At 38.4% G+C, this 106,806-nt stretch overlaps 16 protein-coding genes across 45 annotated transcripts; 6 read left to right on the plus strand and 10 right to left on the minus strand.

Moving 5' to 3' along the window:
• Positions 1-14,631: 14,631 nt before the first annotated feature.
• LOC124404933 (putative RNA-binding protein Luc7-like 1) lies at positions 14,632-19,206 on the minus strand. Of its 7 annotated transcripts, none has more exons than XM_046879454.1 (7): positions 19,049-19,078; positions 18,767-18,861; positions 17,643-17,753; positions 16,746-16,794; positions 16,266-16,364; positions 15,468-16,126; positions 14,632-15,217 (listed from the first exon to the last, which is right to left on the minus strand). In XM_046879454.1, exons 3-7 carry the CDS (start codon positions 17,711-17,713, stop codon positions 15,139-15,141), a joined length of 957 nt encoding a protein of 318 aa, XP_046735410.1. In that variant the 5' UTR covers positions 17,714-17,753; positions 18,767-18,861; positions 19,049-19,078; the 3' UTR covers positions 14,632-15,138. The 7 variants fall into 7 exon arrangements, with proteins under 7 accessions (XP_046735410.1, XP_046735407.1, XP_046735409.1 ...); XM_046879451.1 differs by having other exon boundaries at positions 16,943-17,753; positions 19,049-19,077; XM_046879453.1 differs by lacking the exon at positions 19,049-19,078 and having other exon boundaries at positions 17,643-18,629.
• Positions 19,207-19,492: 286 nt separating this feature from the next.
• On the plus strand, positions 19,493-25,627 carry LOC124404930 (USP6 N-terminal-like protein). 2 transcript variants are annotated; one of them, XM_046879439.1, is made up of 9 exons: positions 19,493-19,665; positions 20,035-20,276; positions 20,356-20,679; positions 20,757-20,944; positions 21,039-21,199; positions 21,293-21,613; positions 21,749-21,890; positions 24,791-24,894; positions 24,962-25,168. In XM_046879439.1, the coding sequence occupies exons 2-9, from the start codon at positions 20,122-20,124 to the stop codon at positions 25,031-25,033; spliced, it is 1,467 nt and encodes a 488-aa protein (XP_046735395.1). In that variant the 5' UTR covers positions 19,493-19,665; positions 20,035-20,121; the 3' UTR covers positions 25,034-25,168. The 2 variants fall into 2 exon arrangements, with proteins under 2 accessions (XP_046735395.1, XP_046735394.1); XM_046879438.1 differs by having other exon boundaries at positions 24,791-25,627.
• A 740-nt stretch (positions 25,628-26,367) lies between these two features.
• Positions 26,368-30,226, minus strand: LOC124404935 (mitochondrial carrier homolog 2-like). The gene is made up of 7 exons (XM_046879458.1): positions 30,007-30,226; positions 29,824-29,908; positions 29,495-29,666; positions 29,270-29,401; positions 28,925-29,111; positions 28,764-28,831; positions 26,368-28,642 (listed from the first exon to the last, which is right to left on the minus strand). The coding sequence occupies exons 1-7, from the start codon at positions 30,106-30,108 to the stop codon at positions 28,462-28,464; spliced, it is 927 nt and encodes a 308-aa protein (XP_046735414.1). The 5' UTR covers positions 30,109-30,226; the 3' UTR covers positions 26,368-28,461.
• Positions 30,227-30,900: 674 nt separating this feature from the next.
• Positions 30,901-37,587, plus strand: LOC124404927 (serine/threonine-protein phosphatase 6 regulatory subunit 3). 6 transcript variants are annotated; one of them, XM_046879428.1, is made up of 19 exons: positions 30,901-31,030; positions 31,173-31,348; positions 31,598-31,677; positions 31,805-31,956; positions 32,063-32,184; positions 32,601-32,771; positions 32,917-33,095; positions 33,264-33,377; positions 33,484-33,619; positions 33,716-33,868; positions 33,970-34,083; positions 34,169-34,233; positions 34,319-34,517; positions 34,600-34,686; positions 34,749-34,846; positions 35,012-35,093; positions 35,172-35,373; positions 35,446-35,845; positions 35,954-37,587. In XM_046879428.1, the coding sequence occupies exons 2-19, from the start codon at positions 31,289-31,291 to the stop codon at positions 36,111-36,113; spliced, it is 2,574 nt and encodes an 857-aa protein (XP_046735384.1). In that variant the 5' UTR covers positions 30,901-31,030; positions 31,173-31,288; the 3' UTR covers positions 36,114-37,587. The 6 variants fall into 6 exon arrangements, with proteins under 6 accessions (XP_046735384.1, XP_046735387.1, XP_046735390.1 ...); XM_046879431.1 differs by having other exon boundaries at positions 32,634-32,771; XM_046879430.1 differs by having other exon boundaries at positions 30,911-31,030; positions 31,176-31,348.
• A 1,483-nt stretch (positions 37,588-39,070) lies between these two features.
• Positions 39,071-48,895, minus strand: LOC124404923 (myb-like protein X). Of its 7 annotated transcripts, none has more exons than XM_046879422.1 (9): positions 48,766-48,895; positions 46,103-46,199; positions 43,534-46,032; positions 43,321-43,409; positions 42,212-42,346; positions 41,245-41,421; positions 41,022-41,144; positions 40,759-40,863; positions 39,071-40,565 (listed from the first exon to the last, which is right to left on the minus strand). In XM_046879422.1, the coding sequence occupies exons 2-9, from the start codon at positions 46,173-46,175 to the stop codon at positions 40,251-40,253; spliced, it is 3,516 nt and encodes a 1,171-aa protein (XP_046735378.1). In that variant the 5' UTR covers positions 46,176-46,199; positions 48,766-48,895; the 3' UTR covers positions 39,071-40,250. The 7 variants fall into 7 exon arrangements, with proteins under 7 accessions (XP_046735378.1, XP_046735374.1, XP_046735379.1 ...); XM_046879418.1 differs by having other exon boundaries at positions 48,585-48,895; XM_046879423.1 differs by lacking the exon at positions 48,766-48,895 and adding an exon at positions 47,173-47,400.
• A 551-nt stretch (positions 48,896-49,446) lies between these two features.
• LOC124404936 (uncharacterized protein KIAA1143 homolog) lies at positions 49,447-51,128 on the minus strand. Its single transcript, XM_046879459.1, has 4 exons — positions 50,681-51,128; positions 50,342-50,474; positions 49,940-50,173; positions 49,447-49,664 (listed from the first exon to the last, which is right to left on the minus strand). Exons 1-3 carry the CDS (start codon positions 50,789-50,791, stop codon positions 50,001-50,003), a joined length of 417 nt encoding a protein of 138 aa, XP_046735415.1. The 5' UTR covers positions 50,792-51,128; the 3' UTR covers positions 49,447-49,664; positions 49,940-50,000.
• A 942-nt stretch (positions 51,129-52,070) lies between these two features.
• Positions 52,071-55,714, minus strand: LOC124404928. Its single transcript, XM_046879435.1, has 5 exons — positions 55,470-55,714; positions 54,688-54,798; positions 54,359-54,589; positions 54,019-54,282; positions 52,071-53,919 (listed from the first exon to the last, which is right to left on the minus strand). Exons 1-5 carry the CDS (start codon positions 55,554-55,556, stop codon positions 52,636-52,638), a joined length of 1,977 nt encoding a protein of 658 aa, XP_046735391.1. The 5' UTR covers positions 55,557-55,714; the 3' UTR covers positions 52,071-52,635.
• A 1,475-nt stretch (positions 55,715-57,189) lies between these two features.
• Positions 57,190-58,110, plus strand: LOC124404937. Its single transcript, XM_046879460.1, has 3 exons — positions 57,190-57,441; positions 57,555-57,632; positions 57,716-58,110. Exons 1-3 carry the CDS (start codon positions 57,221-57,223, stop codon positions 57,831-57,833), a joined length of 417 nt encoding a protein of 138 aa, XP_046735416.1. The 5' UTR covers positions 57,190-57,220; the 3' UTR covers positions 57,834-58,110.
• Positions 58,111-58,171: 61 nt separating this feature from the next.
• Positions 58,172-60,474, minus strand: LOC124404939 (odorant receptor Or2-like). The gene is made up of 5 exons (XM_046879462.1): positions 59,694-60,474; positions 59,503-59,602; positions 58,801-58,905; positions 58,468-58,662; positions 58,172-58,345 (listed from the first exon to the last, which is right to left on the minus strand). Exons 1-5 carry the CDS (start codon positions 60,449-60,451, stop codon positions 58,283-58,285), a joined length of 1,221 nt encoding a protein of 406 aa, XP_046735418.1. The 5' UTR covers positions 60,452-60,474; the 3' UTR covers positions 58,172-58,282.
• A 1,401-nt stretch (positions 60,475-61,875) lies between these two features.
• Positions 61,876-66,333, minus strand: LOC124404932. 3 transcript variants are annotated; one of them, XR_006929037.1, is made up of 8 exons: positions 65,404-65,573; positions 65,193-65,310; positions 64,348-64,512; positions 63,858-63,991; positions 63,573-63,770; positions 62,731-63,042; positions 62,268-62,425; positions 61,876-62,162 (listed from the first exon to the last, which is right to left on the minus strand). XR_006929037.1 is itself a non-coding variant. In XM_046879449.1 (8 exons), exons 1-8 carry the CDS (start codon positions 65,963-65,965, stop codon positions 62,140-62,142), a joined length of 1,152 nt encoding a protein of 383 aa, XP_046735405.1. In that variant the 5' UTR covers positions 65,966-66,333; the 3' UTR covers positions 61,876-62,139. The 3 variants fall into 3 exon arrangements, 2 of the variants coding, with proteins under 2 accessions (XP_046735405.1, XP_046735404.1); XM_046879449.1 differs by lacking the exon at positions 65,404-65,573 and adding an exon at positions 65,906-66,333 and having other exon boundaries at positions 62,747-63,042; XM_046879448.1 differs by having other exon boundaries at positions 62,747-63,042.
• Positions 66,334-67,184: 851 nt separating this feature from the next.
• On the minus strand, positions 67,185-69,076 carry LOC124404938 (small ubiquitin-related modifier 3). The gene is made up of 3 exons (XM_046879461.1): positions 68,774-69,076; positions 68,524-68,652; positions 67,185-68,128 (listed from the first exon to the last, which is right to left on the minus strand). Exons 1-3 carry the CDS (start codon positions 68,789-68,791, stop codon positions 67,994-67,996), a joined length of 282 nt encoding a protein of 93 aa, XP_046735417.1. The 5' UTR covers positions 68,792-69,076; the 3' UTR covers positions 67,185-67,993.
• Positions 69,077-69,409: 333 nt separating this feature from the next.
• LOC124404929 (major facilitator superfamily domain-containing protein 6) lies at positions 69,410-73,304 on the plus strand. Of its 2 annotated transcripts, XM_046879436.1 has the most exons (9): positions 69,416-69,979; positions 70,081-70,436; positions 70,544-70,690; positions 70,813-71,089; positions 71,242-71,435; positions 71,524-71,840; positions 71,913-72,088; positions 72,194-72,361; positions 72,826-73,304. In XM_046879436.1, the coding sequence occupies exons 1-9, from the start codon at positions 69,916-69,918 to the stop codon at positions 72,894-72,896; spliced, it is 1,770 nt and encodes a 589-aa protein (XP_046735392.1). In that variant the 5' UTR covers positions 69,416-69,915; the 3' UTR covers positions 72,897-73,304. The 2 variants fall into 2 exon arrangements, with proteins under 2 accessions (XP_046735393.1, XP_046735392.1); XM_046879437.1 differs by lacking the exon at positions 72,194-72,361 and having other exon boundaries at positions 69,410-69,979.
• Positions 73,305-73,863: 559 nt separating this feature from the next.
• Positions 73,864-79,805, minus strand: LOC124404925 (hamartin). Of its 2 annotated transcripts, none has more exons than XM_046879427.1 (15): positions 79,689-79,805; positions 78,968-79,222; positions 78,436-78,707; positions 78,136-78,357; positions 77,791-77,984; positions 77,448-77,569; positions 77,069-77,289; positions 76,596-76,970; positions 76,304-76,492; positions 75,878-76,175; positions 75,548-75,813; positions 75,303-75,428; positions 74,878-75,114; positions 74,698-74,794; positions 73,864-74,609 (listed from the first exon to the last, which is right to left on the minus strand). In XM_046879427.1, exons 2-15 carry the CDS (start codon positions 79,074-79,076, stop codon positions 74,104-74,106), a joined length of 3,234 nt encoding a protein of 1,077 aa, XP_046735383.1. In that variant the 5' UTR covers positions 79,077-79,222; positions 79,689-79,805; the 3' UTR covers positions 73,864-74,103. The 2 variants fall into 2 exon arrangements, with proteins under 2 accessions (XP_046735383.1, XP_046735382.1); XM_046879426.1 differs by having other exon boundaries at positions 75,548-75,807; positions 76,304-76,513.
• A 274-nt stretch (positions 79,806-80,079) lies between these two features.
• On the plus strand, positions 80,080-87,750 carry LOC124404924 (centlein). Its single transcript, XM_046879425.1, has 21 exons — positions 80,080-80,290; positions 80,412-80,659; positions 80,936-81,319; positions 81,557-81,678; positions 81,827-81,954; positions 82,037-82,197; positions 82,278-82,466; positions 82,535-82,596; positions 82,824-83,000; positions 83,383-83,705; positions 83,806-83,847; positions 84,000-84,175; positions 84,344-84,568; positions 85,446-85,499; positions 85,673-85,904; positions 85,985-86,133; positions 86,214-86,315; positions 86,394-86,603; positions 86,719-86,901; positions 86,968-87,117; positions 87,244-87,750. Exons 2-21 carry the CDS (start codon positions 80,654-80,656, stop codon positions 87,463-87,465), a joined length of 3,297 nt encoding a protein of 1,098 aa, XP_046735381.1. The 5' UTR covers positions 80,080-80,290; positions 80,412-80,653; the 3' UTR covers positions 87,466-87,750.
• Positions 87,751-88,395: 645 nt separating this feature from the next.
• On the minus strand, positions 88,396-93,523 carry LOC124404922. Of its 2 annotated transcripts, none has more exons than XM_046879415.1 (6): positions 92,787-93,523; positions 92,226-92,579; positions 90,404-92,157; positions 89,457-90,293; positions 89,152-89,363; positions 88,396-88,967 (listed from the first exon to the last, which is right to left on the minus strand). In XM_046879415.1, exons 1-6 carry the CDS (start codon positions 93,256-93,258, stop codon positions 88,799-88,801), a joined length of 3,798 nt encoding a protein of 1,265 aa, XP_046735371.1. In that variant the 5' UTR covers positions 93,259-93,523; the 3' UTR covers positions 88,396-88,798. The 2 variants fall into 2 exon arrangements, with proteins under 2 accessions (XP_046735371.1, XP_046735372.1); XM_046879416.1 differs by having other exon boundaries at positions 92,823-93,520.
• Positions 93,524-95,140: 1,617 nt separating this feature from the next.
• Positions 95,141-103,818, plus strand: LOC124404931. Of its 7 annotated transcripts, none has more exons than XM_046879443.1 (10): positions 96,533-96,644; positions 97,607-97,859; positions 97,986-98,070; positions 98,349-98,451; positions 99,327-99,591; positions 100,553-100,787; positions 101,376-101,494; positions 101,690-101,833; positions 102,557-102,685; positions 103,374-103,817. In XM_046879443.1, exons 3-10 carry the CDS (start codon positions 97,986-97,988, stop codon positions 103,599-103,601), a joined length of 1,308 nt encoding a protein of 435 aa, XP_046735399.1. In that variant the 5' UTR covers positions 96,533-96,644; positions 97,607-97,859; the 3' UTR covers positions 103,602-103,817. The 7 variants fall into 7 exon arrangements, with proteins under 7 accessions (XP_046735396.1, XP_046735402.1, XP_046735398.1 ...); XM_046879445.1 differs by having other exon boundaries at positions 97,607-97,855; XM_046879440.1 differs by lacking the exons at positions 96,533-96,644; positions 97,607-97,859 and adding an exon at positions 95,141-95,454.
• Positions 103,819-106,806: the final 2,988 nt, after the last annotated feature.

Below are 106,806 nucleotides of genomic sequence, written 5' to 3' on the forward strand. Positions count from 1 at the left end.
TTGCAGCACTTTTCAAAGTCGTCGAAATTTTCGCCAAAAATGCAAAGGGGTTAGCCTTGGATTTTTTTTGGCCGAAAAATCTTTTGTCTGGGAATCGATCCGTATGACGCTTTTTAGACTAATTCGACGCCCAGGAACTCAGAAAACACATGAAAAATGGCCTAGGACCAGCAGCAGAGAAATGACGATGAAAATCTGCAGTTTTTTGGCTGTAACTTTGCAGGTGTTGCTCGCAGCGTATCGGGACTGCGATTAATCGATTCCTCTCGGAAAATCACGTCGGAATAGTACCCTGAAGAATTAATTGCAGCACTTTTCAAAGTCGTCGAAATTTTTGCCAAAAATGCAAAGGGGTTAGCCTTGGATTTTTTTTGGCCGAAAAATCTTTTGTCTGGGAATCGATCCGTATGACGCTTTTTAGACTAATTCGACGCCCAGGAACACAGAAAACACATGAAAAATTGCCTAGGACCAGCAGCAGAGAAATGACGATGAAAATCGGCGGTTTTTCGGCTGTAACTTTGCAGGTGTTGCTCGCAGCGTATCGGGACTGCGATTAATCGATTCCTCTCGCAAAATCACGTCGGAATAGTACCCTAAAGAATTAATTGCAGCACTTTTCAAAGTCGTCGAAATTTTCGCCAAAAATGCAAAGGGGTTAGCCTTGGATTTTTTTTGGCCGAAAAATCTTTTGTCTGGGAATCGATCCGTATGACGCTTTTTAGACTAATTCGACGCCCAGGAACACAGAAAACACATGAAAAATTGCCTAGGACCAGCAGCAGAGAAATGACGATGAAAATCTGCAGTTTTTCGGCTGTAACTTTGCAGGTGTTGCTCGCAGCGTATCGGGACTGCGATAAATCAATTCCTCTCGCAAAATCACGTCGGAATAGTACCCTAAAGAATTAATTCCAGCACTTTTCAAAGTCGTCGAAATTTTCGCCAAAAATGCAAAGGGGTTAGCCTTGGATTTTTTTTGGCAGAAAAATCTTTTGTCTGGGAATCGATCCGTATGACGCTTTTTAGACTAATTCGACGCCCAGGAACACAGAAAACACATGAAAAATTGCCTAGGACCAGCAGCAGAGAAATGACGATGAAAATCTGCAGTTTTTCGGCTGTAACTTTGCAGGTGTTGCTCGCAGCGTATCGGGACTGCGATTAATCGATTCCTCTCGCAAAATCACGTCGGAATGGTACCCTAAAGAATTAATTCCAGCACTTTTCAAAGTCGTCGAAATTTTCGCCAAAAATGCAAAGGGGTTAGCCTTGGATTTTTTTTGGCAGAAAAATCTTTTGTCTGGGAATCGATCCGTATGACGCTTTTTAGACTAATTCGACGCCCAGGAACACAGAAAACACATGAAAAATTGCCTAGGACCAGCAGCAGAGAAATGACGATGAAAATCTGCAGTTTTTCGGCTGTAACTTTGCAGGTGTTGCTCGCAGCGTATCGGGACTGCGATTAATCGATTCCTCTCGCAAAATCACGTCGGAATGGTACCCTAAAGAATTAATTGCAGCACTTTTCAAAGTCGTCGAAATTTTTGCCAAAAATGCAAAGGGGTTAGCCTTGGATTTTTTTTGGCCGAAAAATCTTTTGTCTGGGAATCGATCCGTATGACGCTTTTTAGACTAATTCGACGCCCAGGAACTCAGAAAACACATGAAAAATAGCCTAGGACCAGCAGCAGAGAAATGACGATGAAAGTCTGCAGTTTTTCGGCTGTAACTTTGCAGGTGTTGCTCGCAGCGTATCGGGACTGCGATTAATCGATTCCTCTCGCAAAATCACGTCGGAATAGTACCCTAAAGAATTAATTGCAGCACTTTTCAAAGTCGTCGAAATTTTCGCCAAAAATGCAAAGGGGTTAGCCTTGGATTTTTTTTGGCCGAAAAATCTTTTGTCTGGGAATCGATCCGTATGACGCTTTTTAGACTAATTCGACGCCCAGGAACACAGAAAACACATGAAAAATTGCCTAGGACCAGCAGCAGAGAAATGACGATGAAAATCTGCAGTTTTTTGGCTGTAACTTTGCAGGTGTTGCTCGCAGCGTATCGGGACTGCGATTAATCGATTCCTCTCGCAAAATCACGTCGGAAAAGTACCCTAAAGAATTAATTGCAGCACTTTTCAAAGTCGTCGAAATTTTCGCCAAAAATGCAAAGGGGTTAGCCTTGGATTTTTTTTGGCCGAAAAATCTTATGTCTGGGAATCGATCCGTATGACGCTTTTTAGACTAATTCGACGCCCAGGAACTCAGAAAACACATGAAAAATAGCCTAGGACCAGCAGCAGAGAAATGACGATGAAAATCTGCAGTTTTTTGGCTGTAACTTTGCAGGTGTTGCTCGCAGTGTATCGGGACTGCGATTAATCGATTCCTCTCGGAAAATCACGTCGGAATAGTACCCTGAAGAATTAATTGCAGCACTTTTCAAAGTCGTCGAAATTTTTGCCAAAAATGCAAAGGGGTTAGCCTTGGATTTTTTTTGGCCGAAAAATCTTTTGTCTGGGAATCGATCCGTATGACGCTTTTTAGACTAATTCGACGCCCAGGAACTCAGAAGACACATGAAAACAGCCTAGGACCAGCAGCAGAGAAATGACGATGAAAATCTGCAGTTTTTTGGCTGTAACTTTGCAGGTGTTGCTCGCAGCGTATCGGGACTGCGATTAATCGCTTCCTCTCGCAAAATCACGTCGGAATAGTACCCTAAAGAATTAATTGCAGCACTTTTCAAAGTCGTCGAAATTTTCGCCAAAAATGCAAAGGGGTTAGCCTTGGATTTTTTTTGGCCGAAAAATCTTTTGTCTGGGAATCGATCCGTATGACGCTTTTTAGACTAATTCGACGCCCAGGAACTCAGAAAACACATGAAAAATGGCCTAGGACCAGCAGCAGAGAAATGACGATGAAAATCTGCAGTTTTTTGGCTGTAACTTTGCAGGTGTTGCTCGCAGCGTATCGGGACTGCGATAAATCAATTCCTCTCGCAAAATCACGTCGGAATAGTACCCTAAAGAATTAATTCCAGCACTTTTCAAAGTCGTCGAAATTTTCGCCAAAAATGCAAAGGAGTTAGCCTTGGATTTTTTTTGGCAGAAAAATCTTTTGTCTGGGAATCGATCCGTATGACGCTTTTTAGACTAATTCGACGCCCAGGAACTCAGAAAACACATGAAAAATAGCCTAGGACCAGCAGCAGAGAAATGACGATGAAAATCTGCAGTTTTTCGGCTGTAACTTTGCAGGTGTTGCTCGCAGCGTATCGGGACTGCGATTAATCGCTTCCTCTCGCAAAATCACGTCGGAATAGTACCCTAAAGAATTAATTGCAGCACTTTTCAAAGTCGTCGAAATTTTCGCCAAAAATGCAAAGGGGTTAGCCTTGGATTTTTTTTGGCCGAAAAATCTTTTGTCTGGGAATCGATCCGTATGACGCTTTTTAGACTAATTCGACGCCCAGGAACACAGAAAACACATGAAAAATTGCCTAGGACCAGCAGCAGAGAAATGACGATGAAAATCTGCAGTTTTTTGGCTGTAACTTTGCAGGTGTTGCTCGCAGCGTATCGGGACTGCGATTAATCGATTCCTCTCGCAAAATCACGTCGGAATAGTACCCTAAAGAATTAATTGCAGCACTTTTCAAAGTCGTCGAAATTTTTGCCAAAAATGCAAAGGGGTTAGCCTTGGATTTTTTTTGGCCGAAAAATCTTTTGTCTGGGAATCGATCCGTATGACGCTTTTTAGACTAATTCGACGCCCAGGAACACAGAAAACACATGAAAAATTGCCTAGGACCAGCAGCAGAGAAATGACGATGAAAATCTGCAGTTTTTTGGCTGTAACTTTGCAGGTGTTGCTCGCAGCGTATCGGGACTGCGATTAATCGATTCCTCTCGCAAAATCACGTCGGAATAGTACCCTGAAGAATTAATTGCAGCACTTTTCAAAGTCGTCGAAATTTTTGCCAAAAATGCAAAGGGGTTAGCCTTGGATTTTTTTTGGCCGAAAAATCTTTTGTCTGGGAATCGATCCGTATGACGCTTCTTAGACTAATTCGACGCCCAGGAACTCAGAAAACACATGAAAAATAGCCTTGGACCAGCAGCAGAGAAATGACCATGAAAATCTGCAGTTTTTTGGCTGTAACTTTGCAGGTGTTGCTCGCAGCGTATCGGGACTGCGATTAATCGATTCCTCTCGGAAAATCACGTCGGAATAGTACCCTGAAGAATTAATTGCAGCACTTTTCAAAGTCGTCGAAATTTTTGCCAAAAATGCAAAGGGGTTAGCCTTGGATTTTTTTTGGCCGAAAAATCTTTTGTCTGGGAATCGATCCGTATGACGCTTTTTAGACTAATTCGACGCCCAGAAACACAGAAAACACATGAAAAATTGCCTAGGACCAGCAGCAGAGAAATGACGATGAAAATCTGCAGTTTTTTGGCTGTAACTTTGCAGGTGTTGCTCGCAGCGTATCGGGACTGCGATTAATCGATTCCTCTCGCAAATTTACGTCGGAAAAGTACCCTAAAGAATTAATTGCAGCACTTTTCAAAGTCGTCGAAATTTTCGCCAAAAATGCAAAGGGGTTAGCCTTGGATTTTTTTTGGCCGAAAAATCTTTTGTCTGGGAATCGATCCGTATGACGCTTTTTAGACTAATTCGACGCCCAGGAACACAGAAAACACATGAAAAATTGCCTAGGACCAGCAGCAGAGAAATGACGATGAAAATCTGCAGTTTTTTGGCTGTAACTTTGCAGGTGTTGCTCGCAGCGTATCGGGACTGCGATTAATCGATTCCTCTCGCAAAATCACGTCGGAATAGTACCCTAAAGAATTAATTGCAGCACTTTTCAAAGTCGTCGAAATTTTTGCCAAAAATGCAAAGGGGTTAGCCTTGGATTTTTTTTGGCCGAAAAATCTTTTGTCTGGGAATCGATCCGTATGACGCTTTTTAGACTAATTCGACGCCCAGGAACACAGAAAACACATGAAAAATTGCCTAGGACCAGCAGCAGAGAAATGACGATGAAAATCTGCAGTTTTTTGGCTGTAACTTTGCAGGTGTTGCTCGCAGCGTATCGGGACTGCGATTAATCGATTCCTCTCGCAAAATCACGTCGGAATAGTACCCTGAAGAATTAATTGCAGCACTTTTCAAAGTCGTCGAAATTTTTGCCAAAAATGCAAAGGGGTTAGCCTTGGATTTTTTTTGGCCGAAAAATCTTTTGTCTGGGAATCGATCCGTATGACGCTTCTTAGACTAATTCGACGCCCAGGAACTCAGAAAACACATGAAAAATAGCCTTGGACCAGCAGCAGAGAAATGACCATGAAAATCTGCAGTTTTTTGGCTGTAACTTTGCAGGTGTTGCTCGCAGCGTATCGGGACTGCGATTAATCGATTCCTCTCGGAAAATCACGTCGGAATAGTACCCTGAAGAATTAATTGCAGCACTTTTCAAAGTCGTCGAAATTTTTGCCAAAAATGCAAAGGGGTTAGCCTTGGATTTTTTTTGGCCGAAAAATCTTTTGTCTGGGAATCGATCCGTATGACGCTTTTTAGACTAATTCGACGCCCAGAAACACAGAAAACACATGAAAAATTGCCTAGGACCAGCAGCAGAGAAATGACGATGAAAATCTGCAGTTTTTTGGCTGTAACTTTGCAGGTGTTGCTCGCAGCGTATCGGGACTGCGATTAATCGATTCCTCTCGCAAATTTACGTCGGAAAAGTACCCTAAAGAATTAATTGCAGCACTTTTCAAAGTCGTCGAAATTTTCGCCAAAAATGCAAAGGGGTTAGCCTTGGATTTTTTTTGGCCGAAAAATCTTTTTTCTGGGAATCGATCCGTATGACGCTTTTTAGACTAATTCGACGCCCAGGAACTCAGAAAACACATGAAAAATAGCCTAGGACCAGCGGCAGAGAAATGACGATGAAAATCTGCAGTTTTTTGGCTGTAACTTTGCAGGTGTTGCTCGCAGCGTATCGGGACTGCGATTAATCGATTCCTCTCGGAAAATCACGTCGGAATAGTACCCTGAAGAATTAATTGCAGCACTTTTCAAAGTCGTCGAAATTTTTGCCAAAAATGCAAAGGGGTTAGCCTTGGATTTTTTTTGGCCGAAAAATCTTTTGTCTGGGAATCGATCCGTATGACGCTTTTTAGACTAATTCGACGCCCAGGAACACAGAAAACACATGAAAAATTGCCTAGGACCAGCAGCAGAGAAATGACGATGAAAATCGGCAGTTTTTCGGCTGTAACTTTGCAGGTGTTGCTCGCAGCGTATCGGGACTGCGATAAATCAATTCCTCTCGCAAAATCACGTCGGAATAGTACCCTAAAGAATTAATTCCAGCACTTTTCAAAGTCGTCGAAATTTTTGCCAAAAATGCAAAGGGGTTAGCCTTGGATTTTTTTTGGCAGAAAAATCTTTTGTCTGGGAATCGATCCGTATGACGCTTTTTAGACTAATTCGACGCCCAGGAACTCAGAAAACACATGAAAAATAGCCTAGGACCAGCAGCAGAGAAATGACGATGAAAATCTGCAGTTTTTCGGCTGTAACTTTGCAGGTGTTGCTCGCAGCGTATCGGGACTGCGATTAATCGCTTCCTCTCGCAAAATCACGTCGGAATAGTACCCTAAAGAATTAATTGCAGCACTTTTCAAAGTCGTCGAAATTTTCGCCAAAAATGCAAAGGGGCCTTGGATTTTTTTTGGCTGAAAAATCTTTTGTCTGGGAATCGATCCGTATGACGCTTTTTAGACTAATTCGACGCCCAGGAACACAGAAAACACATGAAAAATTGCCTAGGACCAGCAGCAGAGAAATGACGATGAAAATCGGCAGTTTTTCGGCTGTAACTTTGCAGGTGTTGCTCGCAGCGTATCGGGACTGCGATTAATCGATTCCTCTCGCAAAATCACGTCGGAATAGTACCCTAAAGAATTAATTGCAGCACTTTTCAAAGTCGTCGAAATTTTCGCCAAAAATGCAAAGGGGTTAGCCTTGGATTTTTTTTGGCCGAAAAATCTTTTGTCTGGGAATCGATCCGTATGACGCTTTTTAGACTAATTCGACGCCCAGGAACACAGAAAACACATGAAAAATTGCCTAGGACCAGCAGCAGAGAAATGACGATGAAAATCTGCAGTTTTTTGGCTGTAACTTTGCAGGTGTTGCTCGCAGCGTATCGGGACTGCGATTAATCGATTCCTCTCGCAAAATCACGTCGGAAAAGTACCCTAAAGAATTAATTGCAGCACTTTTCAAAGTCGTCGAAATTTTTGCCAAAAATGCAAAGGGGTTAGCCTTGGATTTTTTTTGGCCGAAAAATCTTTCGTCTGGGAATCGATCCGTATGACGCTTTTTAGACTAATTCGACGTCCAGGAACTCAGAAAACACATGAAAAATAGCCTAGGACCAGCAGCAGAGAAATGACGATGAAAATCTGCAGTTTTTTGGCTGTAACTTTGCAGGTGTTGCTCGCAGCGTATCGGGACTGCGATTAATCGATTCCTCTCGCAAAATCACGTCGGAATAGTACCCTAAAGAATTAATTGCAGCACTTTTCAAAGTCGTCGAAATTTTTGCCAAAAATGCAAAGGGGTTAGCCTTGGATTTTTTTTGGCCGAAAAATCTTTTGTCTGGGAATCGATCCGTATGACGCTTTTTAGACTAATTCGACGCCCAGGAACTCAGAAAACACATGAAAAATAGCCTAGGACCAGCAGCAGAGAAATGACGATGAAAATCTGCAGTTTTTTGGCTGTAACTTTGCAGGTGTTGCTCGCAGCGTATCGGGACTGCGATTAATCGATTCCTCTCGCAAAATCACGTCGGAATAGTACCCTAAAGAATTAATTGCAGCACTTTTCAAAGTCGTCGAAATTTTTGCCAAAAATGCAAAGGGGTTAGCCTTGGATTTTTTTTGGCCGAAAAATCTTTTGTCTGGGAATCGATCCGTATGACGCTTCTTAGACTAATTCGACGCCCAGGAACTCAGAAAACACATGAAAAATAGCCTTGGACCAGCAGCAGAGAAATGACCATGAAAATCTGCAGTTTTTTGGCTGTAACTTTGCAGGTGTTGCTCGCAGCGTATCGGGACTGCGATTAATCGATTCCTCTCGGAAAATCACGTCGGAATAGTACCCTGAAGAATTAATTGCAGCACTTTTCAAAGTCGTCGAAATTTTTGCCAAAAATGCAAAGGGGTTAGCCTTGGATTTTTTTTGGCCGAAAAATCTTTTGTCTGGGAATCGATCCGTATGACGCTTTTGAGACTAATTCGACGCCCAGAAACACAGAAAACACATGAAAAATTGCCTAGGACCAGCAGCAGAGAAATGACGATGAAAATCTGCAGTTTTTTGGCTGTAACTTTGCAGGTGTTGCTCGCAGCGTATCGGGACTGCGATTAATCGATTCCTCTCGCAAATTTACGTCGGAAAAGTACCCTAAAGAATTAATTGCAGCACTTTTCAAAGTCGTCGAAATTTTCGCCAAAAATGCAAAGGGGTTAGCCTTGGATTTTTTTTGGCCGAAAAATCTTTTTTCTGGGAATCGATCCGTATGACGCTTTTTAGACTAATTCGACGCCCAGGAACTCAGAAAACACATGAAAAATAGCCTAGGACCAGCGGCAGAGAAATGACGATGAAAATCTGCAGTTTTTTGGCTGTAACTTTGCAGGTGTTGCTCGCAGCGTATCGGGACTGCGATTAATCGATTCCTCTCGGAAAATCACGTCGGAATAGTACCCTGAAGAATTAATTGCAGCACTTTTCAAAGTCGTCGAAATTTTTGCCAAAAATGCAAAGGGGTTAGCCTTGGATTTTTTTTGGCCGAAAAATCTTTTGTCTGGGAATCGATCCGTATGACGCTTTTTAGACTAATTCGACGCCCAGGAACACAGAAAACACATGAAAAATTGCCTAGGACCAGCAGCAGAGAAATGACGATGAAAATCGGCAGTTTTTCGGCTGTAACTTTGCAGGTGTTGCTCGCAGCGTATCGGGACTGCGATAAATCAATTCCTCTCGCAAAATCACGTCGGAATAGTACCCTAAAGAATTAATTCCAGCACTTTTCAAAGTCGTCGAAATTTTTGCCAAAAATGCAAAGGGGTTAGCCTTGGATTTTTTTTGGCAGAAAAATCTTTTGTCTGGGAATCGATCCGTATGACGCTTTTTAGACTAATTCGACGCCCAGGAACTCAGAAAACACATGAAAAATAGCCTAGGACCAGCAGCAGAGAAATGACGATGAAAATCTGCAGTTTTTCGGCTGTAACTTTGCAGGTGTTGCTCGCAGCGTATCGGGACTGCGATTAATCGCTTCCTCTCGCAAAATCACGTCGGAATAGTACCCTAAAGAATTAATTGCAGCACTTTTCAAAGTCGTCGAAATTTTCGCCAAAAATGCAAAGGGGCCTTGGATTTTTTTTGGCTGAAAAATCTTTTGTCTGGGAATCGATCCGTATGACGCTTTTTAGACTAATTCGACGCCCAGGAACACAGAAAACACATGAAAAATTGCCTAGGACCAGCAGCAGAGAAATGACGATGAAAATCGGCAGTTTTTCGGCTGTAACTTTGCAGGTGTTGCTCGCAGCGTATCGGGACTGCGATAAATCAATTCCTCTCGCAAAATCACGTCGGAATAGTACCCTAAAGAATTAATTCCAGCACTTTTCAAAGTCGTCGAAATTTTTGCCAAAAATGCAAAGGGGTTAGCCTTGGATTTTTTTTGGCAGAAAAATCTTTTGTCTGGGAATCGATCCGTATGACGCTTTTTAGACTAATTCGACGCCCAGGAACTCAGAAAACACATGAAAAATAGCCTAGGACCAGCAGCAGAGAAATGACGATGAAAATCTGCAGTTTTTCGGCTGTAACTTTGCAGGTGTTGCTCGCAGCGTATCGGGACTGCGATTAATCGCTTCCTCTCGCAAAATCACGTCGGAATAGTACCCTAAAGAATTAATTGCAGCACTTTTCAAAGTCGTCGAAATTTTCGCCAAAAATGCAAAGGGGCCTTGGATTTTTTTTGGCTGAAAAATCTTTTGTCTGGGAATCGATCCGTATGACGCTTTTTAGACTAATTCGACGCCCAGGAACACAGAAAACACATGAAAAATTGCCTAGGACCAGCAGCAGAGAAATGACGATGAAAATCGGCAGTTTTTCGGCTGTAACTTTGCAGGTGTTGCTCGCAGCGTATCGGGACTGCGATTAATCGATTCCTCTCGCAAAATCACGTCGGAATAGTACCCTAAAGAATTAATTGCAGCACTTTTCAAAGTCGTCGAAATTTTCGCCAAAAATGCAAAGGGGTTAGCCTTGGATTTTTTTTGGCCGAAAAATCTTTTGTCTGGGAATCGATCCGTATGACGCTTTTTAGACTAATTCGACGCCCAGGAACACAGAAAACACATGAAAAATTGCCTAGGACCAGCAGCAGAGAAATGACGATGAAAATCTGCAGTTTTTTGGCTGTAACTTTGCAGGTGTTGCTCGCAGCGTATCGGGACTGCGATTAATCGATTCCTCTCGCAAAATCACGTCGGAAAAGTACCCTAAAGAATTAATTGCAGCACTTTTCAAAGTCGTCGAAATTTTCGCCAAAAATGCAAAGGGGTTAGCCTTGGATTTTTTTTGGCCGAAAAATCTTTCGTCTGGGAATCGATCCGTATGACGCTTTTTAGACTAATTCGACGTCCAGGAACTCAGAAAACACATGAAAAATAGCCTAGGACCAGCAGCAGAGAAATGACGATGAAAATCTGCAGTTTTTTGGCTGTAACTTTGCAGGTGTTGCTCGCAGCGTATCGGGACTGCGATTAATCGATTCCTCTCGCAAAATCACGTCGGAATAGTACCCTAAAGAATTAATTGCAGCACTTTTCAAAGTCGTCGAAATTTTTGCCAAAAATGCAAAGGGGTTAGCCTTGGATTTTTTTTGGCCGAAAAATCTTTTGTCTGGGAATCGATCCGTATGACGCTTTTTAGACTAATTCGACGCCCAGGAACTCAGAAAACACATGAAAAATAGCCTAGGACCAGCAGCAGAGAAATGACGATGAAAATCTGCAGTTTTTTGGCTGTAACTTTGCAGGTGTTGCTCGCAGCGTATCGGGACTGCGATTAATCGATTCCTCTCGCAAAATCACGTCGGAATAGTACCCTAAAGAATTAATTGCAGCACTTTTCAAAGTCGTCGAAATTTTTGCCAAAAATGCAAAGGGGTTAGCCTTGGATTTTTTTTGGCCGAAAAATCTTTTGTCTGGGAATCGATCCGTATGACGCTTCTTAGACTAATTCGACGCCCAGGAACTCAGAAAACACATGAAAAATAGCCTTGGACCAGCAGCAGAGAAATGACCATGAAAATCTGCAGTTTTTTGGCTGTAACTTTGCAGGTGTTGCTCGCAGCGTATCGGGACTGCGATTAATCGATTCCTCTCGGAAAATCACGTCGGAATAGTACCCTGAAGAATTAATTGCAGCACTTTTCAAAGTCGTCGAAATTTTTGCCAAAAATGCAAAGGGGTTAGCCTTGGATTTTTTTTGGCCGAAAAATCTTTTGTCTGGGAATCGATCCGTATGACGCTTTTTAGACTAATTCGACGCCCAGAAACACAGAAAACACATGAAAAATTGCCTAGGACCAGCAGCAGAGAAATGACGATGAAAATCTGCAGTTTTTTGGCTGTAACTTTGCAGGTGTTGCTCGCAGCGTATCGGGACTGCGATTAATCGATTCCTCTCGCAAATTTACGTCGGAAAAGTACCCTAAAGAATTAATTGCAGCACTTTTCAAAGTCGTCGAAATTTTCGCCAAAAATGCAAAGGGGTTAGCCTTGGATTTTTTTTGGCCGAAAAATCTTTTTTCTGGGAATCGATCCGTATGACGCTTTTTAGACTAATTCGACGCCCAGGAACTCAGAAAACACATGAAAAATAGCCTAGGACCAGCAGCAGAGAAATGACGATGAAAATCTGCAGTTTTTTGGCTGTAACTTTGCAGGTGTTGCTCGCAGCGTATCGGGACTGCGATTAATCGATTCCTCTCGGAAAATCACGTCGGAATAGTACCCTGAAGAATTAATTGCAGCACTTTTCAAAGTCGTCGAAATTTTTGCCAAAAATGCAAAGGGGTTAGCCTTGGATTTTTTTTGGCCGAAAAATCTTTTGTCTGGGAATCGATCCGTATGACGCTTTTTAGACTAATTCGACGCCCAGGAACACAGAAAACACATGAAAAATTGCCTAGGACCAGCAGCAGAGAAATGACGATGAAAATCGGCAGTTTTTCGGCTGTAACTTTGCAGGTGTTGCTCGCAGCGTATCGGGACTGCGATAAATCAATTCCTCTCGCAAAATCACGTCGGAATAGTACCCTAAAGAATTAATTCCAGCACTTTTCAAAGTCGTCGAAATTTTTGCCAAAAATGCAAAGGGGTTAGCCTTGGATTTTTTTTGGCAGAAAAATCTTTTGTCTGGGAATCGATCCGTATGACGCTTTTTAGACTAATTCGACGCCCAGGAACTCAGAAAACACATGAAAAATAGCCTAGGACCAGCAGCAGAGAAATGACGATGAAAATCTGCAGTTTTTCGGCTGTAACTTTGCAGGTGTTGCTCGCAGCGTATCGGGACTGCGATTAATCGCTTCCTCTCGCAAAATCACGTCGGAATAGTACCCTAAAGAATTAATTGCAGCACTTTTCAAAGTCGTCGAAATTTTCGCCAAAAATGCAAAGGGGTTAGCCTTGGATTTTTTTTGGCTGAAAAATCTTTTGTCTGGGAATCGATCCGTATGACGCTTTTTAGACTAATTCGACGCCCAGGAACACAGAAAACACATGAAAAATTGCCTAGGACCAGCAGCAGAGAAATGACGATGAAAATCGGCAGTTTTTCGGCTGTAACTTTGCAGGTGTTGCTCGCAGCGTATCGGGACTGCGATTAATCGATTCCTCTCGCAAAATCACGTCGGAATAGTACCCTAAAGAATTAATTGCAGCACTTTTCAAAGTCGTCGAAATTTTCGCCAAAAATGCAAAGGGGTTAGCCTTGGATTTTTTTTGGCCGAAAAATCTTTTGTCTGGGAATCGATCCGTATGACGCTTTTTAGACTAATTCGACGCCCAGGAACACAGAAAACACATGAAAAATTGCCTAGGACCAGCAGCAGAGAAATGACGATGAAAATCTGCAGTTTTTTGGCTGTAACTTTGCAGGTGTTGCTCGCAGCGTATCGGGACTGCGATTAATCGATTCCTCTCGCAAAATCACGTCGGAAAAGTACCCTAAAGAATTAATTGCAGCACTTTTCAAAGTCGTCGAAATTTTCGCCAAAAATGCAAAGGGGTTAGCCTTGGATTTTTTTTGGCCGAAAAATCTTTTGTCTGGGAATCGATCCGTATGACGCTTTTTAGACTAATTCGACGCCCAGGAACTCAGAAAACACATGAAAAATAGCCTAGGACCAGCAGCAGAGAAATGACGATGAAAATCTGCAGTTTTTCGGCCTTAACTTTGCAGGTGTTGCTCGCAGCGTATCGGGACTGCGATTAATCGCTTCCTCTCGCAAAATCACGTCGGAATAGTACCCTAAAGAATTAATTGCAGCACTTTTCAAAGTCGTCGAAATTTTCGCCAAAAATGCAAAGGGGTTAGCCTTGGATTTTTTTTGGCCGAAAAATCTTTTGTCTGGGAATCGATCCGTATGACGCTTTTTAGACCAATTCGACGCCCAGGAACTCAGAAAACACATGAAAAATCGCGTATGATCAGCAGCAGAAAAATTACGGATGAAAGTTCCCATTTTTTAGCTGTCACTCGTTACAGGTTGCTCGCAGCGTATTCGGACTGCGCGCAATCGATTCCTCTCGCAAAATTACGTCGATATAGGACATCAAAGAATTGTTACCAGGATTTTTCAAAATCGTCGAAATTTTCACCAAAAATCCAAAGGGGTTAGCCTCACTTTTTTATGATTATCAGAGCTCGGAAACTTTCGTCTCAGAATTGTTTCGCAGGACCATTCCCTGAACACGAAAAAAACATCAAAAAGGGTGTCGGACCAACAGCAGAGGAATTGCAAAGAAAACTTCCTATATATCGGCTGTAACTCTTGATCCAAAGCTCGCAGCGTATTTCATATAGCTGAACAAGACCCTCAAAATTTTGAAAAACGTCCGAGACATACACTATTTTTATGTTTCGACTTTAACTTTTGATGTATTACTTGTTACAATTAGTGCATTAGTTATTGTATCTCAAAAAGAGGCGGAAAGTGCGTCTTACTTATTGGATCATAGCGTTTTCCAAAATCGGCTAAATTTAAACCGAAAATCTGCAGAGGGTTGTTATTATAATTCATAAACCTCATTTCGTCAGTTTCTGTAGTTAGTGCCGATTCTTGCAAAAACTGTTGGAAATTGTAAAACTTTCCAAGAATTGCTGCTCAATATGAAATAACTTTAGAAATGTTTAAATCATTGAAAATCAACTCCGCTTCTCGTCCATATTGAATGGTTCTGCACTTCGCAAATATTTGCAGAAGTGATAATAAGGACGCAGATTATTGATGAAATCCATTTATTTAGGGTTTCTAAAAGGTAAACAACACTGCATAGCAAATTATAATAAATATGCAATGAATTTGCATGTGCGAACTGAGATAGAACCTATGTATATTTACACGTGACGAATTTGATTAAAAATTCATTCTAAGAACTACAGAATACTAAGGCCAGATATTTTATGTTCAGTTATTAAAAATTATAACAATACCTTACACATTAAAGCATACTATTATAAATTCCCGTATAATCTACTACACAAGATGACCATGTCACATAACGTTAAAAATGTCAAATTAGTTCTGAGAATGTTTTTACGATAATTTTTAATCATGAATTTATTGATTATTGTTTACTTTGCCCCCTTATCATCTATAAATGTTATTTATTTATTCCCGTATTATAGAACTTTTCAAAAACCACTGCATTAAACATTTGAATTTACGAGATGTAGTAAGTCCGTTTGCTCATGAAGTTGTGTGAGTAAGTTTCTGACTCCATGTGATGTTTTATCTCTTACGATCGTTAGATCCACTGCGATGTGAACGTGACCGTCTCCCACGGCTGTCACTCCTTGAACGTCGAGATCTGAAACAAATGTTTTTCCCATACAGTGAATTAGTCACACTTCAAAATAGAAGTTCATCCAACATTGAAAAGAAATCATATCATCAGTTAATAACGCTTCACGAGTATTATCACAATGTTTTCGAAAAAGGAGTCATCCTGCGAGGCTCAACTTTATCCAAGAAAACTTTCAACTCGGCCTTTGCATTTCATCACAAATTATGAGACAGATTATTAACAGATAGTAGAACAATAAGACAACCCTCCTCACCTTTTGCCACGGCTACGGCTCCTGGACCTTGACCGCCGTCTATCTCGACGGACGCGTTCACGGTCACGATCGCGGTCACGATCGCGATCTCGGTCTCGTTCTCTGTATCCAGTACTCAGTCCACCACGACCTCGATCCCTGTCCCGATCCTCACGTTCTCTGTCGCGCTGTCTGTCTCTGTCCATCATAGTCTCTCTCTTTTCCTTACGCCTGTCCTCAACAGTTTTTTCAAGCTCGGCAAGTTTTTCCCTTATCTTGATGAACCCCAGATGGAGCTTTCCACCAAAGTGATCGGCCAGTCGTCTATCGTTGTCATGTATGCCAAGGTATGCACTGCAGACTTCACAGACTCTTAATTTTTGCTGCTGGTAGCTCGAAGCTGGCATGCTATTTCGGTATTCTTGTTCTGCCTCGTTTTTCTTCTTCCTCAACTCGTCAATTTCACCCATAAGCTTCATAGATTCTTCTACAAACCCTTCCTCACCAAGCTGCTCGGCCTTGGCAAGTTTTTTTCCAATTTCTTCCGCAAGAACGTGAACATTGTTCGCTTTTGCCGCAACTTCTGCACTCAATTCTTCCTGAGTCTCAGCGAGACGTTGCTTAGCTTGTTCAGTTCGACGGTCGCAATCAGCAATGAAATTTTGAAGGTGTTCCATTGCCTACGAAATAAAAATGCAGAATGTTTGTAACATTACTGGCAATAGTAAAAGCTATGGAAATAATGCTCCAACTTCAAATTCTCATAAAAATTTTTATTTCTTTTAATCTCGTGTAATAGATTTCTCGTTTTTAACTTACGTCGATGTCATAAAAATGATCTCTTTTCTTCTGCGCAGCTTCGTAGTCGGCCCGCAGAGCCAGGTCGTGAATCTGGGGGCATTCGCCCAAGTCCATGCGCTGCGATTCACAAATTGTAATAAATTAATGACCTTCTTAAGTGAGACTCCCCTCTGACAATTCCTAAGTATTACCACCATCCCAAGAACTGTTACATACTTCTCATTTCATGTGAATAAGATCGTTGGTAACAATGTTATGTTTGTCTATAAAAAATTACAGGAAGTCTACCATCTTTATCATTTTTTCGTGAGTTCACTTTTTTTTAAAGTTAATTTAAGTGCGAGCCTGTCTCTCAATTTATCAAGATCCGGTCAAACACAGTCTTCCGTAACGGTCAAACTGCTAGATACGCTATCAAAAAATATACATTTAGGAACTGATGCTTTCACATATATTTATATAATTTCTATAGTTAGATATTTTGTTGATTTCACTTACAGAGCGGCAACACCTCTCCGCCTGACGCGACAATGCGATGGCAACGACGCTACAATCAGCACACACCTTAATTTACATATTCTGTTCTATGACACAACTTAATAACTTATTATGTTAACTATTAAACGAAATATTATGAAAATAGTGATTTGAATAATTTGCATTTTATTTATTTAGAAATCGAGTTGAATACGTACATCCGGTGATGAGGGGAATTTTGTAACAGCTGTGTCGTGCGATCCTGCCTATAATTGAGTCCTTCCTTTGATCTTTCACACATATTACAAATTGCCAAAATTAAGTGTGAAATTGAGACAATGAAATGCCGGATTGACATACCATTGCAAAGTGAAGCAAAACACTTCAGGAAACCAATTTCATATTCTAATCAAATTCTTGTTAGTCAACATAGAATCTAAAGTAAAAAATCGTAATAGCAAAGAGCATCGTTTCACGATACTAAATTACACAATCTAAAACTGATGAAAATATTATTGAAAAAAGTAAATATTGTGCTCATCCTAATTTGGGCAATTAGTAAGTTCAGACAGCCTTACTTACAGATCTGTCCTTCGTTCCCTGTCCCCAATCCAAAAAAAGGGAAACTACTTTATTCACGCATACTCACAGAAAACTTTTGGCCTATCATCCATTATTGACGAATATATTCTTGACAAAATGATAATTATATCAAGAATCCTTTCATAAATACTACTCACCAAAGCGAACTAAGTGAACAGGCTTCTGGCGGTTTGGGCAAATATGTTTCTAAGCCCCGGCATACAGCCTCACAACTGGGCCGAGGCTTTGAATAGGTAGTTTTTAATTAAGTTATTATTTATTACGTAAAATATCTCAATGGTAATACGTACGTCTTCTTTTGTTTTCAGTACTTACATTAACGCGCGTGTGTGATAGTGAGACAAACAACAATATGATTGGACAATATTCGCAACAATATTGTACATTGGATTGGTTTTGCATTTTTCAGACTCTCTGGAAATAGAACTGCAGTCGCATCGGTATTAGTGAATTCAGTAACCTTCTTGTAATTGGGTTGTTTGTTTTACATGATTTTTTTCTTACATATACATGTATTACCCTACAACTAGTAATAACACAAATGCCCCATACCAATTTGTGTTACAACTTTTTTTACGCATATTAGATACAAAAACATATTCTAACAGACTTATCTGTATTGAATAAAGTAGCATTAGAAAATTTTTTATATCAAATTATTCAGCTGAACAAAGTCTAGAAGCGATACAATTGAAAACTTGTCTATCGTCCGCCGAAGAAACAAAATTTGCTGCTTAGTACCATAGCGGTGTTCACTTTGATACTTCTAGGCTTCGTAACAATCAATTTATGAATAAAGATGATAAAAAACATACAGCACAGGTTTCAGGATTGAATTGTTGTAAATTGTCGGTAATTAGCAGTTTTGCCTTGAGATGACATGGTACATTACTGTATTGTTATTTTACTGACATTTATAATCATGTTTCACGAAGCAAAGGAGAATCACTATTACTTGTAGTTGAATGCAAAAATAAGATACTCAATAATATGGATGAGTTGTATATAACAGATAGACTTAAACTTGATTGTCATCGTTATGAGAGTGTAAATGGTTGATTACATTCTAATGAGCCTGTATTTGATGGGAAACGATAAGATATAGTGTAAATTAGCATCATGAAAAATTTTTACACAGTAATGAAACTTGTTTCACAAGCGTGCTGAAGACTACATGTCGTTTAATACATTCAGAAATGTAATATGAGCTCACATTGCATCGAAATATTATTCGATAAGATTATTATGGAGGAAATACAACAACCGCTGATCTCTTCCTTCGATAGCGTACACATTTTGAATCTGTATTTACGAAGTACAGTGTCACGTCACGTAATAATATTAATTAAAGTAATTAAAGTAAGAAGTATAAAAGAGTAAACAAAAAGATTTTAAAAAAAGAGGAGGAAAAGGAATTTTTGTTTCTGCAGTATACTCACTGTCGAAGAAAGTATCTCGTGCGGGCAGCAGGCCAGGAGGAAGCTCTTGCAGACCTTCGGATCCGAATATTTAACTTGAAATTTGTTATTCTCACCTGAAAAGATTAAATAATTGCGGGTCTTTAGAATCTGGGCCAATTGATTGACAATACACGAGTCACTTGATGTGATGTCGCGGTCGATATCACTAGGTCACCATCTTGTTCCAGCGTTGGCAAAGAACGCTTATTTATACGATTGTTCAACCGAAGCCCCCCTACATTTTTACACAAAATAACTCACCGTTTCGTCCTGTACCCATCAGTTGATCGAGCATAGCTCGCATTTGATCGTGAGCCGTCATTTTCGCCGATTATTTTCCTCTTTACGGTACCCTCCGTTCAACCGTAGGCCAGCCTCTATCCTCTGTACACTGCCTCTATCACAAACCCTCTACACATCCATACGGCATACGTGCATACGTGTAGGTATAAGCAAGCACAGTGTATAGGCGGGCTGATGCACTGGATCGTTACCAACCTTGAGATAAGAATATTCGGATGCCGCTTCCGAAAAGTCCCTAGATTCCAACAACGAGGCCACGGATTAAAAAACCAATAGACACTGCAGAGTTAACTAAATGTTGCGCAGTGAAGTGGGTCAGTGATGAAAGTAGTAATTTTTTTGCGAACGCATCATTCCGTTTAAAATGCCTGGTACCTAATTTTGTTGGTTTAGGAACAATATTGGGGGCGGCGAGGAAATTGCTGTTCAGCAGGAAATAGTGTCGATGATGGTTTTATAAAATAAGTGTCTCCGGAAAGAAAAATATTTGGAAAATATTATGAATATCAGAATCAGGGAGTCGTAGCTGTTTATAATTATGTTGATAGTATTCAGCTAATTTTACTTCTTGTATGGTAAGTCGCACACTTGTATCGACAAAATAAAACTCCTATATTTACACAGATTGTATATAACCCTTTTGCTTACTGTCAATATGTCAAAATGCCAAAAAATCATTTTTATAACCGTCCAACTATTCCGTCCGATTATTGCGAACACCTTCATTGAAAACAACCTCGACCCTAAGTCGCGTATTGAATCCAATTACGCACCCTATTTTTTTTTTTCCTCATTCAGTATTACATGAATATCATTTTGACAGTGCTTAAATTTGATGCCAAGTTTGCCTTGCTCAATTATTTCCCTATTAATTGAAATAATCTGATCATATATTAATATCGCAAACTTAAATTTGCATCTGTATGATTATACCTTATTTCTAGATCAATATTTAATGTACGAAGAGACACGGCACATAATTACAAAGGGCGGCATGTTTGTGAGAGTTTTTAACGCAACTCTAACGTGGGATGAATGAGGAAGAATTATTGAAGCGGTCAGCTGCAGAGCGGGATAGAATTTTCAGCTGCTATGACCGGGGTAGAGAGAACGGAGCTCAAATTGACCCTTGGGAAGATCCAGGCTTTGAAGTTTATCACACAACGGACAGATATGGATTCATGCAGTAAACATTAGTCTTATCTTCAACTTTCTTTTACTACCTGTGAACAAAAAACTTATTAATCTGTGTATTATTATCACAGCGACAAGCGGTTACCACAGAAAGTGGATCCGAACGAAGTTAAATTACGGCACGTTGAAATGGAGAGGATAAAAAAATGGATAAAAATGTTACGCCAATGGGAAAGTCCCGCAACCGTTGACAAATTACGCCGTAGGATATACAAGGGCATTCCAAATAGTCTCAGAGGTCAAGTATGGATTAAACTTCTTGGTGTTCAAAATCTGAAGCAGGAGCATGCCGGAAAATATGACGAGATGCTCCGGCTCGCTCGCCAGTGGTCCACAGAAATAAGACAAATTGATGCTGATGTCGCTAGACAGTACAGAGACCATATCAATTACAGGTAAAAAAAAGTCAGTAAAATCAATTCTTAAATAATGGGATAGCATAATTATTTACTTTTTCGATATACCTTTCTAGGGAAAGATATAGCATTAAACAGAGATCCATGTTCTACGTCTTAGCTGCTTACAGCATGTATAACATGGAGGTCGGCTACTGCCAGGGTATGTCTGTGTTGGCAGGCCTTCTGCTGTTGTATATGGATGAGGAAGATGCTTTTTGGGGACTGTCCGTACTTCTTGCAGACAAAAAGTACAGCATGCATGGTAAGAGATACCAGTTCATTCCATTCGTGCTATACTGTTGCAAGATTACAAACCGACTTCTTTCACAATGATTATCTTGAATTACTCATTTCAGGATTTTACGTCGATGGGTTTCCGAAGTTAAATCGTTTTATTGAACACCACGACAAGATTATGTCCAAATTTTTACCGAAGCTTAAACGCAAGCTTGATAAATGCGGCTGCGATTCTATACTGTATGCTCTGAAATGGTTCTTTGTTATTTTTCAAGAAAGGGTGAGATTTTACTTAGACAATAATGAGGAGGACCGTGTTCTAATTTGAAACTCTGGGTTTGAAAAGAAACTGATGTTGTATTTTTTCACTCAGACACCAGTCAGTCTTGGTCTTCGGATATGGGATGTATTTTTACTGGATGGTGACCGTATTTTGCCACCAATGGCCTACTCAGTAATGAAACTACATAAGCGTTACCTGATGCCCATGGAGAGTCTTGATGAATTTTGTGGCTACCTTCAGATGAAATTGGAAAAAAACTTTGGTTTTGATGACGACACAGTGATAAACTCTATGGAACGCAACATGGAGGAACTAAAACGTGCTAAACTAGATTACCCTGGTCCACCTCTGCCACACGAACTACCCAGGCATCCATTTGGCATATTCAAAGAACCCTCCTTCTCCAGCAAGGTGAGATTTGAGCCGAACATATGCCATTCTTCTATACTGTACATAAATTATTCATATAACAAATCTGTTGATATGTTTGTCATTGATAAGTAAAAATTTGATTCTGAAATTCTCAAATGATGATTGTGCTTACAGGTAGGGAGAAGGAGTGAAGAGTTTAGCGAAGCTCAACATGTGATGCGGGAGTCTGTGGCACAGCGTAGGGACGTTGCAAGTTCAGAGGGAACCAGAGAAAATTCAACCCCGGTTGACCCTGCTGGTTGCGGTGGCCTTGGGGGTGAGTTTACAGACAGTGAAAGTGTGATATACAGTAGTACCAATCCCAGTATAATTTACTCAACGCGTGGTAGTACCAGCGGAGAAGACGAGACTGACGATGATCTAGATTCAGATGAGGAAATGGTCATTTATAATACAAGATTATAGAAACTATACATTCATGAAGTAGAAAAGTCTCTTGCATAGAATAAACGCGTACTATCAAAAAAATTGCTCGAAATACTGGATCTAAATTATATTAGATACAAATTACAGGATACGGTTTATCCTATTTTTTACTTATCTTGCCAATTTGGTCACTCAACATATTACTTAATTTTTTGTTTACTAACAAACTATAATAACAATTCCTTTATACCATATCTGTAACATTCATGCATATTGAATCTGTAGTAACAAAGGTGGATTAAGAGATGATTGTATTCAGTAAGTCATGAATCACATTACTATGTTACGGGGCTGAAATCTCTTAACGCGTACACGTGCTTTCTCTTGCCATCAAATATAATATTAAAATTTTCTTTCCACAAACTTTTTCTTAGCCAATTCTTTTGCTATTCTAATCATTAATATGACGTGGATATAGGCAGACTATATGATTTGCTTACTGTCTAGTCGATATATGTTTAATATTGTTATATTAGAATTACTAGTTCGTAACTTCAGTTATAATCATAAGTTTTAGGTAAATATAAATATCCAAACCATCTTATCACTGTTTCCGTTGTTCTTATGATCACGTAAAATCGTCACTTGACCTAATTTTGGAAGCAATTTTAGTAACGTCTCCAAAAAAAATTGCGTCATTTTATTCGACTAATCGCCCTATAGTTGTCAGATTACTAATTATCGTACTAATATGATCGAATCATCGAGTCTTGAATATTTTTCTTTTGTGAAACTATATTTTCTCAGGCTTGTAGGTCAAGGTTTAAAATGTCATGCTCATCAATAATCCATCCTCTCACAGTATTATCATACTTACAGATAAGTCTATATATATATATATATATATGAACACAATATGTAGATTGTAACTTTGATAAATTTCATACATTTGATACATATATTTCCACTATAGTCACAAAAAGACGTTACAAGTATAACTGTCCAATTTAGAAGATATTTCAAAACCTGAATAAGTTTTCAAGTAACATCAAACTGTAGCTTAGCTTTCCTCAACACATTTTCATGCAGAAAAAACAGCTTTATAATATCGTAACTTTAAAGTGTGTTCCTTCGTCAGTATGTACTTAATCACCTTTTGCAATCTTAAACACCTGTATGATTAGACACTTATACTTTCCTGCACTTAAGACTTGTAGGCTGTTATTATTATGTCGAATTGTTTTCTTTATAAACTGTACATGTGATGGGACGGGGTCTGATTGGTGATGTGATAAAAGTTAGCATTTTTGCCATTACGTTCCTCAAAACTATCATGTAACGTGTAAATATTCGAAAAAGCAATGACAAATCAGACTGTAGTATTGAATAAACTTAACTTGAAAATACTCTATTACATAATAATATGCATAAGTAATATAATTTTTTTCTTCCGTGTTTTTATTTGGTTTTTTTCTCAATGGTACAAAATAATCTTGGTTCATATTTTATGTGGTTCCTGCTATGCCTCCAATTAGCATCCCAAATGGGAAGGCTGTATACATAGATTTTTTTCCAGTGTTCAAAGTCATACCAATCCTACATAGCCATGAAAAACAAATCAAAGATTAAATATCAGTATGAAAATTTAAGGCATGATGGAAATCCGTTTATTCAGTGTTAGGTATATCTTTGAAAGCAAGACCTTTCATTATCTTATAAACATGAATACTATGCAAAATTGCATGTGCATTATCTTCTAAGGTTTCTTTTGCAAATAAACAATTGAAAGACGTGAATGATTTTGGTAAAATACTCATCATTTATGGCTACGATAGAACTCGATTTTATATTTACCTAATATCCAAATTAGCCTACAGTTTACTTTTATTCCACTATTATGTAATTTATACTCAGTTCGTAATAAATATCTAATTGTTAACAATAATAATAAACAAAGAAATATCCACTTTAATAGAATTTCTGTTTTAATGTCCTTGCATGTCCTATTAAGTTGCACAACCTTCCTACATTATCATTTCCACCTCAGTGTTATTTTCTTGTTGTGCTCTGTAATTGCAGAAGTACTTTTGTTTAGTTGGTATTAAAACATCGAAATATCACTCACCGAGTGTCTCATCATCACTTGGTACTTGAAATTATATTTTCTTCTTTCATTTAAGCTCTGACTTTCGTATATATTTTATTTCTTCAACACTAAGTGTGTGGTAAACATTCTGCAACAATGGTATATATTGTTCATTAGCAAAAAACTACTTCTCAACATATAAATGTATAAATGTTTTCCTTCTCCTCTCAGTCTTTTTTTATCACTAAAGCACAATACCAAATCAACACTGATATTAATTTTCTTATATCGATCCTTATCACTTTGGACTAAACTGTTTGATTCATTTGATAACAGATGTAAAATTGAACAGTAAAAGAAGAAGATTCAAGGGACGGTGCATGACTTTACCCAATTCGAATATCCCTCCACTATTATTGGATAATTATTTGTCGCACGAGAACCTTCTCCATCGGTTAATTTCCACTCCTGGCACAACAGATTTACACGTTCATCATAGAAATCTGATGTCTACATAGTTCTGATATCTGCTCGATCTGATCTGATCTCTTGAAATTCCTCCTTCAATTGATGGACTTGAATAATAAAGTTATGGGATTTCATCAATTAACTTTGTATGATATGATAGAAAAAGCAAAGATAAATGCACAAAAAATTTTTGGCCATTTTTAATTTGAATATGGGTGAATTGTCCCTTTCTACAGGAAGCAAGTTTTCATTTGACCCAAGCATGGATGACGGAGGCTCACCTAATGGATCGCGCCGTTCGTTAGCTGATACTTCCGTTACATCGACGGCGGATCTATCGGTATTCAGTTCGGCAACTCGCTCCCAAGCCCTAGATAATAGCCTCGATACTCAGAGCAACGTTTCAGATGGTAGCTCGGGGAGCGGAGGCTTACCTACACCGAGAGCAACTCCTCATCAGCCAAGTCCTGACGTTGTAAGAATCTATGTACCGTATACACCTCCATCCCCAGCTTCGTACAAAGATGATCTTCCTCGTACGCTGCCTCGATCGTTAGAAACTAATAAAATTCGTATACGTGTTGATCCTGATCAAACGCCTATAGTCGAAAATCTGAAACCATTTACTTTGGAAAGTCCAGAGCTTGAGCTGGACTTGAAGTAAACTAATTGTCCAACTTTGTTCTTAATATTAACTGTTCTATAATATATGGTATATAACATTGAACATAGTGTCGTTGGAATATTAAAATTATTGAAAATTGAAGCAAAAAAGTAAGAAAAGAAAATTAGAAGTACGAAAAAGATATTGGATATATTGTAACATAGACGATCGCGAGATACTGTTGAATAAATATTATTATAGTATTATTATTTTATAGCTACATGAGAAAGAATCGTGGCAACAATATACTGAAACGTTCCAAAGTTTAGTCAGAACAAAATTGACTAATTAGCGTGAATAATTACCTTCAATTATATTATATCTGCATATTGACATTTAACAATCTGTTCTAATCGCCAAGATGATTCTGTGTGGATGGAGATTATAGTGTACTATATTGAGACAGTCAGAGTCAGATCAAAATGCGAACGCAAGTTAATTGGTACGATTAAATCGCAATAAGAATCAAATGTATTAAAGAATGGAGAAGAAAATTTAAATTAAATATGAATGATGTTAAATATTACTAACTATATCATATGTATCTAAAGTACAGTTTGGAATCTCTACTTCAGAAAAAGATACCCCACAGAGATGGTTTTCCAACAATTTAAAGTTCATTCTTGCCACTGAGTAATGAAACTGAATCCAGATCTGAAATTAGATAAGATGTAATAGATCCTGAAGAATTAATATTTTATTTTTATACTTGTCTGGTTTATTATCATTTAGTTTCGCATTTTTCTTCGAAATTCCGGTAGTTATCGTCTGGTACAGAGGCATACTTTCAAATCAGTCTGTTTCCAGACGAATCTGTGCAAACAGATACATAGGTTTATTTACTTGTAATTATTTTTTATCCGTTAGGAACTAATATAAAAAAAAAAAAGTATAAAAATAATTCAAATAAGATTTTCCAAACCAGCAAGCATTAATATCGTAATACTGATATAAATTCAAAGATTAACCATATTCTACTGTTTAAGAAGTGAAAATAAAAAAATGTTCAAATATACTTACTTTCCAGCAAAAGTAGATATTACTCAGAAATACTTTAACTTTCCGTTTTGAAGCGCATTTTTCGCGCTTCTTCGATTGAATAAACTTATGATATTTCGTTAGCAAAAGATACGTGTAAATAATAGGCACATATATATGTTTCGTTTCCTTTTTTTTTTTTTGTACAGGTGCTGATTTCGTCACCGTGTAAGATCCATTAACAGCTAATTATTACTTGATATTCAATTTGAATATGTGTTAGATATTATGAAATATAAATTCACCTTTCTCTGATAGCAATAGCAATAAATAGATCAATGTATAAGACTCTATCTCTATGTCGACACGGTTAATAAACTAAGAACTTAGTCTCGTGTTTTAATGCAAAAAATTGCATATGTACTAGCTCATATTTAATATAGACACAATATTCGAGTGTAGTTAATAATTCTTGTACATGTATCCCGAAGGATATTCATCGTTTCTTTTCTACCCCGATACCGTCACATATTCTTTTCCTTGGCGGTGCAATTGAGCTCTTTTCCTAGTTGTCATGAAAAATGATAAACTTTAAACGTAAATCTATTATGTTGCGGATATTAACACTGTACAGAAAAAAAACACAAAATCCAAAAATATCCGACACCTAGGATTCAAAGATGTCAACAAATTATCATATCAAACGCTCTGAATAGACAATAACAAAGATAGCACTCTAATAGAATCTTTAAAGATAGATTGACGTACTGAAAAAAACAGTTTTTACGTTTATCAATTATTTTGCCAAGTAATGCTTTTCGCCGCTAATAGAATATTGCGTTCCACAAATAATATGGTAGTTACTTGAAATATTTTTGGCCTAAAACTTCATCTCTTGATGTTAATTTGACAAAATCAATTATACGTATGGATAATTCATGCATTTACGTACATATGTAATGCATGCACATGAACACACAAGTTTTGCATTTTACAACAATAATCCACTATATATTCGATATTGGCATCAATACTGCATTATTACAACTGCAAGATATTCACAGATCTGATTTTAAATTTACATAAACATCGTAAAATTTTTCGTTTTATTCTGCCTCATTAAAAATTGTCATTCATTGATTAATGTACGTACTTTTTTAGTATATTCAAATCTTAGAATCATTGCTCAATGTTCATCACTATATATTTTTACAGATAAACATAGAAGAATTCGTGGCTCGGCTAGTAGAGAAATTGCATTAATCATCTTTCTGACTACTCAATGATTTAGTTTTTATACAACTTGTAGTATTTTTTACGCATTTTCTGATCCTCGAATTGATTATTTTCATACAGAAATTTCAGCCACGTGAATCTTATCAAAACACTGTATATTGTACTTTGAAACGCTTAGGCAATAAAAATTAACCAATTTTTATAAATGTTTAGTATGTAGCATATAGATATAACCAGATACCTATGATAAATTGCTTTTGAGTATGGCGATAAATTATTACTTACAATTAATTAATGACTCGTTAAACTAGGAAAAAGAATATGTTATACATTATGTATAAAGAAGAATTTAATGTTTTCGAATGCTTTAGACAGTATATATCTAATTAATTATTGACCTATCGCTAATTTTGTTCCACATTTGGGAAAAGAAAAAAATTTAACAAGAAAAGAAGTAATATAAATTTGAAGGAAAAGAATATGCAAATTTTGCATTGCATATACACACAAATTTTTTGTTCAAGCAAATGTATAACTCAAATTTTTGTTTTGTTTAAGTGAAGAAATGGTTAAATAAAGTAGTAGGATAAGCTTTTTTAATAAAAACAATTGTTCATTTTAAGTCCCTTCCATTTCCCCCTTCTCCTTGTCTAAACAAGTTGTTCAATCAGTAAGAGCTACAAACAATAAGAAATCTGGATAAAGACTGTCCTTTTTGTCTATTAAAAACTTTCGTTTGAGTTTCTACAGATTTTTAATGCACTCTCTTTACTTGAAATGCTCCTTCTTTATACAGGTTTGACCTAACACTGTAAAACTGCAAAAAGCAACTGTATAAAATGGTTATTGTTGATTCAAAGAGATACCTAATATATTTGTCTAATAAATATATGAACATTACAGCATAACATACACAAAACTCCTCGCTATACAATAATTTCAAGTCAATGTCAGGCAGTTCCGAATAATTTTTCTTAAAATATGTTACTGACATTTCAGTTTTAAGTATATCTATCACTGTGCACTTTGTCAGTAAAAATTATCCTTATTTATATACACTGCTTTACCATTTATAATAACGTTGGGTCCAGTATAATAGCGCCATAGAACGCTGTTACCACGTTTTAGCTGGTTATTTGCAGCTAGGTGAGCCCAACAACGTATCCAGCTCTCATAGATCGGCATCTGCGGTGGGTAACCAGCCGCCAATCTGATTATAACAAAAATAGTTATGAAACTGGGTGAATCCTTATTTACTGTTGCGAACGACCAAGATTACATTCAATTAGCAGTAATACTATAGGTATGCGATGTAAGTCATCCCTACTTACCCAGAATCATTTACGGCCATACAGTGGGAAACAACCAAGAATGGGTATGTTATGGCACTTGCAACAAACTGCAGAGCAACAAAAAAATATCAGTTTTGTTTAAAGTTCACGTCTGTTATGACGTTAAGTTATTTTTATCAAGAAGAAAGTGGTCCATATACCGTCATGCTTGCTGCAGTATAGCTTCGCATTTCCCTATCCTGAATAATATACTTGTTAATGGCGTAGGTAGCCGTGCTGGCCAATATTAGCGATGCAATATTTCCAATTAGACGCGGCACCAAACCAGCAAAGTAGCCAGATATTCCGTTCTGTCTGTAGATTTGAATTATAGACCCCACCAGTCCACTGTAAGATAATTCAATGAGCACCAAATGTGCAAAACATCATTCCTTGTTCTGGAAACTTGACAGAATATTTTGAATTGCTGATGAGCTATCGTTGGTGGTAAAAGGTTTTCCGTGATTACATTTTTTAGTATTATTACCGATGCTCTTGGAACTTACTTATACTTAGTTTCACCTCCAACAAATTGTGCGATCATTCGGAGCGTAATAACGTCGAATGGATGACTAGCAACAATGGCAGCTATTCTACTGGCTAAGTCTCGGAGAAGTTCATTGATGCACCTAACTCGCCTATGAAAAAAAATTAGCTTGTCAGCAAAATATAGATACATAGAAGTATCAAGGATCTGATTTAATATGACATATTCTGAAAGATAGCGTTACCTCTCACTGTCCGATAAATCATCTTCATCTATTTGCTTATCAGGTTCGTTAGCGAATGTAATACTCTCAGCAGTCTTCTGAAATGCAAAGGCACTAATGGCATTTGCACAGAGCTTGGGAACGAGTCCGCGATAACAACCAGCATACCCATCAACAGTCTTGATATACTTAACTGCAAGGGTACAATAATTAAATTAGGGACGAACAATAGGTGGCTGATATCAGTGATTGTAAAAATTCTGTCAGTGGCTTAGGTTGATGCAATTTGGAGTGGTAGAAATAATAAAATAAACAAAAGGTGTGTTAGCATAATTTGTAGCAATACATACCATACTGGAAAATGTTGGGTAGTGCAAGCGCCGGTTTGCCAAAAATAGTGATTGTTGCTCGAGGGGGAATAGGTTCGTAGCCAATCTGCAATAAGGGTTAATTTGTTTGCAGGGTGATTTGTGGAATATGAAAAACAACGTTAACCTGTAAACAAAATCAATTCAACCCCCTTCTCGGCGTACCTGAATCAAAACTTTGGCACATTCTAAAGGGTGCGATGCGGTGTTTACTAATATTCGTAATGCTATATTCGACCATATCGTCTCCTCCTTGAAATTAGACATGTTATTCGTATTATCTACTCCACTTCTCCAATTCCTTATCTTCCGTCCGGCTTTGAACCGTGTCCAATCTTATCAGAAAATTAAATTTTATCTGGATATTCGGGAGAGGGCGCGACGACGGTTTGAAGCCGACAAGAGTCTTGCCATATCTCTGAAGATGAATCGCTAGAAAGAGATAGATTCATCGAGGTAAAAACAAGTGCAAGAGAGATAATAAATTCAATTTGGCACCTGAAATAGTGAATTTGATAGCGTTTTAAACTGATTGCGCTGAGTACGTTTTCTCTAGCTTTTCGCCTTTGCTATTGGTTAAGAATAGGAAAATCGCATTCGTGAATTGCTCTGCCTCCGTCCTAGGGAGTGTTCAGCGTTGCCACCTAATATTGGAACGTACTCTATGGTTGCGTTCCGAAATTAGCTCCCAGTGCTATCGGCAATTTCTTATCTCTTTTGCGCTGCCGAGTTTGTGACTAGCTCTGTCTCTGTCCTAGGGAGTTTTCAGCGCTGCCAGCTAGTTTCGGAATGCACCCATAGAGAACGTTGCACAGTTTCAAAAAAATCCCGCCATTTTTTTAGTATAACCTTTCCGAAATTTGACTTATTGCGCGATTAATCAAATACTTTCGCAGTTACGATGACGGTAAAAGGAAAATAATGGTTCGTCACCACTGAGTAAGTTCGATATTGTATGTAAAGTGGAAGAGAAGCCCGAGTTAGCATCTAACTAATAGTTAGTCATCGCTATACCGGGAGGCATGTCGCGAGACTTGGTTGATATTTTTTCTACGGTAATTTTCGATAATCGCGATTATCGCGATCGCCAGTTAGGCGCAACTGGAATGGAATAGTGCACGACGTCTGGTGGTGGTCTTTCTGCTCTTCTGTTAAAAAGTGACGTTTTCGAGCTGTCTGTTCTGCCAAAGTAAATATGAAATGATATATATTCAGAGTCTGTAACGGTGCAACGAACGTCTATTATCCAGTACCACATTTCGGTGTAAATGTTATCCTGATATTACTGCCATTTACAACGACGTGTTACGAACTCATTTCTATCGTTTCAGCAGCGTGTTATTAATGCAAATGATCCAATTTCAATCGCATTACTTCCTTCCGCGATAATCCACGAATATCAGACGATCTTATCAAAGTTGATGTAGCAGAAACGAAATCATCAACAATGTTCTGGACGAATAATTATGTATCATCACCTCACATCGATGCCTTGCTCAACAAAGAGGTAATATCCACCTTTGCATTCTCCAGTTATATTTCCTAGTGAGCATAGCCGATACTACCAGAAAAAAATCCTGTCTCATTCCTGATAAATTTATCATGATCTCTTTAACGAGAGCCTCCTATTATTTCAGGAAAATTTCCCCGAAGATCGAGGAAGTTGACGCGCTTCTGTAATCAATCGAAAAGATAAATAAGTTTATCATGTAATAATTCGAACAATTTTACAAATATCTTCTTGTTCTCATTTCAGAATGTTACACTTCACGAGTTAATGGATGAAGAAGATATCTTGCAAGAATGTAAAAGTCAAAATAAAAAGCTCGTTGAATAGTAAGTGTCCAACTTAATTGTAGTTTCTTAATTCTATATGCATGTGCATCTGAGTTTCAGTATATCTACGTTCTTCGGTATTTGATAATCTAGCGCCAAAATATATGGTTTGACTGGAATTTTTCAGTTTGACAAAACCTGAAGTAATGGAGGAGTTAGTAAACCTAACAACGAAGGAACCTTCTCCAGAAGTAGAAGAGCGTTGGCGGTATAAGTATCCAAACGTTGCTTGTGAGCTGCTTACTTGCGACGTGCCTATGCTCAATGAAAAGCTAGCAGGTATTGAATTAGGATTTGACATTGTGTTTCAAATCTACAATTTATATTTTATTATTGATAATATTGTCAAAAATATCCGTGGCTTACATGTGTTTTATTGTTCCAGGAGATGAATCGTTACTTACCAAGCTCTATTCATTTATAGACACAGAGCCGCCGCTCAATCCCTTGTTGGCATCTTTTTTCAGCAAGACAATAGGTGTTCTTGTAGCACGAAAGAGTGATCAAGTAAATATTGTGTATTTATATACATATTCTCCCGTGCCAAATGGGTAACAATGCTTGCTAGTCTTTTAGTCCAACTGCTTACAGACTTAGCCTTCTATCAGAAGATAGCACATGCCAATTTCAAGATGCACAAAAAAATCCGTCCAAAATACTCAATCTTTTTAATCATGATCAGTCATTCCTTGTATCCAGTCTTAAACAGGAGAAATATCATCTCCTTTAATCTCATTGCTTGCAGATGACTTGAATCAGCTCTGTTTTTTGGAATTTGATTTTAAAATGAAATGCTAAATTGCTGCTATGCTTGACTATGATATTCATATACTACGTAAAAATAATACGAGAATTTTCTCTCTTCCTCTCCTTTCCTCATTTTTCATCTTTATCCTTCTTCCACTTCCTATCTATTCCACCAGCATTGGTACTCCTATCAGTTCACATGCTTACAGGTTCTGGAGTTTCTTAAAAGCCGACAGCATTGTGTGGACCTACTTTTACAGCATTTAGAAACTTCGGCTATAATGGATTTGGTGCTAAAACTTGTGACACAAGTTGAGGGCAGTGAAATGAGACAAAATATACTTAACGTAAGAGTTTCTTCGTCGCATTCACTTTCAAATCTACAAATATATCCACCGTTATTACAGTTCCTAGATACAAAACCTAGAATCTGAATTAACATGATTCAACTTTTTTATTACAACTGCTCAAGCTTGAATATTTCGTTAACAGTGGCTTGATGGGCAGCACTTGGTTGAAAGATTAGTGAAATTGTTATCACCCACATCAGAGGTTGGCAGACATGCCAATGCCGCACAATTACTGTGCGACATGATCAAGGCTGGTAGGGAAAACTGCATAGCAACGACCGAGCGCAGTGATCCAGATCCCATACTGAATAGATTGGAATCGTAAGTATCCTGAAGTGCAATTACAAATTCTGTACAAAATGATTTCAGAAACAATGGGAAAAATCAATCAGCTTCAGTTAGCTAACAAAAATAGTAAATAATTTTGTGAGAGAAAGTATCCCTCAACAATTTACCTCTAATAATTTTTTATATCCATTCTCAACACAGAACTGAAACCGTTAGTCTATTACTGGAAACGATATTGTCTGGAGAAAAATCCGAGAGCAGTATCGTAGGTGGCATTGAGGTGCTATTGGTGCTATTGGGACAAAGATCAAACAAGTATGTATGATGTTTATTATATATCTAGTTGTGTAGACCGTGTTACAGTAAAATACGCTAACCAGAAATGTACTCAGATCTGATCCTAGGCTGGTTTTTATTCCAGCGCTTTGAATATAATGGACAACCATGGCAACAGCACTGGCGAAGACTCCAACGACAATGAGCAGCGCATTAAAATCACAATTGCGACATTGCCGTACCTTGGAAAGCTACACAACTTACTTACAGAGCCTCCATATGTACGTATAGTATGAATAATATATTACAACAAATGATAAAATTAATAATCTTTAACGCAATTGGAATGCAGTTAATATATTGATATTTTTGCTCAGAAACCCGCGGTCAAAACTACAGCAGGTCTTTTGGAATTGCCACTAGGTAATACTCGACTTCACGTCGCAAAATTACTGGTTGCGCTTTTGTCTACGGAGAATGCTCAAGTTCGTGAGACATTAGCTGATTTAGGAACGTTTCAAGTTCTTTTGGTGAGTGCATATTGCGGTGTGATACCTTCCTCGAACTTTAGAATACCTATCAATCAATACTCAAATTTCTACTAATCTCATCTGTTTTATTCATTTCATAGGATTTATTCTTCAAGTATGCATACAATAATTTTTTGCACACGCAAGTTGAACAGTGTATAGCACTGGCAATTAACACTGACGTCCAAGAAATGAACAACATTATTTACGATCATGTAAGCAGCTATGTATAACATGGACATCCTTTGTATTGTCTCAGAGGCAACTTATACGTAACTTGAAACTTTTTTATTCCCGTAGATATTTATAAAGTGTAAAATAATTGAACGGATATTGGAAGCCTGGCAAGAAAATGATACAAAACAGTAAGTTTCAATGGTTATTCGGTGGTCTACTCAAATTACATCCTAAACTAGATAAATAATGTATTATTTTTCTATACTTCTCAAGGGGTGAAGAAAAGGGTATACGACAAGGGTACATGGGCCATTTAATCAATATAGCAAACAATATTGTAACACAATGTGAAAAGAACAACATTCTACAAAGTTTTTTGAAAACCAATCTATCCCCCGATTGCCTTACAAAATGGGAAGCACTAGCAACGAATCAGCTTGCCGATATCAACAAAACTCATCAAATATATCTGGTATGTATAATGCTCTAAATTTACTTTCTATGTGTACATATGTAGGTACCCATCTTATGCTTCACGATTTCATTATTTAAAGGGTGGACAGAAACAGCCATACATGACTAGTTCAGAAGAAAATAGTGATGAGTATAGCTCTTACGATCACACTGTTCATGTGCAACAGGTTGGTACTTTAAAGATTCATGAAAATAATATATTTCTTTATGAAATACTTATATGTTTCAGATGTACGCTAACTATCAAGCGCAACAAATGACTTCTGAATTTATGGAGAGCTGTACATTCAATGATGATAAGCTGAACGACGGCGAAGAAACCCTTCAGTACGTACAGAGACTTACTTATATTAGTAGACAAATTACATGATGAGACTACTCACCGAAATACATTTTTTTTTTGTCAAGATCAACGTTGAATTCTTCAAGATTCATTGTTCCTAATCTCTGCCTGTCGTTGAAGCATAATAAATTTTCCTCCCATTATTGTAGCAACTCCGTTGATGAAGTCCATTCCTTTGGGTTCAACCTAAATGAAGAAGACCTGGACAAAGGAGAAGAAATGTTCAACAAAGTGATTGAAAATTGAAATAAAATGAAAGTAATTTTGAAAGATGACATAAAATTGACAATGTTGTCTTACGGCTTTTAGGTATGTGAACAAAAGCAAAAGGCTGGACTCGACGAGAGCTGCGGCGTAGGAGAGTGGGGAGACGAAGGTGATCTCACCTTCCAGACTGTGATCGACAAGCGCAATTGGCCGTCCAAACAGCTACGACAAAATTCAAACTCATTTTCAGATGACGATGAAGATGAACCGCAGGATCTACATATGGAAGTTGACTCAACGGATCGTGAGTAGTACCTGAAAATATAAAATAAATTAGTGCATGAATAATTGTATTAAAAATAATTATTGATTTCAGCGTGGGATTCAGCACAGCATCGATGCAGGGATCTAACGATACCGCCAAGCAATCCATGGGATGTAGTAAATCAAGAAGAAAGCGAACAAACAGGATGGGCCAATTTTGATAACTTTGAAAGTACTTTAAGTATAGATGAAAATGCTGGAACGATTAATAAGCCAACCGATGTAACGGAGCAAGTACAGAATATCACAGCTGCTCCTGTGGAAAAAGATATTTCATTAGAGCATACTATAGATGCGAAAGTTGTGGGAGCAGGAGACACACCCAAAACTGATGCTGTTGAGATCGCTATTCCATCGCCGACAGAGGCTATTATCAATAACAAAGTTCAAAGTGTTGATTCTATAAACACATCTGACGATAACGCAAATCCCAGCGAATTACTCGCAGACAGGTACTTACATAGATGTTTGATGTATTGTTTTTTACAGAGTATCTCAGATGCGGTACTTGTCAATTGTACCTCAAAGCGGAAAAGAAATAATAACGATTCATATTTCAGGACAACTTTACCTGTCGTGGATAGCAAAATACTAGGCAAAGATGTGAAGAATATAGATGAACGCGAGGAAGGGGCGAAGACAGATAATGTAAAACAACCAATTGAAAATTCATGCACACCGTCAGAGAAAGTAACCAATATATCAGAGGATCTAAAATAAAAAATATATGGTAGATTTGTAACAGCAATAGCGATGATGATTCATATCAGAATGACCTTACAATTTTCCGAAAATATGCCATTACTCTGATTAATTGATTGATTGATTGATTGATTGGATCTATTAAATTTTATTTACGTTGTTGAATTTTTGCAGCTGGGTGGTAAAGATTATTACGATGTTTTCTTTAGTACCATAAAATATTAATTGAATAAAATGAAACAGAATTTTATAATGCTCAACTTATTATAGCTGGTAAATAATAAAACTGTTCTCATATTATTATTATTATTATATATATATAAATGAATTACCTTCGTTGTTTCCCAGCTGCTAGTGTTCATACATATGTATTAGTGAAAAGAAAAAAAAAACGAAAAAAAGAAAGAATAATTGAAATTACCTACTCACTGTATTTTATGCTATTGTTCACAGCCTCGTATATAAATTTTACATTATACATATAAGAGATGACTAAATATATACATTTTTTAAACGAATGTAACTAGAAAACGTATCTATTATATCCACCCGTTATCGCCTGATAATTTTATACACGATAATATTATGGAAAAGTATGATGTACGCAATTGGTTGTGCCTCTCTTCAATCTCTTTATTTTATTCTGAGCTAAGGTCTTCTCTGATCGCTAAATTTAGCAGCTGATTCTACTTATTAAAAATTAATTTTAAACTTTAGTATTGTATTATACAGGATTATGTAACATAATGTCGCCGTAGGGTAACAACATAGCATATACCACAGCTGTGAGAGTTATATCTAAGAAGAAAAGTGTAAGCATCACTATGGTCCGATATTTCATTACATAGAATATATATAGTGCTTTTGCTTTTCGGTTTACGGAATCAAAGGCAATTTTTTAAATGCAGTGCCTAGAAATCGGTTGAACGTATAATATGTATTACCTTCAGAATTGTGATTTGAAGAAATTCTGTATATTTTTATGTTGGTGAAGTGATTAGTGTCTACAATGATCAACGATTTAAGAATTCCAATTTACACAAGTATAAAACCCTTTCTTCATTCCATTTGAGATTCTGACAAAGAGAAAATAAATGTAATTATGGCAAATAAACAGTCGTTATTATAAATATCTCTTATATTATAGCTACTGTTGATCAAGAATATTCTCCAGTTTCCATCCAAAATTCATAATTACTTAAAATCATTAAATTTTTGCTAAGATAACAAACAGGCGTTATAATTACAACGTTTACTTGATAACGTCTTACGTAAAGAATGATATATAAACTTATGAAATTTACTCTGAAAGTAGAATATAAAAATTGAACATAATAAGGTAACAGATATCATGATAATAACTTTATTCAAAAACTGGATCTTAATCTACAGCAGCTAACGAGCAGTAGTAAGACATTATAATTAATACTTGTATTTACTATTTACCGCAAGACTTTCACAAAAAATAAAGTCGAATTCGTAGTACTGTTAATTTTACCACTGCTACCTCACAGCCCTGAACATCTGCAGTATATGTCGTCTGGCACGGTAAATATGTAATTGAGAGAAAAAAAAAATGTACAATACTTGTAATAAAGAGGATGAAATCTCATCCTATTCGATACGTAGCAGGTCCATACAATTTTCCAATAGAATTTCATAATTATGCCCTGTCATCAAGGTTTGCTACTGTGCAAGTGTAGAGAAGTGATATATTCAAATAGCAAAGTAAGCTGAGCAAAAAAATTTGAACAATCATATAAAAGACTCAGAGCAGAATTACCGAACCCAACTACACAAGAGAAATGAACATGCAAAGCCCATGGTGTTTATGCAGTTTTACACGATTCTCTAAACTAGTAAAATACTAAGCAGTTTTTCAGACTTTAGCTGTCACAGCAAAAGAAAGATATACAATATATGTTGTACATAGGCATTTCCATCTTGTAATGTTTCAATTAATACATGCAAACGTGCGGTCAATTATTGTAATGTATTATTATCTCAACGGTAGCACTCAGTTTTAAACAACATCGATTTATAAGAATTAGGAGAGATTCAGATAATTACGTTAGGATATCAGCGAGCAACGACATGAAACGAGAATACAATGTTGGTACACTTTATTTATGTAATCACTAATAATTCATATAATATTGTACAAATTGTTACAATAAAGTATATATATTCCTGTAATTATGTCTATGCATATTTTTTTCCATCTGTTTTTTTTTTTCTCTCTTGTGATTCTTCACCAACATGTTTTATTTTTTTTTTGCAGTAAAAGTCATTGGCAACTTATCAGCCAAGTTTAAATAATACAGCCTTCCAGTGTGCCTTTCAGAGCACACTTTATATTATATATTCATTGAATATGACGTTTCTTTTTTTTTTTTTTATTAACTTTTTTTATCATTTCTTTTTTTAGTTTTTGTTCTAAAATTATTTCCTATAATAACGTAGAAAAATTAGCGGGACAAATTGAAATGATTAAATTAAACCCGTTACTCTTTATAACGTCTATCTACATATAATAATAATTATTATTACTATTATTATTCATATATGCTATTATCTTCTCATTAAAGTTTGTACGTACAAGAGGAATATTGTCGATTTCCTCCCGCACTACACCACTGCTACTACAGTTATTTTAATCATAATAGATACTTATGCATACATATATATTTACTACAAATATACATGTATAAATATATATGTGTTCATATAGTTATAGATTTATATGTATAGTAGATTCGTGCGCTAATTAGAGGTCTAACGCTTGTCGGGTTTTTTTTTTTGCTTTTTGTGTTTTACTTATTTCTTTTAAATATTTATACCATCGGACAGAAAAGAAAACTGAAATGTTTATTACACTCGAGTATCTGTGTTTGTATGTGCCATTCTATATTATTGATATATATTTATTTATATTATTTCCTATGTTAATGTACATTCTTATTATTCTTCCATTGTTTGTTGTTCTTTTTTTCATAATTAAAAAGAGCGCAAAAATAAAACTGGATATTTATTTTATTAACTATATACCTATGTACGGGGACCCTACGATAGTCCAACTTATAATAGTAGGTACAATTTACAGCTCCAGTTACCCCATGACATTACACATCCATAAATTATTCCATACGCAATTCTATGTAATAGTAACATTATCATCGATATTATTTTCTAATTAAGCGCGAGGGAGGGAAAAAAAAAAAAAAAAAAAAACACACACTTGCTGTTATATCGTTAAGATAGAAAAATATACTGGTGGAATTAATGAAAATTATCAATGATATTAGAGTTACCGTACTCAATCACTTACAGCAATACCAGCGCGCTACGTATGTTGAAACACGTTTGTGTAAACATGAGTCGAGACACAACCGACTGACTGTCTGATACTCGATCGAAGACGATTTTTCATACGTAGAACATATTTCATGCACCGACGATTTAATTCAAAGGTAGTGTAATCAATATGTTGCTATACTTCCAAGATTACAACTGAAATGTTTACCACTTTTATTAATGACACGACTCCGTTACTTTGAGTATATTTAGACTTCTTCTCCCATAAACCATTGAGTTTTTTTTTCTTTTGGAGATATTTTCCTTCTTGAGAGAATGTCCGGCATTGTTCTTCGTATTCTCCGTTTTATATGTCTATGTTTTAAAATCGATTAATAGGTAATTATAAATATAACAGATGCGCATATTGGGAATAGACGTCTCCGGGATTAACCAAGGAATTTTATAGTGAAGGCCACCCTTTTAATGTTAACTTTTTCCTTTTTTTCATTTTTTTTTCTTTGTTTTTTTTTACAATCTATTTGATGCATGTCCGATAACAACAATAAAAATTCTTAAATAAATATTTCGGTATAATTATTGTTGGAATATTATTACGCAGTCAACTAGGTATTATTTCGCCGAAAAAATGTAGATTTTATCAAGTGTCATAATGATTTCTGTGTATCTTCATAAAGCATGTAATGATGCATTATACGCACGTATACACGGGAACGGTGATCCTCTGCGTCTCCCTCAATTGTGTACTAGAGTAATGATCATTGTACATGGAGTACCACAAATGTTATATTAGATGAAATCCGATAAAATGAGATGCATATATCACTCCACTGATCATTGTTATTTGCCTCTAGTTTGAGCAGCACCGGACCTGGTCGTCGGCTTTGCTGGTTGTGGAATAATAGTGATTTCGTCGTTAATTTTCAATGGTTTTAGGAGAGAATCGTTTGACCTAGACGATGGTGACGATGGAGTATTTTTCTTATCCATGACTCGTTTTGCAACGACACTGTGCGCCGAATAAACGTGGTTCTCAAACTGCTTATACATTCCAAATGTCGCTGTACACACTGTACACTTATACGATAGATGTGCAGGTTTTAACGTCATCCCGTGATCGCGAGCTACATGATTTAGCAGCTTCCATTGATAAACCTGGAAGTAAATACAGTTGTGAATTCCACATCCCATAAAAAGTTTTTCTTCGCTGACCGGAGAAACGAAAGCAGTTATTAATAAGGAGAAAAAAAAAGGAGTAAAAAGACAGATTTCATCAAGTACGTGAAAATTGAATGTGAGAATGTAGAGCGAATTTTTTACGCTAAATTTAATTTCAATTTGTGTTTACCCTGCCACAAGCTGGGCAACGTCCAGCATCTTTGCCCTTGTTTGCTGCTTCCTGCATGCTGGATGTTACAAGTCCATGAGATCCGAGCAAATGTCTTTCTAGCCCCTGAAAAGTAGTTTATAGAAGACGTTAGCAATGGTCAGTGAAAAATAAAATGGAGAAAGACGTTATTACTCCAAAAAGCCGTTTCTCATCAAAGAAGAACACAAGTGAGCAAGAATCGATTGACTGTAATGTTTACAAGAGCACATTAATTGTCTTACCTGATCCGTAAAGAAGCGAAACTGACACTTTTGGCAGTTCAATGGCGGTCTGTTGTAAATCATTTTTGGATGTATTTTCACCTTGTGAATCCACTGCATGTGATTTCTAAGCTGCTCTAAGTCCTTGAAACCAAACAAGTATAAAATTTAATATTGTTGTCTTATAGTCAGTGGAAGTCCAAGTTTAAAAAATGAAACTAAAGACGTTTCATGGTGAACTCACTTTGATATATCCATCACATATTTCACATATAACGAATGTATTTTTTCCACCAGATTTCGACGAAGTGCCCGAACCAAGACTGGGCGTTTGGTTCGTGGAACGAGGCAGTGGTGTTATCGATATACTCGGTTGACTTAGAAGTTTGGCTGCAGGACTTTTTGAACTACTTGATGTGTTCTGAAACAAAGATTGTACATCAATATCATTGTAAATGCATCTGTGTAGAACAAATAAGTCAGTTCACAAAGGTCATTAGTCAATCACGTCGCCACAGGGTAGAAGGGAAACAAACAAAGTAAAAATAACAATTCTCCTCAAAAATAGATGTAACATCATTTTAATACGGTGGAATAAATCTTGACGAAGCAGTTTTCCCAGCTGTCCAAACTATTGTTTGCTACCACATTAGACCTTGATATAATTTTACACTGCTAGTTGAATTAAATACAATTACATTCAACCTAGGAAACATTTTATGGCAAATCTAATAACGCATGCGTAAGTATGTGTATCAGAGAATAATGTTGGAATTTAAGTAAGAATTAATTGAATATTCATATTTTTTAGAAGACATCTTGCCATCAGTTGGAAAAAGCTATAGCTAGAATTATGTGACCGGACTTAAGAAATTAGCGCTACTGTACAAACAAGGTGCGCATAAATACTTCGTTATATAATACATGATATGCAGTTAGCTCTGTTAGATGTGAAAAGAATATATCCAAGGACCAAGAATTTAAAGAAAAAAAATAACCACGATTGCAATAGATTAGTTAGGTTTTTTGTTTGTTTTCTGTTTAGTTGTACTTGGATTACGAATTACCAGCTTGCCAATGACCACGGATTATTCCGAAAAAGCACTATATATAAGACATCAGTGGACACCCTGATTACATATTATACATACATTTAAAAAAATTTTTGGATTTAGTAAAAGCTCCACCTCTATTTGGCAATTACTATTTACCTGTAAAGAGAGCAACCTAGACTGAGGAGTGGCTATGTTGGGTACAAGGGCGATGGGTGTGGGCCGGCCAGAACTGCTGCCCTCACTGCCAAGCACCCCCACAGCGGACGCGGCAGTCCCAGAGCCACCCATTACCTGTCACCACCGACACATTCTCATAAACTATATCGGATATAAGTTTCAACCTCTATTCTGTGTTTGGGAAAAACTGAAGTGTAACTGATAGATCCTAATTCTGTATCATCAAGTATATCTGTATCTGAATTCATTTGGCGTTTCCGTGATAATATTGAAATACTGTTACCTACCATTAAAGTCAACTACAAGCCTTGATTATGCAATGATCTCAGGACGAAAATTTTGGTTTACTCCTTTCACACTACAGTGGTAATGGATCTACATTATCCAATCTGTACGTATAACAAACTTATGTGATGATTTCCTGTTTGTGTTCTAACTTAAAAATACTAGCTAAGAGTGAGAATACTTAAAGAGAAACAAAGGATGCCCACATTGTTGTAACACAAAAGATGTCGTTGAATACATGAATGTCAAACGAGTACGTGACGCTTGTATGATTTCAAAACTTTGGTTACTTATTTCAATCAATTTACGTGTTCTGGAGTTGTATCCGCAACCATAGATATAACAGAATCAAAAAAAGAAAAATAACAACTGACCATAAGCTGAACTGTTGAATGTGAGAGCTAAACTTTTCTTTGAATATTACTGACTTCGACTTTGTCACGTTTATTGCCCGTAGTTGGAAGAAAAACGGAGATAGACTCGTAACATTCAAATATGTATACAATATCTATCGGCATAAAGAAATTGAATCAATCTATCAACTTTCAAAAGTGATATTGCATGGCAAAAAATTGTTCAATCTTCCAATATTCAGGGCAACAATCCAAATAACTTTGGCAAAGTTATTTTTTACATGTCAGACTTCACACTCCTAAGACTTTGATATCGATATAATAGTTTTTCTTCTTCTGTGTATTAAAAAGATACGTATCTCTATAATCAAGTGTGTCGATTGGCATCAGCTATAAAATTTCTCAACATACTGAACTACTAATAGAAGAAAGAAACTTATGAGTACTCACCTGGAACAATTGATTATTTCCAAATTGATAGGATGTTGGTAGTAAAAGTCCGGAGGACGTTGGCCGATACATCATCCCTGCAACATTGTCTAAAGAATGTATAGATTAACATACAAGTTCATCAGTATCAAAAGGTGGGAACTTAAAAATTAGTTTAAATTCCGATCGACATTTCAAGCACAAACTTTTATCCGTAATTGAAAGACTGAATACCTTGTCTAATGGGCGTACTGCCTGGCCTTAGTTTCAAATCTGGATATCGCGGCTGCATAGGAGGTCGCCCTCTTCCTCGACCGGTAACTGGCGCAGGAAGGAGTTTGGGTAGAAGTGGAGCCTGGCCCTTGCCACTCATTGCCATTGCAAGAGCATTCGAACTGGGAGTGCCAACAGGTCGAGCTCTGTTCATTCGAGGTATTTTAGCTGGAGGTTCCCAGTCAGTGGCAGGTTCTAGGTTTCGTTCAGGTCTGAACTTCTTGTTACAGGCAAGAATATGCCTCGTTAGTTTACCCTTCTGGTTATCCTCAAATGGACAATTAGGACATTGGTGAAAAGCTGGACCACGTTCGAGTCTACCTCTCGTATTGTGCTCAGCTTCCATATGAAATAGAATGTCGTGGGGGCTGCGTACTTCGAGGGGGCAAAAGTTACACTTGTAAACGTAATTCCGCATATGAGGTGTCTCAAGGTGATGCTGCATGACAAGGGCTGATTCTGTTTTAAAATTACAGAACTCGCACTTCTTCATTTCTAAATGGAATGGCTCGTTATTTTCCTTACTAAATTCTAGATTCTTGATTAGCGAATTTATAGCTATCTGAGTCTCAGTTGATGTACTACCCTTTCCCCGCTTACGTTTTTGAGTTCGCAAGAGATCCGTCTGCACGAATTCTTGTACGAGATTAACTCCGATTTGCATGAAAAATTTACCCAAAGGTAAGTCAAAGTACGTTGGTATTTTATTCAATTTTTCATCAGGTTTATCGTCTAACGTTATTGTTCTTTTGTCAGGTGAATCGGCTGATTCTTCCGAGGTTCCATCCTTCTTGCACTTCATATCACCTTCGTTTTCACTAATTACATTTTTATCGTCTTCCTTGATCTCGACCTCTTTATCTTCCTCATCTTCCTTATCCTTATCTTTCTCCTCTTTTTCCTGGTCCTTACTTTCTTCGCGTTTTTTCTCCTCCTCTAGCTTTCGAAGCTTATCCTCCTTCTCTCTTTCCTCGATACTCTTCTCCAACTTGGTAACAAAGTCTTTGAGAGGTCTAATAGGCGGCTTCTCATACACATAAGGTACAATGAAGGACGGTGCTTCAACAACAAACATGTCGTCGGTAAGCGTTGGTAAGATCTGCGGGATCGGTGTCGCTGTAGCGTTTGTACAGCTGGTAGGTTTTGGACTGCATTGTACATTTTTTGGTGTCATTGGCACAGGGGTGATGGTCGCCCGCATATTGGGATACATGGCCTGTGTCGGAACACCCATAGGCATGACAGAAAAGGAACTGGTGGAGGAGGTGGTGGCCGAATGGTGATGATGATGATGAGACTTTGTGCTAACGGGTACACCGCCTCTCCCCGAAAGTATTGAATTTGTATCAATAATGACTAAAGTGGGTTCCTTTTTGCCTCCTTTAGATGCTTTGCTACCGGCAGCTATTTCTACTAATCTCTTAGTATCGTTAACAACAATGGTAGTCTTGTTATTATTTTTAATTGGTGATTTAACCTTAGAATTCTCTTTATCTTTACTGTCTATACCAGCGAGGGGATCCTCAGGTTTAATTTCCTCGATGTCAGACCCGTCATCATCGACATCCTCCTCCTCAAGCTCTTTCTCAATATAACTGGTCCTTTTGATATTCCTTGTACTCCGCCTTGGTGTAATATTGCTCAAATCCAAAGATTTTCTCACTTTTTTACCTTTGGTAGTGCCATTGTTATCTTTCAACTGCTTATCATTCAATGGTGGCGAATTACGACCATTGCTTTTCGTTTCCGTTATCTCCTCAATATCTGGGCTACTACAGCTCCCATTTTCTTCGCATGTAATAACATCTGAAGTACCCAAGCTGCCATCCAATTTACCGCCGCTATCGCCAGCCATTTTCTGATCCCCTGATGACTCTTTGAGGTCATTACCATCAGCCTTTTTCACTCTCGACAAATCCTCACCCTCGGCATATATCTCAGTCACAGACTCATCCAGGCATTCTACGTCAGAGGTATTATTATGTTCATCGTCAACTTCCATCCGATGTTCGCTTTCAACTCTGTCGCACTTATCCTCAGATTCAGACACTTCACTAATATCGTCCATTTCACTTATATGATCAGCGACATTTTCAGCGCCATCCAGTGAATTTTCAACATTGTCGCCACTCTCAGTCTCCATTATCCTAACAACGTCGTTGTCCTCCTTGGGATCTTTTTCATCAGGCTGTTCACTCTGGGTTTTCGTTTCCAGAATATCTTCAGCATGATCCTCTTCTATTTCTTCAGATTCTACAATGCCAGCATCAGCATCAGTTTCCATCGGTTCTACGTCATCCCCTGGGTCCTCCTGCGGCGTTTCTTCCACCACATTGTCGACCGCTTCGTCATCCGTAACATTCTTGGATAGGGGCTCGCACTCGTCGTTGGATTCGTTGTGCTCCTCAACAGTTTCATCGGGTTCGCAGTTACCGTTTAAACCGTTTGTAATAATAGTGTCTGAAAGTATATTATCAAAGTTTCAGTGTCAAGTGGGCATGAAGTACAAACGAACCACAGTCAACCATACCTTTGACAGTCTTAGCATCAGGATCGTCCCGAGGTAGGTCCTTGACCGCAGACTCTTCTAAAGCGCCTTCCATGTGGCCACCTCTGGTTTAATCAATCTGCGAAAGAGTAAAAGAATCAAATTGAATAAAAATTGCACCAGTGTTTACATGAAAAATTTTTGAAAACAAAGTATGACATGTTATGAGAGTGGTTTGAATATCGTTGGTCTTTTTCATCACGTCAAGATTCTAAGCCCCCGTCCGCGATATTAAATTATATGATATGTGCCTCTATAGGATCAAGATAATTGAGGTAGAGAAATTTTTCCAAAATGGCGCTGAAAATTCTTATGGCACACTCCTATTATTCGAATAGTACGTGGTGAAACATACATCGTACGTATGCATTATCCGCAGCTCGGCGATTCGCAGTTATAACCAATAAAATATTACTCTGACGAACAAGCAAGGGGGTTAAACGCGACGTTTTCTCTCTCTCTTCTGCATGCATACACGAGACGAGCACATCGTACGGTGCCGACGAAAGTTCGGAGACGCGCCGCCACGCTCTCGAGTCTAGACAGCCTGTGCATGGTAGGTGAATTTGCGAAGGAAGAGAGGAAAAAAAATAATATATATATATATACATATATATATACATACATACATAGGTGTATGCATAGAATGTGTGCGTTTAGCCTACAGCTCCATGGCGATATTGTAATTCTTACGTGTCCAGTGCACAACAGGCAGCAGATAATTTGGGATGCAACAACGGTTATCAGCGGCGTTGTCAGTCGGTCGGTGGGTGAATGCATATGATGCGATTTATTGAAAAATCAAATTGATGGAAAAAAACGTACATGCGTAAGCAGGTACGATGTGTGGGTGTACAGTGTGTATGTGTTGTACGTTGTTCGAAAGGACTGCCGTAGAAGAAGCGTCAGTCAGTCACCTGCATCCGCGAGCTGGCCAGCCGACAGACAGCCGCGTCTCCGAGCACAAGCCGAACCTTCGTCGCGTACCTCTCCTCAACCTTCGCCAACCAACAACCAACGACCTAGTATAGTGGGGTATACCTAATACCTACGCGCCCCGCTGACTACGACGACTCGCTCGCCTCTCTACGCAACCTACGAGGTGGAGGCGACCTACCACCTTCTACCTCGTACCTACCACTGCCTGTTACCTACAACCTACTACATCGTCCTCTGCCTAATCTCCCCCAAACCTAAACTTTGACGTACTCCCGCCGGGCGAATGGCAGCGAATATTATGTTACAATAAAAAGTAATTTTATTAATGTAGGTAAAGCGAAATGGGACTCGAGACGTTCCAGTTTCGTTTTTTGAATTACAACGTTACACGCATGATGAACCCATGAATGTGTCTGCTAAGTATGCCTCAAAATATGTACGCCGTATCGCACGCGGTCACTGCCAACGATATCATAATATCGTTTTCTTGCCCGATGAGTAATAGATTTTGCATTTTCAATACATGATGTATTGTTCTACAGCTGTTTGTTTTTTCTCCTCCTCTTTCGATTGATAAAGTAGCGCGGGAACAAGATTAAGGGTTAATACGCAAGTTTCGTCTGTGGCGTGTTTCGCGATCAGAAGAGAGACAAAAATACCGACATGTAAGGAAGATTGAGAAAAGTATAGAATAATAGAAAAGAGATACGGTTAGGCATGTACATATGTGTGTGTGTATGTGTGTGTATGTGCGGAGTACGGGAAAAGCTGTAAATAGTGAATAAATATTGTTGAAAATTAAACACCAGAGGGCAGAGCTGTAGGTGAAAATTTAGTACATAATGCATATATGTGGGTATGTAGGGTTACGTTTTGCACTGCATACATGATATGATACATGGCTCGCGACGTAGACGTTAGTTACACGCATGTATTTTGCAATGAAAAAAAAAAAAAAAAAAAAAATATCCTGTAAATAGGAAAAGAAAACGACGTGAAAGACAATATGATGTAAAAAAAAAGAAAGAAAGAGAAAATAGAAAAAAAGGATATATAAAAGGAATAAAAGTACCGTCGCGCTCAATGCAGGCTGATTCGTAGGAACTCTAGGAACGCTTTTTTTTATGCAACGGCGGTTAGAATCTAGTATTATTTATCATCTCTGGATATTCTGTTATAAGATTGCGTTTATGATAAGGGGGCGGTGTTGGTGGCAGCCGGTTGTCATCGTTCGATCGCATTCGATGTTAATGTGAGGTAATAACGTGGTCTTGACAAGGTACTCCCGCCATTTCCGTGGTCCCTAGCTTTGGCGACTCGCGTCATTCGGAGCGAGCGCGACCGAGTCCGAATCGCGGTACGGCGAGCGACGAGGAGTTCGGTAGGTATGCACACGAGATCGGAGAAACAGCGAGGGTATTAATGAATCTCTACGACAACAACGACACCGAACAGCTGCGACCCCAACACGAGCCGCTGGTAGCTTATGTCTGTGACCGAAACGCGATAATACATTTGTACGTACGCTGATATATAAATCCCCCCCTCGTATTCTCACGAGCGGAGTAGGACTGGGACGACGACGGAGAGGACGACGACGATATGTCGATTCCCTATTATCCATCCATCGTAGTTATGTTTGAAACGCCGCGCTATTTAAATTCACACGATATCCTTCTTTATAACACTTTAACCAGGGTACCTACGAGTACACTTTATTCTTTATAAGCGGCCGACCCACTGTTTCTTGTGTAAAAATTTATTTCACATATATTTTATGTTTATTTGTGTTTTCGACGTCACGGATAACACTCCTTCAACGCTACTATCCCTGTCGCCCTCGAAAACTGCCAAGATGGCCTCCGTCAGGGGTCACGTGACCGAAAATTTTGTGACGTAGGCACTTTCGATGTTAAAGGGGCGAAACGCAACCAGTAGCATTTGCCGGGAATTGTCACGTGACAATATGCACATGCGACGACCAATCGGGAGACCGATCGACAAAATACCGCGATCCTCGTCAACAACAATGGGACAACAATCACTCCCTTGAACAATATAAAGGAACCCGATTTTTCGCCGTCAGGAAGCGTACTCAAGTTCGTTAGTCAACAGTTTCGAATTTCGAATGAGGTTCTCTGAACAGTTTGTAAGATTGACAACTGGCCTAGCTACTCTTGAGATCAAGAGTTCCAAGTCACTGTGCGCAAAAGTTCATTAAGCTAGACTAATCGATAATTAGATCGACCGGAGATTTAATTTCGGTATTTTATGTTTCATGTAATTTTACCATAGTAATATATTACCATTCTACGAAAATTGTATCGTATTAATTAAAAATAAAATGTATTGAAATACTCAACATGCTAGCTTACGAATTGAAAAAATTTGCTCACTGCAATGTGATTCTTTTTATTAACAAGAAAAGAAATCAAAGCGAGGTGTAAATATACACGTAGACTTCTTCATCATATTCACGTCGCTGCAAATACAATTGCTTAAACAATGAAGTTGACGATGTAAATCCAAAATCCGCAATTCAATTATCGATATTCATGTTGCTCTCAGGGTAACATCGTCCGTTGACAGTCGACATTCAAAGTCTCTACAAATAAATGAAAAATTTTGTTAATAGTTAAACTTATACAATAGCGATGATAATGATATCAATCAGCCAAATTATAGAACAATAATTTTATACAAACTAAGAACTTTAAGAAATTGCAATGAAATCTTACTGAATCCAGTTTCTTAGATTCATGTTAGATTCATTACTGTTCATTACATAGGCATAGGTGACATAACATTGCTTTTTATCACAGATGAAAGCTTGAATTGGAATATCATTTCAGACATTTTCTAAATGTACTTGCAACTTACCACTTTGGTAAGTTGATATTCAAGCTGACCACCCTAGTCAGTAATATTTCATAAAATATTTTTAATCCTCGTCATCCTCATTGAATGAAAGTATAACTTTGTTTTTCTTAGATTTTTTGCTTTTCTTGGGTAAGGAACCCTCAGTCTGTGTATTTTTTTTTAAATCTTTCGACATAGACTTTGTTTTCGAAAATATTATTTTCTTAGACAGATCTGCTGGGATTTGAGCCTCCTCTGAAAATGAATTTCAAGTTGTAATGGGATAAATTTTTAATGAATTGTACTCATGGATTGAGGTATCATGAACAATGATTCAAATTTTACATATAAGGGTTGAGAAATCTTTTTTACTATCCACTTAGCATTGCAGATAATTCAATAACTTTTCAGCTATAAATTTACCTTTTTCTTTCTCAAGTTCGAAAGCGGCTGCTTCTTCAGCAGTTAAATCACCATTGTTTAATACAACTACGGTAGGCAGCTCTTCGTCACGATCCTCGTAATCCTCGTCAGTGGCTGTTGGCAGAGCTTCTTTCTAGACAATAATATATCAATTAAATCTTATCGAATGAAGGTGAAAAATGAGCAGAAAAACGAAAACATGGCTCAACAAAATATTGAGTGCAATATGACTAGTTTAAACTGTTATGTGCAATTTAGCTGCATCGATTTCGAAGAAAGTAAGAAATCATTTCACCTATATTACTTTAATATGAATCAGTTTGATTTTTTCTCACTCACCTTCGTCTCAATGGAAGGTCCCTCCTTGTAACCAGCCTTAGCTTTTAACTCTCTTAAAAACTTTGGCTCGTCCGGTTTTATGTATGCAATGTTATGCTTTCGTTTTGACATTTCCGTAAAATTGATCCTCCAAGTCAATCAGGTAACGTTTGTCAGATGATTTATCCAAATCAGGCACAAAATCTTTCGTTGCGAGCGCATATAACCTCTCAATTTTGGAACGTCACGACAATATCGGTAATTTTCTTAAATTTACCCCGAATGTAACCTCAAAATATCTGCACAAACTCTATCATCAACCAGCACTCGAAACTCACTGAAAATTCTCAAAACCCACTCAAGTAATTATTGATAACTGTGACGCAAAAAACAACAGACGGTGCAGAGAAAACAGAGTCGTAAACAACTGAACACACACCGATACGTCAAGGAGTGGGAATTTCGTATCTTCGAGTGAGAGAGAGAGAAAAGTATATGTTGGTTATAATCTATCTCTCTCGCTCTACACCTGATTGGTTGATACGTTTTCTCTCGGCCAATCAAATGCAGAGCGAGAGGCGGACTAGTCCTAATATATATATATATCTCTCTCATCACTAATGCTGATCTACGGTACTACCGTGTTGCTGCGCGGTCAATACTTGAATGCCGCCGAGTTTGGAAATCGAGTGCCGGCCAATACTTGGTAATTCTTATTCCGTCCATCAGATGTCACGAGTTTCGGCGTAAAATTTGAAAACGCGGGGATCACAAATTACAATTTTATTGTGTTAGATTCGCTGATGACCATTGTATACTCATGTATGCTTAAGTTTATAAGCATTGAGATGCGAATGGGCTACGTAAATACATTTAGCGCAGGTTTTACAGGCATTACACACTGTGTGAGAACATTTTGAGAAGCCGTTTTGTTTATACCTATACGTATAGATGTATCTGAACTTTAGAGAAATACAGGAATTCTTGCGCGCAACTTAGAATTTGTACGTATATTTACATTGTTTGAATATGCATACCGTCAAGCATATAATAACTTCGTAACACATATTTTTGTATGTGGAAATAAACATTAGTACCGTGATCATTTTCTATTATAGATTCATCTCTTGGATTTTCAAAGACTTAAGAGCCATGCATAACTTTATCGTTTCATCATTCAGTCATACACCATATGTGTACGTATACGTATTGATATACAGAATTTTACGAAGAGCACATTATAGTTTGTATACATGTTTTATATGTATATATGGTTCAGGTGTGTCGATTAAATATATGCAGTACATATGAGAAATCCTTGCCATCGAGCGATCCACCGTCGAAAATGATTATTTTTTTCTACCGCATGTTTATTATAAAGTTTGAAAAGATTACACCAAACAATTTTCCCTCTTCGAACAACAGTTTTTCAGATTTTAATGCGAAGATGCGCAGATGTGAAGATTAGAAGATGGCTACTTGTGAAACTGGTATCCTATGGCGTGAAAAACCTCATAAGAAAATCGATGTATATTGAAGACTTAATCGTTGTCTCCTTGCTTTTTTATCAATATAATTATACGTTGATTGTACGATGGCTTATTAGGAATACATTATTGTATTTTTAAAAACGCGAACCTATAATATACTTTACATTATATTATATCTATACATAACAGTGTTGGCGAACCGCATTTCTTTACCATTATCACTATTTATTTATTGATAATTTACTGTTTGTAAAAAAACTGTTTAATCAATAGGATTGCGGAGTAAAAATGACGCAAGTCGATTCACAGATGCCCGCTCAAAATTCCTAAACAACATTATATAATCACCTAAGCAAGTATAAAAATCACGAGACAAGCGAACATTATGAGCTGTAACTGAAATTCACCCATTCCTCGATGCAGACTCGTCAGATTCGTCCCATCGATAATGATCTTTCCGACAATTAATCTAATACGTTATACACGTTACAGCCGAGTTACTTCGGAGTTATTCACAGCCGACCTGAGCTTAGCCTCAGAATGACTGGCTCTTCTATGCCTGGCCTGAGCGTGGTTAACAGCACTGCTGGCATAGGCAGCCTCCTCCTGTCTCTTATGCTTCTCCAACAGTACCTGAACAAACCTTGGACTTGGTCCGTCCAGGCATTCGCAGCTGTGACTAGCTGTGTCCAAGTCCCCCTGGAGGTAGGCCGTGGGAGGTAGAAGAAGACTCTCCGTGGATTTGGTGGGCTGAAATTGCCGGACTCCGTGGGCCGAATGGCTCGCCGAACCATGCTGCGGGTGTACCGCGTAAACGGCCGTGGCTGATCTCCCGGACCTCTGCGATCCGGTTGCCGTCGATGCGGCGGAGGGCGTCTTTGACCTCGAGTGAGAACCGCTCTTCGGCGGTCTTTCGGCGCTGTGGGTCTTTATAGTACCTGTGTCGAGGTATCCGTACCCGAAACCGTAGCCTCCGAATGCCTTAGTCGTCAGGTTGTCCCACGACTTTGGTTTCGCGTACTGAAGACACGGTGGCGGACGCTGGTGCAGGCTGGGGTCCCAGTAAAGCGTGTCTGTGCTCAGGGACGTCGAACATGAAGCCACGCTGTCCGCAACCGTCGATACTTCGCTGCTCGTTATCGAATGCAAACTATGACCTGAGGCCCTCGAGCAAGCGTGGGTCACGTGCTGCTCCCGTTGATGCTGCTGTTGCTGTTGCTGTTGTTGCTGTTGCTGTTGTTGTTGCTGTTGCTGTTGCTGCTGTTGTTGCTGCTGCTGCTGTTGTTGTTGCTGTTGCTGTTGGGCGTTTTGTTCGTTTCTAGCGCGCCGTTGCTTCTCCCTCCGTCTCCTGCTCGGCACGCAATTCGGGTCACAGCAGGGGCTTGCTAGATCGTAGGCATCAAGGCTGCCGCCCTCGGACGGTTCCCTGCGACCCCCTGATCCGGGAATACAGGCGACGCATAGTCCGTTGCTAGAGGAAGGATGCTGCGCGCTTTGAGATTCAGAACCGGCTGAGCACTGCTGCTGTGTCTGCTGTTGAGAATTAGTTTTGGGAAGCTGCTGGGCTTGGCCCTTCGGGCATCCACCACTGCTGGAGGTGATTAGTCCGTTTGCTTGGTGATAACTGTACCGGGACGATACTCCGATTTGTATCTCACTCGTGCCTCCTTTGGATAGGAAGTGATGATGGTCGCTGCGAGATCTAGGCGGACCAATCGTCACCAGACAAGCCGCACTCCGAGGTACTAGACATGGCCTCCCATCGGCGTACTGAACGGAAATCGGATTGCAATTATGAGAAAAATTTTGCTTCGTAGATGTAACGAAGAGAATGGAAGAATTTTGAAAATCCCGCCGACATCGACTCACCACGCTGTAAAGAAGAAGGTGTTCCGTCGAAGCCGCTGGTCTGCAGCAGGGTGTTGGTGGCGATGCGAAGCTAGATGACGGCGAGGGTTGGCTTTGGTTGCTGGTCGTTGTTACGGTACTAGGGGTTCGTTTCCGGGCTGGAAGTGAGTGGGTTTTCCACCTACCCATAAGTATGGATCTTTCCCGTTCGCACAATCGTTCCAACTCGGTCAATCGGGACTGCAACGCGCGCTGCAGCTCGATGTAACGCATGTGCAATTCGACCTGAAGAACAAATGTGTTTGATTTTTCCAAAAATCTCACCTTTACTTCGAAGTAAAATTAATAATTCTTTATTCACCTTTTTTACGCAATCCTCAAACAGCACGACCATGCGCATCCGGGCGTCGCAGTTTTTGATAAAACTGACCAGAGTCTTGTGATCAGCACGATCCATTTCGTGCCCGTTGATAGAAAGGATCACATCACCTTCCCGCATTCCAGCTTTGAAAGCCGGACCATCGTACTCGATGTAATCGACATAAGTCACCATCTCTATTTCTTGCTCTCGTTTATAGTGGATACCATAGCTCTGCACGGAATCGATACGAGAATACAATACGGTAATTAAAATAGCATATGTCTACTGCTGAAAAGCTGAACATTTATGTAGCGACAGATGATTTTTACCTGCAACGTGAAACCGTAGGTCCCATTTTTTTTCTCAACTATGATAGTTCTTCGTCGTCTGTCTTCATCGGCACGAGGTATTCGATCCGATTTCGATCTTTCAAGAACTGCCTGAAACGAATAGAACTTGATTACAACACTGAAATTGAAAACATAATAGTTGAAGATTTTTTGTTGATTCTGTATTCTGTTACGGGCTGATTCATAATTTATTTCCACAATTCTCATCAAATTACTTCAATTTTCCAATTCCTTCAATTATTTCTATTTTTATGAATAGCTTACGCGGAATCGAAGGCTGGCGATGAGAAGGGAAAAAATTGGAGAAAGCTGGCACTATACGAAATTAGAATAATAACTCTCTAAGTATAATATCGCCCCCTGCAGTTCCGCACGCATGCACGCGTAACCCAATCTATGAACCTATTCCGTATGCATGGGGATCACGTGTAACACCAGAACAACGGGCGCGGTGAAAGGGGTGAAAATATAGCCGACGAAGACGAGGGAGAGGTCGATTATCATACGGGGGGTGAAAAAAATCAATTAATCACAACGAATATGATGATTTGCAAATGTAACGTCTAAAGAGTTGCGCCATTTATTTATACATTAAATAAATACGAAGAGGGGAAGGTTGATTTATTATATATTTATTATGTAAAATAAAATCGTATTCGATGAGATAAATTGATGGATGTTCAAAGTTTCATGCGTTTGTGGATATATATGGATAGATCATGTATATATAGGTATGCAGGCGTTATTTATTATATTCATACCCCGCTCCATTCCTCCTCGTCGCTGCTGTCTAGGCCAGAGCGATGAGTTACCACCAGCTCCGTACTGTTTTGCGGCGAGTTATTCATTTCGCCCCGATCGTGTTACTCTCGAATATTTTCAACGTTAGGGACCGGTAGACTGGTGCATAGTTTCGATTCGCCTACGCTTCCAGGCTCGAGTCGACGTCACGGGTTTTCATCATGCTGAACAGAAAGGACGATATTTTGCACGGCAAAGGTAACCGGACGAGTGCGTTACTCTCATTCCACTCTATATCGCGACATACGCAGGCGCAATATTACCGACTCTCCCGTTTTCAGCCCCGCTTTTCACCCCCGCAATCAAATCCCGTGCCTGCGCCTTACCCTAGGCAAATCAACGTGCATGTATGCCCAGTTGCAGATTTTCAGGCGGTGAGTTCGATGCCATCAGTCAAGGTTTAATGTCTACTTAGAATGCGTTCCGAAATTAGCCCTCAGTGCTATCAGCAATCTCTTATCTCTTTTGCGCTGCCGAGTTTGTGAATAGCTCTGTCTCTGTCCTACGGAATTTTCAGGGCTGCCAGCTAGTTTCGGAACGCACCCTTAATCGCCGTTTATTCGTTAACATTCGTTTTACACATTTAAAACTAATGTATGCTACATCGCAGATGTTTTCGCACATGATGAGTTTAACTTTTTACTTTTCTCAATAATTATACATACTGTAAATCAGGTAGGTATACAAAATATAGTGTAAATATCGCGGGTACAAGGACCTCATGGGAAATTAAATGGATATTGAAATGCGTAGGTGTTGTATTTAAATAATTTATAATCGCACTGGATCAAAATGTACATAATTGAGTATATATATTTTTGAAAAGCTACATTTCTGGCCACGATTTGCAATTTTTTTTCAATCTTTTTTATTATTATTATTATTCTAATTTACGACCATGGAAAATTACTCCGATATTTAGTTACCGTAGCAATAACGCGTCGTGTTTAGAGTGATAATTAATTCTATTTCGAGGCACAGAGTCTCGTGCGCTTGGCTCTACTCGACAAATTTGCAATGCCGTAAGATCAGACGTCCTGACATGACGTTTGTTTGCACACAAACCTGCTAATTCAATAAGCGAGAGATCTTCGAAATAACGACTTCGCGTGTTAACGCCAATTGCGTAAATCCCCTCCCCACTAAAAGTTACTATATTCCACACAGTCACATACAATTCGTATAAACGGAAATCCATACAAAGAAAGTTCATGTTCTATCCGATTTTTCCTCTTTGTCAAGACAAACTCGACGACTGGACGATGAGAATAACTTTTAAGAGCGGTCGTCTTCAATCACGTTTCAAAGTTTTCTAACCATTTATATCTCCATGCCCGCCATTTGTATTATAGATAAAAGCAATGCGCCATTAGCAAAACTTTTACGCGTAATTCACAGATGCTGAAGTAGAGGACCGGTGTATGAGAATTATTCCCACATAGATCTTTTCCAAAAAAATAGACTCGCATACTAAAAAATAATAGATCGGCAGCTGTTCCCTGTTTTAATCGCAGCAGTTAGCTAGAAGGATAGCACCAATGTAAATTGAGATAAAAAAGGGAGACGGGATGAGGAAGTAGGGAGATGTTATTGTTGCACGGAGAATACTGAGAAGATCGACGAGAGAAGAGTGGTGGGAGAGGTGTGATAACAACATGTGTTGACAGGTATAAGAGGATAGTGGGGTGCTGGATGTCACATACTCTTTGCAATGTCGCGCTGTTGGCATCGACTCGGTTGGACCCCGCAGATTTCCGTTATGACGATTACCGATCCACGATTCGTCTGTGCTCTCGTTCTCGTTGTCATGGCTGCATTCTCAACTGCAACTCCGCTTCCGCTGTCGCTACCCCAACTGAATCAATCCTCTTCAACTACGGTCCAGTCTTTGCTGGCGGCTCAAAACTCGTCCAATTCCACGGAAAATGATTTGTAAGCATTGAAATTAATTTCGGTACAAAATGCAATACTCAACGCTGTGTTGCAATGATTGTTTAGATTTTCGAAAGTCCGCTCAACTCTTATTCTATATACCGTAATTTCAGGTACGTGATAAAGGCAGTTGTCTACGAAATTGGAATACTAACCGACGCCGACAATTCCACAAATGATACGACAGAAAGGTAAGGCTACTCAATAAATCGATGTGTTTTTTGCGTGGATTCATTTTATAATTTTTATGCAATTTATTGTCGTTCTTTTTCAGACACGAAGAGGTGAATCTATCCTTCTATGATCCTCCTCACGAAAAAAACGGACTCTTGGATCTCAGTGGAATCCCGTTGCCTCAAGTGATCGCATCGACAACCAATACGACAGAATGATTTGGGAGGAAAATTTTGAAGCTAGACTCATCGATTATCAAGTATATAACCTTTCGAACGGTTCGAACTTCATAATGTAAATAACACATGTACAAAACCAAATTTTTAAGCTTTTCGCTATATTTAAAGATTATTATTATTATTATATTTATATAGGTGCTGTATACTGCAGCATATGTATACCTATTTGTAATGATGAATAACTATTATAAGTATCTAGCTATTTAATTGTTCACCTCTGACATGATTAATTTACGGTGAATTTTTCAATAATCTTATAATATACTATCTTATAAACAGATCTATTTGACCATTGAATAAAATGGTTGTTATATTGTAATTATTTATCGTCTCACCTTTTCACTTACCCATGAGGTTTCCCCCGAATATCAGTGTCGGGAGAATTCCAGTGAGACTTAAATTATTTAAGGATTGTACCAGGTCATTGATCAAATTTTTTTATCCGCAAAGGCACGTAGAATTGTAAAATACGAGTAGGAGTTGCTCAGAATCTGTAATTACGAAAGCATGTTCGTCAGTCTGAGAGACAGACCTATACAGACAGTTTCCTCCACTGTCATTGCCATTGTACGATTCACTGAAAAATTATCACCAACGAATCGCTTCCTCATACATTTTTAAAGGTCCTCAAAGACATGACGTAGAACTTTCCGGCTGTTATTTTAAGCGGTTTCTGCGAGCGTAGAATGATCATTTGCAAATGTCGAGGGACGTTCACAAGTCGGTGACACCGTCGACGGTCGCTTTCTGGATTCAGGTTCATCAATTTTCCATACGCTTCGTACGCCGATTGGCCAACCATAATCGACTGTAAAATGTATGCATAATCAATAATATGTCAAGTAAACAATTAAGCTCTTTCATAACGCTGTCATACGCGCTGCAGCAGCGATTGCAAATATTTATCAGGTTTAAATTAGCCAACAACTAACAATCTGGGACTCACTTCGGTTTGCAAATAGTTTGCCGACCAGCAGAATATAAAGAGCTGAAACAGGGCTGCTGCCCAGTAAGACACGTATTTTCCCAATTCGCTATTCCCATCAATATCCTGAAATTGAATCGTGATCTTGCGTTAATTCGGTTTTAAACAATTAAATTTCAAAGCGATTAGCAAATCTTCCAATTAGGCTTTCAGTGAAACCCTATAGTATTAAATCAGATAACCATAACCTGTGTCAATATTGAGCGATTAGTGATGCTGAACCAAACAAAGGGAACATCTGGATCAAAACACGTTCCAACTCAATTAGTCGTCTACGGTTTTAATTTAGATTTATCATTTTGACTCGAGTAGATCGATGAGATTGCTAGTTGTTTAGTTCGTATCGGTACTAAAGATTGGATTAAATAAAATCAAAGTCGGATCGTGTCTTAATAGAGAGAAAAAAAAGAATAATCATATTAAAGATCCGTATTGTTGTTCAATTGAAAGATAATAACTTGCCATCCATACTCATTCATAAACGTAAATGATTATTGTAGATTAAATTTATCGAGACCAATCTACACGCACTACCAAAAACAATTAATCGCATATCTCGAGCAACTGCAGAATACCAAACTAGGTTCAACAAGTGTTTTCAGCGAATTATATTTTCTGCAATCGAGTTCAACTGATTCGGTTTATCATCCAGTGCTCACGTACCCTGCTCACCAAGAAGCCGGTCAGACAAATGGTTAAAGTACTGGATGTCGACTGGATCAGAAGAAACATGCTCAAACAATTATCCAGCTCCTTGGTGTACCTGAAATGCGATGAAAAATGTAGGCCTTGAATAAGAAAATTATCATACTTTGCAACCAGCATAGTTCCCCCTCACGAGCATATCAACTCACTCAATGAGATTTTGGAATGTTGCAGCGCAGCGAATAACTCGCCCTTCGCTCTCGTCGTCGTTTGCAAATTTCATATTCCTCAGATTCAAGACTATAGCGCGAAGGTTGCCGCAGACGTGGAGGACCAGGACGGCGAAGAGACAGTCGTAGCTGATGGAAGCCAGGGAAGCGACAGTCCCGGCGACGACGTGGCAGACAAAGACGACGGCGAAGGTCGGCGTCGAAGAGTGGTCTACGAGGTTTTCCCATCCGTTGAAGGGCAGCCGGCTGACGATGACCGTCGAAGAATTTTCGCCACCGGCGGCGAAGTACGAACTGAGGAATGGCTGCGCGGCGAAAAAGACGGAGCTCAGACCACCCAGTGTGAAGTAAAACTTGGTAACCGATTTTCCGAACCTCGCGTATCTCGCGATCACGCCGATTTCCTCGCTCGTTGCTCCTCGCCAATATTCCGACATCTTGGAGATCAGATTCTGGACCTGATTTCGACGCAGAACGATGTCCACCGTCTTGCATAGGACGACGGTTGAGCTTATCAGGAGCGAGAGGATCTCTACTTTGGTAGAGAGGCTTGAATTTCGCGAGAAATTATTCTGCACTGCTATCGCGGCTGGTATGAAGATGAAAAGTACCGAACCCACGGCCAGCGATCTTAGGAGACCGTAAATGTTGAGTCGAAAACGAGAAGGGTCTTTCTCCGGATGCCAAATTCCGAGTGCCCGAATCGCCCAGAGATTTAGCAGGACGTATTGTTCCATGGTCGTGCAGATTATTGATGCTACAATTGGTGGGGGATTTTGATTAATCTACTTTCGGGAGCGGTTTTGAAGTTCTGAATTTGAAAAGTTCCGAAAGGGTCTAATTTCGAATTATTTAGTGGTGAAACGTGAAGTGAAGAAATCAAATTTTTACGAAACAATAAAGTTTCGAGTGCTCGGAAACCTCACGACTCAAATTTCAAAATTCAAGTTACGACAGAGCGAAAATTCCGAAAAGTAAAGTTTCAATTGAGTAACATTTCACAAATTAAAATAAACTCACAGCGTAGTTTACTCAACGTGTGGGCGTGAAAAATGAGAAAGACCGTAAATCGCGATGACCGGGACTCCGAATGTAAAAATATCGAAAATCCAAAACAGAGAAATATCAAAATGGTGACATTCTACCAAGCCGGAAATTCAAAGAACTACGAAAATCTTCGATCATTTGGAATTTCGATGTTTCAGATTTTTAAATTCTCTCATTTTCGCAATTTCGGAATTTCAATCCGGGGCTCAATTTGTTTACCTTCTTTGAAGCTTTGAACTTTCAGTCGGTGTGCATGGTTACTTTGACGTTCGTTCACTGGGATTGATTTAAGGGTACAGACAAAGACTGTAACGAATTTCACATTACGCGGTAGGGAAACGAATTATCGTTATCGTTTGAACGGCTCATTGCAACGCCGGTTAGCTGATGATCGACACATGTCTAATATTATCCGTCGTAAAGGTGCTTGATGGCAGTTTTTTGGTAGTTAATTTACTGCGTGTAATCACTCTTGTGTGACTAACTGCTAAATCGATATACTTAGACTGATTTAAAATTCCCGGAGGGCCAATGGTTTATTATAGCCTGTTTAAAATAATGAGGAAAGTATGCGATTTTTACTATTCTGCTTTCCTTTGTGATCTTATCATTGATTCAAAGAAAGCTCTTGTACATTATTATTAGACGGTAAATTCTATACCTATACTGCACGTACGCACAATTGCATGGCTGGATGGAAATTGGAGAGAAATTATAGGTCAACTCGTTTCCTTATTATCCAAAGATTTGCTGAGAAATTCTCTTTTCGTTACCTCCGCACGGTTCGGAAATAAATCAGGGGATGAGAATTCAAGTGGTATAAGTTACTTCGACCCAATTTTTCAACACGAAAGAATTTGATTTTGAGATTACTAGCAACTCTGGTTCCAGGAAAATTATATTATTCTGCTTTGTTCTGCGTCTTAACAATGGCTTGATATTGCTGTCCCTGAAATATTAAGATTATATTGAATCCAGAATGAATCCCCAAGGTCTTAAATGATTTGCACTACTAGTATATTCAACCCCTCTGATAAGTGTTAATGCAAGAAAAGAGTGACGCTTGCCCTGTTTCATCTCCATTTTACACACTAATCAAGAATCGAATGAATTAATAATTACGTAATGTATGATCATATTGTATGCATAATATATACAGCGATTTTCGTAGAAAGAATATCATCAGAGATATATGAGAAAAAAAAAAAAAATTAGCAAAACATGCTTGCAGTTATTGTCACATGTGAATATACACGATATACTACAATATTAATTACCGTTAAGTACCGTCTAAGTGACGTGACTTTAATTAAATTATGTACTTATATAGACATACTACGTCATTTCCGGGTATCTTCATCCAAACTTACTCGAAGCATTACGCGCCGTCTCTGTTTAATCCTAAAGTTGAAACGAAGATTAATGCGTTAAAAAAATAGCAATTTTTAAAATCCCCATGAAGCGAGTAAAATTTGTAACAATTCATAGGAATGATAATTAACTCACCATGCGCAGACCTGCTGGGTAGTGTCGAAAATTCGGGCATGGCGGGAAAATCAGACTCGTAATCAGGCTCTGGAACGGCCTGATTTTCAGCTGTCGTTTTAGACGACTTTAAATCATCCGACTTTTTCTCCTGGTTTGCTGTTATCGGCCAAGCTCTCCTGTAATTAAGGGCAAGTGGTAAGGCGCAAAAATCCAATGAATGACAAATTTCAAGATTGAAAAAAATAGCTGGTCGTTTAAAAAAACAGAAGTTAATCGGTCTCCTTATCAATTTTTTTTTGAATTTCGCTATAGTTGTCTGCCTGATTTATTCAAATAGAAATCTGCAGTTACATGAGGAACGTAACTTGTATCAAAGCATGGTTTGCGATATAACGCAGTATCAACGTATGGGGAATGCGCAAGCTAATAAAAGTATTCTTAAACTACAAATTTCATTTCCGTAATTTTCGCAAATACATACAGCAGACTGCACATACGTGGTTGTCGGCACCGCGCCTACCGCGGGGGTCGGTGGCTCCGAGATTATATCATCCAGGTAATTAAGCTTAGGGGGATGATTCGCGTAGAACATGTATTGCTGGTAGTCCGATTGTTTCCTCTTTCTCTCGTTCGGGGGAGACGGGACTTTTAGCGGCTTTAGGACCGGCAGTTCGGACCGTTTTCGCTGGTAAGGGTCCCATTTTATGTCGGGGACCGGACCCACCGTTGATAATTTCTTCAGATATTCCTGGTACGGCTGACGGGGCTCTGGAACCGTGGGCGGAGGCGGCAGCTTTGAAAAAAAAACACGACATAAGTAACCAACTTCGGTTCTTTTCATCTTTCAAGGACTTTAGCCAACTCGGATGAGTAATATTGCATTACGGGATATTTCGTGGAAGTGTCCCACGCGCGATTTAACACAGGACAATTCCGCCTGAATATATGCAATTCAGAACACATATTACCAAAAGTTGACCATCACAAACGATGAGACAAATGCCAATGCGTAAAATGTATTATTGTTTGCCTAAATGCAAGCGAATTTAGTCGTTAATTGCTGTCAGGGGTTAATCCATACAAATGTAATACCGGCTGCATAAATGCAGGCGTAGTCGTGAGTTGCTTTCAAGGGTTGATTCGTACAAATGTAGTACCGGTTGCATAAATGCAGGCGAATTTACTCGTGAATTGCTTTCAGGGGTTGATCCGTACAAATGTGGTACCGGCTGCATAAATGCAGGCAAAGTCATGCGACCGATATTACATTTGTATGGATTAATCCGTGAAACGGAGTAACCATGCCTATATGTCGTTACAAACCTCGCGTTGCCTGATATCCTGAGCTACATGGACAAGTATTGTGAGATTTAGTGTCCAGCCGATAATTCCTCTGGAGAAAATGATCAGAGCAATGATGGAGGGCGCCATCGTGAAATATTCGAATGTTGGACTAGTCGAGGATGACGATATTGTGTCAAGCATAGGACCACCAACGAATTCCAAAAGGCCGAGCAAATCCTGTAAGGGGTTGTTCTCGATTAATTACAGATCACATATCGGTGATTTCTGCTTTATTTGAGTTATGCTGCAAAAGTATGTACATACACTTGTGTATGTTATGTCAATTGCGTACAGGAGTGATGTGATCACATCGAGGACCAGGAAGATACTCGTTAAGACTAGCCATGGCCCTCGAAGTTTCAGACCCTTCGGTCCCCTCACATCCGACCATGACGCAACTAGAAATAAAAAAGACGAATCAATCGGTGATATATTTTGTATAGGTAGAAGTGCTGTTTGTCAACTTTTTTTCTTTATAGTGTGTTTTGCAATAACATATAGTTATAGAAAAATTCAATCTTGATCAGAATTTATGTTATTATACAAACCAGCTGGTCAGAAATAATAAAATGTTCTGTTTTCGCATTCCAAACAATGGCAAATCATACCAAATGAATTATTCAATTCTCTGAATGCGCTGCAGTCAGTTACGAAATCTGATATGTGTAATTATTTCTGATAATCAACTGCGATATTATAGACAGTGTAAGAAAAATTGATAAAGGCGATTGTTCTGATACGAGTCTACGCTTACTGAGCAGAAGAAGGGCCGCTATAAACCAGAACGAACTGAGCACCAGGTAAACCACTATCCATGCGTAAGTCCTTCCCGAGGCTGACGCGCCACTTTCTGGCCATGCAAGGACGACCGTCCCGTTGTCAGTCTCGACCTCAATTTCCGCAGAACCGCATTCGCCACCAGCATAAAACAAGATCAATGAAAATTGTGTCATTATTATCATGATTATCACCATCATTACTGCCATTATTATTGATGGTGTGGAAGCGAAACGGTTGGAGAAAGAAATAAAATTAATCGAGGATCGAATCTTTTAGGGCTTGGAGTTGTCGTTTTTTGTAAAGATCTTATGGCTTTAAATGATTGCAACGATATCTCCAAAACGTACGCCACAGGTGTGTAGATATAATATACGATGTAGCTCAACTGGACAATTTATTGATGTTTCGATGATAAACAATGCGATCAACGTCGGTCAATTTTGTATGACTGTAAAAATGTATAGAGGTGTTGATTTTTACATGCGATAACTGTTTGATTAGCTGATAAGATAGTAAAGCTTTATCAGACTCTTGGGATACTCATTTCTCCGGATAAATAGATTAATTGATTGAAAATTACATCCGTTATATGGTTGTATCTGAATGCGAGGCGATAGCGTGAAATACGTGAATCGCAAACAGAGAAGTTTGTTTACGACAGTCAGTAATGCCGTTATATGCAACGTGAATTGTAAGGAAATTAGTATTTTTGAAATAGACAAAACGCTATATAACGATTAGTTGCATAAAAAGTTATGAAGATTGGATTAAAATTTTTAATTAAAAATTCAACAGTCAATTCAACGTGTTTTCACTTACTGTAAAGATAAACCAAGTACAGCCGGTACGCCAGTAGAGTTTCTGTCGTTACGTAAATTTTGCAGGAATATACGAGCAGTGAAATTATCCCCAATATTACCCATAGCAAACTCTGGACCTGCAATGAAAAGGTTTAATAACTGTGATAAACACACGTAACTGCCTGTAAAGAAAGCGCGATTGTAATTCAAAGAAATCGCAGCTGACGCACTCCTGATAACAGCGGGATGATTATTTCATACCAAAAGAGTGAAGTGACAATGCCTCCTTTGTGTCGTAACAAAATAGGGGAAACGGAAAATCCCAATAGATAACGTGATTTTGACACATGAATTGACATTGACGGACACGTCGCGTGATGATTATTATTTCGTCACTGAATTTTTGTTCACTGAATATGAAAGGAAAATGTAAACTACAAAACAAAACCGCAATATTGGCATGTATCTGTTTCTTACAGTCTTATTCAGACGGTGGTTCAGACAAGATTGATACTTTGCCTTATATATTATCTAAGTTAAATAAAGATCATATCGATATAAAAAATAATTGTCATCCTGTTTCCTTCGATTGTAAAGTTATACAAACATTGTGATCCACCGGTTGCCAGTACATAATAATAATAATAAATTACAACAACAAATTGCGTCAGCGATCTCTAAAATGACACGGGAATAATATTTTCATTCAATTATTAATTAAAGATCACTTACCAGGGTAAAAAGTCCGGCAACGATCGCTGTTACTTTCGGCGAACAACCGTACAAACCCATATTAGAAGAAACGCGGCGGTTATGAACCTGCAATATTTTTTGAATGAGCAATCAAAGGGAGTCGCATGTGATGCCGGACTCGATGTATTACCGATTTGCACTAACTATGAGTACGAGTATTAAAATGTCGAACCTCCGGCTAATGCAGAGTCGAGACTGCCAGAGAGGCGACAAGGTGAGGCTTATGCCGAGGCCTTCGATCTTTCAGGATAAGATAGTCGTATCCACATTCATACACGTTTGATCGATCATTGCTAAATGTTGTTACCCGGTCCCACTTGTTGTCATAGAGTAACAAGCACTGGCGAATATGTGGGAGCGGGGTTGAAGTTCCAAATTTGAAAAGTTCCGAAAGCGCCTAATCTGAATTATTTGGTGGCGAAACTTGAACTAAAGAAATCAAACTTTTAGGAAACAACAAAGTTTCGAATGGTCGGAAGCCCGCCGGATCAAAGTTCCGAAAGTTCAAGTTAGGATAGAGGAAAAGTTCAGAAAAGTAAAGACCTGATGGTGCAAAATTTCGAAAAATAAAGCTTCGATAGATTAAAATTTTGAAAATTAAAATATACTTGCACAGCGTAATATACTCGATGAGTGGGCGTAAGAAATCAGAAAAACCGAAAAACAGAATGACCAGGATTTCGAATGTAAAAATATAGAAAATCCAATAAAAAGAAAGATCAAAGTGGTGAAATTTCACCGAGCCGGAAATTGACGGAACTGAAAATCTTCGATCATTCGGAATTTCGATGTTTCAGATTTTTTAATTTTCCCATTTTTGCACATTTGCAACTTCGAATGTAGGTTTCGGACCATTCAAGACTTTGATGTTTCGTCAAAGTTTGATTTCTAGTTCCAATACGTGTGTGTATTTTTGCAATATACATATCTATATACAGCTATTTGCAGAATTTTCTCTGCCTTTTTTCGTTTCTCTTCATTTTGTTTTCTTGGTCCTACAAAGTGCGCATCGTAAAGATAAACGTGCGATTGGGATATACTGTCACTTCATTCGTGCATAGTAATACTGTTTTAGAAGCCAAAACTTTTCGATACAGAAGTTTGGGACTCATTTTAATATGTATAATCTTGATACAGCTATACAGCTTTTTAAATTCTTTACCTCATACTCTCTTTCGACGAAATTTCTTACTGTCAATAAAAACGTTGATGACGGATGGGACGTTTATTTGATTGAAAATTGATCGCTCCGGGAATATAAAAAAATTGGAATTTATTAAGTAAAACATAAACTGCATTACATCTTACATCATATAATAGATAGAATTTACATGGAACGCGTTATACAAAGATTTCTGTCTCAGTTTAAGGTTGACATGCCTAATTTTAGGAGTTCAGCAATAATCCGTCGACATATACGCACTTGTATGAATGCACGTTAAATAATTATTGCTGCCGTTACACATTGTTGATGAATTAAAAAGAAAAACGAAGAAAAAGGAGAAAAGAAAATACGTTCAGTTTGAGCGCCTGGGCTAGATTTACTCTACTTGAATGATTATCCATTCGATACATTTCTACCATCAACAATGGTTCTCGCAGACGGAAAATTTTACGATTAATGAAAACAAAATGAATGAGTGAAATAACGCGTTGCGTTATTTTACATTAGGCTATAATATTGTTTTTATTGTTATATTTGATTAATCACTTTGTGTAATTTTTTTCTCTATTCTTCTCCATGTTGTTTCGTGTTCAATTTGTTTTGTTAATTGTTCCTTCTTTATTTTATTTATTTATTTATTATTATTATTTTTTTTTTGTTGTTTTCTTTTACTTTCTTGGTATCCTCCAAAAGTATTTTGCCTGCAATTTCCATTACATACAATAATGTGGCACTTATTCAAGTTAGTATAAAACTAAGTTTCACGCATCGACGATAGGTCAAAGGATTAAGAATAGTACGGATATCAATTATATTAAATAATTGACAACCGCAGAAGGAAAACGTTGGTATTCACTTAGTCCATCTTTCTTAGAACAACCTTAAAGTAGTAAAGAGCGAACTCAACACGATCCTCCCGTTTGCTGCTGATAAACTTCTATAGTATCTCCTTCTTCCATTTCCAAAGTCGTCGGTGTATCAAATTCATTAATCGGTTGTCCATCGAATCTAAACCTCACCGCAGCTATTGCAAGGCCCTAAGGAAAAATACAATGAAAATTACGTTTTTAAAAATCAAAATGGAAAAGGAGGCTAGAATCGTCGCAAGCTTGAACAAATTTAAAATGTTCAATCAGTTGTCAGTTTCACCGTGCAATTGTATCAATAATCTTAAACAGCAAACAATGGTTACGAGTGAAATCTGATTATTTTGTTTGGATCATTTGTAAATTTTTTTTTTCATTATTACCCGGTTATAGTTTAATCTGTATTACTGAGTCTGTTGTAGGTTAACATAGTCGAGTGTTTACGGAAAAAAATGAAGTTTCGATATGATGAATTTAACGAGATGAATGTTACGTAAGAACCAAATAGTTGGGTATATTGATTAAAATGTATCGAACTGGCTTGAAAAATATATTTTGACTCTTACCACACGGTCACAATAAGCATTCATTAGTTTGCGAAGCGGGGTATGTTTCTTGATTTTGAACTGTACTACCGCACTATCCTGTCCCAATACTTTGAGATTAATGTGCTCGGACTCGGCCTTATTCGTATCCTGTAAGTAAATTTATGTTAATGTAAAATATACAATTGAATTAACATACGGTGTACGCTACGTGATAGCATTACGCCGATTTTTAGGTTAGAACCAACACTCAACTATGCATGTACCATACCTTCTTCTCGTCGGACATGTTTATTATTTTATTTTAACAGAATATCGAACTAGGAGTATTCCGTTGTTATTCGGCACCTCAACAACAATAAATTTCCGATGAAACCTTCTGCTTTTCTTATCAACTTCACAATCTCAAGACTTCCCCAATTTCTTCCGAGAACCTGAATCCCGCTCTTTGATGTATTATGGCTGGCAGCAGCACGCAACCCATCCATATCGTTCATCAGGACGCCGCTCGTTCTTTTCTAGGCTCCAGATGACAGCACCGTGATATGCGCTTTCACGGTGTGCCATCTACCGTTGTTCATCAGAATTAGAAGTTTTCTACAACGATCGAGTTACCAACGGTTGGTACAAAGCCGACCGCTATGCCAATGCTCATTTAGGTGTAAATTCGAATCTTGAATCTCGATAAAAAATGTATGGACGCTTCTTTTATATAAACCAAAGAAAGCAACAGACATGAAAATTAATGTAAATCCATAAAAGTGGTTGAATTTGTGTTTTCTCGAGATGTTGACGTAAAATTAACATCACCAATTGACGTGTTATCGACACTACGTCTTTCGGCGTCATGTCAACTTGCTCTGCTAGCACGACAGAACGCTGATTGATTTAACATCTCATCCATTGGAGTAGGCATGATTCATAACTCGAAGACTTGATTCTGTTTACCAGTACGGTTTGCCAGCAGGCCAGCAGGTGCACTTAATTGATCTGTCGCAGGAAATTATTTGGTCTTCACAGCGAAGAGCGAGAAAAACTGATAAGATCAATTAGATCAATTTCTTTATCAATTAAAGTCACCAACCCAGTGAATTCGGTCAGTTGGAACTCTGTATCATTCCACTGTCCACTGGCAAGCCGAGTATCTTATAAGTATAGCTATTTGCTGATTTGCTGAAAGTAAAAAATTTATAAAGGTTTACACGTGTTAACATCAGCACATTTCATGCATATTTTTTGCTTACCTGACGTGGTTGAATCAATGATACGTACCTCCGATCATAAATTTGACCAGTTTTTTAAACCCGAAATTCAGTCTACGCAAATATTTAATCGCTGGACGGTTTTTGCATCGATATATTACCGACCCACTTGCATGGGGGTTTCTACTGGATATAATCAACCAGCGAAATAATGTTTGAAAAAGTGAACAAGGAATTGTTGCCGATAAAAGGGCATTACTTCCTATACAATGCTGGTATTTATGCGGTTATTCTTCCTTTTTCGTCCACTTAGTTATAAACGCACACTCTTAAAAATAAGAAAAATTTGGTGTTTAACTTTTGTTTTTTTTTACAGCAACAGGACCCATTGTTCCATTTTTACCAACAATTGCCAAGCAGATAGGATTTTCTAATTCCCTCGTTGGATTGATTTATGCCATACTTCCATTGTCTGGATTAATAGCAAAACCACTGTTCGGAGGCTTGGCTGACAAGTTTAAACTGCACAAGACATTTTTTTTAATATTTCAACTTCTTTTGGCTGTTGCGTTTTTTGGTATATATTTTATACCAGAAATTGAGTCATCAGCCGAAGTGGAACTAGTCTGCGACTCAGGAGAGGCAACTATAGAAATTCAGTCAGCTAATGACTTCAGTCCACGGCTTCTGAACATTTTAAAAAACCCAAGATTTACCAACACCGATTGCGAAGTGAGTTGTGAATGAATATTTTTCAAACCCATTGTTATAGACTAATCAGCAAAAATGATCCCTTCTTGTATGTAAATAATACAATACCTGTATCTGTTTTCCTTCAGCTTTCTTGCATTGGGTCCAACGAAGCTTACAAAAAACTTTGCACTGACTGGCATGCGGTACAATTTTGCAGCCGAGCAGATACAACAGACCCTGAAATTAGTCGGTTCAACTTTACTGCTGGGCTTCATGCCACGTTTCTTTACGGGGTTTGTCTATTATCGACTACTTTTTCTTTCCTTAACTTGCATTATTTCTTTGAAAAAGATTATAACAAGAGACGAAAACATAATCTTCCTTGAAAATGTATACGAAATTTTATATATTCTAGAAAGATAATTTGGCTTATCTCATTGTGAAGACCGCTATCTTTTCGGATAATGTTCCGCACACACCTGTATGCATGTCACAATTGAGAACATCTTGCTCGGCAACATGCCCAGAATCGTCGACCTTAACTCGGCTACTAGAAGAGTCTAGCCAACGATCAAGCTTGTCACAAACATCTACGTATCAATTTCATTTGTTCATATGGTTCGCTGTTGTGAGTTGGATTGGAATGGCCGTTGTAGTGAGCATAGGTGATGCTATATGCATGAGCTTGCTCGGTAAGTATTTGTATTGCCAATTCTTTTTATATAAATTTTTTCCCGATTTCTGATCAAGTGGATGTTTCTTTCCATCCATTTACTGGTTCAGAGCTTGAAAATATTAACTACTTGTGAATAACTGTAACATTAAATACTGTTGATTTCTCCAGGTGAGGACAATGAGAAGGAATATGGAAAGCAGAAGATGTGGGGAAGTATTGGCTTCGGAATATTTGGTATCAGTGCTGGATATCTTGTAGATTTAGCCAGTGTTGGTAAATTGGAGAAAGATTACAGTTCCATATTTTATATAATGTTGATTGCCATGGCATTGGATTTAATAGTATCTTCAACCCTGAAAAAGGTACAAATACTAGTATCATTGATATTAAGCAAATGTAAGAAATAACGTAGCTACTATTATTGAAAAAATGAACCGATTTATGTGACAGAAAGAGTGCCCTGATCGTGAGCCCTCTGTCCTGTGGGAATTATGGAAAGTTGGAAAAGAAGGTCGTGTCCTAGCATTCATATGGTGGTGTATTGGTGCCGGAATCTGCACAGGTGTCGTTTGGAATTTCCTGTTTTTGTACACAGAAGAAATCGTGACCGGTGACCAAGTAGATTGGCTCAAAACACTCCAGGGGCTGCTTACAGGAGTACAATGTTTCGCTGGGGAAATGCCTTTCAATTTTATTTCAGGTGCTATCTTACAACGGCTCGGACATGTCAACGTCATGAGTCTAGTACTTTTGGTTTATGCAATCAGGTAATAAAACAAGAAATGAAACCCTACAACTATTCAAGGAAGAAGAAAAATCCAATGAAATTTCTCTTGCAGATTTATGGCCTATAGTCTTATTACAAATCCGTGGATATTCTTGGTAGTAGAAATATTGCACGGTCCTTCTTTAGGCCTCTGTTGGCCTGCCATGGTCTCATATGGTGATAAAGTTGCTCCGTCTGGAACAAAAGCAACAATTCAAGGATTGGTTGGTGCTGTATTTGAAGGCATAGGTTTGCAATCTGTTTTATTATTATTACATATTTATATCACTCATAATTATATAATTCAACAATTATGGTATGAATATATATACATATACTATGTACTCTACATAGGTGTCTCATTGGGCAGCTTTATTTGCGGACTGCTTATGGACAATTACAAAGGTGTGATAACATTCCGTATATTTTCTGCCGGTGCGTTATTCTGGCTCCTAATTCACTGGCTAGTACAGTTCCTATTGATGAAATCAAAAGCCAATCCCGTTCATCAAGGGCATAATCGTGAGTAGCCTAATAACATGAATGCTACAGAAAATCGTCTAATTTAGTAATAAAAAAAAAAAGTAGCCTTGTACCTTTATGTAATCATTCACGAATTTATTCAATCCTGCATGCCTGAAATCACGAGTTCTTAAATCCCAATCCGACTCAACTTTCATCCACTTCTATGATAAAGATCTATAATAGAAATCTGATCAAAACATGTAGATGTATGCACGAATACATGTTTTTGTGTACAAGAGTAATCAAAAGAGATGCATGATTAAATAGTAGAATGTGTATAGAGTTTTCGTTGGAGCATGTATCAGTATGTTCGAAATTTTTTTTAAACTAGAGGAAAGGGTATTGAATAATTTTTCGTTTCCACTTAGTCCGTTCGTAACCTTGTGAATATTTAATTCTAATTTGTAAGATGCTGCGAACGTTTTTATTAGGTAATATGTTTAATAATATATTTATTACAGATTTAGCGACGTATACAGCACTTGATGATGGGGTTTACACGACTGCCAACCAGGAACTACAAACCTATTGAACAAAATAATACTGTATGAACTGGTAATATAAGTGTTAGAATTATGTAATATTAAGATTTAGAAAAGTGAAAGCACACTTACCAGTCTGTAGTCAGGTAATGACTGCCAGGATAGAAACGACAAGAAGCATCGGTTTACCTTCAAGAGTTACCTATTATCTTATCTCCTATTCTGTTTTTATTACCCAGTTGTAAAAATATACAACTGGTCGAGTTGCAATCTGTAAATAATTTTATACATACACAGAGACACACAAGTACTTGAATATATGGCAATCACTTGGCGGCTTCGTTGGACACGTTTATTTGCCGTACATGCGAAAGAAGACGTTTGATATACATTCAGTATTATATAAATTAATTTTTGTATATACACGTGTACCTATTAATATATTTTGTTTATTTTTATATTCCTGACTTGGCCTTTATTTATTCGATGCGCTAGTCATGTCCGGTGATAAAGTGAAGTATTTCAAGTTAAATATGTTTCTGATAATCCGAGTAAAATGCTGTATACTGCATTTGTGAGACATATTCGAAACAGAATTTCAAAGTTTAAAGGTGTTCACGATTCGGACGGGGAACGCGTCACTAGATGTTAAACTTTGAACGAGCTACAAGCTGTCTAATTGATAAATAATTCTAGATAACGTCAAACTTCTTGGCAAATTGATGGGATTTATTCTAATCGGCTAATCATAAGCTCAGATACCAGGTTAACGTTGAGAAGATTTCTGAGCAGTTGGAAGCTATTTAGGCCGATTGTATCGATAAGGAGCTTAATTATTGCGTGAAGCTTTTGGTATATACAGGAAATTGGCTGGGGTCTGTAACAAGAACGTTATTCATTGTAAGATTGCTCACAAAATATTTCAATTTTTTTTATTCATATTGATTCGACAATAAGAACCTTCTGATAAATTGTAAAGACTGCAGTACGCCAATATTTCAACAATTAGTGTGTTCGCATCAGTATTTGTAACCACTTGTAATCCAGAGTCAGCGTTCTACGAGAAACTCTGTGTCTACGTGATAATAATAATTATTTGTATTATACAACACTGACTTTTCATTCATGAATCATGATTAATTGTTAGAAGCTATGAAAGATATTCTTTTAATTTTAACCGCACCATGATACTACCGCAACAGAGTAAAAATGACATGGTTAAGAAAAGATGGCGTTTATGTCTTGTCATTTTTCATTTCAAGAAGGAGGTTGCTGTTGTTGGTGTGCTTGACTCTCATGCGAAGGACTTGGACCAGGATCAACTATAGCCTGGAGGTTTGTTATTTCACCGGCAGGATCACAGCAGTCACTCATCATGAATCCAGTTCCACCACCCGACTGCATAAAGGCGAGACTGCCCTCGCTAGAGGAGGCAAGGCTGACGGATAGTGGAGGAGATCTTTCCTTGGGGGATGCAGAAGAAACCGTATTCGTCGTGCAAGCGTTTGTTGACGATTTATCCTCCAAAGTACCAAGCAGCTCCAAAACACGTTCCTCCAGATGTAGATTTATCGCTCGTTGTGCTTTGTACTTAGATTCTAAGGCCTCGAGTTCCGCTTCATGTCGTTCCTTTGCTTCTTGTAAAAGCTGATGTTGTTCTGTAAGCAAAGCTTCTCTTTGTGCTTCTCCACCCTCTAATTCTATCAGTCGTGCTCGCAATGCTTCAATAAGCGAAATTCGCGACTCCAGCTGGCGTCGCAAGTCTGAAAGCAAAATGAAGATACATTTTCAAAATTTATTAATCGCTTAGAAGATTGTACACATTTTATGTAAACTTGATTCATTACTCACTGGATAATTCTTCTGAATACGATCTCTGAATTTGTGCAGCTTCTTGTCTTGCCATTGGTGTTGGACCAATCATCTGCTCTTGCAGCTTCAATTGTACCTGACGATTGTATAAAGGTACATGGGATCAAGAAATTGAAACGAAATAGAATTCACGCTATTAAAAAAAACATGACAAATTACCTCCCCAAGAAGCAGGAACCGCCTTTGCAATGTATCTAAGGCGCATTTTAACAATTTCCCCTGATTTGCAGCTTTAAGGGCACCCTTCAATTGGTGAGCGGCGTCAAAAAGGGCTGCTTCGGCCGCCCGTAGTTCCCGTAATCCTTGATCTACTTTCGCCCTTTCCTCTTCCAGTTCTAGTTTCAAGGCTCCGTTGAGTTCGTTTAATTCACGAGATCGTTGCTGCTCTTCTGCACACTTTTTGAGGAGTTTTTTTTTTTTTTTTGTTATTAAAAATTGAATTTGAACTAACTATGAAATAATAGACCCTTTGAATAAGTGAGCAAAAATTCCATTACAATTTCAATAAGAAGTCGCAGAGCACTGGTGTTAGTCTTATAGAGTGAATAAAAATCAGTTAATCACATCACTGTGAACAAACAGACCTGTAACTGAAGCTGGCTATGTATTTCGGCGTGTCTTTTCTCTGCCTGACGCGCTTCTTTTTTCGTGCGTTCTAACTCGACTCTAAGATCTTCTGTCTCGTTCTCAAGAATTCGCAGACGATCTCTCTGTTCATGATATAACCCAATATAAATTTCATACAATATTAGTTGATTTCTTTATGTATTGGGACGGGAAGAAAAAAAAATAGTTATTATGATTTCGCAAGAAAGAAAACCAGGATTACCAGTGCAGTATTGTGCTCCTCGAGGGCTTGAGTGTCTCGTAATTTTCCAAGCAGCCTTCGATTTCGTTCAGCATGCACTTCCCTACGCTGTCGTTCAAATTGCAACTGCATCTGCGTCAGCTGTAGCAGCTGATTGCCACTGTCCAAATTAATATGAATTACATAATCGACCCCATCTTCACTGACTGTCTCGGCCGATGGATCATCTTCTGCACCTTTCTTTTTCTGTCTTTGATGCTGCTTGTGTTTAGTAGTTCCGGCTGTAGCTAAGAATAAAAAAATACCTTTCTTAAAAGCAAAACAGAATTGAAGGTACAATGATGTACTAACTTTGTTTATTATGATTGCTGTGGGTGATGCGTGCACAAGCCTGGATGTAACGTTCCAACATAAAATTGGGCGAAATACAAGATTCAGTGTTCGATTTGTTTGCCAGATCAGATTCCTGTACCCTGCTTGAAACAACACCGAGTAGAAGATGTTCATACGGTACTAAATCCTGCGTTTGAGTACTCGCCTCCTCTGTACTTCTTTCATGGTCGTTTTGTTGTGCACAAAATGGTTTAATGCTTCCCAAAATTCCATCATTTTGGATCTTCATTTCTGGACAAGAGGTGGTTCTGCGCACCTGAATCATTTGCAGCATATTAAATTTTTTCGTTCTTTATTTGTCGCTACAGCTTTGTAACTTGAGCTTAAAACTAATTTTTATACAATTACTTAATTGGATGCATGTTTCATACGCGTAATAAATACCTTGTTGTAATTATGTGAAATTTGGTGGGACAGTGGTGCTTGGCATTGCGAATAGAAACGAAGACGATGAACTTTCTGGGATAAGTTTGCCATCGCGGTTTCAAAAGATGCATTAGTATTTGACGTCTCTTTAATTATATCCTCGATGGATCCAATATTTTTCTGTGAATCTCCAACGATCTGAAGGACCTGTTTTGCCAATTTGTCGTTGTATTAGCATCAAACAAAATATTATATTATTTTGTAGCGAAACTTATGATAAGGATATAGACTGTAATAGTGACGTACAGACCTCTTGATCTTCTTGCCAATCATCGCTACTTCCGTTTTGGCCCAAGTAAACTTCAGTGTCCCTTATACTCCCCAGGTTACCATTATTTAGCTCGAAGTCTTGGGACGCAGAAGTCTGCGAGTAGCCAAGTTGGCTCGTTTGTCGTTCAGCAAATAATTTGTTAATCTTCTGAGATAGAACCACATGCGAATTGGTATTGTTTGAAATGTTGTCCATGGTGCCACTTGTGCTGCTCGTTACTCCAGCTATGGAAGGATTTATGGTGGTAGGAGTAGACGGCCGTGATTCATTCGACAGCCCATTGCCAAAAGAGCCCAAAGCTCGAACTGCAGCCGAGCTAGTAGGAGCTGCTCGAGCGGGTAGCTGCCGCAAATCCTGAGCATATATAAGCCAAAGTATAAGAGATAGTTGAATTACATAGCTTTGGCTTGGAAAATTCAAGTTTCGATTTGAAATAAGTTTTAATGATGTACCTTGACTGGAGTCGTTTCAGGTGTTGCTTCGACAGCTGCCTCAGGTGGGGATGCCCCGATTCTAATATTATTTGGCGTTGAGGGTGTAGAGCGAGTTTCGTGAGGTGGAGGACTATTGGGAGGCATGCTCATGCTTGGTGACCAAAATCCCTCCTCTCCAACAGGTTTCAATCCAAAACTACTTCCACCATCTATTAGCCCGTGAGAATGAGAGGGAGGTTCTGAAAATTCATTCAACGAAATGTTTCGCTAATGTAGTCTCCATAAATCAAAAGAGATTTTACTCGCTATTTGTTTCATTTCTTTTTCAGAATTTCATGAAATTTCAGAATAAAGGTGCACAATTTGTTTATCCAGTAGTGCGTAGGGGGTAAAGTACCTATTATGGGATGTGTGATTCGTGGCTGATATCCAGTGTTCATTGGCACATCCTCCCGAAATTTGTCAAGTGCAAATCGGCCACACTCAGCTACTACGTCGTGATGTTCCATTTTTTTCCACCTTAGACGTAATTAATGGTAAATTATTAGGTATTTGATCGACTGGAATAAGTTACGAGTGATTAGCGACATGTAGGTGACACACAAACAAAAATTTTCTGAAAGCTGGTGTGTGTCAATGCGTAAAAGACTAGCTTGGAAACATTGGCCCTCCAATGGTATATATTTTTAAGTTTACAACCCTACGTTCAGTTAATTACAGAATAGTACGTTGTAATTCACCTGTTGGCAGAAGTCTCGATTTCTTTGGTTGCCGTAACAAGAAGAGGATGCATCCGCACTGAATCCAACATCGGCCTAACAGTGTATGAAAATGTAGCGAATGAATCACGTTGCATGTAGTGCTGTCGAAGGAACGACACAAAGTTGCACGGATACATCCCATATAGTCTGTGAAACAAACTTTCCAATCCGACCTACAGTTCAATGAAAGTAACGTTAATAGGTATTTTGAATTTCGAGGGCTTAAAGTGTATGCAACAATTTTGAAATAAATTTTTTTTTTCAGGAATGAGCGATTGCAAGAAAAAGAAGAATGAGAAACAATTCTATTTATTTCTCATTTACCTGTAGATGTAAAATATATAGTCTGTCTCTCTCCATTTCTGCGGAAGGTGAAGCTGAAGTTGCCAATGAAGCCTGGGATGATTGTTGATGGTGGTAGGAGGCTAGTCTAGCGAAGACTTCGAAGATATCATTGAGGAATGGATTTAGATACGCCGGCAGCATGGGCAGTAACGTTACCAGCAAAAGCAGGGCACTCATTAGTGGTAAAATCTCCCCATCGGCCTTGAATAATTCCGTTAGCAGGAAGTTATTAATAAGATTTATTTCTTGGAAAAAGAAAAAAGGACAGTTCAATGTTACCTTGAGAAGCTTGAGTAGTCTATCGAAGAGACAATGACTGGGGAGTTTATACAGCCAAGTAGGATGTCTTCGTACCACATGGCCTAGAAGTGTTAGAGCTTGTACCCGCTGATTTTGTCCATTGCTAGTATGTTTGGTTAGTGCTTCAGCTAGGCGGTCCAGCAGATGCTTATCGTGAGGTTCCCTGACTCCTACCAATACCTCGACGGCTCGGAGGGAGTTCGTTGAGAGGTAATAATCGAATAGTCCATTCACAAGCCAGTTATCTTTAGCTGTGATAGAAAATCAAGAGAGTTCAATTCCTAGTATTAGTTTAAGTGTATCTTAGCAAGTATTTTGTAGCCTCATTTCATGCAATCGATTAACTTCCTTTGCTTATTTAGACTCACAGATATGATTTTTATTCCAATTATATTACGTCAAGTTCTGATTTCTTGATTACAAAATGTAAGCTTGAAAACAATAGCACACAAAGAATCTGGCAACAACGTTGATTCACTTTTGTATGTAAAAATAGAATAAAAATACTTACTAATTAGGAAATGATCATGAAATACTTTCTTCATCTCTTCCACGGCTCCGAGCTTGTTGGACTCTAAGAGGTCAAAAAGCTCGGTTACTCCCTTTGCGCCAGAGCCCATTTTGAACCTGTTAGAGTTCCCTAAGATTTCAGATGATCGATATTTCGGTAGCCGTCTATCGGTTGGCGGTGAAGAAAGAGAGTCAGTCTTCTGGTTCGCACTTTAGCTTCTCCCATAGCCATCTGTCAGCCATCATATATGACCATCTAAGCGTAACAGAGAATATTTATTCTCGGAGCAATTTATCAAGCGATCGGTAAAGCGCCGTACACAAAGTTTGAAAAGAGTTTAGTGACGATGCATGCCTGAACGTTGGAACAACATTTTGAAAAAACAATAAGGTGTTAACCAAAAATATGGAACGGTATCTACATTGATTTATCTGCGTGCCATTTCATAGATAATTATTATTTCTTGCTATGGTGCATGTCAAGTTCGAGCTCGGGAGTGCATAAATACAGTTGTTAGCAACGAAAATACGCAAGTATTCGATCTGTCAGAAAATGTGAAATACATTGGTATTTAGATTACAAATAGGGATTGACGTATCGCGCGATATTGAGCTTCGGAATTTACGTTAAACTTTGTAGGTTTTATTACTTTTCAGTCTACACTATTAATTGCATTTATTCATTTGAAACGATCGGGAATACAGGCTCTGAAAAAACTCACCCGAGTTTTATCAACTCTTTTGGGGCTATGGCGGCTTCATCTCTGTGTGCGCTAGACTCGTCGTGTATGTGCGATACTCGCTTCGAATTATCAGCACGCCTCGCGTATGTCGCTGCTGTTGTTCACACCTCGCCATTTAAACCCTGGAGATTTAAAGATCCCTTTAAACACAGGCGCTACATACTTACGATCACCTTACGATACTTACCAAGGTGTAACCACCAGATATCATGGGTATTTGATTGTATTAGATTATTGTTTCTGATCACATTCGATTGAGAATTTTTACGATAAATATTGAAATAAACCCGTTCTATCATCTTCGCGTATCATACTTACTTACATTTACGTAAAACGTTGCGTCATGATGCGTTTTAAAAATGCCAAACCATCTGTCTTTGAAAAGAAGAAATGCAAAAAGAAAGACATTTATTTGAGTAGGTCAAGTTGACATGCATGATATCACTGACCCTGGATACCACTACTTTTGTTATTTTGTTTGTATTATTGATGCATATTCACAGTGTATGGAAACAAAAACAAACAAAAAAAATATCATTTTATGTTTGTGCCTTTGAGAAATTGGAGATTTTTTTTTAGAGGTGAGTGTATCGTATAATTTCTCGCTAAAACTCTATGCTCGCATTGTAATTATTGATAAATGAAAAAATCCGCATTATACTCTACCCTATTCGTATTTATATTTGTTATTTTATTTTACAGCCTTTGGAATTACGCAAAACATCACAAAAAAAAAACTGTCAAAAAAATTATACATATAAGCAACGCACAAAGTTTTTCAAAGGCTCTCAAATTGCCTTACGCAATTTGAAATCGACGACGTCCCAATTGGCTAACGACTCTACTACGATATTTACAATAACGTTTGTAGTTTATTGAAGAAACACCAATCGATAATCGCAACTAGTCGAAGCTAAGGACGGTGTTGTTTCGAAGGTAAAAACATGAAGGTAAAATAATATCTAATTTTGGCATATTATTATCCCTTTTTTGTAGCCACATGCTTTATTTGGAGGTATAATTAATTCGAGAAATGTCAAATTAAATCAAAACCTTTATGACAATTTGATTAAATAAATAAATAAATAGTTCTGAAACATTTCAGGAATTTGAAAATTCCCAGAAATTTTTATTAATTCTAACGGTTTTGTATGTCAGTAATATATTAATTACTTGAGGAACTAATAACTTCAAAAAGCATAATTATTACATCATTTGTTTTTCAGAAACGTAGGCCGTGTACTTGGAATCAAGTAAGATCGCCGGGAAATTTACCAAACGGAGCAAATTATGCACGTACAGCGGAATCAGTAGGAGGAAAAAGCAGGAGCTTTCACGAGTTAAAGAAGAGGCGTATACAGAAAAATGTTACAAAAGTACAACAAACCAGAAGCAGCGAACTCACCAATGATGTGGAATTAAGCAAAGAATTATTTGGCTCGCTAGAATCTTTATTCGACGTAAAGAAACCTCTGCGCTTACAGGACCTACCCATATTGTCACAAAATTACGCTGAACAAGGAGATACCACTAACTCTACTCCACAGTCTAGAAGCCCGAAAACTCCTCGTTATTCATTAGATCCACCAGAACCACACATTCTTTTCGAGGTATATAGAAAATTTAGTTCTCTTTTAGTTTTTGTTAAAGTATAATAATTTCTATTGAAATTTGCGATTCTGGGTGAAAAATGATAATTGTAATCAAGCAGGAAACTAAAACAAATTTCAAATCGCTTCTCGATCCATAGCTGAATCCAAAATATCACAAAAACCACTAAAATTGAGCCTCTCCGTTTTGAAAAGTGCTCTATTCCATAAATAAATTTATGTTCTGGAATATTTTAGTCAGAAAGCTTCATCAAGTTACCAGAATTTGGATTACTAGAAGGAATAGTAGAAGAATCTCTGCAGACCGAGTCCAACAAAACTAACACTGAACAATTTAGCGAATCACAAGAGTGTCTCAGGTATGAAATGATAATGAGAACTTTCCTTATACATGTCATTCAGATATTCTAGATATTATCATTCATTTTGTGTATTTTTCCATGATTATAACGTGGCGTAAATTCATAATATTGATAAAGATAATGATTGGAAAATTTTTCCCTATAGTATGGCTGATGAGGAAGATCAGACTAAGACTCAGAATGAGGGTCAGGGTGAAGACAAAACTGGAGATGCAGGAGAAAATTCAGAAAATGGACCACCACCCTACCCAATGCCACCAGGGATTGGTGAAGGCATGAAAATGGACCTAATGAAGACTTCTTGATATAAATGAAATTTTTATTAATATTCTTCAAATCTTTAATCACTTCACAGGAGTGCCTATCAAACCTGGAGGACATCGGGAGTCCACGATGAGTTCGTTACCTTTGACGGACACTGCAGTGATGAAGGAAATGAAAGAAGCGGACAAAAGGTGTACTGCAATAGCAGCTGAAATAGAACAGTTGAAAAAAGAGCTGTCGGAATTAACGAACGTAATTATATTGAAACAATTTGGATAGTTTGGATTTGATAACTAAGCATCAGGGCTTGAGACAATTGTTTCCCCATCTAGAAAAAAGATCTGACTCAAGAAGATACGTTGAAAATTAAAGAGAAGCAAGAAAGCGTTATGACCAAGCTTGGAGAGTTTGAGAAAATAACTAGAAAACTTCAACGGTTGTTAGGCTTGGCTGATCCTTCGAGTCAAACCTTTGCCAAGATGTTTGAAATGCTTCCTTACCCACATGGAAAACGAACATCGGTACAATTTTACTACCTTCAAAGTTTGATTGCTAGTTTCTATCTCTCATTGCATCTGTTGATATGCAGGATGTTACCAAGGAGAAGGGTGAGCTGTTCGACATTCCGCAGATGGAATATCCCGAGGACAAGTATGTTATTTTCAAAAATAGAGTAACTCAACATAATTATTATGTGCAAGATTATAAATACTCACTATGATCATGTGCCGTTGCAAGTAAGCTTGGAATTCACAATATATGAAACCTGTGTAAAAGTGAGAAATGAATTTCTAGAGTTTTCAAAATATGGCGGGACAATATGTGTATTATGTTTTAATCAAGTGTAACATAATATAACATGACTAAATTCTTCACAGACTTCCAAGGGTGATCGTTTGTGGTAACACAGAAGAGAACATACCAAAGATAGTAGTAGGCGACAGCGAGCGAAAGGGGAAGAAAAAGTGTTTTCAAAATTTAACTGGAAAGTTGACGGAGTCATTGAACATGCAGGAGAAGCTCGTCAAAGAAAATGCTCAGCTCGAGGGTGGAAGGTAGCATTGTTTATCTTACTAACATTTATATTTGTAAAATTTCAGTCAATTCGTTTGAAAATATTGATTTGCTATAGTTGTGATTCCAATTTGGTTGAATTCATGTTTGAGATTTCACGACCGGCAGATAAGAGGCTTTGCCAATTGTTGTAGAAATAAAAAAAAGATGAACGTATGAAGTGAAAAAAATGAAATGACTATTTGCTTGGTGATGTTACACTTTTGTCATTTATGGAGACAGTTTGATTTTCAATAGGTAATTGCTATCAAGTTGCAGATATATAATTTTTTCCACAATGTGCTTTATGGGCTTGATAAATTGAAGCAAAAATCTGTGTTCATTCTCGAAAGAAGTAAAGTGGTTCTATTTAATATTCTAAAGGTATAAGTTGGAGGAAGCTTTGTTGGAGAAGGACAACGCGGTGGACAGCCTGCAGCGAAAGGTGTGTGGACTGCAGGCTGAGATGCGAATTGTAGTGAAAGAGAATTCTGAATTGAGTCGACAATTGGCTTGCCTTAATCAACGAATCTGTTCGCCTCGTCAATCACCACCGCCCCCGCCACCATTACCGCCACCAGCTCGTCCATACACCAGTAATCGTGGCCTTTTCTCACAAGACGAAGACAGTAATTCATGTGCTTGCAAGTGTTGCCTGCAACAAGAAGGTGGAGACACATATGCAACAAATACGCGCACAGTTTGTGGTGACTATTTAAATACTTGAGTAGATTTTGCATCATTTTTTGGTTTTTAAATTCCATGAATTTTGTTCATAACTATTTTACACTTTCGCTATTATTTTAGTGAACGACCCATCGAAGGTCACTGGCAGTTTCAGCAGCAACGGTAAGCTATCGTTTTATTGTAGCAGATTTGTTGATTTGTTCCATGACATTGATAACTGTTTTTGGTAAATGTCGCAGAACGCTTTTTTGCTGTCCTAAATCTTTAGCTTCGAACATATAATTCTGTACACAGGTTTGCTGTGAAAGTTGCAGGTTCCCCGAGATTATCTGGTGGCGCTTGCGGCGGAAACACATCAGGGACAGAAAGCGATAAAATGTGCTGCAGAAGTCCTGCAGCCAACCAGGTTCCGCCCCCAACAACAAGGGGAGCATGCCCTGCGGAGCTGGAAAACAAGCTAGCAATGTATGGGAACAACACCAAACAACTGGTAATTTCTATTGTCTATTCTATAAAGAAATATTAATGATTCGGTTTCTAGTTTACTCTGAAATAACTGAACGCTATTTTATGGCTAAGCAAGTGTTTTTCATTACTAGTTTGCATATTCTTTTGTCATGTTACGATTGCACATAAATGTCTGCAAATTTCTTTTCAGGAGCAGCAATTAGGCTGCATGGAGTCTGAGGTCCGGAATATGCAGATGGAACTTGCTAATGTCCAACGAGAAAGGCAGCAGCTTGAGCAGCAAAGAAAACTTCTGAAGTGCACTGGACCCTGTGCCCCTTGTTCCTGTTGTCCGCCCTCACAGCAGCAGTCACAGCAATCTCAGCAGCAAATTCCACAGTTGAAAAACATGCCTCCGGCAATGCCACTTGCCAAGGTACCCATAGAATTGTTCGATGCGAATGATTCTCATTCTCTCCAGCATTACCGTGACGAGGTCAATTTGTACAATAATTTTATTGATCAAGGGTCCACTAAAAACGCAAATAATTATTCATATGAGTATGATTGTTTGTGATAATTAGTCGGAAAATCCGTATGCTTTGCAGAAATTGTTGAAGATATTTAACTCTGCAGTTGATATGGGGATAAGGGCTACACAATTACATTATAGTAGTTATCAATTGACATTTTAAAACATAGACTCTATGAAAATTATCTCCGACGCAATATTAATGATCTACATGTTCCTGCATTCGCATTGAATTCTGCAAGCTATTTTTTTATGTCATAATAGATTCGCATATGGTGTCCGAAAGATTTGTTTAGATGGTACTCGTGCATATCTCCTGTATGAGTAAATGCGATAAATAAGGATCCGTATTATGCTATCAGTTCATTAAACTATATAACTGCGTCATCGACTAATATGATTTGAAGTATGAAATGATGAAACAAAAAATATCAAATATGTCACCCATCAGTAATTTTGTATGAAATAAACATATTTATATAAAAAAAAGAAACTACCTAAGTGTTGGGACTGATTAAAAACTGCTATCATTATTCTGTACGTAATTTTCAAGCACGATCTTGAGTTGAAAGAATACTATTTTAAATATGATTATTTCATATGAATTTCTGTGTAATCCATAATTAAAAAAGTTATGCGTATTTCGTTCTTTATAAATTATGTACAGTATAGTGTAGGCATACATCTAGATAGCATAACTTACTCTGAGATCTGCCAAGGTTTTATATATTACTTTATGAAACTGGAAAGCCAAACAAATGGTACTTTTGGTCATATGCAGATGAATCCTCAACAAGTTCCATCATGTGCTGAACCATGTACAAATGCACCAATGGTGAGTTATTTCAGTCATAGAAATTTAGCCATCTAATTATCAAAAAATAAGTCATTAATTTCGATGCTAACTTTTTAGTATAAATTGTTTTTTCCCTGAAATAGCAAAGTTGAAATGGGATTACTGTTTGGTGCTCGTTGATATCTATTTTTATATAGCATTGATGATTTAAGGGCGGAAGTAATTGTCCGCAACAACAACTACGAGATTTGAGGGAACAGTACGCCAGACTACAAGATGACTATAAAAGCAAATTGTGCGAGGTCTCTGTACTGAGAACAGAATCAGAAAAGACGAAACAGGAAGCAAGGGACGCCAAAGAGGACAAGGAGAGGGCAGAGAATAAACTTATTGACTTGGAGGAGCGATTAAAACTCTGCGAAGCTGAAAAGAACAAGTTAGCAGGTAACATAGTTACTTGAAGAGCTTTTTTACAGGTTTTACAGAGATCAAATTCATTTTACTTTAATGCAAACTGAAAACAGGAAGTAAGGAGCAGCTTGTGGAACAGGAACAAGCGCTGCTGGTGGCTAAGCAACGATTTCGTGAGGCACAAGACGAACTAGAGGAACTGCGATCGCTGATTCAGGATCAAGCAAGCCAGCTTGAAGATTATCGCAACAAATACTTGCAGGTATTTTACATATTCGTTACTATGCTGGAAACAATAAGAAGAAAACAAAGTAAAATGTATGACGTTGTTTGAAAAAATAGGCACAGCAACAAGTCGAGGAACAACGTCGACAACTGGACCTCATGGAAATGGATAATGCTCGAATGAACGAAAATGTTACTTTGGAAATTGGCCGGGTTAAGGTATGTACACGAAACACAGTTACTTAGTTTATCACAGTGCGTTGAAGTGATTACTATTTTCCAATATCTTGTCGACAGAACCAATTTCAAGAAAAACTTGCTGAGCTTGCCCCTCTGCCTGACCTATTGAAACAAACACAGCTCAAATTACAAGAATCTCAGCAAATGCGATTACTGGCTGAACGAAACTGCGAGGATTTATCACGGGAGGTTTTAGTTTTCAAAGACAAAGTGGGTACCATTCAAAATCAAATGGACATACTTCGCGCCGAAAATCAAACGTTGCAGGCAAGTTGTGTGTCTCAGACGCAGATGGGAATACACCTGTATTCAGCAAATTTATCGCTCTCAATTATAGTATTAAGTATATTAACTAATAAACTACTCCGCTTATGTAAAACAGGATGAAAAAGCGTCAATGGCAGCAAGATGGGATGAGCTTGAAAGAAGGAATGCAGAAATGAGAAATGAGAACGAAAGGATGAAGAATGCATCGGCAAGATTTGAGGAGCACATTGCACAGATGCAAAAACGTATAGATGAAAAGATGCACGAGGTCACCCAGCTGACAGCGATGCTGGATCAAGTAACTTGAAGAACGCATTTGAACAATAATTCAAGATACCTATTTAATTGTAATGTTATTATCCAGGTGCGTGAGGATTCCGCCCGTCAAGTAGCTAGAACAAAAGAGAGATGCGAGACGATAAGACGCTCGATGCAGGGACAGATTGCCGAAATGGAAAGACAGCTGGCACAATGTAGAGCAACAGCAAGAGCAGCTCAGAAAGATAGAGACGAGGTGACATATTTTTTCCCCAATTTTTGTATAAATATTGAAAACAGGTTCAATTACAGTCGTAAGAAGGAATATGAATGGTTTGAATTGAAATCAGTAACACTCATTCAAGATTTCATTTCACTAAAGATTCGTCAGAAGATGCAAGGGCAGATCAACAATTTGAATGAGGCCTTCGAACACGCTCAAGGACGCATCCGATCACTGCAAGGACATGTAAATTACTTGAAAAATTCGTACAGCAACATTTTTCGGGGAGGTCAGGGTCAGGGTCAGGGAGAAACGCCACCATTACTGCCAGGTGAGCCCGGACAGGGCCAGGGATATGACTCCTGCGACTGCAACTATTAATTACTGATATTGCCATTAGGAATACAGTAATTTTAGCAATAGTATAAAAGTTTCTGCACGTCGAGTAAAATTTTAGCGAGCCAAAGTTCATCTTTTGATTTACGTGTATTTTTTTAGCAATTTTTCTATGTGCTGTAAAGGTACTAATTTCTATCATAGATTTGAAAGTCAAGGCAAAAAAAATTTTTAAACCTAAACTATGTCTTAAATTGAATCTACGTTACAACAGAAGAAAATTTCTCCAATTTTTTGTTGTTCTGTTGATTATTGCAACTGGTTTCCACGTAAATATTAATATTGTTGTCCATCTAGTATAATTTGATAAAATACACATAAAAAAAAGGAAAAACTTTTCAAAAAAAAAAAAAAAAAAAAAAATCAACAGTAGAATAGAAATAAAAATCGCAGTCTAGACCCAGCAGAAGAAATTTCTTTCAGTCTTCTGAAGGTAACAGAGCTCTTGTAAACATTTACTGCGCATATACATATATTTATAATAGTCGTACACATGTTCATCATTGCAATGGCAACAACCCATAATGACACAAACTGATCAAGTATGTGCGAAATGAGGGAAAAAAGACTCGAGAAACGTAGAAATTATATAATAGATGCATGCATATGTACTACATTTAATAAAACTATTATGTATTTCGTAGTCTGGATTATAATTCGGTGGAATTGATTTTCAATTTTTCAACATCGATTTGCTCCCATTTTTAAAAACATCGTTCTTCAACCAAATCCTACTCCATATTCTTTGCTTCCTCGGCAAATAAAGGAAAACTTAACACATGAAGGATATTTTTCCTTATTATATATAATCAAAGTTTACTATGAACACGACAAAATTTAGAATCAACGCAGTTCTCATTAGTTTTATCAGATGCATTTTTTTTTCAAAATTTACCGCTATTCATTCATGGAATGTCCCCCCCCCCCCCCCCCCCCCCCCCATAGTGCGTCACAGAAACTAAGAATAAAAATAATCAAAAGTAATAGTCAATGGAAATAAAGAAAAATAATAAAAAATTAATAATTAGTATAACAATTGATAGTACGGTAAAGAAAAGCGATTTCTAGAACGAATGTAATGAATCATCAATGAAATATTCGAAGTCTTTCTCTTTATATGTTTTCCAGCAAAATGCACGAACATTGCTTTACGACACGAAACATTTCAAAGACACTGCAATTCATTTGCACACCACAAATAAAATCTACATTGATAAACTGAGTTACTCAATAACACGTGAACAATGATATTAAACCTAATGACGGCTACTTTTAACGGGTGAGAAAAGCACAATTCAGATCTTCAGTGCTTGGTTGTTCAGTTTGTCGTATCTGCAGAGTGTAATGTGTTCAACATTCCGAGAACTGCTTGCGATCGAGAGCGTAGCCTTTCCATTTCTGCTCCAAAAAGTTCCAGCTGGGCTTCTATCTCTGCAGCCATTTCTAGTTTTCGGGCACATGTAACGCAGCACTCCGTATGATTGCATCTGCGCATTGCACATTTCAATTAGACATCTCATGTTTTTGCTGCTATAAACATGCTGGGACAATATTCACAAAGACTATCCTCAAACTAACATTGTATACGAAAACACAATTACTCGTAATATGCAGCATGAGGTTCGAAAACGTAAGACTTTCAAATAGCTTTTCTATCGATTTATAACACACCTAGTATTTGTCGATCCATAATGAGTTGTCCGTTGTTGACATTGACTTAACAGACTAGGAGGTGGTGTACTAGACCTGACACGAATTTCGGGCACGGTACTAGGTGAAATTTTGTTGTCAGAACTGTTTGTAGCATGACAGTCCCCACAGCCTCTCAAAAAGTCCATGAGAATGCCACGCACTCGTTTTCCACTTGAACGTCGACGTCTTACCTGTAAGAAGTGTACCGTTGTCTCATGGATTTACCTAATAGAAATAACATTGCAGGTTTCATTGTTCAGTAAAATTATCCAGTCCCTACTAACCTCGGAATGTTCGTGTGGATGGTGCGACAGTAAAGGCTCGGTGGATAGATTACTAAACGAAGGACTTCGCGATCTGCATCCCACACTTCTACAACAGTTCTCAATTACTCTTGCATTTGAAGTCGATGGTTTCTTGAATACATCATCGTCGTCATCTTCCATTATGCTATTTTTCCTCACACCATGAGAACAAGTTACATTTTCGTCCGCAAAATTGGAAGTAAAGCGTGTCAAATGATTCCTACTTAAGTTCACTTCAGTCTTTGATTGTTCATTATCCTTGGTGTTTTGCAATCTTGAACATCTCCCAGTTTCCCTTAAATTTGACATGGTGGATGCGCAATCATGATCACCATGACAATGTCTTGAAACTCTATGACGTGGAGAATAATCACAGTGTTCGTGTTCGCAATTACAGCTAAGATAGTTCTTTGCAAAATTTCTCGTATTTTCTTCTTCTGCAAAGTTTGAAGACCTCTTCAATTGATTAACATTTCGAGTATTACTGTGCGCTTCACAATTCCAACAATTACCATTTGTCTCAAGATTCATCGAATGCTTAGAGTTTGGACATTCTCTGAAGTTGTCTATAGCAGACGTCGACTCCTTAGCTACAGTTGGTAATAAGGAACTAAAGTTCTTCAGGTGCCCAGATTCACTGAGCCTCAATGGTGGAATTTTCAGCTTTTTATTCGTCGAGCAGGAAAGAGGATCGACAGTTGAATTCCGTGTGTTTGGTGTCTTTTGCCAGCACCCACAAGATCCTCTCTCGTTTGCTTCATCTATTTTATCAGCGACTTCTTCTAATTCGTCTTCAGTGTTTGTTTCTTGACTGACCTGATATCAAGAGAATACAGATGAAAATTTGGATACACCATTGGTTACAGTTTTGTTATACAATTGCATTCAAACAAGTTATGTATGGATAACTATTGTAAAATACTGACCTCTTTGCCCCAGATGTTGATGGTTCCATTTATTTCCGTCATCCGCACTTCTACATTTCCGAGTAAATAAGGTCCACACTCACGGACAACAGGTGCAGCTCGTTCACCATCTTTGCCATCTTGACTTTTTGTCTCGTCCTCAGCTTGGATGAGGAAGCTCGTTTCCAAACTATTTTCATCCTCGCGATATGTAAAGCATTTCACACCAGAATCTGGATCTTCAACAGCATCATTTTCTTTCGGTGGATATTCCAAGTTCTCCAGAGGTCTATTGGCATCATTTGATTGAGGCACAAAGGGTTGAGAGTTAATCTTTACATAATCCCCTGGATACTTAAATTCAGACTTCGTCCTTCTGTGTAATCTGTTATAGCCACCAGCTGTATGTGGAATCTTTGGAGGCTGGAGGAAGTTTGTATTATCGGGCATTTCTGTAGCTTTTCTTTTGTTCGAACCCCGATTATTGATCGGAGTACTGAAGCTGGAAACACCAGAGGTACTGCAGCCCGTTCCAAAGATATTTGCCATATTTGAATTCCCAGTTACATTATCATCAGTTTTTGATTTCCGTCGCGTTATGTTTGATAGCATCCTAATTATTTTTGAGGAAGTTTGGAATGCATGCGAAGGCTGATGAGGTGGACGAGGAGGGGTTTCAGACACTCCTATAAAACTGTCTTCAGCATTTGAAAGTGGTGTAAGATTGGGTAGTGGTCTGATGGAACCGTTAGAAGCTGGCAGACTCCCGGCGCTTTCAGTCCATTGCGTGTTATAGCTAATAGCAGAGCCCATACTGCTGGTGGACAGTTTTGGATTGGTGCAGGCATTAGCAGATGGAATAGTTTCGATTTTTTCGCAGTTTGGAGGTGGGTCAGTTTGTATTGCGACAGCAACAAGCTGCAGGGTTGGTTTTTGGTTGGCAGATAACTTGGACAGCGTTTTTTTTAACTCCTCTAATTCTTGTTTAAGCTCAAAATTTTCCGACAGTGTCTTCTCATATGCTTCTCTTATCTCCTTGCACTGGGTTGTCTTTTGATTTAACTGAGTTTGAACTAATGCTAACTGTGCCAGCGTTTCGGCATTATTTTTCTCATCAGTTTTAACAGATGCAACCGTCTCAATGTCCTCCTGATGCTCGACTACCTCCATTGGAGTTTCCTTTACACTTTGAACATTTTTAATTGCCATCCCAGTAGTCGGGGCTTCGCTATGGACATTTGTAATTTGCATTTTCTTGTGTTCTGTCATTTCATTACAGGGAGGTTTTTCATTACTTTCTACATGTACCAAGTTTTTATCTGTGCTAGAGTTTGAGCTACCTCTCATGTATTCATCATAGCCGATTGATCGAACATCCATAATATTCTGTCCTTGTGTCTGACCATTGAAAACGTAGTTCACAGTTATTTGTTTTGGTATCCTAATATTTTTCAAATGATCACTCAACAGTTCGCCATTCATGTTCGGTTTTTTCACCTTGACAATATCGTTCGCCACACTCATTTCATTCATTATTATGTCCTTTTGTGGATGCTCGCGATTTACATTCTTTGCAACAACCTTCACTGGTGAATCATTTTGATTCTCTCGTACTGCGCAGTTACTTTCATCTTCATTTGTTAAAGCAAGCCCCTCCTCCTTAGTAAGCTGTTCTCTTACTTCCAAGTCTTTCAACACCTGTTCAGCATAACCCTTGATGCTTTTGCGACCTCTTGTGTTCCGATCATATTCATTCACCGCTTCGTCTTGGCAGGCTGTAAGAACAACAATACAACAAAACTATGAACGAGCTGGGTCAATGAGGAGATAAAATTTAAACTACCTTGTGCGCTAAAATCTGAATGTCTTCGCGACTCTTCCATGGATAGGCGTCTCTCAGCAGACCTCTTATTCATATCTTTCAAGTCCTGAATATAACGTTTCACTTTGCTCTGTACACGACTGTACTTGTTTACACTTGTTATGGATGACTTGAACCGAGGCAACGTACGATATTCGGACAGATCTTGGAGAGACTGACTTCTTTGTTGTCGATTAATAACCTTTGGTTTATCGGATCTCAATGCCATGTCGTCAGACATAACATCCTCCCTCTCGATTTCCTCTTCTGAAAAATCACCCAACATGTCATCTGCGACTTCGACCACTTCGTCCTCCGCAGGAATAACACCCATGTCTAAAGCAAAACTAATATTGATGTGACGAGTTCTGTGTACTCGGGGAAAAAGAAAGGTCTCCGAGATTAAAAATGAAAAAACATAGGTAAGTAAGAAAAATCGTAAATCGCTCGAGCTGAAATTGTTGACTTGACAATAACAGTTTCCAGAGCGATGTTGTACGAGTAGGATATAATAAGAGTAAAAAATGAACGAAAGATATACACCATATTCGGGAATGTAAGAAATCTGAAAGATTTCACCATGAATGTCCTCCTCGTCGTCGTCGTCTTCGTCGTCATCATCGTCGTCGTCCTCATCCTCCTCCTCCTCCTCTTCTTCTTCCTCGTCTACATCCTCGTCGTAAGACCTAGAGAAGCGATCAACGTCGTCGGCTTCCTCTCCGGAGGAGACGATGCAAACGCTGCCCTCCTCGTTATCATCGTTACCCTCGTCTGCCTGTTCCTCGGTGGTGTGGCTACGGCTCTGGGCCTCGTAATCGTCCGGCGGCTCGTCGCTGCCTCGCAAGGGATTCGCGGAGTTATCAAGCGGTAAGAGTTGCTGGATGTTTGCCTCGGCGGTATCGGCGGTATACGGCAGGCTAATGTCTTTGCTCGAAACGCTTATAAACGTCGGCATCTCCTCGTCCTCGAGCATTTCACTTTTCCGATCCTCAAAAGCCTCGCTGTTATCCGACATTTCCTTCTGTTGTTGATAAAACACGCTACACTAGCGAGGGTTTTATCAAGACACGAGACATCGAGTTCAAAGTATGTTTAACTTTAGCCGCTGCTGTTGCTGCGTGTAACCAGTTACTAGGTATCCGTGAAGTCGTGTCGTGCTTCGTGTTCGCGCACGGTTCGGTACCCCGGATGCCGACGCGCGCGATTTTTACACCTGTCAGCCATTTTCCTATCTCGCAAACAGTTCGCGCGCCAATTTTCAAACTGATCCAACTTCATCGAACGATTGTAGTTGCCTGCCTCGTCGAGCGGTGCCAAAAAGCGATCACGCAGGTCTGTACAAAGCTAAAAAATTTATTTTACAAATCATGTTTCACATACAGTTTCAAATTATCTCGAATATTCACTCGATCACGAATCTGCGCTTCCGCCATCAATTTTTAGGTTATACAACGCTAGCCGCGAGATGGCGATACTGAATTGATAAATTAATTTCTACTTACAACTTAATTCGCAAGGTGACGCATTTTACGGTGTGTACTTTTGACAAGGGTCGATAGCGTCACTCGATACTATCGGACTTCTCGAAGGGTTTGAGACTATTTGAATGTGGAATTAATTTGGATTTAATTATTACGGAGCTAGATCGTAAAATATGGTAATTATTGGTATTGCGAAATGATGCAGTAACCTAAATCGCGAGTTAATCAGCTGACAAATAGAGAAGGAAATAAGTGATTGTACAACGCGGAGCCACGCTAATTCACAATCGGGCAATTATAACCGAAGCGCATTATGATCCGTGCGATGGCTCGCGTGATGATATTTCATCAGATTCTTTTAAAAAGAACAGGTTCTTCGCACGACGTGCGTGTATCATAAGATTATGAGATACGCATAGTTATATACGTGTATTGAATTCGCTGTAAAACACGCACTGTTTCACTCAAAAACACACGTACAATGCACAGGCACACGACAGGATTGCGCAAATCAACTTCAGTTCAAGCTGAAGCATAAAGTATATTGCAGGGGTCTCATATAACAGGCCTGTGTGGCTACTGCAGTAGAAACTGACAAAGTAGCGAGTTACATAGACACGTGGGAGAGGGAGAATTTTAAAAACGTGTGCGTTTATGATTCCTCCAAGTACGTGTTGACCAACGCGCATGGCGCGCTAAGCCAACGATATACCTTCATTCAAAATAAATACAAAGCGAATAATTTGCTGACGGTTTTAAATCTCCCTCAATCTGCCATTGTCTTGTTTCATTACATTACTCTGTTTTAGATTAAAAAAAATTACGACGCAGAAGCGATTTTGACAATAAAAAATCACGACCCTCGCTGGTATTCTGCGGAGCTATAAGACGCAATTCCAAGTGTCGAACTGCAGTCCCGATTTAGGTATCGAAACATTGGACACTGTACGAAACCGTGCGGTAATGTATATTGTATCAAAAGATGCGTGGGAGTGGAGAGCTGCTGTCTTCCACAGGTCTCGCCTCGCAACAGCTGGGATCGACTTATGACAGTCGTGTATAGGCGTACCTGGCTATGAAACGAGCTGTCGAACCTTGAAACGTACTCACGCTTACATGGAGCGAAGGATCAGCGACATGACTACAGAGCTTGGTATAATGATATGGCTGGGTGTGCAGCGTTTATATGGCACGAGCCTCTCCTCCATAACCAATCATTGGAGCTGCCATATGCAGGGGGGGGGGGGGATAAGTATATTGTACTTTGTTTAGGCATTCAGTTAATAGATATTTCGATCAAAGGAAACATATCCTCCGACTCTCTTGTATACCCGATTGATAATCACCTTGTGCAGATAATAATAATAATAATAACAATAACAATAAAGAAGTATTATATAGTGTCACACCGATTATAATTTCTCACATATTTTTCATGTACCTTATTATATTTATACTGTTGAATAATTATATTCTTATTAGGAAGAACGTCCGTCACTCGTGAGTTTCGCGTGTACCTACAACGCTGGCATAATCATATATACCTTCGAATAATTCCCGCAGCCATACCGCGATTAGTTTAGCTTTGTTGGATATCTAGGACTCATCGTCACGCGCATGCAGTGCACAGATTTTATACACTGCGTTATAACGTTGTATTGTTAAACACCTAAAACGGGGGATTTATGGATGCGTAGCCAGGACGCTGTTGATATCTGCAGATGATCAAGGTGGGTGCAGTTTCGACTTTTATTCTATAATTTCGCTGGCGTATCGCAAGTTTCGAAAAATTCCATACTTTATTTGGTAAAATGTGTGGCCAATATCTTCCTCCAAAAAATTAGTGGATAATTAATAGAATGAATTTAAGGCAGCAGGAATTTCTCCTGTTATAAATTAAATTTATGATTTGATTATAAATATTGCCTGCATCGTCGCAGTGTGCAAACGCAGAGCATCGAAAATCGGAATTCACGAACCGGAAGTAGATAGTGTCGCTGCTGGGTGCGGATTTTTCAGATTTATAAATTACGTCTGCACGCGTTTCTATTATTAGCGATATTGTAAGCGCGCCGGCGGAGCGCGAGTCGAGCCGATTGAACAAACAGCAACAATATCACCGTCATCGTCATCCCAAAAAGCCTGCAAGTATACGTATATATATATGCAAATTCGTTAGGCCGATACGCCTCATGCGCGAGAAGAAATTTTTTTTTACCTGTATCGTCAATAATACGTCGGCTCCGCACTTGTGCAAATGCGCTTAAAATGTTATTCGCATTTTTTAAAAGCATATGATATACCGTTGAACAGAACTCCTTTCGTTTGTACATACGTACACACATACACACACACGTAGGTATGTCGTATAAGTATAAGTATATCGGTAAGATCATCGGGCGTGTTACGTAAGTAGATAAAATATTTTACAAGCGATTGTTGTATCACGAAACAATGGGACCTCAACTGATTTACTGCTAAATAAATAAAAACAAGAATAATGCTGAAAAGGATGAAGAATTTAAATAGATAGTCATGTAGTCGATCCGCTGCAACTCCGGTGATTATTATTATTGTTCTTGTTGCTCTTGTTGTTGTTCTTGTTGTTAATCTTATCGCCGAACGCGTATGCCACAAGATCGATTCGATAACGATGTTATAATATGTATATACTATATCGTCGAATACGAAATTCGCGGCGCAAATGCGCTGATGCTGATGCTGCTGCTGTCGCTGTAGTTTAAAAAGAATCTCTCGTACGGAGGCAGCGCGCTGGGTATTTCAGTCTTCGTTTAAATGGTGGATATATACATGTATATTCTTACTCACGGTTGCGCTTGCTATTATTAGTTCCTAGTCACCAGAGAGTAGAGTATAAGCTTCTGTGTATTATACGGTGAAATAACACGCTTCGAAAGTGGTACGCTTCTTGCATAATATACGTAAATTAAATACTAATCGATCGCTACTGCAATTACATTTATAAACGGCAAAACTTCATCGACCTCGAACGCCTAACTCTTCGAGATTTTAAGTTTAAAAGTATCGTAATTTCGCCGCTGAGTTTCCGAGCGTTAACTTCTGCTCTGGATAAACTGCTCTGCAGTTTTAGCCTGTTTATTTCAACTGTCAGACGTGTACTAGCGACCATCGTCCGCTTTGTTTTAACAATGATTGTTCACCAGTTTTCACCGTGAGTAATTGAAATGAAAATCTCCGTGAACTGGCGTTTATGGTCGAGTAGAATTTTTCGAATTTGAAAGGGAAACTGTCGTGTGAACTTTTATCAACGAGAAATATGCCTGTGCAGGTGACCACGCGGTTCGGGATCTAAGAGAATAATTTCAATACTTGCAAAACGATTTGACGGCGGTATAAATTTTCACGGGGCAATGCGCGCCGCGGTATTTCAACCATTTGAAAAATATTAGCAATGAGAAATCTGTGACTATGAGAGAACGCCTTTATACTTGTGCATGCATGCGTTAGTTACTAACGGTTAATGGCGTTTGGAAGTTGATGGAGACCAATCGGTCTCGGAATGTGTTTGAACAGATAATCGGAGGTTCAATTTGTGTTGAATGATGCGAGGCTGAAGTTAGTAACGTTAACGTGACGATACACCGGAAGAAAAAATTATTATTTGAATTGGCTTTTCATAATCAGTGTGTATTTGGTTTATAATGGTTTACTAAATTTCGAAAAGTCACGAAAGCGTGAATTAGCAATTTTCCCTAAACATGCATCGTTACTATCATCATCCTTAAGTTTAATCATACATTTACTTGCACCTGTTGTCATTATTCTCGATTTGCCGAATAATTTTTGCACTCTGACATAACGTAATAGGTGTTTTCTTTTTTTCATTTGCTGCTTGATTAGCGACTGCTGTTCAGCTCCAGGGTGCCGGATCCATTGCAATAACAAATCACCAAGCTCATAGATGCGTTGAATTATAACTAATAATATCATCCGTGAAAATGTACACGTGTGAAGGATATATAAGCAGACGTATTTAGTGCTATAATAATTTTGCTGCTGATAATAAATTTTATACACGTATGTGAGGCATTTTACTAATTCAATCCGAATCGCCTAATCCGCCTAATCTGTGAAGAACGTGAAGTAAACGTAGGTACGATCAGTTTTTATAGTTTGAAAAATTATTTTATACTTTATAACACTTTTTCACCTGCGTTACAAAATCAGTCTGACTTACCTGCAACTTCCTTGTCGATATAAAACTTGCAATTGCTTTCAGATGAGGGATGCCGTTCTGCAAAAACGGAACAGTAGCATAGCCACCCCAAAGACGAAACCAACTATTCAAATATATCGCCCTCCAGGTTTGTAAATAATTTTTCTTGTGAAGATTTTTGCAAGATGTTGAAATATTTTTTTGGGAAAAACTTCGAATACAGAATTACGATTCTGCGTTACGTTCGTTATACTTTCAAGTTTACAGCTGTTTCAGATAATATCTAAATACTATATGTATAATGAAGATAACAGTGAATCAGCTGTTTGAACCTGTAATATATGCAGAATCGTCAGTCACGATAATAAAATGCAGCTGTTTTTCCCCTGCGAATCGTTGGTATAATCGAAAAATTTCTGTTGCCAGGTGTCAGAGCGGACGGAACGACAAGCAACACCGTTAATCCTAACTTGAATCCTCACGCCAAGGAGTTTACAATGAAGCAAAACGATCATACACATCCTTCCAAGTAAATATACACAAATGCTAGACGCCTTGTTTTCGTGTGTTTGTTTTCAAATTATTTTTTTTCGAACAACGTATCCGTTGTTCCGGCATAAGTTACAAAACTCAGCCTAACCTGCACCAAATACCTGTATCGTCTATACATACATATAACAATTATTAACGCATATTAATTAATTGTGATAAATAAATGAAAAAGTGTGACGAAGCCTGATCGATATTATAATAAACTGCAATAATTGCTCTTTTCCTGTTTTTCTCACCCATCACGTGCCTTATACATTTAAGCTTGCGGATAAGGAAGATATAATATATCGTGCACGTTAATAAAACTCACATAACGTTCTAATACTCACAATCCTGTATATTAATAATATCAGGTCACAGATGATTGATGTTCACTACAATTGTCTAAAACAGAAACATCATTGACATTGGGGTAAGAAAAAACGGTAACAGATGACTCAACAGGTAGTGACAAATTACGGTATATAATCCCACACACACACACACACACACACATCAGAGGAACTAGGCAAACTCGTTTGTCGATATGATTCGTCGAACAGGTTGGTTACCGCCGATGTCATCATTGCTTCGAACGGCTTGGAGTAAATTGGACCGCTAATTCGATTCGAATTCGAACATACTCACTCGCACAAAGATGTCCAATCCATCAACACCCAAATCCCGTTTATTTCCTTCGAGACCAAAAGCTGGCATGTCCTGACCTTCCTAATTCATGTACGCTAATCGAAGGCTTGTAAATGTAAAAAAAAAAAACAAATAAAAAAGAAAAAGAAAGAAACGTGGGTAAACAGACATACCTCGGAGTAAAGGACACGAAGATCCTTCTATCTGGCTGTAATGTGTTCGCAGAAGTCACGGCACGAATGCAGAACGACCCCATTCGCTGTACAACCTTCAGCACAGTAAATCGAGCGGAAACATCCACCGGTACCTCTACGCACATCAGCAACAACAGCTCCAGCAGCATCAGCACCCTTCTTCCTTCCATCCTCATCAGCACCACCAACACCTTCATCACCATCCTCAGGGTGGTTATCACGTCGGGGTAGCAGGAACCATGCTGCGCCAGCCACATGCTCTCAATACTTCTGCCTCCAGTGGTAACATCACGCACGTATGTCAGTCAACGCGAACTTGACTTTCAGTTTCTTTTCACTATCGCGTTTCTCTCTAGTAAGCTCGATATTTACTGCAAAAGTATGTAGGTACCTGTCGTCTTTCCGTTCTCAAACTCTTTCTTAACCCTTTGAGTCATAGTGGTAAGTTATATTCTTAGTATTCTTACCATCTATTTTGTATCCGTTTTTTTTTTTTTTTTTTTTTTTTGTAGATATATTTAGAAAAGTTTTCAACATATTTCTTTGCGGTTTTCTGCTATTTAAAATTCGGATGGTGTAGTAATAGATTTTCGACACTCGAAAGTAATTATTGCGATATAATGTAAGTTGGTATTTTTGGAAACAAATTGATTGAGGAAAATCGTGAGAATTGAAGGAATGATTCGTTTCCGAGAAAGTTGCCACTCTATACGCATACAGGTTTTACATAAATTGTAAGTCTCGGGGTCACTGATTACGAATCTGAAATCGGTTTTGAAAAATTCAAGGTAGCGGATCCAATATGACGGACGAAAATTTCAAATTCGATCGACTCCGGAGAGAAAACTCTCCCAGGGGTCGCTGATTACGAATCTGAACTCAGATTTTGAAAGTTCAGTATAGCAAATCCAATTAACGATCCCAAAAACAAGTGCATAGAGTTTTTAGACCGTATTCGATCAAATTTAAAATTTTGGCCCGCCAGATTGGATCCGCCATCTTGGATTTTTTAAATCAGATTTTAAATTCATAATGAGCGAGCCCCAAAATCACAGAATACTATCTTGTTATAAAAGTTGACTCAGCACAATAATGTGTGACTCAAAGGGTTAAAGTGTGACTCTTTACACTTCGAAACAGTCTGCATGAGACGCGGCGTGAAACGGAGGTTTCCTTTTTACCGATCGGGAAAAAAGACCTACTAAGCTAAGTTCTTTGGAGACATTGTTATTATGGCTTGTTTTTTCTTCCCGACAGAGTTCGAGTCGGGTACACTTCAGCGTGGACCAGACAGATTCGAAAAACACGAGTTCCGGGAGGCCGGGAAAGCTGGTCAAGTCCTCGTCCTTCGTATCGACGTACGGCTTGAAGCGTTCGAAAAGTTTGAACTCGGCTGACGCCTTGGCGGCGAAAGCTTTGACGATCTCAGACGCCTCGGAACTCGGCCGATTTCCTATCGGTGTTCAGGACAACCTTGTCAAAGCGATTGACGGTCAGTGATCTTCACGCTCTGTGGCGTCTTATGGTTTGGATCAGAATTTCCCTGTTTCCCAGCACTCGACGCACTCGTGCGGAGCAAAATTCAATTCATCGCTGCACGCAACGTCCAGATTCTATGTGTGCATGAGGAAATACAGACGTTCAACTGCACCGTGTGATTATATTTTTACGGTCATAATGTACCAGGAATGTCTTCATTATTATCACGGATGTGATCAGTTCACTTTTGTTCACATGCAGCTTCACCTTCTTCGTAGAAAAGAAGCAAAAATATTCCTCATATCATTTGCATAAGATCCATAAGATAGCGTCCATTAATTACGTGAGCTTTTACTTTGAGCAAATTTTTAACTCAGAGAATATACATTGTTTATAGGTATTCAGTGGTGCGAAGCAAAATACATGAACATATCGAACAAATTGAATTATCTAAAAATTATAGGGAAAATCTGACATGAAGAGAAGGGGGGTCTAAATTAAAAAAAAAATATCTCACGCAATTAATGGACGAACCCTAAACTACTCCGTGAACTTGAAGACGGATGTCATTTATACCAGCGTCGTAAAATCTTTCTTGCAGATCCCAATCTCCTTAACTCTCGGGCCCTCATGGAACTAGTACGACACATTCTGGACAGAGTTGTTGAAAATCGTCGGTACGCAGAGCCGGCAGCAAAGCTTTGCATCACGATAATCGAGGTACGTAGTAAATTATGTACGTGATGCGTCGGTTGTTCGCTTGCACTATATAGTTTCTTTTTCTTCCTCTGCATGTATACATATACGTTATGCATGCAAGACCTTCGGAAGGTTTTATGTGCGTGATACGGTTGATGCAGCAGCAAATGGTGCATAATCGCCGTAATAATACTAATGACAGCTTATATCGTTCAGAAAGAAGTGAAAGAAACGTTCTTGGAGTCCCTCCTTAACACGTGCCAGCAATGGTATCAAGAACGTGGTAAGGTCCTCCAGGAGGTCTCGGCCTTTCATCATCACTCGGCCTTCATGACGTTTCTCAACGAAATGTACTGCCAGGTGAGTGAATTAATTCGTTCCAACTCCAATCATTTCGACAAATTACCACCTAATCGAGTCCCTCACCATTTAAGGATGAGGTCTGTTCATCTGGTACCATATAGATAAAAAAAACAGCAAAAATTAAAGAGATGCTTGAAATTTCTCAAGCTATGTTCAGATTCCCCTCAATGATGCTGATCGCGAGCATGGCTACTGTGTGATAGAATTGAACTTGGACAAATTCAAATAACATAATTAGTCAACATATCAACAATTGAGAATAAGTTTGGAAGCTTGAATGTTCAAAGTAATCGAGGGCAAATGTTATTCATATTATTTCATTAGATTTCGATACGTTTTTTTATTCAGATCGCATGAAAGTAGTTAGTTATCTCCAGAGTGAAGAGAAAAAATTTATGTACAAGAGAGGTTTTGTCAACAATTACATTTTTTGTACAGTAAATTGTAAATTTCTGGGAATCTGGTCACATAGTCGAAATGAGTAGAAAAATATTAGAATTTGATAAAAACACGGGATTTTAAGCATTTCAAACGCTATAATTGTAGAACCTTTTCTCAAATTGTTCATGTCTTAGGTTGTTTTACTAGAATTTGTTCATAATTATTTATGTCCCATAGCAAGGATGTTGTTTCATTCGCGCTCACCATCATCGGATCAAATTACGAATAAAATAAAAATACAATTGCATACGGTTTCTACTCTTTTCTCAACTTTTTCAGCTTAAACGCCGGCAGCTCCAGTTGAAAACACAACAGGAAGGCGTTCCTCCTGGACGGGTCCTTCTCACCCTGCTGTGGAAGTGTTGTCAAGACTGTCTCCAGCCGCCAATAGTCAATTCCCTGGCCGAGGTATAAATTTCATGTCACTGATCGAAAGATGTGAGAAGTAAATTGTACCGAATTTTTATGACAATGTGACAAGCGGTTGGCTTTATCCTACGAGACATCGATTAATTAAGAAGGTCGAGTGCACGGTGAGGTTTCTACGCTTACAGAAGCTGTCAGGGTGTCTGTTCGCTCGCTTCTTACCTTTCTTTATGTTCTATTTAAAAAACACAATGCACGGTATATGTATGTATTTCAAGGTGACCTCACACCGGATTCGCGCTGGTCAAATATCGTATAGACAGTAAACACGTCCCTCGGAGAATGAAATGATGGATCGTTCCTCGGTGGATTTTTTCAACTGTTTCGAGTAATTTATTATGCGGATGATCATTTTGCGCATTGTTGGGTTGTACACTCGAGTTGTAAATACAATACGATCGGCGATTAGAATCGGCTTCGCAGAATCGCGTCGTGTCGGTGGTTTGGCATTCGTCAGTGATTTATTCCTCATTAGTGCAACAATTCTCGGTGTCATTAATATCGTTAACTTACGCTTGTGTAAAAACAACAAACCGCTGCGTTCTTCGCGACGGTTACATAACCGATTTTTTGGTGGAATAAGCTGTTGATCGAAACAATGCCTTTGATGATATGCAAACGTTGTTTTGCACTATCGATTTTCATGTTTTCTTTTTTTCTCCCCCCTCAGACCGACTGCCTCTTCTTTATCCTGACTTGCATCGGCAAGGATTTGGACACGGAACTTCCAGCCCAGTTGCAGCAGCTCCTTGGAAGTGTTCGGGACGCTTTTCTCGCCGAACAAACGGTTCTACCTGCTGTAAGAAGAACGCTGCTTCAGCTGATAGAATTGCACGCAGCTCAATGGCAGCTTCCGGCTCCAGCAGTCGTCTACTATTATCCTGGTCCTTCGAAATAGCCTCGATCGATCGACGATCCTTCCGTCTAGCCATGCTGTCACTTTCCCTCCACGCAGCTTCCTTTTTTCTCTCCACTTCTACGCATCGTCGATAAACGAATATTATACACGAATGAAAATAATCGAAATGAAAACAGAACGAATAACAATCTGACGCGATACGAGGCGGATTACGCGGACGATTGTTATACTATACATACACATAAGGCTATGTATATTAGTATATTGTATACTAAACTCTTTAATTATAATTTCAAGACTGTTTCTACGGTCTTTTCGTCTATCATCATATTTATTCAAGAGATTTTCGATGAAAATAAAACGAGGATATGAAATTTGCAAAAAATATACGCACGGATTTATATTTCTGTAAAAATAATACCTCGGATAATTATTCTTCCGATAGCAGGTATCCACGTGTGTATTAATATTGCAAGACATTGTTTTAACGTTGATAATTTACTCGGTGTAATAACAGCAAATCAAGCCGCAAACTTAATCCTTGAAGTAAACTCGCTGCTTGCTTTAAGCAATGCCCAGCTCACCGTAGTTCCGTATTTGTGTAACTTACATGCATATACACGATATTGCAAATACATGTAAAAAGAGTGATGCAAGAGGTATGAAATGTGCAGAATATGCCAATTATATCCAGCTTTGTGCTGCTAACTCGCAGCGGCATTAAGTATCTGGCGAAACGCGAGGATCATCGCACTCATGAGACGACCAATATATAATTCATTCATTATTCATTCTGAGTCAGCTTTTTCCGGTAGCTCGGGTCGCCTTTTCCTCGTTCTCAATAACTCACTCCCTCCATAAAAAATCCGTGAACGATAAATTCTCGACACGTTTTGCGAAGGAAGAAGAAGGAAAATGAAAGGCTGTGCATACAAGCATTCGCAACATTAATTTAGTTTTTAAGATTTAGTCAGATAATATAGCATGTTCAGGTTTTCCGATATCCTTCAGGATCTCTCCAGACAATCAGTGAAAGTTTAGAGACAATTTCTCAAACAAAACATTACCGAACTACTATATCTACGTGCGAAGTAAAACGTCTACGAGACGATGAGAAGAACCGCGGGTAACTTTCTTCAGGTGTGGTAAATGTTCTTGTCCATTATAATCACGTATTGTAATGCCAACACTGTTGTATACAGCGACCCGCACGAAAGGTATATATACATATTTACACAGCGTGGAAGAGCGCACACAGTGTTTTAGAAAAACACGCACACGGACAGATTTCTTTCGAAAGTGGACGGTGGAAGTGTCGTCCAAATTAATTAATACTTGTATCGGTAACAGGTCCTCCCGTGCATACGACCTTGGGGAAAAAAAACTTTCATTGCTACGCACTCCGGGCAGACTTAAGAGGCGGATGCATGCAGCTGCAGCATCTGCATTCCGGAGTTTCTCCACGTTATTTTATTTCAATTTAAAATTTTCATCTTTATTTTAATTTCACCCGCAACTTTAAACCGTGGCTTATCGATCGAGTGATACAAGTACTGATAAAAATCTTGTCCGAACAATTCGGCGTTGCAATTTTTTCATCGATAGAATTAGGCAAGCGAATTTATTCTCGGATATGAAAACGTTCACTGTATACTAAACAATAAAATGACAGCGTGCAGTATAGGCATTAAAAAATCGTTGGATAGATTAAGAGATTGCGATTATGAATTTTGCCTGTCGGCATTGTTCGCTTGCTGCACGAGAATCTTTGAATTAGCATCAGCCTTTGCTGCTCGCGCAGATAATGCAAACCATCTCAGGGACTGCTGGTAATATTTTTTTTTTCTTTCACTTCGTTTTATTGCTGTATTTTTTAACCGTGATCCGCAGGTGAGAACAAGGTGAACCGATCATGCGGTAGAACCGATGTTATACTTATCTGGGCCGAATTTGTACGTATGTACGAACCTTGCTCTGTTTTTGAAAGGTTGGTAGTGGAATATACAGTTTGAAAAGAAAATGACGACGATCATTAGATACTTGGATAAAAAGAGAAAAAAAAAAAAAAAAACAACACATGCATTTTCAAACTAGGGCACCTCGAGGAGACTCGTACATGCTTTATGCAAACGGTTCACAGTATTTTACTGCACTGTTCGATCCTCAGAAGGAATACGAATTTAATTGCCGTATATATAAATAAAAGCAATGGCTATCGACTGTTTTTATCGGGGAACATCAATGCCTTGATCACTCGCGTGTATGATACAATTAGAATCGCATGTGTTGCGTGAAAAGAGTGAAGAGTGTGTAAGAAAAGAAAACGGAAAAAGAAAAGAAAAGTGTAAAGTGAGAATAATGAGAATGGAAAAATAAATAAACCAAGAGGAAATGTGCTGTGATAATAGTTATAAGTATATGTCTATATAGCTATAGGAATAATTTCGTAACTTATCCTGCATTATTGATCGCATGAGCATAATTGTTGGCAAATAACGAAAGAGGCCCGGGTTTCTTGTAATAACGAACAGAGCGACTGGTTCCCATTAGACATATTGTCCACTGCCATAGAGAGAGAGAGAGAGAGAGAAAGAGAGAGAGAGAAGACCTCAAGTGGAATTACATAGCCGTGGAAGAGGCGAAGCTGATTGTGAAGCTGTTGCGCAACCGTCTAAGGCCACTTTGAACGAGAATTTCGGGGGTCGCTCATCTTCGATCTCAAAGCGGTGTTTAAATCGGCCGTGGGAATTCGATTAACCATTTCCAGTCACACATTTTTTAGCTCAATATTCTGGCCTGAATTTTGTTACTCTGGGATTGATGGGGTTAATTTCTAAATCCAATATGACGGATGTAAAATGAAAAAAATAAAAAACTATCGAGACTCGATGATTCTGGACGAAACTTGTTACTCGGAGGTATTTGGAGTTAATTTCTAAATCCAAGATGGCAGATCCAATACAACAAATGTAAAATCGACAGAATTATCAAAATTCAATGATTCTGGCCGAGACTTGTTACTCCGGGGTTTTCGGGGTTAAATTATAAATCCAAGATGGCCGATTTAAAGTCGAAAGAACTTCAAAATTCGATGATTCTGGCCGAGACTTGTTACTCCGGGGTTTTTGGGGTTAAATTATAAAACCAACATGGCCGATGTAAAGTGGAAAGAATTATTAAAATTGGATGATTGTCTCCGAAACATAGTTCAATATTTATTCAAAGTAACAAAAATCATCTGAAG

The sequence above is a fragment of the Diprion similis genome, chromosome 3, assembly GCF_021155765.1.
Source record: "Diprion similis isolate iyDipSimi1 chromosome 3, iyDipSimi1.1, whole genome shotgun sequence".
NCBI lineage: Eukaryota > Metazoa > Arthropoda > Insecta > Hymenoptera > Diprionidae > Diprion > Diprion similis.

Bases quoted from the DNA above. Each gene is read 5' to 3' on its own strand.
- LOC124404933 (XM_046879451.1), bottom strand. From the start codon at position 17,082: ATGTCAATCCGGCATTTCATTGTCTCAATTTCACACTTAATTTTGGCA. The intron at 16,365-16,745 runs GTAAGTGAAATC...TGTGAATCGCAG, and splicing joins CGGAGAGGTGTTGCCGCTCT to CGCATGGACTTGGGCGAATG. The intron at 16,127-16,265 runs GTAAGTTAAAAA...TTTATTTCGTAG, and splicing joins ATCATTTTTATGACATCGAC to GCAATGGAACACCTTCAAAA.
- LOC124404930 (XM_046879438.1), top strand. From the start codon at position 20,122: ATGAATGAGGAAGAATTATTGAAGCGGTCAGCTGCAGAGCGGGATAGA. The intron at 20,680-20,756 runs GTAAAAAAAAGT...ATACCTTTCTAG, and splicing joins AGAGACCATATCAATTACAG to GGAAAGATATAGCATTAAAC. The intron at 21,200-21,292 runs GTGAGATTTTAC...TTTTTCACTCAG, and splicing joins TTGTTATTTTTCAAGAAAGG to ACACCAGTCAGTCTTGGTCT.
- LOC124404935 (XM_046879458.1), bottom strand. From the start codon at position 30,108: ATGTCTAATTTCAAGGAGGAGACGATATGGTCGAATATAGCATTACGA. The intron at 29,667-29,823 runs GTATGTATTGCT...GTACCCTTGCAG, and splicing joins ACCCAACATTTTCCAGTATG to TTAAGTATATCAAGACTGTT. The intron at 29,402-29,494 runs GTAACGCTATCT...TTTTTTTCATAG, and splicing joins GATTTATCGGACAGTGAGAG to GCGAGTTAGGTGCATCAATG.
- LOC124404927 (XM_046879428.1), top strand. From the start codon at position 31,289: ATGTTCTGGACGAATAATTATGTATCATCACCTCACATCGATGCCTTG. The intron at 32,185-32,600 runs GTAAATATTGTG...CTATTCCACCAG, and splicing joins TAGCACGAAAGAGTGATCAA to CATTGGTACTCCTATCAGTT. The intron at 35,374-35,445 runs GTGAGTAGTACC...TATTGATTTCAG, and splicing joins GGAAGTTGACTCAACGGATC to CGTGGGATTCAGCACAGCAT.
- LOC124404923 (XM_046879422.1), bottom strand. From the start codon at position 46,175: ATGGAAGGCGCTTTAGAAGAGTCTGCGGTCAAGGACCTACCTCGGGAC. The intron at 43,410-43,533 runs GTATTCAGTCTT...TACATTCTTTAG, and splicing joins CAGTACGCCCATTAGACAAG to ACAATGTTGCAGGGATGATG. The intron at 41,145-41,244 runs GTGAGTTCACCA...TTTGGTTTCAAG, and splicing joins TATGTGATGGATATATCAAA to GACTTAGAGCAGCTTAGAAA.
- LOC124404936 (XM_046879459.1), bottom strand. From the start codon at position 50,791: ATGTCAAAACGAAAGCATAACATTGCATACATAAAACCGGACGAGCCA. The intron at 50,475-50,680 runs GTGAGTGAGAAA...ATTATTGTCTAG, and splicing joins GACCTTCCATTGAGACGAAG to AAAGAAGCTCTGCCAACAGC. The intron at 50,174-50,341 runs GTAAATTTATAG...ATTCATTTTCAG, and splicing joins CGAACTTGAGAAAGAAAAAG to AGGAGGCTCAAATCCCAGCA.
- LOC124404928 (XM_046879435.1), bottom strand. From the start codon at position 55,556: ATGAATAACTCGCCGCAAAACAGTACGGAGCTGGTGGTAACTCATCGC. The intron at 54,590-54,687 runs GTAAAAATCATC...GATTCCGTGCAG, and splicing joins CCTACGGTTTCACGTTGCAG to AGCTATGGTATCCACTATAA. The intron at 54,283-54,358 runs GTGAATAAAGAA...TTTGTTCTTCAG, and splicing joins TTGAGGATTGCGTAAAAAAG to GTCGAATTGCACATGCGTTA.
- LOC124404937 (XM_046879460.1), top strand. From the start codon at position 57,221: ATGTCGCGCTGTTGGCATCGACTCGGTTGGACCCCGCAGATTTCCGTT. The intron at 57,442-57,554 runs GTAAGCATTGAA...CCGTAATTTCAG, and splicing joins AATTCCACGGAAAATGATTT to GTACGTGATAAAGGCAGTTG. The intron at 57,633-57,715 runs GTAAGGCTACTC...GTTCTTTTTCAG, and splicing joins ACAAATGATACGACAGAAAG to ACACGAAGAGGTGAATCTAT.
- LOC124404939 (XM_046879462.1), bottom strand. From the start codon at position 60,451: ATGGAACAATACGTCCTGCTAAATCTCTGGGCGATTCGGGCACTCGGA. The intron at 59,603-59,693 runs GTGAGTTGATAT...ATCGCATTTCAG, and splicing joins ACATTCCAAAATCTCATTGA to GTACACCAAGGAGCTGGATA. The intron at 58,906-59,502 runs GTACGTGAGCAC...ATTCAATTTCAG, and splicing joins CCGGCTTCTTGGTGAGCAGG to GATATTGATGGGAATAGCGA.
- LOC124404932 (XM_046879448.1), bottom strand. From the start codon at position 65,532: ATGTCAATTCATGTGTCAAAATCACGTTATCTATTGGGATTTTCCGTT. The intron at 63,992-64,347 runs GTAAGCGTAGAC...TTTTATTTCTAG, and splicing joins AGCGGCCCTTCTTCTGCTCA to TTGCGTCATGGTCGGATGTG. The intron at 63,771-63,857 runs GTATGTACATAC...AACCCCTTACAG, and splicing joins TTGACATAACATACACAAGT to GATTTGCTCGGCCTTTTGGA.
- LOC124404938 (XM_046879461.1), bottom strand. The intron at 68,129-68,523 runs GTAAGAGTCAAA...ATTTTTCCTTAG, and splicing joins ATGCTTATTGTGACCGTGTG to GGCCTTGCAATAGCTGCGGT.
- LOC124404929 (XM_046879436.1), top strand. From the start codon at position 69,916: ATGTTTGAAAAAGTGAACAAGGAATTGTTGCCGATAAAAGGGCATTAC. The intron at 70,691-70,812 runs GTTTGTCTATTA...TATATATTCTAG, and splicing joins ATGCCACGTTTCTTTACGGG to AAAGATAATTTGGCTTATCT. The intron at 72,362-72,825 runs GTGAGTAGCCTA...TATTTATTACAG, and splicing joins CGTTCATCAAGGGCATAATC to ATTTAGCGACGTATACAGCA.
- LOC124404925 (XM_046879426.1), bottom strand. From the start codon at position 79,076: ATGGGCTCTGGCGCAAAGGGAGTAACCGAGCTTTTTGACCTCTTAGAG. The intron at 77,985-78,135 runs GTAAATGAGAAA...ATTGAACTGTAG, and splicing joins TATATATTTTACATCTACAG to GTCGGATTGGAAAGTTTGTT. The intron at 76,514-76,595 runs GTCTGTACGTCA...TGATGCTAATAC, and splicing joins ATTGGCAAGAAGATCAAGAG to AACGACAAATTGGCAAAACA.
- LOC124404924 (XM_046879425.1), top strand. The intron at 82,198-82,277 runs GTAATTATATTG...TTCCCCATCTAG, and splicing joins AGCTGTCGGAATTAACGAAC to AAAAAAGATCTGACTCAAGA. The intron at 83,706-83,805 runs GTGACTATTTAA...CTATTATTTTAG, and splicing joins AAATACGCGCACAGTTTGTG to TGAACGACCCATCGAAGGTC.
- LOC124404922 (XM_046879415.1), bottom strand. From the start codon at position 93,258: ATGTCGGATAACAGCGAGGCTTTTGAGGATCGGAAAAGTGAAATGCTC. The intron at 92,580-92,786 runs GTGTATATCTTT...GTTTTGCTTTAG, and splicing joins TTCTTACATTCCCGAATATG to ACATGGGTGTTATTCCTGCG. The intron at 90,294-90,403 runs GTCAGTATTTTA...TCTTGATATCAG, and splicing joins TCAACATCTGGGGCAAAGAG to GTCAGTCAAGAAACAAACAC.
- LOC124404931 (XM_046879440.1), top strand. The intron at 98,071-98,348 runs GTTTGTAAATAA...TTCTGTTGCCAG, and splicing joins TCAAATATATCGCCCTCCAG to GTGTCAGAGCGGACGGAACG. The intron at 101,834-102,556 runs GTGAGTGAATTA...CAACTTTTTCAG, and splicing joins TCAACGAAATGTACTGCCAG to CTTAAACGCCGGCAGCTCCA.